At 39.1% G+C, this 144,179-nt stretch overlaps 1 protein-coding gene across 1 annotated transcript; it reads right to left on the bottom strand.

The window, feature by feature from the left end:
- Positions 1–32,550: 32,550 nt before the first annotated feature.
- On the bottom strand, positions 32,551–102,177 carry TNKS2 (tankyrase 2). Its single transcript, XM_044240096.1, has 27 exons — positions 101,749–102,177; positions 87,739–87,963; positions 85,529–85,624; positions 81,529–81,565; positions 81,285–81,360; positions 80,819–80,913; positions 79,129–79,195; positions 75,818–76,004; positions 74,732–74,853; positions 71,818–71,909; positions 71,644–71,722; positions 68,508–68,679; positions 64,829–64,908; positions 60,682–60,827; positions 59,612–59,777; positions 58,444–58,663; positions 55,644–55,753; positions 54,739–54,927; positions 52,547–52,799; positions 51,608–51,690; positions 49,856–49,976; positions 46,597–46,694; positions 45,660–45,734; positions 42,897–43,002; positions 39,545–39,731; positions 36,006–36,162; positions 32,551–35,025 (listed from the first exon to the last, which is right to left on the bottom strand). Exons 1-27 carry the CDS (start codon positions 101,945–101,947, stop codon positions 34,963–34,965), a joined length of 3,501 nt encoding a protein of 1,166 aa, XP_044096031.1. The 5' UTR covers positions 101,948–102,177; the 3' UTR covers positions 32,551–34,962.
- Between the last annotated feature and the right edge of the window lie 42,002 nt (positions 102,178–144,179).

Below are 144,179 nucleotides of genomic sequence, written 5' to 3'. Positions count from 1 at the left end.
ACACTAAAACCACAAACAGGATTTGGGAGCATGAAGCCACTGATTCAAAAGTTCTCAAGGAAACCCAAAATTAATTTGGGGGCTGGAGGGATGCAGGACTGTATGCTTCAGAGAGATCAAAAAAGAAAAAAAAGGGTGCTTTCATTAAGCATACAAATTGAAATGACTAAATACAGAGTCTTTCCAAGGACTGTTAGCAGCACAGTGTAGAACAATGTAAATGACGTGAGGGAACTGTTTCTAGGTAACCACGGGGACTCTCCGTGAAAAGCCCGAAGCTTCTGACCAATACTTCAGTTGACAGTTGCCTCCTTTGAGCTGGGTGGTCATGTGATTGTGGTGGTGCTGAAGACCCTAAACCTTTGATCCATATGTTCTTTTGTTCCCACACACAATGATCACAATGAGAAGGATTCTTCTCCCAATGGAGACAGGGAGAGGGCCCTTGTGCTTTAATTTGATGACGTGGGGCGAGGGGTGAAGGGAAGATGGACAGTGTGGGATCCCCAGAAGGGGGAGATGCCATAGTTTATATTCCACCACGAACAAGTATTCCTTCGCAGTGCCCCAGGATGAAATATTTACCAGCGTTTACGGGACTTATTTACCCTCCTACTGTCTTATCCCTTCCATTCCCTGCCCCAAGGCTCGGAAATGCTCTCAATTTAAACAAAAAAAAGGGGTGGGGAGCGGTGCCTGGGTGGCTAGGTGGGTTAAGTCTCTGCCTTCCGCTCAGATCTTGGTCTCAGGGATTGAGCCCCAAATCAGGGCTCTCTGCTCAGCAGAGAGCCTGCTTCTGCCTGTCTCTCTGCCTACTAGTGATCTCTCTGTCAAATAAATAAATTAAATCTTAAAGAAAAAAGACAATAAACGGCAAAACAATACATAATACAACAGCTCATGCAAACACACACACACACACACACACACACACACACACACGATCGAGTATGCTGAAAACTTACCAGCAGCAGTGTGTCTAGAGGAAAGCTAATGAGGACAGTCCTGTCTTTAATTCCTTAGCTCACCCCAGTAGCCTCAACCTGCAGGTATGCAAGCATTTCCTTAGATGGGTTTGGATGTTCCTGCAAAGCCCTGTGAAGTCGGCAACATAAACCCTTGGTAAAATCTGGAGGGTGAAACCACTTTGAGTAACTGTGAATGGCTGGCACCTACAGTGTTATAAAAACTTCGAGTGAGTCACCTAGAATGACGGGGGATCTCGTTGCAAGGCTGCATGCTCGCACGTGTGCCTGAAAGCAAGCGGGGAGCCTGGGGAAGGCAGGGGGTGGGGACGGGGTGGGTGGGGATGGGGGGTGGGGGACCGGGGCTATGCCTCGTGAAGGCTTTGCGCCTGGTTGCGAGGATGTCAGAGGGGAGGGGCCGAAGTGGCCCGCAGGGGCATTTGGCTGCAGTCTTAAACTACTGGCAGCCTCAAGATTTGACAACTACTTAGTGGTAAATTTGTTTAAAATAGAAGATGGGGCGCCTGGGTGGCTCGGTTGGTTAAGCCTCTGCCTTTGGCTCAGGTCATGATCTCAGGTCCTGGGATCGAGCCCTGCATCCGGCTCTCTGCTCAGCAGGGGGCCTGCTTCTCTCTCTCTCTCTGCCTGCCTCTCTGCCTACTTGTGATCTCTCTCTCTCTGGGTCTAATAAATAAATAAAATCTTAAAAAAAAAAGGGGGGGGGCGCCTGGGTGGTTCAGTGGGTTAAGCCGCTGCCTTCGGCTCAGGTCATGATCTCAGGGTTCTGGGATGGAGTCCCGCATCGGGCTCTCTGCTCAGCAGGGAGCCTGCTTCCCTCTCTCTCTCTCTGCCTGCCTCTCTGCCTACTTGTGATCTCTCTCTGTCAAATAAATAAATAAAATCTTAAAAACAAAAAAACAAAAAAACAAAAAAAAAACACCAGAAGAAGAGCTTGTGGGAATCAAAGGCGCCTCACACTTTGTGGTGTTGCTCAGACAGACAGGGGTCCAACCCCCCAGTAAACTGTTCCAGGTCCTCAGGGAGGAATGGGCTGCATTGAACAGAGGAGTATGTGTCCTAGAAGCTCTGTCCCACGAATGTCTCTTTAGAAACCCAAGAGTGAGAGGGTAAGACACCAGAAAAAGTCATGGAGGCAAGGGTCTCAGAGCTGTGGAAATAGGAGTGGACAATACTGAGGGTTGGTTTTTGGTTTTTTTTTTTTAAGTGTTTATTTATTTTTAGAGAGGGAGACAGAGAGAAAGCACAGGGGAAAGGGCAGAGAGAGAGGGAGAGAATCCCAAGCAGACTCTCCACTGACTGTGGGGCTCAGTCCCATGATGAACCTGAGGTCATGTCCTGAGCAGAAATCAAGAGTCAGATGCTGCGGCGCCTGGGTGGCTCAGTGGGTTAAAGCCTCTGCCTTCAGCTCGGGTCATGATCCCAGGGTCCTGGGATGGAGCCCCGCTTCGGGCTCTCTGCTCGGCAGGGAGCCTGCTTTCCCCTCTCTCTCTGCCTGCCTCTCTGCTACTTGTGATCTCTGTCTGTCAAATAAATAAATAAAATATTAAAAAAAAAAAAAGAGAGTCAGATGCTTAAACTACTGAGCTGCCCAGGTGCCAGGTGCCACAGCACCAGGCAGAAACCTCACACCAAGTAGCAGTTGCCCCTTTAGGTCTCTCTCCAACATTTGCAGGGCCTTGGGGGAGAGTTCTAACGGAGGGAAGTTTACATATATGTCTATATATTAAATAATCATAACTAAAGCCTATAATATATTCTATTCTGTCTTCACTCTACCTTTAAATAACAAAATTTTTTAAATGTATATATGAAAACTATGATTTTATATGAGTAAAAGTTGGCAAAATGTCCAAGACAATGGAATATAATAATTATGGTGTATTGGTACATGTCTGGTGCACTGTTAATAGGGCAGTGAATGTAGGATGAGTAAAAGCAAAACAGAATTCACAAGTTAGGGCGCCTGGGTGGCTCAGTGGGTTAAGCCGCTGCCTTCGGCTCAGGTCATGATCTCAGGGTCCTGGGATCGAGTCCCGCATCGGGCTCTCTGCTCAGCAGGGAGCCTGCTTCCCTCTCTCTCTTTCTGCTTGCCTCTCCATCTACTTGTGATTTCTCTCTGTCAAATAAATAAATAAAATCTTTAAAAAAAAAATTCACAAGTTATTGTATATTTTTTGTCTTCATTTCAGCAAAATTACTAATTATGCTGTTAGGATTAGAACAGCATAATTTGTGGTCTATTGCCAGAAATGCCAAATTAGAGAATAATTTTTTTTTAAGATTTGATTTATTTGACAGACAGAGATCACAAGTAGGCAGAGAGTCAGGCAGAGAGGGGAGGAAGTAGGTTCCCTGCTAAGCAGAAAGCCTGATGCAGGGCTTGATCCCAGGACCCTGGGGTCATGACCTGAGCCCAAGGCAGAGGCCTACCCCACTGAGCCATCCAGGCACCCCTAGAGAATAATTTTTGAGTCTGTATAGTTCTTAGATGGTTTTTATTCAATCCATTTTTTTAAAGATTTTATTTATTTATTTGACAGAGAGAGATCACAAGTAGGCAGAGAGGCAGGTAGAGAGAGAGGAGGAAGCAGGCTCCCCACTGAGCAGAGAGCCCGATGTGGGACTCGATCCCAGGACCCTAAGATCATGACCCGAGCCGAAGGCAGAGGCTTTAACCCACTGAGCCACCCAGGCGCCCCTATTCAATCCAATTTTGAGATACTTCATTCTGCTAAGGCAGTAGCCAGTCCTTCTGCTGAGTGGATTTGTCAGTAAGTTTCTTCAATTCAGAAATGAACCCTAAGTTTTGTATAGTATATTCAAGAACTGTATTGGAATTATATATGATAAGCTGACATTGCAGAAAATATTAAATAATTTAATTTCATTATATAAATTGCTATCACTTATACATAATGCAATGTTTCATTTCTTTCTTTCTAAGGATTTTCTTTTAAAAAAAATTCATTTATTTGACACAGAGAGAGAGAGTACATGAACACAAGCAGGGGGAGCATGCTAAAGAGGGAGAGGGAAAAACAGGATCCCCACTGAGCAGGGAGCCTAACATGGGGCTTGATCCTAGGACCCTGGGATCAACTCAACTGACTGAGACACCCAAGTGTCCTTATTTATTTATTTTTTAAAAAGATTTTATTTATTTATCTGTCAAAGAGAGTGTGCAAGCAATGGGAGTGGCAGGCAGAGAGAGAAGCAGGGAGCCTGAACTCAATCCCAGGACCCTGGGATCAGGACCTGAGCTGAAGGCAGATGCTTAACCGACTGAGCCACCCAGGCATCCCCAATGTTTCATTTCTTAAAGCAGTATCTAGAATCATACAATATTTCTCTTTTTCTTAGTATTTTTTTAAAGACATTTATTTATTTATTTGACAGACAGAGATCACAAGCAGGCAGAGAGGCGGGGGTGGGGGGGCGGGGAGCATGTTCCCTGCCCAGCAGAGAGCTCAATTTGGGGTTCAATCCCAGGTCCCTGGGATCATGACCTGAGCCAAAGGCAGAGGCTTTAACCAACTGAGCCACTCATGTGCCCCTAAAGTATTTTTTTATTTTTATTTTTATTTTTTATTATTATTATTTTTTTAAATTTTATTTATTTGACAGACAGAGATCACAAGTAGGCAGAGAGGCAGGCAGAGAGAGAGGAGGAAGCAGGCTCCCCACAGAGCAGAGAGCCCGATGTGGAGCTCCATCCCAGGACGCTGGGATCATGACCTGAACCGAAGGCAGAGGCTTTAACCCACTGAGCCACCCAGGCGCCCCTAAAGTATTTTTTAAATAAGGAAACTTTTTCTTTCTTATTTTTTAGTAATCTCTATATCCAACATGGGGCTCAAACTTACAACCCAGAGATCAGGAGTTGAATGTTCTTTTTAAAATCTTTATTTATTTACTTATTTTTTACAAAATTTTATTAGAGAGAGAATGAGAGAGTGAATGAGAGAGAGTGCAAGTGTGGGGAGCTGAGGGACAGAGGGAAAGGGAGAGAATCTTAAGGAGGCTCCTCTGAGCCTGGAGCCCAGCTCGGGCTCAATCTCATGACCCTGAGATCCATGACCTGAGTTGAAATCAGAAGTCAAATATTCAATGGGCTATGCCACCAAGGCACCCCTTCTTTTTTTAAAAGATATATATATATATATATATATATATATATTTTTTTTAAGTAATCTCTACACCCAATATGGGACTCTAACCCACAACCTTGAGATCAAGAGTCACATGCTCCACGAAATAAGCCAACCAGGCACCCCACACATCTTCTATCTTGTCTAAATGAAGTCTTACTGCTTTAGGATCTTTTTTTTTTTTTAGGAATTTATTTATTTATTTATTTATTTACGAGAGAGTGCAAGTGAGAGAGAGTGGGGGAGGGGCAGAGGGAGAGAGAAAATCTCAAGCAGACTCCCAGGTGAGCACAGAACCGAAAGTGGGGCTTGATGTCAAGACTCATGGTTTGAGGGCGCCTGGGTGGCTCAGTGGGTTAAGCCGCTGCCTTTGGCTCAGGTCATGATCTCAGGGTCCTGGGATCGAGTCCTGCATTGGGCTCTCTGCTCAGCAGGAGCCTGCTTCCTCCTCTCTCTCTCTGCCTACTTGTGATCTCTCTCTGTCAAATAAATAAATAAAATCTTTAAAAAAAAAAAAAAAAAGACTCATGGCTTGAGCCGAAATCATGAGTTGGTCACTTAACAGACTGAGCCAGCCAGGCACCCCCACACCCCTTAGGAGAAAGAAATGGAAGGCACCTGGCTGGCTCAGTCCACTGAGCATGTAACTCTTAATCTCAGGGTTGTGAGTTCAAGCCCCATGTTGGGTATAGAGACTACTTAAAAATAAAATCTTTGGGGGCACCTGGCTGTCTCAGTCAATTAAGTGTCTGACTCTTGATTTTGGCTCAGGTGGTGATCTCAGACTGGTGAGCTGGAGCCCCATATCAGGCTTCGAGCTGAGTGCAGAGCCTGCTTAGGATTCTCTCTCTCTTTCCCTCTGCCCCCTTCCCCTGCTTGCCCTCTCTCTCTCTCTTAAAATAAATAAATAACCCCTCATGTAATAATAACAAAATAAATGTAGTAATACTCAGTGACTGCAAAATTTTTTGTAGGGGTGGAAGGGAATATGTTTAAAATGACTGTTCCTTTAGGGCCGCCTGGGTGACTCAGTGGGTTAAGCCTCTGCCTTCAGCTCAGGTGATCTCAGGGCAGGGTCCTGGGATGGAGCCCCCAAGCTCTTGCTCAGTAGGGGTCTGTTCCCCCTCCCTTTCTGTCCCCCCCATCTGCCTGCCTCTCTGCCTACTTATGATATCTCTCTCTCTGCCAAAAAAATAAATAAAATCTTTAAAAATAAATCAATATAAATAAATAAATAAATTATAAAAATGACCGTTCTTTTATAAAACAGTGATACTAGTATCATAGATGGTAATTTAAAAAAGTTAATGTCCTCACTTGGCAAAGTAATGAAGTGGCAACCTTGTGTCTTTCCCCAGAAGGTGTTAGGCCATTTTAATGGTCTTTCAATTCCAGAAATTGATAAATCACTGACTTAGGCAGTGATCTAACACTCTCTGACCCCAGGAGCATCACAGTGGTATTCTATGGCCTCAGTGAGCCAAAATCTAGCTGATAAGAACTGTCTAAATGTCATTTGCTAAAATGTTAGCCTTGTGTTCAACATAGTGCTCTGGTACATGAGTACCACCAATTTCTACCAAACGACTTACGAAAATAGTGACACAGCAAAGTGACCTGGTGACTGAATTGTGTGGGCTATTTACATGTCGAATAAAAAGAGGGCTCCAGACATGCTAATGTTTTTGAGGTTGTAGGTAGCTTTGGGAACATGGAGTCAGGAATTAGATAACCAAGGGTTGAGTCCCCGCTTTGCATCTTCCCATATCACACCCACTAGACAAATTACTGATTTAAGATTTATCTTTAAAATAGGGGTAACACGGGGCGCCTGGGTGGCCCAGTGGGTTAAGCCTCTGCCTTCGGCTAAGGTCATGATCCCGGAGTCCTGGGATCGAGCCCCGCATCGGGCTCTCTGCTCAGCAGGGAGCTTGCTTCCCTTCCTCTCTCCCTCTCTCTGCCTGCCTCTGTCTACTTGTGATCTCTGTCTGTCAAATAAATAAATAAAATCTTTAAAAATAAAATAGGGGTAACAGGGGTATCTGAGTGGCTCAGTCGGCTAAGCATATGACTCTTGATTTCAGCTCAGGTCTTGATCTCCGGGGTGTGAATTCAGATCCCATGTTGGGCTCCTCCATGCTGGGCCATGGAGCCTACTTCAGAAATAAATAAATAAATACATACAAAGTTGAGGTAACATTGGGGCACCTGGCTGGCTCAAGAGTCTTGGTCTCAGGGTGGTGAGTTCAAGCTCCAAGTTGGGCATTAAGCTTACTTAAAATTTAAAAAAAAAAAATTAAGACAATGGAGGTGACATTAATGATGCCAACTTTCTAAGACTGCTCTCAAGGTTAAGTGCGGTACTGATAAAGCCCTTCATATAGTATCTACCATATAACAAGCACTCAATACACATGCATTGTGGGCACAAGAGAGAAAGGCAAGAAAGCCAAGAGAGAAAGGCAATACAGACTGTAGGAAACGAATTCTGAGGTCCACACACGGGACGAGAGTGACAGGATGGGACAAGAGTGACAGGACTCTAGGGAAGTTCAAAAATGTTTTTAAAGGTCAGTGTAAAAAGAGAAAACAGAATGGTTTAATTTGGGTTTAATCAGAATTGTTGTAAAGCGGCAAGTAAATCATTGGGATCCAAAGGAGAAGTAAGAGAAAATGGAAAGACTAAGAGCCAGGGGACACTTGGCTCTGGAGAAAATGGTCTCTGAAAGGGAGAGTTATCAAGTAAGCATTGGGTAAGACCTCAGGGCAGAGAGGCCCACTGGTCCGCATATGACACCCACGATTTGTATCAGAAGCTTAGCCACAAGGTATTTTATTTATTTGTCAGAGAGACAGCACACAAACAAGGGGAGCAGCTGAGGGAGAAGCAGGCTCCTTGCTTGGCATGTGGGACTGGATCTCAGGACCCTGATCATGACCTCAGTGGAAGGGGGAGTCTTAACTCAGTGAGCCACTCGGGAATCCCTAGATTTTGGATTTTTTTTTTAAAGATTTTTTTTTTTTTTAAAAATTTGACAGAGATCACAAGTAGGCAGAGAGGCAGGCAGAGAGAGAGGAGGAAGCAGGCTCCCTGCTGAGCAGAGAGCCGGATGCGGGGCTCTATCCCAGGACTCTGGGATCATGACCTGAGCTGAAGTCAGAGGCTTTAATCCACTGAGCCACCCAGGCGCCCCTAGATTTTGGATTTTTTAAAAATTATTTAAAAGTGTTTTTTTTTAACTGAGAAAATTTAAATGTGGCCCATATTTTAAGTGATACTATTTAATTAGGGTTAATTTTCTTAAGTGTGATAATTTGCGCTTATGAAGGAGACCGTGGTTATTTTAGTTGCTGCATGGAAATTACTTCAGGGCAAAATGTCATGCGATCAGCCATTTACTTTCAAAAGACGCAGTGGGAAGAGATCTCTCTGTAGAGATGGATGATAAAGGCAATAAGGCAAAATGCTACCAAGCGGTGAATCTAGATGGATAGAGGAATGTTCATTTATATTATAGCACTATACTGTGAACTTTTCCGTAAATGTGAATATTTCCTAAATAAAAAGTTTGAAGAAAAAAAAAAACCTGGAAAATGAGCACGCCTTTACTTAGCAAAATAATTAAGTTACAGAGAAGGGGGAAAAGAAAGAGACCGGGCTTCTCCCTCAGTGCTGCTCCCAGGTGCCAAGTGTGGAGGAGGCAGCATTTTAAAGAGCGGGCCGGGCCACCGGCTCCCCTTGGGGCGCTTGTGCCAGGACTTCCAGTAAAGAGAAGCCACCAACGTTGCACTGGCTTCCCGCGCCCCCTATTACCTTAAAATGCTTTCCAAATTATTTGAACTGCAGCGAGAATATATGGTGGTAGGGGAAGTGATCAAAACCCAAAAAGACAACCCCGAAAGAGCCGCGCGCCCACGTGGGGACCAGTACACTCGGCCGGGGCTCCGGGCGCGGGCGGGGCTCAGCCTGGGGCGAGCACAGGGTTAACCGCAGGCGGAGGGGCCGGCGCCCCCCGCCCTCCGACATTCCGCTGTTGAATGGAGGGGATGGCCTGATGCCGGTGGGGTGATGTCGCCGCTCCGCGTCCGACCTTCCCACTGGCCCGGCCCGGCCCCCTCCCGGGGCGACCCCGCGCGGCGCCGTCACGTTACCTTGGCTGCCATTCACGCGGCCCGGCGGGGTGACAAAGCGGGGCATTAAGGAGTCTGCGGGCGTCCCAGAATCTGGAAATGCGGGGCCAGGAAGGTGGAGACAATTACGGGGGCTGCTGAGGGCCCCCGCCCGCCCGCCGTGTAATCTGACGCCTTCCGTAATGTTACAGGGGGCCTGTGTTTGCAGATCTGTGTCTTTGTCTGATTTTGGAAATAAAGCGTGGTTCAACTTCTGAAGTGTGTGTGTGTGTGTGTGTGTGTGTGTGTATGCACGCCCTTTCATTAAATCCATATGGACTGAGCAAATCCATATGGACTGAGCAAAATGGACATTTTTACTGACTTGCCTTTGCCTAATTTTGTAAAGCGTAACTTATGAACTTTTTTTTTTTTAATAAAAGGGAAAAACCAAATTTCAGGTCTACAAAAACCTAAATAAAAATACGTATTTTGATATGTAACTCTCCTGAATCAACTCTAATCATTTAACCTTCTCCTATGAAAAACCACATTTGGGTTTTTTGTTTTTTTTTTTTAAGATTTTATTTATTTATTTAAGAAAGTGCTCATGAGAAGGGGGAGGGTCAGTGGGAGAAGCAGACTCCCTACCGAGCAGGGAGCTACCAGGGATTCAATCCTGATCCAGGATCATGACATCAGCCAAACGCAGCCGCTTAACCTACTGAGCCACCCAGGTGCCCAACATTTTTAATCTTTTATTTGATAGTTTGAGCTGGCAGTATTTCCTCAAATAATTTATAAAATACCTTAAGGAGAAAATACCATAAGCACTTCATTTTTATTACATGGTCTTTATCTAAAGATCATGAAAATTGGACCAAGTGTGATTAAGTGGGCAATACACAATTACATGTATTATCTATGACCACAGAAAGTAAATTGGCATGGTCACAATGAGTGAAATGACATGTCCCAACAGAAAATTAATTCACACACACAAGGAAAATTAATTCACTCCTTCAGCTAAAATTTAGAGAGCTCAGGATGTACCCTGCTGTGGGAATTCACACTTGTCCTGCCCTCAAGGATCTCCCAGTGTTCCCAAGGATGAGCATTGAGTAAAGTGACCAGTATTATGAAAGGCCAAGTAGCAGGTCCTACAGGAGCCCATGGGAGGACTACTCCACAGGGTCAGGGTCATGAATGTGTATGATGATAAGAGAGGGGGGAAATCAGGGAAGTTTTCCGGAAGGAAGAGATAGAAGTTAGGCCAGTGGTTCCCTAACTCTGTGAACATTAGAATCACCTGGGGAGGGGCCCTGGGTGGCTCAGTTGCTGGTCATCTGCCTTCAGCTCAGGTCATGATCCCAGGGTCCTGGGAATTAGCCCCACACTGGGCTCCCTGCTCAGTGTGAAGCCTGCCTCTCTCTCTCCTACTACCCCTGCTTGTTTGTGTTCACTCTCTCATTGTCTCTCTCACTGTTATAAATAAATAAAATCTTAAAAAAAAAAAAGCCCTTTCACACTCACTGTGGATTAATTCGGGTGTAAATCTTGCATTGGCAGGTCCTCACCTAAAGAGAAGGTAAAATGCAGCATTTTGACAACCGGAGAAAACGTACTCTTTTCTTGGTTTTCCTGCTTCATCTTCAGCTGTGTGCTGTAACTTTCCATCTGTAGACAACAGCTGGTGAACATGGCTTCCCCTTTTCTGTTAAAAAAATTACAAGACCTGCCAAAATGATGAGTACATTAGTCATGAAAGGTCAAGAACAGCCAGCCTACGGAGGAGGCCGCAGGAAGGAATGGTCCTTCATGCCAGTTGAGGCCAGCTGTGCAGGTGGGAATCCAGGGCTCTCCCTGCCCAGGGCCACTCCCCCCACCCCTTAAAGATTTTTATTTCACAGAGAGATAGCACAAGTAGGCAGAGAGGCAGGCAGAGAGAGGGAAGCAGGCTCGCCGCCTAGCACAGACCCCCAATGCAGGCTCCATCCCAGGACCCTAAGATCACGACCTGAGCCAAAAGCAGAAGCTTAACCCACTGAGCCACCTAGGCACACCCCCCACCACCCCGCAGGGCCACTTTCTATGCCTGTGGGAGGGGAAGCATTTGCCCATCCCTCTCTCCTAACTAACCTTTTCTGAGATTCTACTCTACCTCCGCATGAAATGGCCTCCTGCAATTTATCTCCTGTTTTAAATGGTCGTTCCAAGCCTAGAGACTCTTTATTTTTTTTTTTAAGACTTTATTTATTTATTTGACAGATGGAGATCACAAGTAGGCAGAGAAGCAGGCAGAGAGAGAGGAGGAAGCAGGCTCCCCGCTGAGCAGAGAGCCGGATGCGGGGCTCGATCCCAGAACTCTGGGACCATGACCTGAGCGGAAGGCAGGGACCCTAACCCACTGAGCCACCCAGGCGCCCCGCCTACAGACTCTTTAAAAGGGAGAGAGAAAAGGAAAGTTTCTTTTAATCCAGGCTGGGGCAGGCTGCATTTTCATTAGATGGGAGACCACAGAGTAGGAACTCGGGTTTTTGTTTGTTTGTTTGTTTGTTTGTTGTTTTTTGTTATTTTTGGCGGAGGGTGGGGGTAGGCTATTATCTGACATTCTAAGAGACCCACTGAAGGCCTCGCTAAACAACCTGTGAATCAACATCACGGCCCTCAGAGAGAGCCCCGGGGAGCCAGCCTCACACCGGCTCTATCCGATGAACCTTTAGGCACCTGAGCATCTCTCGGTGGGGGAGCTGGGAGGCAAATGTCAGGCGTTTATTCCGTTTCGGCGGCCCCTGACGCACAGGGAGCAACCGTGACCCCGTGGGATCCCCAAGGGCGATCCTGGGGCCTAGATTCAAGCCACAAAGTCGCTCCTAAATCCAGGGTACCCTGAAGGGCAGGGCCGGGAATAGGTCTGCGGGGAGAGACCTGTTCTTTGTCCCACACCTGACACCAGAAGCCGTCTGAGCCTCCGAAACCAACCAACCCGCCAAGACCCTAGAGGGGGAAGCGGATCTAAAATGAAGCCCCAAGCACGGCCCACCGACCCAGGAAGGAGAGGACGCTCCCGGGGAAAGAAGTGTGGATTTACAAGCCGACTTCCCAAGGATAACTGGGAGCTGCTGTCGAGCTCTGAAAATAATCCAGGCTCTTCCAAATAGCTTCCTCTCGGGCACAGGGAGGTAGCGCCTCCCCACATTTGTATGCGGCGTATAATTTGCCAATATTTTTGCAGACATGACCTCATCGGAACCTCACAGCCAGCCTGCGAGGCATGCACGCTCTCTCTCTCTCTCTCTCTCTGCATTTAACATTGGGAGGAACTGAGGCTCGGGCCAGCTGTCTTGAGGGAAAGAGCTGCCCCCGAGCCCGGATCCGACTCCAGAGTGCTCTTTCTAGTCCCTGTATTTCCTCCCCTCGGGGCCGAGCACTCAACAGCTCTGGGGAACGGCTCAGGGAGCCCGGAAACAGTCAGAGCTCCCGGCCGCGCTCCGATCTCCCAGCAGCAGGCCCGTGCGGCCCACCTGGGGAGCTAGTTTCAACCGGCGCATTGCCCAGGCGCTTCTGTAGAGAGCGCCGCGATCGGTTAACCACCCCGCAGCCCGTCCGGACCAGGCCCAGGGGCGTCTCCTGGTGCTTCCCGGTTCTTGGGAGCTCTTTGATCTGGCGTTTCTTTGGCCCTGCGCCTATTAGACTCGGGACGGGACATCTGCCTACGGCCTTCTTCCCCTGTCCTTGGAGTGCTGCTGGGACGCCCAGGACGTCGCTGGGCAAGCAGTTATTTTGGCTCAGGTGGCGCGTGATGACACGCGCACAAGCCATCTGGAAGAGCTGGTTGAACACCCTGCTGCCAAGTGAGGACGCAATCTGCCCTGAGAAGGTGGCTGAGGATCCTGGCATGGAGAGAAGAAGAGGATGTAGGCATTGCTTGGGAGACCCAGGTTTCGGTCCTGCTTTTACCAGCGGGGTGACCTTGAATAGGTTGCACCATCTCTCTTGGCTTCACGATCCTCTTCTGAAATCCACGGGCGTGTATCAGACACAAATCCTTGCTTCGAACAAAATCGTATGCTGAACACCAATGCGTAAAGCAGGGCAAGGCTGAGCGGGACGGGAGACTTGCGGGAGCTTGAAGTGACAGATTCCAGGAGTGCCCCGGACTGGGCAAGTCCCACACTACAGAGCATCCATGAGGCTTCATTTCAGGTTTGCCCTCCTGAAACCTCCTTCTTCCCACATTAGGGCTCAGAGACGGAAATGCAAATAGGATATTTAAATAATACCCCCCCCATCACACACATCTTTAAAACAGATGTAACGTCTAAAAGTGTTTCCAACTCTCTGAGAATCTCAGGCTTGAGCTAACTTGCTTTTTAGCTGGAATGAGAAACAGAGTGAAAAGGAACATGTGCAACTGCCTTACACCGAGTATGGCTAGAAAATCCCCCTTTGCACGGAGGTGACATTATGTCGACATGGAAATGTCTTGAAGATTTAGTGTACAGAAGAAAAAAAAGCAAGGTGTCTTGTGTACTACTATTTGGATTAAAAGAGTAAGAATAAAAGAAAGAAGAAATATATACACACACACATATATACACACACAGTGACAAAGTTTCAAATATTTGTCATTAAGAAAGAAAGAAAGAGAAAGAAAGAAGGAAAGAAAAGAAAGAGGGAAGGAAGGAGGCGAGGAAGAAAGAAAGAAAAAAAGACTTGTGGGGGTGCCTGGGTGGCTCACTCAATAAAGCCTCCATCATGATCTCAGGGTCCTAGGATGGAGCCCCTCTTCAGGCTGTGTGCTCAGCAGAGAGTCGCTTGAGATTTTCTCTCCCTTTCCCTCTACCCTACCTCCACCCCATGCTCTTGTTCTCTCTCTCGCTCGCTCTCTCTCAAATAATCTTTAAAAAAAGAAAAAAGAACGCTTCAGAACAACTATATGATCATATTTTCCCTGTGTGAGTATATCTGTGGGATCAATTCCCAGAAGTGGAATTATCGATCAAAGGGCCAGAGGGAGTGATGGGAGAAACCAAAGTGCAATTTTAAAAAATAAAATTCATATAATGCAAAATTCAAAAGGCATAAAAGAGTATAGAGGGAAAAGCAAGTCTCCCTCCCACACCATCCCCTGCCACTCAGTTCCCTTCATAGAAACAGCCAGAATTATTCATTTCCTGTGTATTTCCCCAGAGATTTTGTGCATAATCAAAAAAAAAATAAAGTCCACCCAGTTAAAATGACCTTAAAGACCCAACTACTATACCTCATAAAAGACAATACCCTTGGGGCACCTGGGTGGCTCAGTGGGTTGGGCCTCTGCCTTCGGCTCAGGTCATGATCTCAGGGTCTTGGGATTAAGCCCTGCATCGGGCTCTCTGCTCAAGGGGGAGCTTGCTTCCCCCCTCTCTCTGCCTGCCTTTCTACCTATCTCTACCTGCTTGTGATCTCTCTCTCTCTCTCTCTCTCTCTCTGTCAAATAAATAAATGAAATCTTCAAAAAAAAATAAAAGACAATATCCTTTGAAATTCGTGGTAAAGCCTGGGGTACAACCACACATTGATGAGTTTCTTAAACATGGTATTTTAAGGCCTTATTAATCTCCTTATAACACTCCAGCTGTAGAAGAGCCAAATGGAGAGCAGCGCACGGTACAACATGTAAGAGCTATCGACGAGGCAGCGGGCCTATTCGTCCCAGAACGCCCAGTCCATACACTCTTCTCACCCAGGTCATGCTAACTGGTTTACAGCACTTGATTTAAAAGACCTTTTCTTTTGTATCCCTCCAGGTGAAGAGATGCAGCCACTGTTTGCCTTTGAATGGACCTCACCTTCAAGTTCACAGGCTGCTCAACTAACCTGGACCGTCTTGCCCCAGGGATTTAGAGACAGTCCTCACCTCTTTGCGACTACACTTAGTAAGGACCTGACATATCCTTGCCTCAAGGGACTATCATTTAATATGTGGATGATATTTTATTTATTTTTTTAAAGATTTTATTTGGGCGCTTGGTTGGCTCAGTGGGTTAAGCCTCTGTCTTCGGCTCAGGTCATGATCTTAGGGTCTTGGGATTGAGCCCCGCATCGGGCTCTCTGCTCAGCAGGGAGCCTGCTTCCCCCCACCCTCTCTGCCTGCCTCTCTGCCTACTTGTGATCTCTGTCTCTGTCAAATAAATAAATAAAATCTTCAAAAAGAAAAATATTTTATTTATTTATTTGACAGAGAGAGAGTGCACACACAAGCGGGGGTAGGGATAGAGGGAGAAACAGACTCCCCAGTCTGCTAGGAGCAGGGAGTCTGATAAGGGACTCAATCCCAAGACCCTGGGATCGTGACCTGACCTGAAGGCAGACGCTTAATGAGTGACCACCCAGGCGCCCTGTGGATGATATTTTAATCTGTAGTCCCACTAAGGAAATATCTGGCAGCAATGCTATAACCTTGATTTCTTTGCAGGCAGAGTGTATTGCATCCCCCTAAAAAGGCACAAATATCTAAATAGAAAGTATAATACTTAGGATATGAGCTAATAACAGCAGGTCACTGTACTCTATCTACTGACAGAAAAAAAAAAAAAAAAAAAAAGCTATACTAGATCTTGAGCCCCCAGCTACAAAGAAGCAACTCCACACTTTCCGAGGCGTGACTTCTGCCACCTGAGATTCCTGGATTTGGCCTCTTAGCCAAGCCACAATATGATTCAACTGAATGCCCCGATGAAGAAGCTTTACTCTGGACTAAAGGCCGGTGGGTGGCCTTCAAACAGTAAGAACTCAGCTTTTATTAGCCCAGCCTTGGCTCTGTCAAATTTAGAAAAGCCTTTCACTTTATATGTAGCCGAGAAACAGGGTCAAGCTTTAGGAGCTCTTACGAGAAATCAGGAAATGAAACAAGACCAGCTCTTTCTCAAAGCCACTTGATGATGTAGCACAGGGATGGCCGGCTTGTCTTTGAACAGTGGCTGCAACTGCCCTCTGGCTGGAGGAAGCCTCCGGAACTTTCTATGGGACAGTCCTTGACTGATGACGTCACGTCTGGTTGCAAGTGTTTTAAAGACTAAAGTGTACCAATGGAAAAAGGGGTCGTGGGGCTGATTAAATCCCAGGCTGTGGGGCACCTGGGTGGCTCAGTGGGTTAAAGCCTCTGCCTTCGGCTCAGGTCATGGTCCCAGGGTTCTGGGATTGAGCCCCGCATCAGGCTCTCTGCTGAGCAGGGAGCCTGCCTCCCCCTCTCTGCCTCCTTGCGATCTGTGCTCTTAGGCTGTGCTCTTAGACATGCCTGAGGTGGTCTTGAAGATCTGCCAGACTTTAAACCCAGCTGCCCTTATGCTGGGACCTGACCATCGTACTTCCAAAGAACATAACTGTCTCGAAATTACTGGTGTTGTTTATATTAGCACATCAGGCTTGAAAGACTCTCCTATTGATAATTCACATGAAAATTGGTTTATTGCTGGCAGTGGTTTCATGGAAAAGCTAATAAGGAAAGTTGGGTATGCTTTAGTCAGTCTAACCCACTCTTTTTTTTTTTTTCTTTTTTTTTAAGATTTTATTTATTTGAGAGAGAGAAAGAGATAGGAGAGAGAGCAGGAGATGAGAGCAGAGGGAGAAGCAGGCTCCCGCCCAGAGCAGAGAGCCTGATGTGGGGCTCGATCCAAGGACCCTGAGATCATGACCTGAGCTGAAGGCAGACGCTTAACCAACTGGGCCACCCAGACGCCCCTCTAACCCAGACTCTTGAGACCAAAACCCTGTAGGCAAATACATGTGTCCAGAAAGTGGAGTTAACAGCACTCCCTCGTGCTTTACAATTGGTAGAAGGCCTCGGGATTAATATTTAGACCGACTCTAAGTATGTTTTCCTAGTCCTACACGTGCATGGGGCAATTTGGAAAGAGGGTTATTAACAAGTCGTGACTGTCCCATTAAATATGCACCTGGAATAAGAGCCCTTTTAGAGGCTGGACACAACCCTAAGGAGATGGCTGGAAGTCACACATCAAAAGGACGTGTCTTTGGAATCGAAAAGAAATAACTTGGCAGAGCATGCAGCCAAGCAAGCCGCCCAAGGCCTGCAAAAGTCCTGTGTCTCACACTAGTCCCGATACCAGCACAAGATGCAGCCCCGGTCTACAGGAGATCCGAGGAGCCCAGGAACAGGGATTTTTTTTTTTTTAAAGATTTTACTCATTTATTTGTCAGAGGGAGAGGGAGAGAGAGCGAGCACAGGCAGACAGAGAGGCAGGCAGAGGCAGAGGGAGAAGTAGGCTCCCCGCCGAGCAAGGAGCCCGATGTGGGACTCAATCCCAGGACGCTGGGATCATGACCTGAGCCGAAGGCAGCTGCTTAACCAACTGAGCCACCCAGGCGTCCCAGGAACAGGGATTTTTAAAAAAATGCCCAAGACTGGTTTATAAATGATACAGGAAAAGCCTTTATACGCGGCATTGAGACTCAAGAAAATTGGATTATTCTTTACCAGTACAGTGTCTCCAAATGAGAATTGCTCAAAACCACCAATACGGCTAAGCTCCTTTGAATTATTATATGGGAAGCATATAATTTTCTCACTGTAGACCTACCAGTAGATGAAGACCATAATGCTCTGATAAATTATTCATTTGAGGCTGGGCTAATTCATTAATCTCTACATGAATACACAGACCATGTCTCCCCACTCCTGATTTAAGAGTTACTAACAACCTACCTCATGTAAACCCAGGAGACATGGTTTACTTAAAGGATTGGAAGTCTAATACAGCCGGAGATTTGACTCCAAAATGGAAGAGACCCTACTGGGTTGTTTTATGTTCTCCCATGGCCATAAAATTAGGACATTCCTCATGGATTCACATATCAAGCATGCAACCTGTAACTTCCTCACAGGGATCCACTGGGCCAGCGAACATGCCCTCTCATTCCTGTGAACCTGTGGAAGACTCAAACTTCTCTTCAACTGACAATGAAGGTTGTACCCCTCTATCTCATTCTCTTTTCCCCGACTGATACTGATAATTCCTTCTTACAATGGGCACAACATTGTGCTGAACTTCAAAATCAAACATCTTGCTGGGTATGTGGAATTCTGCCTGTATCGAGCACATTTGGTCTGCCTTGGTGGGTCTCCTTGTTTCAGGGCACAGACTGGCATTCCTTTTATAACTAGGTCTTGGATATGACCTAGGACTCAAAACACCTCATGACTGCTCTGTAACAAGGTGAAGTGTTATTCTCTGGCCTATGGTCAATACCACCGAGAATCTCCCAGGTCACAACCAGACCTTCTCATACTCTCCAGCCGTTTGCTAACCCACAAATGCATAAAGCAGTGTTACAAAATAGAATGGCATTCGCTATTTTAACCGCTATACAATCTGGAAATCCTCAAATAGCATTTCCCAGCCCTCCTTTTTAGATATTAAAAGAAACGGTAACAAATATCATCTACTGGGTGGTGTTAAATATAACAGATTGATCTCCAGAGGGCTTCCACCAATTTACACTCCCACCTGCAGTATGAGAGGACCCATTTTTTTAGCACAATCACTACAGACTATTATTCTTTTTTAAAAAATGCCATATGGGGTGTCTGGGTAGCTCAGTGGGTTAAGCATCTGCCTTCCTCTCTTGTCCTGGGGTCCTGGCATCAACTCTCACATCAGACTCCCAGCTCAGTGGGGCACCTGCCTCTCCCTCTGCCCCCCAACTCCCCTTGCTTGTGCTCTTTGTCGAATAGATAAATAAATCTTTAAAAAGAATATTTGACTTTTAATCTACTTGGGATTTATTTTTATTTATTTTTTTAAAAGGTTTTACTTTATTATTTTTATTTATTTTTTTAAAAGATTTTATTTATTTATTTGACAGAGACCGTGAGAGAGGGAACACAAGCAGGAGTGGGGGAGGGAGAAGCAGGCTTCCTGCTGAGCAGGGAGCCTGATGGGGGACTCAATCCCAGGACCCTGGGATCATGACCTGAGCCCGAAGGCAGAGGCTTAACAACTGAGCCCTCAGACACCCAATTTTATTTTTACTTATTTGGATTTTACTTTTTAAGTAATCTCTACACCCAGTATCGGGCTTGAACTCACAACCCCGAGATCAAATTGCACACTCCACTTACTGAGCCAGCCAGGCATCCCAAGATTTTATTTCCTTTTATTTTCTTTGCGGGGGACGAGGGGTAGAGGGAAGGGAGGGTATATATATTTTTTTCTTTTAAAGATTTTATTTATTTACTTATTTTTTTTCTAAGTTTTAAAAAGATTTATTTATTTAAAGATTTCATCCATTTATTTGACAGAGAGAGATCACAAGTAGGCAATGGGGAAGAAGGCTCCCAAGCAGGGAGCCCGATGCAGGGCCCGAACCCAGGACCCAGGCACCATGACTCAAGCTGAAGGCAGAGGCCTCAACCCACTGAGCCACCCAGGTGCCCCAAAAGATTTTTTTATTTGAGAGAGAGATGGAGAGAGAGAGAATGAGAGAGAATGAGTGGGAGGAAGAGAGAATCTCAAGCTGAGCACGGAGCTTGCCATGGGGCTCGATCCCACAACCACAAGATCATGACCTAAGCCGAAATCAAGAGTTGGGTGCTTAATCAACTGAACCACCCAGGGGCCCCTTGTTTATTTTACAGAGAGAGCCCAGTGACGCTCAGATCATGACCCTGAGATTATGACCTGAGCCAAAATCAAGAGTCAGATGCTTAACTGACTGAGCTACCTAGGCGCCCTGTAAGGTTTTATTTTTTTAAGTAATCTCTACACACAGTGTGGGTGGGGCTCGAACTCGCACCTGGAGACTGAGTCACATACTCCTCCGACTGAGCCAGCCAGGCGCCCCACTGGGAACTCATTTTATTTTATTATTATTATTTTTAAAAATTTTATTTATTTATTTGACAGACAGAGATCACAAGTAGGCAGAGAAGCAGGCAGAGAGAGAGGGAGGAAGCAGGCTCCCTGCTGAGCAGAGAGCCCAATGCGATGCCATGCGGGGCTCCATCCCAGGACCCTGAGATCATGACCTGAGCCGAAGGCAGAGGCTTTAACCCACTGAGCCACCTAAGCGCCCCGGAACTTATTTTAGAATATGATATGAAGTAAGCATTTAATTTAAATTTTCCCCTAATTACTTGTATTAGAACCGGTATATAATTCATTCTTCCACAATCGATTTGAAATATCATTTTTTATTGTTTCAATAAATTTCAGTCGTTTTTTCTTGCAATGATAGCCCATATTTTAATTATTATAGACTTAGAATATCCTTTAGTCTAATATAATTTCCTATAGCCTCTTTTTTTTTTAAAGTTTTTTTTTTTTTTTTTTTTTTTTTTTACCCATTTGAGATAGAGCAGGAGCAGGGGAACAGAGGGAGAGGGAGAAGCAGGCCCCCAGCTGAGTAGGGAACCCATTGTGGGACTCCATCCCAGGACTCTGGGATCATGACCAGAGCCAAAGGCAGATGCTTAACAACTGAGCCACCCAGGCCCCCTTTCCTAAAGCCTTTTAGTGTCAGGCTAAATTCAGGGGGAGAGTCTTAATAGTTCATCTTCTTTGTGTGGCACATGCTTGTTCATGCACATTGTCCCCAGAGGTAAAACACACTGCTTGGACTAATGCAACCTAGACTGAGATATTTTTTTCTTATTTTATTCAATAAAATATCATTTTATTGATATTTTATTCCTAAATAAAATATTAGTAAGATATTTTATTCAATAAAATTTATTTTATGAAAATAAAATATTTTATTCACTATGCAGTCATCAAAAATAAGCTTTCCTTTTAAAGATATTTAGGAACATGGGAAAATGCTTTGGATATAATATTAAAAGAAAAGATTGTTGAACAATAAGATCCAGCTTTGTTAAAACAAAAACATCCAATTACTTGCCTACATGCATAGAAAGCAGGTTGTAAATACATATAAGTGAAATGGTGATGGTTAGCTATTTGGGATGATTTTCACATTGCTGTATTTTTCAGCCTTTTCCAAATTTTCTACAATGAATATGCTTTACTGCTACCATCAGAAAAATTGGTAATTAGTATGATGTAAATAGCTGTTTTTAAGGCCCAGCCTCTGGACTTGTCTGGGCAGTTGGAAGAGTCAATCCCACCCCAGAGAAGAGAGGATCTTTCTCTCCGTGGGGAGTCCTGGCTGGGTAGCCAGCCCTGAAAGGGGATGCATTTACCACTTCAGTTCAGTCCTTTTGATTGGGAGATGCTGCCATTAGAAGATGTTAAATGCCAAATAACATCATCTGGAGTCTCCTGGTGACCCTTTGTGTTGCCAGCTGCGAGAAGGGAGGGCCTCCCCTGCCCCCCACTCCCGCACCCCTCCCAAAAGGGCTGGGGAAGCACAAAGATGTGCCCTGTATCGGGGCGGTATGCAAATGTAGGCATGTCTCCAATCCTCTAATCCTATCAGGAATGCTTAGGGTGTTAATTTGACCATCTTTCACAGCTCATAAATCTACTTGGGGGCAAAGCCAAGCTGCCAGACGCCATCAAGCAAAACTCCTTCTGAGGCTGGCAGCTTCAGTAAAGCCGTGGGGATCATGCCTCAATAAAGTTCAATAAAGAGCTTTGTATGTGGGGGACTGGAAAGCAGCTTCTCACATTTGGATACAATAGAACAAAACAGTGGGAAATGTGAATGTCTGATTACCCGGACTGGTGGTCTCCTCTAGGCTCCGCCTGCCCACTGAGCCGTGGATCCTCATTCATTCACGAGTCTTTGCACGCAGATGGATCTATCTTGCTCCCAAACAATTGCCTGCAAAGACTCCTGTCGGATTAGTTTATTTAATCCCTGTCTATAAATACAAATTGACTATATTCGCTTCCACTGGAATCTGGTAGGCTTTTTATATTAAAATCTATTAAACTTCAGCGAGATCATTTCTGCCTAGGTTCATTCTCCCTTCATTCGGTGGTCAGAACAGAAAACATTCTTTTCTTTCTGGGACAGAACACTCCCCCAGAAAGAGTTCCCACTCTTTCCTCCTGACAAATAGGGTTGAAACTGCCAACAGAAATCAGTTTCAACCCCCGGATTACAGCTTCATCCAGAATCCCATCTGTTCTTCCAATTGGTCGATTTAAAATTCCGTTGATTTGAGATCCTAAGTAAAAACATCCGTCCCAGCAGCGGTCTGAAGAGGGGAGGCACTGAAGGCACGTTGAAGTAGTTTTCTGCTTCAGGGACGTAAAGCTCATCTGACCGAATCCGCAAGCTGACTGAGGTGGAGAAGTAATGGTTCCAGGAGAGAAACACAGTCCTGACCCATGATCTTAAGACAGGAAGCACCAGAAAACTCTTGAGACTAACCCATACTGCACCTCTGTGTGGTTCAGGCAGCAAAGGGCATCCCCGCAGAGTCATGAGAAAAGACAGTGGCTTGCCAAGAGCACTTACAAGGTTGAGGAACACAGAAGAAAGGGAATTTGAAAAGATTTATCGGCCTTGGGCATGGGCATTAGGTTTAAGTCTTGTCTCTAGTTCCCTATCTGAAAGATAATCAATGTGGGATTATCTGGCTCATGGTGTAAGGATTTAATACGTGGTGACTGGGATTACTGCTATTATTGTTATTGGCAGTGAACTTTAAAAATAACTATAAATATTGGTGGTACATTGATGCTGGCAGTGAATTAGAGAAATGACTGTTGTTACGATTGTTACTACTGGTAATGCCACTATTAGCCATTACTTTCTACGTATAATGGTTAAGTAGACCTTAAAAGAACTGAGTGAAGAATAGATAAGCCCACTTACTCACCAAGTATTTACAGAGTATCATCTGTGTGCCAGGCACTGTTGTAGACACCGGGCTCTAGCACCATAATCCACCCTTTTAGTGGGGGGGGGATGGGCAATAAATATAATAAATACACTATCTGGCATTTAGAACCTATTTTGTTTTATAGGAAAGGTAGAGCAGATTAAGGAAGATTGGAGTGAGCTGGGGAAGAGGGAGGAAACAATGAAATGTAAAACAAGGTGACTGTGGAAAGGCTTTCCTGAGAAGGTGACTTCTGAACAATATGGAAGCAGGGTAGTAAGTCATGGGGAATGCATGGAGGAAGAAAGAGTGCCTGCTCAGAAGGCCGAAGTGGCTGGGGGTCGGGTGGGAAGTGGTGACACAGGGGTGGCACAGGCAGGTCATGCATTTGAAAGACTTCATCTTTTTAAGTGAAGTGGGGAGTCACTGCATAACTCTAAGCCAGAGGTGGGACATAGTTTGACTTATGCTCCAACAGGATTACTCTGGTTCCTGAGTTGAAAGTAGACTCGAGTTCAATTTTAAAAAAAGAAGAAGAGGAGGACTATGGGATCTGGGAATGGGGGGCGGTGGTGGACAAGGGTGAATGTGGGCTGTGTGGGAAAGATGATGATGACTCCAAGGTTTCTGTTTGGAACAACTGGAGGAATGCAGAGGCCATGAACCAGGAAGAGGAAGACTGAAGACAGAGCGGGCTTGGGATTTCTCAGTTCAGTTTTGATTACCTTTTTTGGATATTTAGAGCTCAAGAGAACCCTTAGATATTACCTAACTTAATCTCATCTTAGAACCAAAAAAATGTATGTATTTTGTTTTTTAAATATTCTAAAGTAGGGGCGCCTGGGTGGCTCAGTTGGTTGAGCTCCTGCCTTTGGCTCAGGTTGGGATTCCAGGGTCTGGGATCCAGTCCCACATTGGGCTCCCTACTTAGCAGAGAGCCTGCTTCTCTCCCCCTGCCTGCCGCTCTGCTTACTTGTGCTATTTCTCCGTCAAAAAAAATAAATAAAATCTTTTAAAAAATATATTTTAAAGTAACCTTTACACCCAATGTGGGGCTCGACCTTAGAACCCTGAGATCAAGAGTCTCACGCTTTATCAACTGAACCAACCAGGTGCCCCTAAACAAATTTTCTTTTTTTTTTTTTTAAATGAGTCCACACAGGGTCATCTGAATGGCTCGGTTGGTTAAGCGTTTGCCTTCGGCTCAGGTCATGATCTCAGTGTCTTGGGATGGAGGCCTGTGTTGTGCTCCCTGCTCAGTAGGGAGTCTGCTTCTCCCTCTCCCTCTGCCCCCTACCCCATGCTCTCTCCCTCTCTCAAAGAAATAAAACACTTAAAAAAAAATACATGAATCCTCATAGTACAAAATGCTTTTTTTTTTTTTTTAAAGATTTTATTTATTTGACAGAGAGAGATCACAAGTAGAGAGAGAGAGGAAGGAGCAGGCTCCCTGCCCAGCAGAAAGCCCGATGCAGAACTCGATCCCAGGACCCTGAGATCATGACCTGAGCCGAAGGCAGAGGCTTAACCCACTGAGCCACCCAGGCAGCCCGGCATAGTACAAAATTCTAAGTACAATGAATACAGAATGAAAATTTGGCTTTCATTTCCATCTATAGGTCTCCTGCCAGCCAGAGCTCCTCCTTAGATAACTGTACCATATATTTGCCATATATTCCACACCCCCCAGAGATAGCCTATGGGAGGACAAGTCATATGTTGATATTTCCCCTCACTTTTTCTTTTTTTTTTTTTTTTTACAATGGTATCTCATTATACATACTTCTGCATCTTGCTTTGCTCCCCACTCCCTTCTCTGTCTTGATCAGTACGCATAGCACTGGCTCAATCTTTTCATAACTCCAGACTTTCCGGTACATGAATGAGCTATGATTTATTTAACCAGTTTCCTATTGATAGATAGATGCACTACTTATAACTTTGTCTTTTCAAGTAAGGATGTGATGTCCTTTCACTTTCCTTTCACTCAAAGGACCCATTTAAAATTTGGGCAATTACTACTGTTTTCCTTTTTGAGGCTGTTTTTCAGCAATGCAAGAGAGCTCTGCTCCACCAGGTGTGACAGGTAGCTGTACTGTACTGGTATTGTGCTGGCGGGATTGTACTGGTAGTTACGTATCAGCATACTTCCATAGGCCTTGGCAATAGCTGCTGCCCCCAGCCCCGAGTGCTCCATTCCAGTATCTCAGAGGCTCTAGTTGCCCCCCTCTCCCACAATGTACCAACTAAAGGATTGACACCAGGCAGAAGAAGGAGACTTCAGAGTCTGCTCTGATTGAGCAGTACCAGGGTGTTAAATATCTTGAATACCACTCTTTGGTCTTTGCTAACAGAGGTGGAAAACGGTTTCATGGTATCTGGATAGGTTGCATTTCTCTTCTTTAAATGCCATTTTAATTCCTTTTCTGTATATTCATTTTCTTTTGGGTTGTGTTGCTTCTTGATTTTCAGGAGCTTTTTATATTAAAGAGAATCAATTCCCTGTCTGTTGTTCATGTTGCAAATGGTGTCAGTCTGCCATTTACCTTTTTGTTTGTAGACGTAACATTTTTTCTGAAGTTGCATTTATCGCCCTTTCATTCATAGCTTCTGGGTTTCATTCATAGCTTTTGGGTTTTGTGGTACATCTGAAAGATCTTAACTATGTCTAGATGAGTAACATTGTTCTTTTTTCTTATATTTTGTCTTTTCATTTTCTTATTACACATTTGACTCACCTGAAATATTCTGATATAAGGCTTGGGTCCAACTTTATTCTGCCCAGATGAATGCTCAGTTGTTGCAAGACCATTATGTTTCCCACAGTTTCATAATATCCTACATCTTTATCACATACCATGGATTTGAGACCACTTCCGGGCTCCTCCTTCCATTTCATTGATCTCATGTGTCAGGATTACTGGTTTTTTTTTTTTTTTTTAAGATTTTATTTTATTTTTTTATTTTTTAAGATTTTTATTTATTTATTTGATAGACAGAGATCACAAGTAGGCAGAGAGGCAGGCAGAGAGAGAGGGGGAAGCAGGCTCCCCGCTGAGCAGAGAGCCCGATGCGGGGCTCGATCCCAGGACCCTGAGATCATGACCTGAGCTGAAGGCAGAGGCTTAAAACACTGAGCCACCCAGGCGCCCCTTTTTTTAAGATTTTAATTTATTGGGGTGCCTGGGTGGCTCAGTGGGTTAAGCCGCTGCCTTCAGCTCGGGTCATGATCTTAGGGTCCTGGGAGTCCCGCATCGGGGGTCTCTGCTCAGCGGGGAGCCTGCTTCCTCTTCTCTCTCTCTCTCTGCCTGCCTCTCTGCCTACTTGTGATCTCTCTCTGTCAAATAAATAAATAAAATCTTTAAAAAAAAAAAAAAAGGCTGACACGTGGACCCAAACAAGTACTGTTATGATTTCACTTATACAGGGAACCTCAAAAAACACGTGAATAAACAAACAAAAAGCAGAAACAGGTCCAGAGAGGACAAACTGATGGTTGCAGGAGGAGGTGGGGGGTGGGCAAAATGGGTAAAGGGGAGTGGGAGACACAGGCTCCAGTGACAGGAGTAAGTCACAGGATCAAAGGTGCAGCTCGGGAAAGCAGTCAGTCGTACCGTAACAGTGTGTACGGTGGCGGACGGGAGCTACACAGACTTGTGCAATTACTGCTGTACAACTGAAACGAATTTAGTTAACATTGCGTGTCAACTACATTTCAATTAATAAAAAGGCTAAATACGTTATTACGGCATGGCTACTTTATATATTAATCTAGAGAGAAACAAAATCTTTACCTTACTGAATCTAAGAATAGCACATACAGTATTCTGCTTGTGCTGTCTTATCTTCTGTAAGTAGCATTACATAGTTTTTAGGTATTATGTATATTTTGTTATTATGAATGGGATCTTTCCTTCCGTTTCATCTCACAACTGCTTTTGGTGTGTAAATAGGAAGTCTACTACTTTCTACTTATTTTGTACTTATTCATCTTACTGAATTTTCTTACTGTAAATTTTTCACTTTTCTTGCCTTTTTTTCAGATACTATCAACTGTGAGTAAACAACTTTACTGTCTCCTTTATCATTTTTAATGTTTTCTCTCTCAACGTTTTCTCTCTCTTGACTAACAGTATCAGCTAGAAGAGTGCTAAGTAGTGATAATAGCCCTCATCTGGTTCTTACGTTTCTCCCATAAGCAGGAGGCTGGCTTTTGGCTACATATATATTGGCCTACATATGTATTATTTATTATATGCAGTTTTTAATATAGTCTGCCCTTTATATATGTTGCAAATGTTTTCTCCCACTTTGTGATTTGTCTCTTTACTTCCTTTACAGAGCTTATTAGGTGAACAGCTGTTCTTAATTTTAATATAGCTAAATTTATCAGTTTTTTCTTTTAGGGCTACCATTCTCTAAAGCTTAGTTCACAGTTTTCTTGTCTCTCCAAATCGGAAAGTCTTCCATAGTTTCTCCTCAACATTAACATATTTTGCTTTTCATACTACATAAAATACACTTACAATTTTGTGTATGCATCCAAACAGATTTTTTCATGTGGGTAACGAGTTGTTCCATAAATACTTGTTGAAAATGTCCTCCTTTCCACATTATCTGTAATGCTATTTCTGATGTATATAACAATCCCTTATATTCTGTTCAGCTGGTTAAAGCATATTCCTGCATCAGTAATACACTTAGTTCCTAGAGCATTACTTCTATTCTTAATCTCTGGTCCAGCCCCCGCCCTCAGCAGGAGTGTCTAGCTTATTCTTAGCCATTTACAGACAGGTATTTCCCACTTACCCTAGGTTCTTTTATGGGAAAAAAGTGCAAGAGTTATCTGTTATTTCCATTTCTATGGAAGTGTTCACTTTTTTTTCTTTTTCACCCTTTTTAACCTCTATAATTTTATTTCCACTCTTAGAGTGATTATCCTTAAAAATTTAATATGCACACTTAGCAAACTCTGAAGTTCATTTTAAAATTTCTCCCACCTTCCATATTATGGTCAAATAGTACATCTACCTTGTCTTTAATTTTTTTTTAATTTTTTAAAGATTTTATTTTTTGACAGACAAAGATCACAGGTAGGCAGAGAGGCAGGAAGGGAGAGAGGAGGAAGCAGGCTCCCTGCCAAGCAGAGAGCCTGATGCAGGGCTCGATCCCAGGACCCTGGGACCATGACCTGAGCCAAAGGCATAGGCTTTAACCTACTGAGCCACCCAGACGCCTCTCCACCTTGTCTTTTAAAACATCAAATCTGGGCGCCTTGGTGACTCAGTTGGTTGGGCAACTGCTTTTGGTTCAGGTCATGATCCTGGAATCCCTGGATTGGGTCCTGCATCGGATTTCCTGCTCGGAGGGGAGTCTGCTTCTCCCTCTGACTCTCCACCCTCTCATGCACTCACTCTCTCAAATAAATAAAATCTTAAAAAAAAAAAAATCATTTTTTACTTCTACAGTATTTTTGTAGGTAACACTTATTACATTGTTTCATTTAAATAGATAAACTAGCTCTGATACACAATTCAAAAGGAATAAAAGGATATACAGTGAAAGGGTGCCTGGGTGGCTCAGTTAAGCATCTGTCTTTGGCTCAGATCACGACCTCAGGGTCCTGGCATCCAGCCCTATGTTGGGCTCCCTGCTCAGCCCTGCTCAGTGGTGACCCTGCTTCTCCCTCTCCCTGGGGGCCCTTCACTGCTTCGTGCTTGCTCTGTCTCAAATAAAATCTTAAAAAAAAAAAAAAAAAGGCTATACAGTGAAGTCTTTAACACCTTTGTCCCCCTGGTGCCTCAAATGTCCTCCCCAACAGTTCATGTGTATCCTGCAGGTATTTTATGCATAAAGAAGCAAATACATATTGTATATTTCCCTTTTACAAAATGGTAGCAAATTATAGGTATTGGTCAACCTCTTCCTTTTTTCTTCTTTCCATGCCTTTTTCATGTTATGTTTTGAAGATTATTCCCTACCAATTAATAAAACACTTACTCTGTTTTTACACAAGTATTTGTTTACCAACTGCTTCGTTCACACTGCTTGCATCGAACTCCTACCTTCTGGACTCAATTGCTTTCTTTCCTAGAGAACAATTCTATGTTCTCTCAGCAAAAATCCAAAAATGTTTTCTTCATCCTCCCTTTTATTTTTTTAAGTATTTTATTTATTTATTTATTTAGAAAGCACAAGCAGGGGGAGTGGCAGGCAGAGGAAGAGGGAGAAGCAGACTCCCCACAGAGCAAGGAGCCCAGTGTGGGGCTCTATCCCAGGACCCTGGGGTCATGGCCAGAGCTGAAGGAAGATGCTTAACCAACTGAGCAACCCAGGTGTCCCCCATCCTCCCTTCTAGTATATGTGCTGCGGAAGCGAGCACCCCCATCCTCCCTTCTGTATGTAGAATTCATAGCCAACATCAATTTTTCTTCCTCAGCACTTAATTATTTTATTGTCTCCTGGCCTATATTGCTGCCATTGGAAAGCTTGCTGTTAGTATAATTATTTCTTTGCAGGTGATGTCTTTTCTCTTGGGTTGCTTTTAGATTTTTCTCTTGTCTTTTGCAATTCTGTTACCTGTCTAGAAGTAGAATTGTTTTCATTCAACCTCCTAGATATTTTTTTAACAACAACAAAAAAGTCCTTAAATTGTGGAAAAATCTTTCAAATATCTTCCCACCTCTAAGCTGATCTTCTACACTCCTTCTCTTAGCCCTCTTCTATTTCCCATCTCTTCCTCTGTTACAGTGCAGGTATTTTCCTGATTTATCTTCTAGCTCACCAATTCCCTCCAGGTATGCCCAATGTGGGGCTTAATCTGTCCACGGCGTTAATTTCACTAATTATACTTTTTGGTTCCAAAAGACTTAGCTTTTCATATGTATTTTGCCTTTTTCATAGTGTCTTTTCTAATGGGTTTTATGCTTTCTTCCCTTGCTCCAATCATTGTAACCATTTTTATTCCATAGTTATTCTACTATTTTAAGTTTGTGGGGGAGCTAATCCTCCAAGATTATGTCTGCTGACTTGTGCTCACAATGGATGGTTTTTGATTTTTGACCATGAGTCCATTTGTTTTTTTCTGTACTGCAGGAATGTGATTCGGCTTGGCCTATGGGTTCCCCATCAAGGTTGCCAGAAGGGTCTATGTGCTTTTATCAGCAATTTTTAAACTGAGATTCTCGAGCATCTAAAGATTGATATGCTTAACATTTTGAGCTTTTAAAGATTTTTATCTGAACCTTGAAGGGATCAGTGGTTAATAATTCTTGCTGTTTTAAAATTCTACGTTCTGTATTTGCATGATAGCTGAGGACATTCAATCACTAGTCCTGGAGGATTCTAGGAAACAGTAATATTAGTTACAATAACCAGTTATTACCAACTACATAACTTAGTGGCACACCGAACATCATTCAGTTTTCTAAACAATCCTAGGAGAGGAGTGTACTATAAATGTTACATAATTTAAGGTTGCATAGTTGGTGAGGGACAGGGTATCTATCCTACCCTAGAGCCCAATCACTTGATGACTATTAATTTGGTCACATAACAAAAATTTACTACGGAACTACTATGTGCCAGGATGTGCTAAGTGATAGGTATGGGGTTCACGAAACATATTTTTCCTATTTCAAATTTTCTGCGAAGGGTCAGTTTTTTCTTCCTAACTTCCAATTTGCTGCAGACCAGTACTTTTGTTTAAGAAATTAAAAGTATTGTATCAATGTCAAATTGTTAAAAAAAAATTTTTTTTAAAGATGTTATTTATTTATGTGACAGAGATTACAAGTAGGCAGAGAGGCAAGCAGAGAGAGAGGAAGGGAAGCAGGCTCCCTGCCGAGCAGAGAGCCTGACACAGGGCTCAATCCCAGGACCCTGAGATCATGACCTGAGCCGAAGACAGGCTTTAACCCACTGAGCCACCCAGGCGCCCCTTTAAGATTTTATTTATTTATAAAAGATTTTATTTATTTATTTGAGAGAGAGAGAATGAGAGAGCAAGCGAGGTAGAGAAGTGGGAGGGTCAGAGGGAGCAGCAGACTCCCTGCCCAGCAGGGAGCCCAATGCGGGACTCAATCCTGGGACTCCAGATCATGACCTGAGCTGAAGGCAGTTGCCCAACCAACTGAGCCACCCAGGTGTCCCACTGTCCTGTTAGTTTTGTTTTCATCTCTCCATGTGTTGGTACCAAAGAATATGCAGACCAGCTCCCCCTGCAGAACTTCTCTGTGGCACTGCTCTACTGGCAGACCGTATGAGGGAGTTTTGGGGAGGACAACTGTGGGTGGATGAAGAAGTAGAATGATACTTCTGACAATGGTGGCTTCTCTGTGGGGATTAAGAACCCCCTAAAAGGGTGTAATTGAAGCCAATACTATACTATATGTTAACTAACTAGAACTGAAATAAAAATGGAAAAAAAAAAAAAGGGTACAGTTAAGTATTTTAGGTCACAGTCTGCCTGAGCAGTATGCGTGAAAAATAGGTGGCAGAATGGGGGGTGCAGACTGAGCAGATAGTGAGAAGGTCACATTATGATCTAACTTTATAAAAATCTGACCATTTTCCTGGTGAAGATTGGGTACTACTACTTGTTTCCTCTGTCGCTCTAGTTCTCTAACAGGGCAGGACAGCAGATAAAGGGCCAGTCAGGAATACTAATTATAAAAGCTTATGGAAATTTATTTACATGTTTTCTTTCCTCACCACCCAGCAAACAACTGGATCGTATCAGGCACTGGGATGCTTAAGACCTAGCAAGCACTTTAATAGTATCCTAACTGATACAGTAACATAGAGCTGCTAAAAATTCTTTCAAAACAAATGACTCATGGGTTATCTGCACCATTATTTTATCATGGAAAGCAGAGAACTGATCACATACATAAAAACACTTATACTGCAATCTAAAATACCGTCATTACTGTACTTTCTTTTAAGAGTAATAAATACCACTAACTTTAAGACTTAAAAAAAATGTTTTTGAAGATTTTATATGCCTGAGATAGAGCGAGAGTGAGCGAGAGAGCGCACAAGCACTGGGGAGTGGCAGGCAGTTGGAGAAGCAGGCTCCCTGCTGAGCAAGAAGCCATGTGGGACTCTATCCCACGACCCTGGGATCATGAACTGAGTTGAAGGCAGACACTCAGTAGGTTTACTGAGCAACTCAAGTGCTCCGAGATTTTAAAATGTATGAAGTTTTTTTTTAGGGGTGCCTGGCTGGCTCATCAGTAGAGCATGCAACTCTTGATCTTGGAGACATGAGTTCAAGACCCCACTGGGTCAAGACCTACTTGAAACAAAACAAGCAAACAAAAAAATACATTCCTTTTTAGAAGACAGATTACCCAGGAATAAGCTTTGAGGTTTGCCAAAACTTGTATTGGATTGATTAAATGTCTGAAGGCATCTTATAACTACATCCATTTTAAAGCATCTGAATAGGTTATGGTCACAACATACAAAACTGCACTCTATCACTGTTAGACGCAGAACTACATTGTTTTCCTGCAATTGTGGTTTATTGTAATCTTAATCCATTTTCTCAAAGACCATTCAACACATTTATACTATTCCAGTAATTACCATGCTACCCAGAAAAACAAATAAACACTTTATTAAGAATTAAATGAGGGTATGGAATGTGATACAGTACAAGTAAGACACCCAAGATGGATATAATAGTACTACTCACACAAAAAGTTAAATCTCACTTCCAAAAAAAAAAAAAAAAAAGAAAAAAGAAAAAGCAAAAATCACAAGACAAAAGAAAAAGCAATTCCATCATTATAAAGTAAGATATTTCATGCAAAAACTCCAAAAAAATCCTCCAAACCACCCCCAACCCCCCCATAATAGCCAACAAACAAAAAGCTATCTGAAAATATTGCCATGCTAACATATTAACCACAATGTAATCATTCATAGGAAAACAACACAGTAATTAAGCAATGGATTAGATGAAACAACACAGGCTACAGTCATAAACTCAGAGACCTTGATGACTTTACATGATAAGCAATTCCAGATTCACTTACAGGGGGAGTGTTATGGGGTCAATGTTGGGAGATCTGGTCATGTAAATATAAACTCCATTAACTCATCTCATTATCTTCTAATTATAAAACCTGGATGATTCCAGAATCTGAAAAATTATATAAAATTTGGCATACTCCATTTGTGTTCCAAGAAATTACTTTAGGATCATAATTTCAATTATTAGAGAGCTGTATAAAAGCACTTCAAGGTCAGGAATATGATCACAATTTACATCATAGAAACAACTCCAGATATGCATTTAGTCTGATTAACTCTTACTTAGGACAAGAAACATGATTTTCTAGCACTTTATGTACAAGTTACTGCAAAGAGCCAGGTAATTTAGAGATGGAATAAAATGTAAAACAAAAGTGAACTGGTACAGAGAGTGAAGGGGAACATTCTCACTTAGAGAGACTTAAGTCGGTAAAAACCTGCCTTGCCTCTTGAGGCAGCTAGAGTCACAAATACACTGCTATAATTCATGTCTCTGGGCCAAGAAGCTTTAGCTGATTTCATGGAAAACACAGTTTTCCTTTAGAAAACAGGAATGGCATTTTATGGGACAGCACTTCCCTCTACAGCTGCCCAACAGGCCTATCACCAAATAGTGCACACACACAGTGTATTTCCAAGTGACTTGAATGTCACAATGAGGCTACCCAGGACCAGGAAGCACCGTGTCACAGCACCTGCCCATGAAGATGACCTGGAGAGAACTGAGACACTTATATATGTTTCATGGTTCTGGGTTCAGCTTACCTATGGTGTACAGATGGACTCTAATAGTGAGGCCAAGGAGGAAGAACAAGAAAAAAAATACTTAGGACAAAAAAAAATGACCCCCTCTCATTTGTTTTTCTTCCCCTTTCAGTTTAGGGTAATTAGAACAGACTGGAAAATTATTCAGGATTCCTCTTCCTACCTCTGAAATGTAACTTCCTATTTACACTCCACAAAAAGAATCCTGTGATTAATTGCTCAGTGGCAGGATGCAGCCTCTGAAATAAAGAAGCACTTGCTCTGATTTTCACAAAATGAAATGAGAAAATTTTCCAATGTGAAACCCAGAGTTTGAGGCCAGTAAAGAAGTGTCTTTAATCATCAGGACGTTCATAGAGCTCTTTGGAATGTGTCTTATACATAAAAGGTAATCACAAATTAAATCCCCAAAGTCTTCATGAAGTAAGTTCTTCAATGGGAAAGATTCTAATGAGAGATAAATGCTTCCATCAGCTAATTAAATCTGATAAATCAATCTTTCCCAACTGACAAAGTCTTTGCTAACAGCTCAAACCATAGCCTCTAGAATCAGATGTTAAGTTCACTCAGTCATGATGATGCAAGATGAAATACAGATGTGCAGTACGTATGAAAAAATGTGTAAACCGCTGCAGTTCTGAAACAGTAGATTTATATTACAAAGCAATGTAAATAAATACTGGGCTAGTACAAAAGCTCTTATTTACAGTTTTACAAATGAAATCGTATTCAGTGTAAATGCTGTGTTTTAAAGAACACAGTGCTGTATTAGTAAAATGAGTTCTGTGGAGGGGATTACAGTTTCTGTTAGAATCAATGCATAACCTATAAAAGATTCAAGTTAACTTTGTTTATAATTTAGTACAGACAAACCCAGTTTAACCTGGAATGGCATCTGTTAAAGTGCTGAAAAACAGGAAATATTTAGAAAACACTGTACATTATTAAAGCTTTATCAAGTCAGAATGTTAAACTTCTTTCACATTTTTTATCCTTCTGTCACAGGCTTGTGGACAAGATGGTATTTCTCAGCGAAGGAGTAAAACTTAAGAGGCCACCAGCTGCTCAGACGATTTTATTAGGTTCAGTGGATTTAGCTTCCCAAAACAACTATTTATCCATCAACCATACCTTCAGGCCTCATAATCTGGTAAGTAATTAAATATTCAGGATAAGCCTGGAAGAGAAAGATTAATTTAAATGTTGGTAAACAAATTTTTTGAAAGGTGATTTTACCATAAGAATTCCTAATCTTTAGAGAAGAGGTTCTAAATTAATGTGTGGATCAGACTCCTCTTCGGGCATTTTCTTAAAACATCCTTACCTTGCTTCCAATCCCTCTTAGGTTCCGAATCAGCAGGTCTAGGATGAATCCTAAGCATGTGTTTTTTTTCTTTTCTTTTTTAAAAAGATATTTATTTATTTGACAGACAGAGATCACAAGTAGGCAGACGGGCAGGCAGAGAGAGAGGGGGAAGCAGGCTCCTTGCTGAGCAGAGAGCCCAATACAGGACTCGATCCCAGGACTCTGAGACCAACACCTGAGCTGAAGGCAGAGGCTTTAACCCGCTGAGCCATCCAGGTATCCATGTTTGTTTTTAATAACTGAGGAGATCCTGGTACATATCCTCAGTTCAGAACACTGCTCTAGAGATGCTTCTGACTGCATCTGTGTCACTAAGAGCAGGAGAGAATTGTACGTTTCTCTGCTACAGACAGGTTAACTACTAAATACAAGATTCTGATTAATTATATTTTATGGAAGGTTATAAAACAGAAAAAAGATCCACCAAAATTGGCAAAATCTGAATAAAGTCTGTAAGATAATATTCTATCAATGGTATCTTCCCAATGTTGATAATTTTAAAAGAAAATGTCCTTATTTTTGGGAAATACACACTGAACCATTTAAGGCTACGCAGCAAGCCTATAATGTCCTCTCAAGCAGGTTAGGAGAAAAATCTGTATTCATACAAACGAGGGAGAATGATAAAATGTTAACATTGGGAAAATCGGGGCAAAGGATATATGGGAATTCTCTATTATTTTTGCTACTTTTAAAAAAACCCAGCCCAGTTGTTAAGGCAATATGCCTTGTAAATTTATTAAAGTATGGCTCTAAATCATTCTGAAGATGAACAAATAAAACCAAATTACCTGTTCTCCTCTGTAAATAACATATTCAGCTAATGCTAGACCGTTCACGCTGGGTCGACCAGTGACTGAGTGATGTCCTGGAGGAGAATGTGCCATTTTCATTGCACTGAACTGCAGGAAAGACTTTCCCAAGGTTACCCGGCAAAAGAGCAGCTGCCTGTAACATGAAAAGATCTCCCTGACAACAAGGTAGTACACGGCAGTTTTATTTCTGTACAGTGCATTAAGCTTTTTAGTGTATTTATACAGAGTTGTTGGTCATTTCATCCTTAAAAGAATTTTGCAGGAATGTCTTCTACTCTCATTAATGAATTTGCCACTTTAATTCTTATTTTAACTATATAAACTGAAAATGTAACAATCTCATAGAGATGGAAACTCTGCTCTCATCAGTACCCAGAGGAAAAGCACAAACCATAGCCCAAGTGGGAAGGAGAGGATTTAGGGAGCTCCCACAAAGTAGCTTGCAAAGATGGACATCTATCCAACTAATCAAGTCTAATTGATTTCACCTTCAAAATGCATTTGAAATTCATTTTCTTAATTCTATTGCTACTGTTAAATTCACATCACCAAAATTTTTATTTGGACTGGGAATAATGGCCTCTGAACTTCTATTTCTCCTCTCATTCCTAGCTAAACTATTTTCCATCCAAGCAACCAGTTATCTAAAAAAACCAAAACAAAACAAAAAAACAACCCAACACATAAAACATGAAATCAAATCACATCACTTTACTGCTTGAAACTTATGTAGAGGGTACTTAGTGTACTTGGAAGAAAACCCAAATTGCTCACTTACAATGGCTCTAAATTCTCAAATCTTACTTCGTGTTCATGGTGCACCAGGAGCATTAATTTCCTTTCTTTACACAGGCCAACTTTCTGAACCTCAGGGGCATCATACACACCACTTCCTTTACCACAGAGAACGGTACCTATTTCTGCCACTCTTAACTACCACTCATTTTTTTAGGTTTCAGCTGAAATGTTAGTTCTTCAAATAGTTTTCACTTATCAGAAATTTGAGGAGATTACTCTCCCAATCCCTTCAAGTAGATGACTGACCTTCCTTATTTCCAATGAACCCTTTTTTGAAAAAATTACTTAATGGTTTCTCTTCTTTGTTTTTCAGAGGAGAAAAGATTTTGGTGAGCCAGTTGATTCTGTTCTCCAAAGAAGAGAGACTACCTATACTTTTTATTCTAAATGTGCTTGTTGGAAGCCTTAGCATTTCTAGTAGATTTCTATTATAGTTACGATCAGCCCTGTGATAACCCAAACACAAAAGTCTTAAGTTAATAAACTGATCTGTAGAGAACCAACCTTTCTGTTCCAAAGACAGTTTGTAAGACTGTAAAACACTACTTATTATAATCAGAACTATTTTAACTATGAGTTAAAGAGAAAGTACTCATCAAAACTTTCAACTCCAGATAATGTGACAGCAGAGTTCAATTTATAGACTCTCTAGAAATTATAAGCCTTTTAACCTGTCCAATTAATTTACGATCTAAAACAGAAGAGGATGGGAGTTCATGCCCAGAAGGGCTGACTTCGGGCGCCTACACAAGTCTAAATTTAAGGGGAAAACAAGAGTAATATATAAAAAGACCTTGTTTTCCTCCAAGATTGCAGTTCTTTACTTGGCAACCTTTCACAATCAGCTGGTAAGACTTTACAAAAAAATCCCAATGCCCAGAAATTATAAGAGATTCTCTGAGGGTGGGACATCGGCATCAGCAGTTTTTAAAGCTCCCCAGGTGATACCAACGTGTCACCAAGGCTGAGAACTAGTGCTCCAGGGCTTTCTTCTACATCACTGATCAGAAAACATCACCATCCCAGAGCTCAGCAGAAATTCAAGTTCTTGTGCTTTATCCCAGACCTACTAAATCAGCAACTGAGCAGGCAGGGCTTAGGAATCTGTGTTTTAGCAAGCCCTCTAAATAATTCTCATGTCTGCTAATGTTTGATGAAGATTGTTCTAGGTTTGGTTTTTTTTTTTTTTAAAGATTTTATTTATTTATTTGACAGAGGTCACAAGTAGGCAGAGAGGCAAGCAGAGAGTGAGAAAGGGAAGCAGGCTCCCTGCTGAGCCCAATGGGGGGGGGGGACGGAGCTCGATTCCAGGACCCTGAGGTCATGACCTGAGCCGAAGGCAAAGGCTTTAACCCACTGAGCCACCCAGGCGCCCCGTTCTAGATTTGTATAAGAAACACCCTAACTATAGAATAAACTGCAATAATTAATTTTACTCAATTTTTCCAATGGCAAAAGATAATTTCTGCTTACCTTTGAGGAGTTTATTAACAGGGGCAAGTTATCTAAATGATTTTAACAACTGAGTTATTAGACCAGGGTAACTAAAAGTGGAGAAAGAAAGTACAAAGTAGTTATTTGATATTAATGTACTTTTTAAAAGGGATTGATGTGTTTTGTTATAACTTTTCAAGTTGTAATATCATAAATTGAAGATTCTAGGATCCTATCACAGCAGAAATGACACTCCCTCATGCATTGCTATGAAATAATTAGGCTTGGCAAGTAATGCCATTTTAGCATTTGAGTTCTGTCTATTTAAACAGGAGGAGCAGGGGCCTGGGGGGCTTAGTTGGTTAAGGGTCTGCCTTTGGCTCAGAGTCCTGGGACTGAGCTCCACATCAGGCTCCCTCATCAGCTGTGGGTCTGCTTTTCCCTCTCCCTATGTGATCTTTCTCGCGTGTGCTCTCTTATTAAAAAAACAAAACCCCCCTCCACAAAACTTTAAATGGGGGCGGGGAGTGGGAGGTGCAGGGGGAGAGGGAGAGAATCTTAAGCAGCTCCATACCCAGCAATGGAGTCTAACATGGGGCTTGAGGATCATGATCTGAGCCAGAATCAAGAGTCAGACACTTAACTGACTGAGCCATCCAGGTGCCCCTTGAATAACGTCTTTTGAAAAAATCTACACTCCTATAATATTTAAGAGACACAATAAAATCTTCAAGTCCAAAGATACTGTCTATTCCGTATTCTTTAAAACACTAGGTGTTCCAATGATAAAATGATTTAAATAGGTTAACTGCTCAGAACTGTGCTTGTCCTACACAGATCATTTAATAAATACTAGCTATAATTACAACTGGTGAGAGGGCCAAAAACAACCTGAAACATGCCTAGCCTGGATTTCTAAAGTTGTCCAAGATGATGCCCTTTCTCTCCAAATTTCTCAAATATGAAACCAGTTCTTATCAAAATAAATTGAGAATTTAAGAAATAAGAGAGAGGATCACAGGGGAAGAGAGGAAAAAATGAAACAAGATAAAACCAGAGGGGGAGACAAACCCTAAGAGGAAGAAAACTGAGGATTCCTGGAAGGGAAGGGGGCGAGGGATCGGGTAACTGGGTCATGGATGCTGGGAAGGGCATGTGCTGTAATGAGCACTGGGTATTTCATAATATTTATGATTCACAGACCTGTACCTCTGAAACAAATGATACATTATCTTTAATTAATTGAATTTAAATAAACAAAATGAGAACAAGTAATCTCTTACCTGTGGCAAACATAACAAGATCTGTCTTTGTGAACTGGACACCCAGTACCTCCTCCAATTCCATAGACATACTGATTGCTTTTTGAAGAGTTTTCAGCAAAATAAATCCCAGCTCCAAACATGCCACCTATGTAGGCATGCCTTTCATCGAAGCCTTTATGGATAATTGCATTCACAAAGGGAGATCCTAAAATACATGTAGGTAAGTAACAATTTAAAATTATCTTGGAAGAAAAATAAAATGAAACGTTCTTTGAAGTTAAATTCCTAAACAGACATACCTGAATACCACAATAAAGAATATAAAAAAACAAGTATAACAAGTTAACTGTCAGCTAGTTTATGCCGTTAGAAGAAATAACTATTTTAGAAGACTTGCTAATACCAACTGATGTTTCTAGTAAGGTGGTGGATGAGAGATCAAAAAAAAAAAAAGACATGCACAGATTCAACTAGAAAAAGAAAAGATTACTTGATATACCAATGTTAAAGTTATTAAATTCCAGACCCCAAATCCATACAAATCCAGAACCAAGGGTTTCACACAATTTCCTAATATAGCAGTGGTGAATGCAATTAAGTCTTATACTGACACTCACAACTGTGTATATTTTCTAGGTATCAAAAGTAGCCAAAGTGGTCTTTTTTTTTTCTTTTTTTAAAGATGTTATTTATTTGACAGAGAGAGAGAGAGAGCGAGAGCGAGCGCGAGCGCACAAGCAGGGGGAGTGGCAGGCAGAGGGAGAGGGAGAAGCAGCTCCCCGCTAAGCAGGGAGCCCAATGTGGGACTTGGTCCCAGGACGCTGGGATCATGACCTGAGCTGAAGGCAGATGCTTAACTGACTGAGCCACCCAGGTGCCCCTTTATTTTTTTTTTTAAAGGATTTTATTTATTTACCAGAGAGAGAGAGAGAGAGAGAAAGCACAAGCAGGGGGAGTGGCAGGCAGAGGGAAAAGCATCCAGAAGGAGAATCAGGCTCCCTGCTGAGCAAGAAGCCCAGTATAGGACTCTACCCAAGTACCCTGGGATCATGGCCTGAGCCAAAGGCAGACACTTAACTGACTGAACTGCCCAGGCATCCCCAATGTGGTTTTGTCATGTTCATTCTCTTCTTCTTCTTCTTATTTTTTTAAGGATTTACTTACTTGAGAGGGAGAGAAAGACCGAGCAAGTGAGCATGAGCGCATGCAGGTGTTTATGTGTGTGGGGGCTAATGGGGAGAGGAAGAGATAGTGTTAAGCAGACTCTGCATGAAGCCCTACATGGGGCTTGATCTCATGACCCCAAGATTATGACCTGAGCCAAAACCCAGAATTGGAGGCTTAACTGACTGCTCCACTCAGGCACCCCTATTCTCTTCTTTATACCTCTTCTCTCCCATCCTTCCACTTCTCTGCCTATCATCCCATTATACCAGATTCTATCTGCAAATGTGGTGTGTTCTTCGTTCTCTGCATACTGACTACTTTCTCCCTGTTCCTTGCATGTGTGCCAAGAAGAGCTTAGCCAAAGGGAAGGAGGTAATCATGAGAACCAGGCCAGAGAGAAGGGTGAGGGGTGGGTGTTGGGGAAAGCCAATATAACAGTTCACTGATTCATCAAGATTAGTGTCCCTGTTGATAAAGGAATGGGAAAGTATGCTGAATTCCACTCTGTAGATATACTGAAGGACAGAATCACTTATTTGAATTGATTTGGAAAAACCAAAATCATTTATACTATAAAATAGATAAATCATTCATTTTATCAAGTCAGTATATAAATAAACCATACTCTGTGATAAGGGATTATCATAATGATTTTTAGGATTTCAGAATGAGAAATGTTATTTAGATATTATATACCAATTCAGTCTGCTACAGCCACTCTTCCAAAGAACTGTGAAATTAAAATGCTGTGTTCTATAGAATTTTATAGGTCTATAAAAAATCTTCTGCAATCAAAGCAAAATAAAAAAACAGATGGGACTACTATGTGCTTGAAGACTTGATAAACACTATATTACTATCTACATTCATCTTTGCTATAAATCTGAAAGACTGGGGTGCCTGGGTGGCTCAGTAAGTTGGACGTCTGACCCTTGATCTTAGCTCAGGTCTTGGTCTCAGGGTTGTGGGTTCAGGCCCCATGCTGGGCTCCACAATGCTTAGAAAAAAAGAAAGACCAACCAAAATCTGTTAGTTTGCAACATAAAAAAACTCAGGAAATTTCAAAAATAAAGTTGCTCTCAATTCTACGTTAAGTTCTCTGAAAATTCCCTAAGTTCAATGATAAAAATGGCTTTTTTTTTTTAAAAGATTTATTTATTTTTAAAAGTAATCTCCATCCCTAAAATGGCGCTTGAACTCAGGAAACCAAGATTAAGAATCACTTGCTCTATCGACTGAGCCAGCCAGGCACCCTTGACTGATAATGGCTCTTTTAACACAATGAAGTTAAATGTAGTTTTTTGTTTGTTTGTTTTTTAAAGATTTTACTTATTTATTTGAGAGAGCACAAGCAGGGTGAAGGGTAGAGGGAGAAGCAGACTCCCTGCTGAGCAGGGAGCCTGATTTGGGGCTCAATCCCGGGATTCCAGGATCATGACTTGAGCTGAAGGTAGCAGCTTAACGACTGAGCCACCCAAGTGACCCCCTCCCCCTTTTTAAAAAGGATTCTATTTACTTATTTATAGTTTTGATACTTAGAATCAAGGGCAGAATAGGATGTGTATGGTCTTCTGAGGCGATTTTCAGACCTTGTTTCATTTTACTTTTATTTTTGTGAGAGAGTGAGAGAGAGCGAGCGAGCAAGCTCCTGAGCGGCTGGGGGTGGGTGTGTAGGGGTGGAGGGAGAGGGAGAGAGACTCTTAGGCAGTCTCCACACTCACTGGAGACAGAGCCGAACTGGGGCTTGGCCTCCTGAGATCATGACCTGAACCAAAGTCAAGAGTCGGATGCTTAATGACTGAGCCACCCAGGGGCCCCTCAGACCTTGTTTTAATTTTAAGGCAATCAATTAGTTAAAAATAACACACACCACTTCTCAGAGTGTTCGTAATATGCAGTTTTGATATAAAGAGAAGAGGAAAATATGAAGAGTCAACATTTCCATTTCTATATTTTGTCCTTATGTGATCCTATTTGTGATCTTGGTCTGCCAAATAAAAGTAAAATCTTAAAAAAAAAAAAGTGGCATGAGAAAAATAGGCTCATTATTTCATACATGGTTAAAAAATAATGTAGTAGGATGGGGAAGGACCCCCCCCCTCACTTTTTTTTAAAGTAAGGTTTGAACTCACAACTCTGAGATGAAGAGCTGCACGCTCTCCCTACCGAGCCAGCCAGGCATCTCGGAGAAGAGGAATCTTACCATGAAACAGCATTCTTTCATTTGCATGGTTGTGGTTTTCTTCAGAAACTTCTTTTCTCCTATGAGTGTATCTTTCCCATAGTTTCTTGTTACAAACTTTCTGAATCTATAAAAAAGAAATCAGAAAAATCAAAATCTTAGTTCATAATTACTTACCTACTTGTTCATCTTAACTAAAATGGTCCACACAGCCAGTAGAGAGGCAAAAGTTTTTTCTGAAATGTAAACTATGTTTTATTTCAGTCAGCTAAAAATACTTGGTCTCAAACATAAAGACAGAAATATAGCTACATTTTGGAAATCAAAAACTTCAGAAGGAAAAAAAGCTACATATAGCCTTATGTGAAGGTCAGAAATACTGTTGACTAAAATACTTCCATTCTAATTTAGAAGATTATTACTAAAACATCTCCCAATCAGGTATGTGGAGTTCTATATAGAAGTATTAAAAAGAGGGGCGCCTGGGTGGCTCAGTGGGTTAAAGCCTCTGCCTTCGGCTCAGGTCATGATCTCAGGGTCCTGGGATCGAGCCCCGCATCGGGCTCTCTGCTCCGCGGGGAGCCTGCTTCCTCCTCTCTCTCTGCCTGCCTCTCTGCCTACTTGTGATCTCTGTCACATAAATAAATAAAAAAAAAATCTTTAAAAAAAAAAAAAAAAGAAGTATTAAAAAGAGACAGTTTCTTTCAACCTCTCTCTGCTTTATTTGGCTCAAAGTATCATCTTTATCTGTTATTAATTAAAAATATTTGAAATAGCCACACCAAACACCATTTTTAAGACACGTACAGAAACATAGAGACATACCCTCTGCTCTTCCCTACCCTTCCAATTCCTAAGTTTGGAGAACAACTAAAGGTGGCTTCATTTGGAGTATTTCTTTATTTTTATTATTTTTTAAAGATTTTATTTATTTCTTTGACAGAGAGGGAGAGATCACAAGTAGGCAGAGCAGCAGGCAGAGAGAGGGAAGAGCAGGCTCCCCATCGAGCAGAGAGCCCGACGCAGGGCTTGACCCCAGGACCCTGAGATCATGACCTGAGCCGAAGGCAGAGGCTTAACCCACTGAGCCACTTAGGCACCCCTCATTTGGAGTATTTCTAGGATTAAAATTCATAATCCTAGAGCTGTTTCTTGGTTGCGTTTAAAGGTATTACAGCCCCTTGCTGGTCCCAGAGCACATCTGGGCAGTGGTGGTTTTAGCCTTGGCTAAAAAACCTCAAAATACTGTCATAGATGTAATCAATGAACACAACTGACACAGAGATCTTATTTATGTAAAAAAAACAAAAAAAAACAAAAAAAAACCCACCCCAAAACAAACAAAAACCCCTCCCCCAAAAACAAAAATGATTTGTCATTGAAAAATTCATTCAATATTGCACTAAAATATCTTTACAGAGGAAGAAAACAGCATACCTTTTCTCAACTTTTAACTATTTTGAAAATCAAAAACATATCCTCTTCTCTCCTGCGCTCACCCTTAACAAATCTCTATACATTTTGTTACTACTTGCAGATAAGGCAGACTTGACTGAAATTTGCTTGTTATACGCATAATTATGTCTTATTAAAAATTATTATATATGTTCATGAATAGAAATCTCAAGGTGTTAGTCTTGTCCTCCTATGATATAAATAAAACGGAGCTTCCAAAAGTAGGATTCCTTTACCTGAATAATGTGTGCTTTTGTTATCTAACAGTATGAACAAAGCAATCTCAATAGTTTCAGTATTCACTAACTCTAAAATACGACATCTAATATTATACTCATAATAGTTTATTATTCTGAAACAGTAATATAAAACAGATTAAAGATTTGATACTATTCACTTTTGAGTTTAAAATTCAGGTATTACAGGGGCGTCTGGGTGGCTCAGTCATTAAGCATCTGCCTTCGGCTCAGGTCATGATCCCAGGGTCCTGGTATCCAGCCCCATGTTGGGCTCTCTGCTCAGTGGGAAGCCTGCTTCTCCCTCTCCCTGCTTGTATTCCCTCTCTCACTGTCTCTCTCTGTCAAATAAATAAAATCCTTAAAAAAAAAATAAAATTTAGGTATTATAAAAACATTTGCCACATTTTAACTGTCTTTAGAATTATTAAGATATATGAGCGTAGCTCACAAAAATATTTATGCATCTCAAGTAGAGTGTGCATTTTTGCTTGCTGTAGTTCAAGAAAAACACAGCAAAGCTGGAAAAGGCCCTGAGAAAGTCAAGAAAAAGGACTCTCATGTGAATGACTCACAACATTTTTAAAGACTGTTTTTGGAAAAGATGAAAATATAAAAGGAGTACTACTAAAATTACAGAGAAGTGACATGTAGGGGGACTCAGAGAAACCTGGAGTTGTCTCAGGACAAATAAAAGGAAGCATGGTATAAGATGGAGACCTCCCCTGAGCCACACAAAAAAATTCGGCTTTATTATATAACAGAGTACCTTAATAGAAATTTTTATATTTAAAGTCCTAAACCTACAGGATTTATCATTATTCCAAGATAAGGCATATATGCTAAACTTCAGTATGTTCAAAAGAGTCTGAATTATTCATTATGAAAACAGCACCACCACCACCAACAAAACAGTAGTACAAGGATTTTTGAGACTCTTAACCTTCCAAGGATATCATCTTTCCCAAAATATCCCAATGTTATGTCAAAGACTTACTAGGCTAGAAAGATTATAGTCTTAAGAAAGTTAATTATCATTCCAAGCTTGGAAAAACTATGGTCTCTGAAAACTTTCTTTTCACTAACTTCTTACCTTGAGAATATTGTATCTGTTGAAGATCCCACCTGCATGACCTCCATCTCTGTGCTCTCGGACTGTACTTTGCATCTGGTGGAAAAAATATGTCAAATACATGTGTATTAACTTTTGTTTTTTCTGATATGGGGAACATGGTTCTTGACTCCTATGATTCTGTTTTTGAGAATACAAAATGAGATTTTGATGTATTTGTTGTTTAAGGAATAGGAGTCCTATAAATTCACAAGGACTGTTTTCTAGAGATAATTAGTTAGTCAATCTGAAAACTATTTACAGGTGAAAATTATATAATGCAAACTAAAGGAAGAAAAAAAGAAACTAATGCACAGGTGAGTTAAACACACAAAGCTAATCACCTGATATACTAAAAAACAAAGCAATCATTTATTTGTTCCAATTCATGTCGCACTCATTAATAGAACACAATTTGTACTTCATCGAGAATTGGAGTTTCTTGAATTTTAGAACTCAGTCCTACTTAACTTTTTATCTCTGTGTTCCTCACACACATGTTCTTCAAAAGTGTAAGGCACTATTCAGAGATTTCAGTGGATCCAAGAGTTTTGTGGAAAGATATCTAGAAGAAAAGTTTCCTGGATTAAGTAGCATCCACATACTCTGGGTTTTGTCTGAAATACTGGGCTTTGTAATTGCCTTCATGAAGGGAGGGAATATTGGCCTTTTTTTTTTTTTCAAACAACAATAAACTCTTCTCCAACAGAATTCTGCATTAGTATTAATTGTAGTACTGAACCAAGTTACTGGAATTAAAGTTTATTGAGGGAGTGTACCTTAAATACTAAATCTGAATGTTTTCCAGGTGGTAAAAGAGTTAAGGACAATTAAAAAACCCTACGAAATTTTTAAGATCTGGAAACCTCTAGGAAGTTTAGCTACTGAACCAACATTCATTTAAGGTATATGAACATACCTCTTCCTCCACAGACTGAAACTCTTTATCATCAGGAGATAGATCTATGAGAATTGTTCCACTTCCAGAGGTGTTCAGAGTTAAGTATGGGTTAAGACCTAGCAAATGAAATTTGAAGGTAAAAAGATATATGCCAAAAAACCACCCCCCAAGTTAACATCAACCAAAAACAGCTGCTTGATTTATGATGTTTACTACCGATTTTTAAAAACTTTTAATTTTGGATGAATTTAGATTTTCAGGAAGGCTGAGATCCTATAGATCTACAGAGAGAACTCTATAGAGAGTTCTGTGTACCCTTCACTAAACTTCCTAATGTTACCATTAAGAACATTAATGCTCCCCCAGTGTTATCATTTTATATAGCTACAGTGCATCTGTCACATTAAGTAAGTAAATTATAGACTTTATTTGGATTTCACTAGTTTTTCCCAGTAATGTCCTCCTTTTTCTGTTCTAGGATCCAAACCAGAACACCACACTGCTTTTAGACTACTAATTTTGACACAAGCTATACGGGTTTTCTGGGAATAGTTCAGAAAATCTTTTTTTTCTTTATCTCTTAAGTTTGTCACACATTTTTTTTTCTTCAGTTATTTCCTTCACTAACTATATAGCCCTTTCAGCACTTAGCCTTTAATTTTTGTAAATATGAGGAAGAATTATGACAAACGTGTCTAGCCTCAGGTAATTCTGAATCATCTCAGAATGATTAACTCGACAAAGTTTACTAACTACTGAAATGTTTATTCTAATCACTAACAGTTTTTAATTCAGCAATGAATGTTGTGTTTTCTTAAATGTCAATTGTTAAGATAACTGTTAAGTTTTTTAAATGGAGTCTTGAACAGAATTTTCTAATTTACTTGGTGTATCTGGAACACACACCTCTCCCTTAGTCCCTACAACAAGATCTCGAATGCTCTGCTGTTTTCCCAGGTAGGGATCAAATTCATTATTGCTGGCTCAGCACATGGCAGTTTGCCCCTGGAGAGTTAGAGCACTGTTCTGGTCTGAATAACAAGACTACCATCAACATGCTAAACTCTGATAAAGACTTACAGCTGAATTACAATATCTACAAGAAGTGTGGAAACTTACAAAAGGGAATAGTTCAATGAATAAAGACTTAACAAAATAAAGAGTATGACACATGCTTGAACCTGTGTACCATCCTAAGATGTTTCAGCAGTGCTCAAAGATGAGGACAAGTCACCCATTGACTTGATGCACCGATGGATAGCTAGGGCTAATCCAGCAAAATGACAGACTGTCAGACTACTGCGGAACCACTCTGCAAAATGTATAGAATCATGGCTTCAAACGAAGACAAGAAAGGTGGTCACTTTATGCAGGCAAGTGACCCTGATCTGCTAAAGCAGATACAGTTATTCTGTGCCGTAAAAATTCTCCTTCATGTAGGAATGAATGTTCCTTTGCAACTGCAGCTGGATGTTATCAGAGTGACTACAGACCAGAGGTGGCATGCAGTTACATACCTCTGCCACGCGGAGGCAGTGTATCTGTTTCTGCCATCGTTTCCTGAGCCTTTCAACGTAGTCTTTTAAACATTTTTAATATTTTTTCAGTGTCCAAGATTCATTGTTTATGCAGCACACCCAGTGCTCCATGCAATACGTGCCCCCCTTAATACCCACCACCAGGTTCACACATCCCCTCACCCCCTCCCCTCCAAAACCCTCAGTTTGTTTCTTAAGAGTCCACTGTCTCTCATGCTTGTCTCCCCTGTGATTTACCCCAATTCACTTTCCCTTTCCTTTTCCTAATGTCCTCCATGTTATTCATCATGCTCCAAAAGTAAGTGAAACCATATGATAATTGACTTTCTCGGCTTGACTTATTTCACTCAGCATAATCTCCTTCGGTCTTGTCCATGTTGTTACAAAAGCCGGGTATTCATCCTTTCTGATGGAGGTGTAATATTCCATTGTACATATGTACCACATCTTCTTTATCCATTTATCTGTTGAAGGGCATCTTGGCTCTTTCCACAGTCTGGTGACTGTGGCCATTGGTGCTATGAACATTGGGGTACATATGGCCCTGTCTTAGTAACTGTATCCCAGACACTGTATGTTTAATAAACAAACACTGCCTGATTCCTTTTTTAACCTGCCTCTTTCCTAAATGATCCTTGTTAGTCTAGTACTCCACTGGAATTTCTGTCCTACCAGATCTACCTACTATTATTCTAGTAGAGTCATGATGGCCATCCACCCACAACTAACTTGAGAGTTCTAGTTTCTCTTCATTTTTGGTGTTTTTTATATTGTATACTAACATTCCAGGGAGCCATGGGTCTTCCCTCCTTTTTATCTTACACAATTTTGTGGTCTATAAGACGTATTCCAGACTGCCTCACATTTTAAACATTTTTGCCTTAGACCCTGCCAGGCAAGTAAAGCGCATCTACCTTTAATTGGTCCTATTCCAGAATTCCAGTTTAAAGTATTCCTTAACTTCAATCACCTAACTTTTAGAGGTATTTTTTCAAGAGATGGACCCTATCCTGCCTATCATACATCCTCCCCTGAAAATGTCTTCATTTTTGTTAGTCTAAGTTTTTCTCAGACTCTAGTTTTATAGCCAGGATTTCAATGACAGGATGTACCTAACCCCAGAGACAGTAAATCATGCCCTCAGTTTAACTATGGGTCTTGATACTTAGAACACTTCACCTTTTTACCCAGGACCTGGTACACAGGAAATGTTAACGTAACAAATGCAATCTGCATTTTTTTAAAGTACCAACATTCAGAAGAATTAAAGCTATTACTCAATGCTGTTTTCCCAGATTTCCTCATTACAACAGGAAAACAAGTTTTCCCAGTACTTCCACTACAGGTGTTTAGAATTTAGCCTTTTACAACAAAAGAGATTTATATTATTTTATGGGCAGACCTGAATGTCTAGGCATTGCCTATTATATTACCATAAGAAAGGAGATATTCAAGTTTCTGATCTTTTAGAATCATAAAATTTTAGAATAATTTCAGAGCAAAGGCAATCCCCAAACTTCTGAATGGCCCAGAAATCTTACTTAGGTTCACATAATTACCGGCAGAAGCTCAGGAAATGTACAGTAGCAGTGTTATGATTTGATAACAGGTTTCTCAAATTCTAGTGTTCTTCCTGTTAAATGGACTCGCTCTCACAGGATTTATTATCATTTAGTAAGCTGAGGGTTGTCTTATGCCAACTGTTAAACTGATGACAGCATTAATTTAAAATGAAATACCTTGTTGTCCAGAGATAAGTCTCTCAACTCCTTTAATTAGTTTGTGCCTATGTCCATAAGCGTTGATTCCAATCTCCTTCAGCTCCTTGTGCCCCATCTCTACTAATACATCCAAAGTGATCTGACAAAAGAGGATGGAATTGTTTAGAAGACTTATATTTGGTGGACATTCATATATCGGTGTTCTTTTAATGTATTAGATTTATACATTTACTTCGGCTTTTGTGAGCAGCTTAGAAATGAAAGCAAACCACTTATTAAATTGAACCTGAAAAGTTACAGCTAATTAAATTTCAGATATGAACTACCATAAATATCTCAATGAATATAACTATAGTCATTTAAATATAACTATTTTAAATATACTTATAAATATAAATATTTTAAATATAAAGTTTTCATTTAGCATAAGAACCTGAGCTGACTTAAATTGCAAAACAAAAATGCACATATCCACCATCACTCTACAACTAACCCATTTATACAATGCCTTTACTGCTTCCTCCAGACTCTGGACTACACTAACTGGTACTTCTGCCTCAGCGTTCAAACTATTCCTTTTCCCTCAAATATATTATTCCCACTTTATGAAACGGAAGACATTCAGAAATCCTGTTTTATTTATATATCTTCCATGAAGCTTTCCCTGAATAGTCCAGAGTGCAGTAACTTTTCTTTGAATTTCTAAAATCTATGCCAAAACTTATTTCTTCATACACTGTTAGAGTTCCGTTAAGTAGATCAAAAATTCCTTAGGGATGTAAGTCTGTAACTACCATATTTTCTGTACCAAAAAAAAAAATCAGTAAATATATTGACAGCGTACTTTAAAATAGGACTGTTCTAGAAAAGCCCAGATATATACCCAGCATTCCTATTACCTTCCCGTAGTGGCTAGTAAAGTATCAGACTTAAGAGTACACAGTGACTGACACAACTGAACTGACCAAACAGAGCTCAAAGATAACCTACTTTGGGGCTAAATAAGTGATGCTTTCCATTAGAGAAAGCTACTTTACTATTACTACATGAGAGTCCATTATTCCATGTATTTTTAAATTTCTTCTTTGATTCTTATTGACCCATTCATTGTTTAATAGCAAGCTGTATAACCTCCATGTATTTATGGTCTTTCCAAACTTTTTCCTGTGGTTGACTTCAAATTTCACAGCATTGTGGTCAGAAAATATGGTATGATCTCAATCTTTTTGTATTTGTTGAGGTCTGATCTGTGATTTAGAATGTGATCTATTCTGGAGAATGTCTCATACGCACTTAAAAAGAATGTATACTTTAATGTGTTTCCATGTATTTTTTTTTTAATTTCATCAGAGTCCATCTTTTTGTATTAATAAACTAAACAGAAATTCCAAGATAGCTAAATTAGAAGAGTGACTGATTTCCAGTCTCTTAAAAAACCATTCTCGGGGCACCTGGGTGGCTCAGTGGGTTAAGCCGCTGCCTTCGGCTCAGGTCATGATCTCAGGGTCCTGGGATCGAGTCCCACATCGGGCTCTCTGCTCGGCAGGGACCCTGCTTCCTCCTCTCTCTCTCTCTGCCTGCCTCTCTGCCTACTTGTGATCTCTCTCTGTCAAATAAATAAATAAAATCTTTAAAAAAAAAAAACAAAAAACAAACCATTCTCCTCTTCCTACAAACAGGTTGAATGGTCCAAGGCATTTCAAGTATGTCCTAATTTTTCCTTGAGATCTTACAGAAAATCAAACCAAGCAAAACAATTCATCTACTCACCTGTTCTCTCTCAAATATATCCATCAGGTGCTCAAGTCCAAGATTTCTTACAAACTGAGTTATGCTAAAATCTACTGCTGGAACTGGAAAATAAAAAATCCAGAACAAATGAACAAAGTAATGTGTATCAACATTATAACATCAGAGTTTTGTGATATTACTATGCACATGAAAAATGTAAAGATGAAGGAAATACTCATTGGTATTTGGGATATAATACTGAGTATCTGAACATAGCATTAAAAATTGCAAAAAGAGAAAGCTACAAAATTTCAACATCATTAGAAGAAACAACCAGTGGGGCACACAGATAAAAAAAAAAAAAAAGTCTTTTCATAAAAAAAATTATTTTTAACTGTATCTTTAAAGCAAGTTTCCATACTGAAGCTAATATGTTAATTTTATTTAACTAAAATAAAAAAAAAATTCCTTATCTTTGAGCATGTAAGCGACTTCACAAAAAAGTTTATGCAAACAAGTTCCACAAAGTTGCATAAGGTGAGATGAAGGAAAAGATAAAGAGAACAGTTTTATAGACTAAGTATGTGCGTCTTTTTCTTTCTCTTAAAAAAGATGATCTTCACAACTGGGTAGTTTGACATAGAGTAAAGGTATTTCATAACTGTAATACACTGGAAGAGGTATATCAAGGCATACCTACTCAACCGTAAGACTTCTAAACCTTTCAAAAAGCGTATTTACATCAAAGAATAGGTCAGCAGCGTAAGACTCATTAAGCCTCAACTCCGAAGGAGAAGTGTCATGAGGAATTCTACTAACATTTAAAGAAAACAAGAAAAGACTAAATCGTAAAGGCTATGTTAATTAATCTGATACTAACAGTTGTATTTAAGTTTGAAAAATGACTTGTTAGCATTCTAGACGACAAACATGTGGCTACATTACAAGATAGAAAGTTATTTTTACAGAATGTCTCACCCTCCTTTTTCTCCAAACTAGAGGCACCCTCTGTTCCACTTGAACTAACTACTGAAGACAGCTCAGAAAAACTCCCAGATAAGTTGTCAAGACTGCTGGCTGCAGAAAGACTTGATGGGCTGGGTGGACCTGAAGACAGAGAATCTCCGGTAGCTCCTGAGCTTCTCACGCCATTGAGCACTTGAGGTTTGTAACATGAAGGCAGAGCAGAAGGGGGCATGGCTGCGGTCAGGAGAGCGCTAACATCATCTGCCTAGGGTGTATGTCAGAGAGAGATTAAATCTGTGATAAGTAAGTTTAAAAATTCTCCTACACCAACAGAATACATTTAAAAATATGACAAATACTCAGCAGATGTGCAAGAGAATTGCATATTATATAAAAACAATTAAAAGTAAAACAAGTGATATCGCCAAACTGTTATTAAATATAAAATAATTCAGAACATCTGTTTCAAGACACAGAAAATTAAAAAAAAAACTGTTCAAGTGGCAGAGCATAAAAAAAATCTGACTTTGATACTATGATTTTCTGAAAAACACCAAAATGAGTTATAATAGTATCAATTTTATTTATTTATTTTAAAATTTTATTTATTTGAGACAGAGAGAGAGAGAGAATGAGCAGGGGTGAGGGGCAGAGGGAGAAGCAGACTCCCTGTTGAGCAGGGAGCCCGATGCAGGGCTTGATCCCAGGACCCCAGGATCACAACCTGAACCGAAGGCAAACACTTAGACTGAGCCACCCAGGCACCCTCAAAGATCTTATTTTTAAGTACTCTTTACATCCCACGTGGAGCCCAAACTCAGAAGCCCAAGATCAAGAGTAGTAAGCTCTTCTGAGCCAGCAGGTGTCCCTTAACCAGACATATTTTGCCCCCATTTATAGATGACATGACTGATGCTTAGAGATCACACAAGGTGAAAGCTGTACAACTCTAAGTGGTAGAGCTGGAATTCTATGGCAGGTCCATTTTGACTCTGAAGTCCACACCTGTCCTCTAGAGCACTTTGTTTCACATCACTTATGTCTGGTGGACTAACAAATGGATGGAATGAACTAGAAAAGTGCACTCTCAGGGTAGTTTGGAAGTAGACAGACATTTCCCTGAAGAAATATTACAAACACTGTTGGGCGGTTAGCCTGCTGAGAAAAATCTATTTAAGTCCCAAAGCAGCAGAACTAAATCAGCTTCTCAGGCAACTTGTAACAGTGGAATCTCTCTCAGTAGAAAGCAATCTGTAGGGAAGACTGCCTTTCCATCTCAACTAGAATTTCTTCTCCCTTTCCCTCCGTGGCCCTGGTCAATTTCCTCAGTGGTCGAGGTGAGAGAGGCACCTGTGTCACAGTGGCCAAAGCAGAGGTCGAGGCTACAATGGAAATGTCTATATGAGTTCCCTTGGGAGATGGAAGGAAAAAAACCAAAACCAAACTAAATGAACAAAAACTTCATAGAAAATTGGAGGAATAAGCTTGTTTTATGAACATTACTAGTAAGGTAAGCAAATAGGAACTTTGGGAAGAGGCCATGTGGGAGGGAAGGGAATCCCTACTAGAAGCCTTGTGGCTACACCCTGAGGGCAATGTCTCTGGCTGGGAAAGTTCATCAAGACCTCTATGTCCTATATGACTCTGCACAGTATGCATCGTTAACAGCCTTCACTGAGGGCCTGCACCTGTTTTGTTTCCCAGCAACTAATTTAAGCAGCTATACCATGTACTTTTTTCCTAAAGATTTTATTTTTAAGTAATCTCTACCCCCCAAAATGGGACCTTTTTTCCTATTTTCAAAAGCACTCGGAATACAATAACTGATTGATAATCCTATTATTTACATATTATATTTTAACACTAAAGAAGTCCTAAGTTTAAATTGGGCTAAAAAAACAGATTTAGCCACATTCACCAGGAAGACTTTTTAAAAAAAGATTTTATTTATTTATTTGACAGAGAGAGAGATCACAAGTAGGCAGAGAGGCAGACAAAGAGAGAGAGGGGGAAGCAGGCTCCCTGCTGAGCACAGAGCCTGATGCAGGGCTTGATCCCAGGACCCTGGGATCATGACCTGAGCCGAAGGCAGAGGCTTAAACCACTGAGCCACCCAAGCGCCCCAAGGAAGACATTTTATACATACCAAGTGAACTTTAAAAAGTCAGAAAAGCACTGAGATTTTTCAAAAGTCCATCACTTACTGAAACTAAATCTAAAGGCGTTTGTCCTTCCTGATTTTTAAGAGTAGGGTCAGCTCCATGGGCCAACAATAAAGCACAAAGCTGTGTTCGTCCCTTTTGTGCTGCTTCATGCAAAGGTGTGAAAGCCCATTTGTCCGTGGCATTGACACATGCGTTATACTTTATTAGTAAAGCTGCTACATCTACATGCTGTAAAAGAAAATACTCCTGTTACAGTCTAAAATATCATCACATTTTAGTTCCTAAAAAGAAACTAGCTATATACCTGTTTTCCATATTTTCAAACCTACTCTGGAAAGGAGAAGAAAAATTGTGTTTCTCCCCAACACCATAATTTATGGAGAGTTGATTAAAAATTACAGAAGGCATTTTAATAAACATGAGAAATTATTAAATATTTAAGAATTCTACATAGGACGGGAACTAAATAAATAAATACAACTTAAACAATTTCTCATTTATTCAAGTGTTATAACTGCTGAACATCAATTTATAATCCAGCAACCTTTCTCAGTTATTCCAACTATACTACTGAATATGATCAATACTGATTGTAACATTCAGGGCTCTTACGAACTCAGGAACAATGCATCTGAATCTCTACAGAGACTCCTAGAAGTGCTAGTGGTTTCCTGGCACCAACAAAGAAACAAAACCATCAACATCTCACTGAAAACAGGAGGTGCTAAAGAAGGTAATACAGTGAATGACAGATGTGCTGCATGTCACACAACTCACTTACAACAGATTCAGAATTGAGACTTGGACATTATTTAATCTCTTTAGTCCTCATATTTACTCCTCTATAAAAATGAGAAAGTCCAACTAAATGCCCTTTGAACTGCAATACTGACTTCCACTTAAAAAATTTCAGAGATTTTAAAAGGTAATGTGAAAGAACTTACCCCATAAGATGCCGCATTATGTAAAGGAATAAGTCCTCCTTTGTCCTGGGCATTCACATCAGCTCCATGTTGCAACAAATACTCTGCAACCTCTAAATTATTATAACCAGCTAATTTAGAAAAGAAGTACAATTACTTTCACTTGTTATTTATAGACAATGACATCTATATATCTGTATAAAAAGCACATATATTCTTAAAAAAAGAGAGAGAGAGGTTTTATAGAAATCTGATTATTCCCCAGAGTCTATTAAAAATTTAGCTTAAGGAAAAAACTGTCCACTGGTCTCAAGTTGGAAGCTTTCAGTGATGCCACTCACTCATTTCAGAAACTCTCAAAAGTTAAAACTGATCGATTTCCTTGTACCTTTCCTTCTAAAGTCTTCTACCAAAGTCCCTGGCTTTATTGTTGTTATATGCAACTTCCTAAACTCAGGTACGTGGTCTCAAGGACTACAAGTAAAAGGCATTCAAGTATATAAAAACCAAGTTAGGAACACAAGTGGTCGGCAGAGTAGGAGGCCGCACAAGTAAAAGGCATTCAAGTATATAAAAACCAAGTTAGGAACACAAGTGGTCGGCAGAGTAGGAGGCCGCACACCAGCATTTTCCCAGAAGGACACAAAGACATGCTTTTTGTAGAGAGAGATCTTAGGGATATACATCTCTGCAAGTATGGCAGCAAAATCTAATGTTAAAGCCATGAAATAAAACTTGGTATATTATAAATGTGCCATAACCTCTTAGCTGTCATCTTGGGAATTGTCAGCTATCTTGGTACAGTCTTATGATAAAAGTATATTTTATCTGATGCGTAATCACAGATTGAGAGCAAATCTAGAACTTAACTTTGTCAACATAAAACGAGCTACCACGTGAAACTTTAAAACAGTTCAAAATATTTTTCACATTTATTTTCTTGTAGTTTTTATTCTTATGCTTAAGGATTTAAAGTCAAAAAATTCAGTAAGATCAAGGAGGGAAAACAAAACCAAAGAACTATCATTAGCTAAGTATTACAACGAATCCCCAAGTCCTTCCAGGTCTCAAGGTGTAATACTGCACAAGGGGGCAGAAATTTTTCTACATACAACCTATTTACCACTTACAAAGACAACATGGATTTATACATATATATTTTTCAAGATTTTTATTTGAGAGGAAGAGAGAGAGAACAGAGAGGAAGCAGAGGGAAGGAGCAGAGGAGAGGGAGAGGGAGAAGGAGGCTCCACGTTGAGCATGGGGTCCAACATGGGGCTCGATCCCAGGACCCTGGGCTGAAGACAGACGCTTAACCAACTGAGCTACCCAGGCACCTGACAACATGGGTTTAAATAGTAATTATTAAACGTTCTAGAGAAGCTACCATAAAGATACAGAAAAGCTACTGTAAATAAATATACACAGCATTATTCAAATATACACAGGTCACATCCTGTCTGCATAGATGAGAAACTCCTGATTGCCAGTGGAAGTAAAAGCCTTTTTTTACCATGTTAATATGTGGTTACCGCTTTCAAAATTCTCTAAAAGACATACGGAGTAATTCTTTTCCTGGGACAGTGGGTGAAAATTTAAAAATACAAATCACACATCACCAAAATTATCTTTTAAATACTAGGAACATACTTTGTTATTCACACTATAAGACTAAAATAAACGGGAAAAAAAAGAGAAGGGTAGACTTCCATCTCCCATATTACACAAAGTGGCAGAAACACCTGCATTACTTTCTCTATTTACTTTTTTTCTTTTTAAACTCTATGTATTTAGATAAACTTGTATGAGTCAAATTATGTCTACAATGTAACACCACTGAAGTATTAGCTGTAAGCTCAGTGATTTTAATGGCCCACTCCCTAGCATTTTCAATGCAGCTAAAGAAACTGAACTGAAATGCTGTGCATTTGCACTGAAAATAAATAAATAAATAAATAAATAAAAGGTGCACTGTGTCAATTTCACGAGTGAAGCTTATAAAAATGTTATGTACTCAACTGTTTCCCAAATTCTTGTATTGGCTGTCACTATTTTAGCATGTGACTTCGTAATAGGAGATAAAATCTTTAAAGATGTAATGAAGTTAAAATGAGGCTGTTAGTGAAGGTCCTAATCGCATCTGACTGGTGCCCTTATAAAAGATTAGGACGAACAGTGAGAGACACGAAACACGTGCATACAACTTTGACAAAAGGCCAAGTCACAATACAGTTAGAAAGTGGCCATCTGCAGGCCGAGAAGAGAGGCATCAGGAGAAACCAATGCTGCCAATGCCTTTATCTCCAACAACTGGGAGAAAAGAATCTTCTGTTACGTCACCGGGTCTGTGGTACCTTGTTACAGCAGACCTAATGAATGAATATAACAACTCTGGCAATAGGTTTATGTGACCTTAGAAAGCCTTAAGACTTTTTTTCTGCTTTAATGAATGGCTGTCATCAAAAGAATGGAAAGCTTTAACTTTCCATGAGGAAGGCTCGCTGAAGCACGCTGATTTTTCAAGTTTCTGTAGCCAAAACTCACTCAAGGAAAAAGGATTTAAAACTATGGTGACTGGAATAGAGATTCTAAAGCACTACAGTGACTGGCAGATTCTCCTTCCATTGTTCTTACTGCGGCAATGCACCAGTACTAAAGTGAACACGAAACATAGCTGGCCTCTACGAACACACTCAGGTGTAATGGTAGCATTAGGAAATATTTGAACTGCATCTTCTCAGTTTACTTTCAGGAAATATTTTACTCTTGTAAAATGAACCTCAGATGTTGAGCTTAACCCTGTGAAACTTCGATCACTTACCTGCTAAATGTAAAGGGGTTGAATGTCGGCCTTGGGTATCACGGCAATTTACATTATCAGGAGAAGACAACTTCTTTACTCTGGCCAAACAACCCTTCTTGGCAGCATCTAACAAAGCTGCATCTCCCCTAAGTAGATCCTGGATATCCGTATCTCCATCTTTAACAAGATCCAAAGGGGTATTTCCATCCCTGTTTTTCTTTGTAGGGTCTGCACCATGCTGAGCATGTGAAAAACAAAGAGGAACTTGCTTAAGATTGCCCTTAGTCTATGAGAAAATAGTTAATGGAACTACAGCAAACAACCCTATTTTATACTGGGAGATGCTACCTTAAAGGTTAACATGTTTGTTGTATTTAATATAGTACACAGAAAATTCTAATAAAAAGAATACAGAGGCAGTTAAACATTATTGGGCTTTTATAATGCAACTTATTTATTATCATTATTATTCTTGTATCTTAAAGTAGGCTCCATTCCCAGTGTGGGCCTTGAACTCATGACCCTGAGACAAGCATTGCATGTTCTACCCACTGAGCCAGCCAAGAGCCCCTATAATGCAATTCAGTAAAAATTTAAACTACATTCAAAATAAGGCAGAATTTCATGAACAACTTATTTTCATAATCCCTGAGATAAAGTATAAATTTAGCTATTTCTTTTTTTAAAAAAATTTAATGTATTTCTTATTAAGAAAGCACTATGCCCAATGTTGGCTTGCACTCATGACCCCAAGATCAAGAGTTGCATGAGCTACTGACTAAGTGAGCCAAGTACCCTAACTTTTGTTTTTACTGTAAAATATCTACACGGATACCTGAATTAAACTAGTATTATCAATTTTATTGGTGCCAAATTAAATCTGGCTTATAAATTACATAACCTATCAAATATTTTGAGGTTAAAGAAGTATATAGGAAAAATCAGGATAATAATCAGGTAACTGTTACTTGATGATAGCTGGCTTTATACAATAATAAATCTATGTGTGGTAAACATCCCCACAGAGTAAAATGAAGTGTTCGTGGCATTTATTCTGAAATCTAGATTGAGAATTATATAGCTTTGCTTCATACCCCTTTACCAGTTTAAGTTTATATTGAAAGTTATTAGAAATATAATAAACATCTAGTAATAAATCAGGTCCAGAGTAAGTACATAAATATACCTGGAGCAGGAGTTTGCAAATTTCGTATTTTCCTTTTGCTGCAGCTTCATGTAAAGGTGTAAATTTCCATAAATCAGCTACATTAACTACTGCTCCATGCTTAACAAGAAGTTCTGCAACTTCATAATGTCCGTAAGAACATGCATTGTGCAAAGGTACAAGTCCTCTGAAATGAAAAATTACATAAGCAATGCATCACAAAGATATGTTTAATTTAGATAATTGCATATAGCTGATAAATTTCTTCAGCTGCGTAAGGGATCACACTGCTTGTATTTTATAGAACCTAAATCTACTGAAACAGAAATGGAATTATTTTTGGAGGGCGTGGGGAGGAAAATTTAAAAATATAAACATTTTTCTTTTTTTCTTTTTGGTGGGAGCAATAGTAAAATGATAGTACAAAGCTCCGGAAGAGGGAGGGGACCTGAGAGGGCTGCCTGAAAAGTATTTTAAATTGTAGAGAACATAACAAACACCTATAGACTCAATCTAGAATTGAGGTGTGTGCGTCTATTTTAAAGATTTTATTTATTTATTTAGAGAGCAAGCACATACGGGAGCCGGAGGGGTGGTGGGGTAGGGGGTTAAGGAGGGAGGTTGTAGGGAGAGAAAAAAATCTCAAGCAGACTCTGAGTGGAGCTTGATTCTCCGACCCCCAGATCATGACCTGAGCTGAAACCAAGAGTCAGCTGCTTAACCAACTAAGCCACCCAGGGACTCCAAGAATTGTCTATCTTTAAAGAAAAATGATTTTAAGATAAACTGGAAGAATTCAAATCTCCTCAGTGCAAACTGAAAAAAATTTATTATATTGAAAATCAATCACACTAATCTCCTTAGTTATTATAAGATTATAAGGCATGATGCAAGTAAGTCTATATAAAGGCTAATCATCATAAAGTGTTAACTGAAACCAAGAAGCGACATTTAAGCCAGTGTTAGGTAACAGACCTGCCCGAAAACAAAAGAGCCACAACTACCATAAAATTATTAAAAAAATGTTTTCCCAGATTTTCCTAAGAAGGTCAGATGAAGGAAAAGGGGCCATGGCAATCACTGGTACTTGCCCTTTGTCTTTGGCATGCACGTCAGCTCCGTGCTGCAGCAGGTACTCCACCACAGACACCCTGTTGTAGCCAGCTGCGAAATGCAGCGGCGTAGACTGACGCCCTTCAATGTCTCTGCAGTTGACACTCTGGACAGTACACAGTTTCTGCAGGATGGAACACAGTATACATGTGACACTACATATTCTGATAGGTTTTCATTCATTTAGTAGAAATTTCAAACGTCTGACTGAATTTGTCTCATTAAAACAGTATTCTTAGAAATAACTTATTCTTAGTTCACTCTGTCATTTATTGGGAATCCCTGTGGTCCTCTTATCTATGTATCATCTTTTGCTAAAGCTAGTGGGTAAATTTTACCATTACTACTACTACTATTTACATAAAGGTAATCTAAAGCACCGATTATTGGCAATCCTAACTTCCATTTTGTGACAAATGCAAGTAGAGGTAAGCTGGATCCTGGGGTTTGTTAAGAATGCAGAATCTCAGAACCCCATCTACTGAGTCAGAATCTGCATTTTAACAAGGTTCCTAGATGATCTGTAAGCACCTTAAAGTTTAAAAAGTTTTGCTCTACGTCAGCAGTTCTCAAATGTTCCTGTGCACTGGGTCCTGCCTCTAGATTTTCCAATTTAGTGTGTCTGGGGCGGGGCCTGAAAACTTGCATTTCTTTTTTTTTTTTTTTTGAAAACCTGCATTTCTTTCTTTTTTTTTTTTTTTTAAAGATTTTATTTATTTATTTGACAGAGAGAGATCACAAGTAGGCAGAGAGGCAGGCAGAGAGATAGAGGAGGAAGCAGGCTCCCTGCTGAGCAGAGAGCCAGATGCGGGACTCGATCCCAGGATCCTGAGATCATGACCTGAGCCGAAGGCAGCGGCTTAATCCACTGAGCCACCCAGGCGCCCGAAAACCTGCATTTCTTTCTTTTTTTTTTTTTTTAAAAGATTTTATTTATTTATTTGACAGAGAGAGATCACAAGCAGGCAGAGAGGCAGGCAGAGAGAGAGGAAGGGAAGCAGGCTCCCTGCTGAGCAGAGAGCCCGATGCGGGACTCGATCCCAGGACCCTGAGATCATGACCTGAGCCAAAGGCAGCGGCTTAACCCACTGAGCCATCCAGGCGCCCCGAAAACCTGCATTTCTAACAAGTTCCTAGGTAATGCTCATAATCAAGAACTAGACTTATGATCCTTGGGAAAACTAAAAAAATAGTAAAATACTTCTTTGTGTTCTGTGGTCTAGATGAGGAAGACTGGCTGAGAAAAGCTTTAAGAGTAACACTTTTATTCATGCTTGTATGAAAAGTACAAATGTTTGGGGGAAAAAAAGAAACATAAATAATAAATCATGGTGCTCAAAAAAAGTTTAAGGACTATCCATATTAGAAAGACTTTTTACTATTCTACCATACCCTATCCCTTAGGGATACCCTAAGCTAATAAATCAATGGAGGAAGAGATCTGTGGGTTTAACCTCAAGGGTTTTAATTACTGGACTGATAAAGCTTTCTTATGCTTCCCAAACAAGAGGCTGTTAGGTATATGGACTCAAGGTCCCATTTCAGACAGTATTTTATGGCTTTGAAGAAGGGCTCTAGGTAGGAATGAGGGGTTTTTTTTTTTTTTTAAGATTTTATTTATTTGAGAGAAAGAATGAGAGAGAGCACGTGTGCACATGAAAGGGGGGAGGGTCAGAAGGAGCAGCAGACTCCATGCTGAGCAGGGAGGCCAATCTGGGACTCACTTGATCTGATCACCAGACTCTGGGATCATGACCTGAGCTGAAGGCAGTCACTTAACCTACTCAGCCACCCAGGCGCCCTAGGAATGAATATTTTTCATACAAGTGCCAAGTGCTACTACTCACTTTACTCCCCACTTCCCAGTTTAGTTCTGTGTACTCAGAGACAAGTTTTCTAATACTTAGTAAGAAGTATCTAGCCTGATGGATCTCCACTAAACACCACATAATTAATTAAGTGTTCACTGGGTAATACGCAGATGTTACTGTCCCAGTAATTCACACCAAGCCTCCTGTCTATAGACAGGTAACAGCTACAAAGGTTGTGAAGATAAACTACTATCAAGTGAAATTTTTTTTTTAAGATTTTATTTTTGGGCAATCACACCCAAGGTGGGGCTTGAAACCACAACCCTGAAATCAAGAGTCATCTGCCCCACCAACTGAGCCAGCCAGGTGCCTCGCCACCAAGTGATTTTAAAAGTAGGGGTAAGTGAAGATGGCCAGATACTTACTCACAGAGAATGAAGAGAGAAAGGATGGGCTTCTTCAATCCATTACTGGGCATTATTTTGTTCTGTAAATCCCAATTCCTGCCCCCAGCTCTTCTCTTCTATCTATTTCTTCCTCTAGACTCCTTTTACCTTTTTTTTTTTTTTTTAAAGATTCTATTTATTTATTTGACAGACAAAGATCACAAGTAGGCAGAGAGGCAGACAGAGAGAGAGGAAGAGAAGCAGGCTCCCTGCTGAGCAGAGAACCTGACGTGGGCTTGACATGACCTGAGCCAAAGGCAAAGACTTTAACCCACTGAGCCACGCAGGCGCCCCTGGACTCCTTTTATCTTTATGAAAACAAAGTCTAGCCAATATTATATATACTGAATATAGCTTTATGCTCTTTAACATATGTAAGCACATGAACATTTGAAAATTTTACCCCCTCAACAAAAAATCAGCTAGTTGACCTTTAACTAACTGCCTTTAATTTTTAAATCAATTTTCCAGAAAAAAAAAAAAAATCAACTCATTTCTTTTAACTTAAGTGACTTGTTTTTCCACAAGTCAGTAATACTTAGTAATAGAAACCAAATTCTCTTTCCAGTATCTTATTAACCTTCCACTTAAGGGAATGAAAATATAAATATAAAACATGTCAAACAATAAGATTCCATTATAATGGTGTTTTTTTTTTTGAAAAATTTAATTATTAAAAAATAAAATCTTAAATTACTTGGAGATGACTGTACTATCTACAGAGATAAAGCAGAAAAGATCACACTGACTTTTAAATCAACTTCCTGAAATCTCTTTATTTAAAAGGACAGTGATGTGTTTCTTCAAAGCTCAAGTTCAGATGAGACCAACATATTTCGTTCTCTGAAAATCTAAAATTGACTTTATGTCATTTGTCTGTTCAGGACTGAGGACACCAAACAAAAATAATAGTGAAACTTCTTCATGTAGCTACTTCTGTCACAAATTTATAAATTTAGATTTTTATAAAACTTATTGCATGTCACTGTTCCCTTAAATAGGATGAGCACTGTTTTTGAAAAAGTCTAGGAGCAAGAGGGGCAGGGGTGGGAGAATATAACAAAGATTTTTTCTCTCTGATAGCTTTGGGAATTAAAAGTAACATTAGAATAAAGTGGAAAAAACCCCAAAACCCCCAAACCCCAGTGCATTACTCAAGAATTATTTCATTCATAAAACATGTTAATTTTTTTAATCTATGTTAGTTTAATGGAAAAGTAGTCTTGCTCTTTCAAAATGTAAAGCTTCTGAGTTATTTACTGGGATATACAACTTCTGTAGGTAACAGAAATATCTGGTACAGGCATTAAGACACTACATATGACTCTATGGTAAAAAGTAAAGGAAAATCTGAGGAAGGGTTATTCTATGGAGGACAACCATGGGGATGGGCCATGTAAGAGCTGAAGTTGGCTAGATGAACTGAAGATTATTAGGAGACAGTGGCTCTGAAAAATGGCAACACAGTGGTAGAGAGGGCAAAGAAATGAAACCAGAAGAAAGACACTGACACAGTGACACTGTTTAGTTGTTCTTGGTCCCTTTCCTGTTGTATGTGTCATATGTAAATAAATGACAATAATTTGATATCTTATTCTTTTAAAAGGACAAATCGGTTCTTTAAATGAAATTTATTTCCATAAACATGCACTTTATTTAAATCTGTGATTGTCAGGTATTTACTGAGATGCATGTGAAAAGTTTCTTTGCTAACAAAGATTCTTACTTGTGGAGAACTAGAGTATCATTATTAACCTTTTAAAACAAGGAACATATAAGTAACTAGGCTCTTCATTACAACAATACAGATTCATTAAACACTGCAAATAAAAATCTAAAATTAACAAAAATGCAAGATCATATCTTACTTTTACAGTTTCTACATCGCCAGCCTTTGCAGCTTCCAGCAATTGTCTGTCTGCTTCTGAATTACCTAATGGGATGCCTTCTAAAAAGAGAGAAGGAAAGAGTGATTAAAACTCCCACAGAGAAGGCAGGACTAAGCTTTAAGAGAGGCATTTATCTTCAAGTTCTCTTATAGTTTGGTAGATTATATAGTAAATCTCCATGGTAGTAGAGGAAAACCAGAAAAACCAGAGGAAAGCCTTAAAAATTTTTGTGAGACAAAAAGAAGTTTTTCTGGGAGGAAACATTTCATGTATATACATATAAGTAAGCAAAATGTATGGAAATGTGAATAATAAATATGATTAAAACAATATAATGGAATATAAAACAGATGAAAGAAAAAAAAGAGGATCCATTACTTCTCAAATTGGCATGTTCTACAACCAAGGCCACTGGACGGTGGAAGTTTTAAATTAGGAGACCAATAGCCAGAGACCTAACCATGGTGCTGCCCTTAACTAGCTATGTGAACTGGGTCAAGGGGCCTCAGATTTTTTCAGTTCTAAAAAGAGAAAAGATGGACTAGAAGATAACTAAAGTCATTTTCAGGTCTGAAATTGTTTCATAGCTCATTTAAAATTTCACAGGAAAGGAAGAAAACATGTACCTTTGTATCTTAGAACAAAATAAACTCCAATGGATTAAAGACTTAAGGGTAAAAAAATTAAAATTTAAAAATACTAAAAGAAAATGTAAGTGACTATTTTTATATACTTGGAATAAAAAAGCATCTCAGAGTAAGTACACTGAAGGCAGAACCAATATTGATTTGGAAGAATATGTCAGGCAATTAACATAACATTGAACAAAGTTATAAGGCAAATAAAAAATGGAAAAAATACTGCAACATGTATCTTAAAAATGCAAATTAAAATAATGAGATCCTGGGTTTTTCTTTTGCATCCATTAGTGGTCAAAGAGGAAATGGGGGAGCTACAATGACAGTATTTCTATACTTCATGTTTAAAAAAAAAAAAGCATCTATTACTTCTCAAGTTCATACACACACATTCACCAACGGAAAGATTAAGAAATCAGAATACCCAGTTCTGACAAACAGGTCTTGTCATATGCTGTTAGCAGGAGTGTAAAATGGTACTTAACAACCTTTCTAAAAGATGATTTATCAATTACATGTTAATCCGTTGATGTGGAAATTCTACTTCGACAATTTACCCTAAGAAACTAGGTGGAGGGGATGCTTGGGTAGCTCAGTCAGTTAAGAGCCTGCCTTCAGCTCAGGTCACAATCCCACGATCCTGGGATCAAGTCCTGTTTTGGGCTCTCTGCTCAGTGGAGAGCCTGCTTCTCCCTCTCCCTCTGCTGCTCCCCCTGCTTGTGCTCTAACACTAGCAGGAAAGGTTAAGAAATCACACTTATATGTAGAAGAATGAAACTCGACCATTCTCTTACACCGTACACAAAGATCAACTCAAAATGGATAAAAGACCTCAACGTGAGACAGGAATCTATCAGAATCTTAGAGGAGAACATAGGCAGTAATCTCTTCGATATCAGCCACAGCAACTTCTTTCAAGATACGTCTCCAAAGGCAAAGGAAACAAAAGCGAAAATAGACTTCTGGGACTTCATCAAAATCAAAAGCTTCTGCACAGCAAAGGAAACAGTCAAAAAAACAAAGAGGCAACCCACGGAATGGGAGAAGATATTTGCAAATGACAGTACAGACAAAAGGTTGATATCCAGGATCTATAATGAACTCCTCAAACTCAACCCACACGAAACAGACAAACACATCAAAAAATGGGCAGAAGATATGAACAGACACTTCTCCAATCAAGAAATACAAATGGCTATCAGACACATGAAAAAATGCTCATCATCATTAGCCCTCAGGGAGATTCAAATTAAAACCACATTGAGATATCACCTTACACCAGTTAGAATGGCCAAAATTAACAAAACAGGAAACAACATGTGTTGGAGAGGATGTGGAGAAAGGGGAACCCTCTTACACTGTTGGTGGGAATGCAAGTTGGTGCAGCCTCTTTGGAGAACAGTGTGGAGATTCCTCAAGAAATTAAAAATAGAGCTTCCCTACGACCCTGCAATTGCACTCCTGGGTATTTACCCCAAAGATACAGATGTCGTGAAAAGAAGGGCCATCTGTACCCCAATGTTTATAGCAGCAATGGCCACAGTCGCCAAACTATGGAAAGAACCAAGATGCCCTTCAACGGATGAATGGATAAGGAAGATGTGGTCCATATACACTATGGAGTATTATGCCTCCATCAGAAAGGACGAATATCCAACTTTTGTAGCAACATGGACGGGACTGGAAGAGATTATGCTGAGTGAAATCAGTCAAGCAGAGAGAGTCAATTATCATATGGTTTCACTCATTTGTGGAGCATAACCAATAGCATGGAGGACAAGGGGCGTTAGAGAGTAGTAGGGAATTTGGGTAAATTGGAAGGGGAGGTGAACCATGAGAGACTATGGACTCTGAAAAACAGTCTGAGGGGTTTGAAGTGGCGGGGGGGTGGGAGGTTGGGGTACCAGGTGGTGGGTATTATAGAGGGCACAGCTTGCATGGAGCACTGGGTGTGGTGAAAAAATAATGAATACTGTTTTTCTGAAAATAAATAAATTGGGAAAAAAAAAAAAAAAAAAAAAAAAAAAAAAGAAATCACACTTAGCAAAAAACTAGTAAATGTCCATCACAAGGCAACTGAATAGGATTAACACTGACACCCCAAAACTGACACTGAAACAAATGTGCAGTACATGAGGAACTAAAGGGAATCTGAAAGTCTTGTAGTTTAGTTCAGTTTTGGCAGTTCCCAGGTTGTTTTGTCAACCTGCCTTCACCTATTCAGTGTTTTTCTCAAAAGGTAGTTTCTAGATCATAGGCATAATGACCGTCAAAGATGACTGTTAAAGATACAAGAGGCTTGATCTGTTGTATTTCTTCTCATTTGAGTTTTCAGGTATCAAAGTCACTTTAAAATTAGACCAGATTTCTAGGGTGAAATGTATAACCTATGTGAAATGTATAGATACTTGATCTAAAATATTTAAAAATATAATAAATATGCTCATATTCAATAGTTAAATGTTTTAGTAAGTCAAATAATGGATTACCTTGTACAAAAACTCTACATGCCTCATAATATAAAGGACCTAAAGAAACTGTGAAGAGGCAGGGCCAGTCTTTATCGAGTTATTACTTATCATTATGGATGCTCAACTGAGATACCTTTTTGTGTTTTCCTGTCTTAAAAAAAAAAAAAGCAACTATTACATCTTAAACACTTTCTAGATACAAACTTAAGAGCCAACTATTAAGAGAAATTGAGCAGATAATGCTTCTGGAACAAAATCACAGTAAGACTTAATGACATTTGGAACACTGAGTATAATGAATTAAGAAGTAATAGCCAAATACTCCACATTTTCTTTTTATTACCAACTTCTACATTACTATGTGACAAAATTTATTTTTATTTTTGAAGTTTTATGTATTTAAGCATCTCTACACCCGAAGTGGGGCTCAAAGTCACAACCCTGAAATCAAGAGTTGCATGCTCTTCTGACTGAGCCAGCCAGGCACCCCTGTGTGAAAAAACCGAAAGGATAATTTTGAAAAGCTGACTTCATGAAAGCATGGACTACCTTGAAGAAGCTGCTGCACGTTTTCATTTCCCATCTGTAAGGCAGTAAAGCCCTGAAGGGATATGATGCTGGGATCGCACCCATAGCTCAGGAGTAGGCGGCAGGTTTGCAGATGACCACAGTGTGCAGCTCTGTGCAGAGAAGTCTGACCGAGGTTATCCAGAGCATTCACCTTAACAATGCAGAAAAAGCTAAAATTAGCCTGAAGCCTCAAAATGTAAAACCATCTCATCATGTATTTAACACTTGCTACTAATTTAAAAATCCCAATTATTTTCTCATGAAGTCTATTTTCCAGTGCCAAAACAAGTGTTTTTGCTTCAATCTAGAACATAAATTCACAAGCTCATAAAAGCTGGTATCAGAAGAGATCCTTTGAGTTAAAAGCAGGAAATCTGAGTAACAGTTGTGTTTGGCATTATAGTATTAGTATAATTTACTGCATTTAGAGGTAGACATTGTGTAAGAAAGCTTAATCCATGTTTTTATGGATCTCTAAGGTCCAGAAATGTGGAGACTAACCCCAAGACAGGCAACAGTAACAAAGCCGGAGACTAAATTAGCATTAAAACATTTATTCCTACTGGCTTAATCTTCGATTTTTATCATGTAAAATACAATCCCTATAGATAAATACATCATGGTCTATACACACAACAAAATACTTTTGAGCAATAAAAAGGAACAAATGATTGGTATATGAACGAATCTCCAAAATATACAGAGGAGAAAGCCTTATAGAAGAGTATGCATTGTACAATTTCATAGACATGAGGGCCTAGAACAGGCAAATTTATCTACACAGGAAATAAATGAAATGGCTATTGCATCTAGGGGTGGCGATTGCCTTGGATGGGCTCCTTCTTTAACTTCTATACCTTGATGAGTTTTGGCAACACACGTGTATACATTAGTCAAACTTCAGGAGATGTACATTTAAGATTTGTGCATTTCACTGCATGTAAGTTCTGCACTCCCAAAAAATCTGTAAATAAATTCTGGCCTCTAGATGATGCCTATATGGAAATATTTAGGGAGAAGTGTATAGCAATTTGCAAATACTTTGAAATGTGTAACATGTATGTGTACATTTATGGGTTGATAAAGGAGAAACTGATGGATATGTAATAAAATACAGTAAAAACAAGGGTCCCTGGGTAGCTCAGTTGGCTAAGTGACTGCCTTCAGCTCAGGTCATGATCCAGGAGTCCTGGGATCAAGCCCCACATCAGGCTCTCCGCTCCATGGAAAGTCTGTTTCTCCCTCTGACCTCCCCACTCATGCTCTCTCACCATCTGTCTGTCTCTCTCTCAAATAAATAAATAAAATCTTAAAAAAATAATGAAGAAAAATGTTAACTCCCCCATCTCATCTTCACCTGCACCCTTCCCCACCAGTGTAATCTGAGACATAGTCCAATTCATATTCATGGAACTGAAGAATACTTGAACAGCAATGTAGTAAGACTTTCTCAGAGAAACCAAAACTGGATTATAAATTGCTTATCTCCATGCTTATGGAACTTGAAAACTGATCTAAAACGATGAGGACAATTAATCTACTTATTCACATGCCAAAACTCACTGAAATGGGAAATACATCCACTTGAAAACTTTATTTGGGTACCACTTTGTGTTAAGATCAGGGTGACAAACTTCTTCTGGTTTGCCTGGGACTTTCCTGGTTTCAGTACTAATAGTTCTGTGTTTCTGGAAGTCCCTCTGTTCCTGGACAAACCTGGATGGTTGGCCCCACTAGTCAGGACTGTCTGAGGGAGTTTCACGACTCACATTTAGTATGTATTCAGATATTCTAGTAATGTACCACATGTATGAAAAAAGCAATCAATGAAAAGTTATAGAACAGACAGACAAGATAGGCCAAGCAGTCGAGCAGAATAAACTTTATTTTATTCAATAATTTACAATAGGAAAGACTGAGATTACACATTATCAAGTAATCCCCCCCGTATCAAAAAGAAATGAGGACACTGAGAGGAAACACAAAGAAAAAGCTGTAGAAAGAATTCTAAGTGCTTCCTTGAGTGGGATACCAAGGAAGGACAAATCAGCAAACTATTCTGCAAAGCATATTTAGGGAAGAGCCTTGGTGTCACCCAAGGGCTAAGGGTCTTACTCCTTTCTTTTCCCTTCATTCACAGCAGTTCCATTCTTGGTTACGTTATGAATTTCTACTAAAGATTTTGTTTGGAAAAGGCAAGAATCTGTGGCTAAAAACTGTGAGAACTGTTGCATTTGGTGACTGTCATCTCTTCCAATGTGGGATGCCATGTGTATTTTTTACTAAGTGGTATTTTTCAAAGTTCCTGGGTAAGAAATGATGATTTCTAGCCTGATGAAAACACAATTCGGGGCTGCTGGGTGGCTCAGTGGGTTAAAGCCTCTGCCTTCGGGTCAGGTCATGATCCCAAGGTCCTGGGATCAAGCCCCAAATCTGGCTCTCTGCTCAGCAGGGAGCCTGCTTCCCTTCCTCTCTCTCTGCCTATCTCTCTGCCTACTTGTGATCTCTGTCTGTCAAATAAATAAAAATCTTAAAAAAAAAATAATTATTCCAAGAATAAAATGCTTTGTATACAAATGCCAACTAAAGAACACTGACTTCACAGTATGGGGAATTGTTTTCAGTCAAATTATTTAAATAATTTATTTCCTTCTGTTCCAAGTCCTTCGGTTTAGTCATAGAAATAACAGAGTAAGACAGACTGTGGCCGAGGTAAACAACAAGAGTTACCATGGTAGCCAAGCAACAGAAGATATGAGCGAGAAAAGACTGGAGATGACTGGTCATAAAAAGTGGGTCTCTAGCTGAGGATATTCTGAAGAGTATTCTGTTAGAAAAAGAACTTAAAGATAACCCGACTGGTGGGGTGTGGGTAAAAGGAATGGAGAAGGAAGGATATATAGGAAGAATTTTTTTTTTTTTTTGGAGTAAATCCTTCCTTAGGCTTTCTAGCAAAAAGTGAGATAAAGAAAAGTATCTGCTAGACTATTTTAAAGTATAAGAGGAAAAAAGTAATACTTATGAGAGAGTAAGCAGTTTAGGAAGCCAGGAGTTTCATTTGCTGAACAGAAAATAACTCATTGGATTACCAAAGATTACCAAAAAGGAAGTATACCTTTGCTTCATGTTTCACCACTACTTCAACAACGTCATTATGAGCTTTCTCAGATGCCACGTGGAGAGGAGTCAAGAATCTTAAAAAGAAAAAGTAATAAATCAGCCAACAATGTATTTTCAAAAAAAAAAAAAAAAAAAAGTGTCAATTTTTAATTACTAAAAGTAGACTTACTCTTTAGTCTTTTCATTGATGTTTGCTCCTTTTCTTAGCAACAGTTCACATATTTGCTTTCTTTTGGGGTATGGAGATGCGGCAGCACAATGCTAGATAATTTAAATTGCAGTATTAATCAAAGACTATACATAACTAATTTTTACTTAAGAACAATTGTGTTTCTAATCAAGAGCTAAGAAGTTATTTAACCTCTTTGTTTTTCTGACCTGACTTTGCTATTCAAAGACTTTCTACTGGATAGAACGTACAACAATTATCAAATTCTGGCCCAGCCTGCAAATCCTATTTATCAGATATGTTGACTAAATATTCTGATCAAGTTTTATAGTTGCCCTGTATCTTTGAAAAAGCCACTACTGATGTAATGAAAATTTAAATTAACATCATGAACACTCCTTTAAATGCTATTCCCACATAGCATGGTTTCTATGTTCTTTTTAAAAGTTTAATTAATAAAACACTCCTAAGGTTGGAGTTTCTTTTTTTTTTTAAAAAAGATTTTATTTATCCATTTGACAGAGAGAGATCACAAGCAGACAGAGAGGCAGGCAGAGAGGGAGATAGAGGGAAGCAGGCTCCCTGCTGAGCAGAGAGCCCGATGCGGGACTCAATCCCAGGACCCCGAGATCATGACCTGAGCCGAAGGCAGTGGCTTAACCCACTGAGCCACCCAGGCGCCCAAGGTTGGAGTTTCTTTACATCAAGTAGTAAGACAGTCATCAGCTCTGGATGCTGCCTGGTAACAGCACAGGTCAAACAGCTGACAAGATTAGTATTTACTTCTTTCTCAACGAGTTGCTCAAACAGAGTAAGGAGCTTCGATTACCTGTTTGTCAAAATCAATGGGAGAAGATGATACACTCTAAGTTGGAGTCTGCAGCATCTATATCTATGATATATCAAAGAGGAAAGGAGACAGGAGGTAGGGATTTCCTAGTTATAACCCTAGAATGTATCTCATGATCATGTCCCAAATCTTTGCTCCCCAATATTGAGGATGATAATAATTTACATCAGGTGTTCAATAAATGTCTGGATGCATGAATGACTATATCAATGTAAAAATACGAAGTTAAATCGAAAGCTTGAGAATTCATGGGATAAAAGTTCTGGATAACTGCCAAACTAAGTTGTTCTATACATCTAAATACACAGTACATATGAAACCTGTTCTTATTTTAACCTGTTGTTAACTATAAAGCTTATCTGATCTTCATGACTTTGCCTCAGATTCATTCTTCACTGTGGCTGCTGTCACCAAAATAATTCCTTTGCCCTCAATAAAACCATTTCTAACAGGTAAACATAGCTACTTTGGTATGTTGAGAGTAATCATCCCAGGACATCTATCAGGATAGCACACAGAATGGAAATCGTTTATTTCCAAGATTTCTTGATCATGTCCATTTCAAAACTGCAATTTTACTCCTCTGTGCCCCATCGTGGGGCAGGGCCCATGATCTCTGGAAACCTGAAGACAATGCCCCTGCACCACAACTATCCACCAACACTTAACTCCTAGTGTATTTTAAGATTAATAACAAAAATAGGTTGTTTAATAGCAAAATATTTAAGGGGAGATAATATGCAGTATTAGCTTTTCAGGCCAGAAAATTTTCTTCTCAGTCTTTCTTAATTTCTCTGCACCATCTTGATAATGTTATGATTTTTTTTTTTTGATAATGTTATGATTTTAAATTTGCACTAGCATTTCTTATTAGTCTGAAGCTTTGCTCTTCTTTTTTTACTTGGATTTTTTTTTTACAACTTATATTAGCAAAAAGGCTTAGTATGTTTTATACATAGTTTTGACATAACCTTCACATAGTTCACATCCTGGCATAAGAAAGAAAATTAACCAATAACCAAGAAAATGAATTACCTACAAAATATTAGGTAACTAAGACTGTGAGTTAAATTTGCCCTGAAACACACTGGTTTATTTAGGGTCCTCTTCCCTGACCCAAAGCACATTTTGCAATTCATACAGCAGAACTGATTTTGTTCCTTTTAAACTGCTATTTGGGGCACCTGCGTGGCTCAACTGGTTAAGTGTTGCCTTTGGTTCAGGTCATGATCCCGGGATACTGAGACTGAGCCCTGCACTGGGTTCCCTGCTCAGTGAGAAGCCTACCTCTCCCCCCACTCCCTACCCCTCATGCTCACGTGCTTTCTCTGTCTCATAAATAAATAAAAATCTTTCTAAAAAATTGGTGTTTCTAATGTAGTCTCCGATTACTCCATTGCCTTCCTACCTTCCATCACTTTATCCTCATTAGCTCTCATTCTTTTCTCACTGCTTTTCCATAGACTATCCAATTTTCATCTACTTTGTTACAGCTTTGTTACAGTAACATAACAGAAGTGTTATTACCTCTAATGGGGAAGTAGCCTCAAATCACACAGAAACTTTATTTACACAGTACAGAGGGTATATATACAGACTTCAGACTAATTTTGAAAAAAATTATAATACTGGAAGGAAAACCAAGTTGTTTTTAGATGGATGACAGGATTATTTTTCATTACTTTCAGTGGGTTTGAAATTCTCAATCACAAGCATTTATAATTTTTATAAGGAAATAATATGTACTATTACAATAATAAAAAAGCTACACATAACATACACCAGTATATGAATAAAGTCTTTTTTTTTCCTGGAAGGATACTCAAATGAGTAACAGTATTGTCTTTTGAGGGGGGGTGAGGTTGTCTATTTTCCTGTACTGTTTGGCCTTTTTAAAAAAATGTATGTTCAGGCATTAATTTTTTAAAAAATAGATTTTCAAAAACAATTCTATTACTAGCAGGACATTATGTTACTGTGTATCATCAATAGAAGTAGGACGTTATGATTAGCTCAACATGTTTTTGGTTACTGCATCTTTAAAACTTTAATCTGAAACATTACCAATGCAGTTTCATGTGTTTGAGGATGCTTAAAATTCACCATTTCCAGAGAGAGATGTTTTTTGATTCGTGTTACGTCAGCTTCCCGTGCAGCCTGCAGCAGTGAGTGGCCTTTAAACTCATCTAGATGAAAAAAAAGCATATAGATCTGCATGAGAATTATCAAATTGATGAGACTTACCTAATAAAAGATACTTAGTGTTTTTGAAATTATTTTCAAAATTATCTACCAAAATATTTAGATAGAAGCTCTAAAGATATTCTCCAAATATAACCCCCCAGAAGAGAGACAGTGCTATACCAGTTTCCCCCTCAGTTATGACATAATTCATCCCTAAATGTATACATAGATTTAGCCCATGGCCAACTCAGGGTCTATTTTGGTCTGTAGGAATCTGGAGTACTGCAATCTATTACCAGACCAGAGAGCTCTGAGACGGTTCGTGCCCTAACATCATGGTGGTAGATGAACCAAAAACTGAGTATTTCCAAGAGCCACCTACTACTGATGAACAAATGAAAGAGTATTTTCTCAAGATTTCTCTTTAATTCATCAGATTTGTGAAACCACCCATTTTCCTTTACTGTTCCAGAGTTAACACGAATTTAATACAAGTTTCCTATTTATGTACAGCAATATTACATCTGAACTAGGTGGCTGTTTCTCACTACATTTACTTCAGTTATAGACAGAAAACCATAGAACTGCCAAATATCAAAGAATATTAGATGGTTAGGATCTGGGGTCCATGTTTAAAAGACGGCAATCCTACAAACGACGAGGCAGATTAATAAGAAACTCACACCAAGTACAGGAACAAAACCCTGAAATTCACTTTTCAAAAGCATACAATCTCATTGAACTTCACTTGAAAAATCAAGTACAAATATATTTTCTTTTCATAGCATCTCAAGAGTAGAATGAGTAGAAACCTCCAGATGACTAAATATGCTAGTAAGAACAATAGATACCCATGTGTAAGGAAAATTTTCCATTACTTAAAAATTTCTAAAAACAAATGAGAACGAATTTTTAGTTTGTTGCTATCTTAATATCCTAGTTGAACATTCATCATTTTATACTCACATGATAATCTTTCTTTTAACTGCGGTGTGGGAGCCAAGTCTATAGCACTTTTATTATGACAATTCAGCAGTGTTGGATCTGCACCGTAACTTAGGAGAAGAGAACATACTTCAACCCTGTTTTTTGAAGCTGCCTCATGAAGAGGAGTGAATTGCCACAAGTCCATTGCATTTACACAGGCACCATGCTGAGGGGTTGTGGGGGGGAGGGTAAAGCATATAGTTAGTGTTCAACTTTTTAAAAGAATTCAGTATTAGTACTGTGTAATTTAACATCATGCAAGCTTAACCAGGCTATATCCTCAAAGTCCATCCACTTTTTAAACCTATTATTTCAGAAATTCATTTTTTTCCCCATGGAAAACCAGTAGCTGGTTGCTAGGCTTATGTATAAGGCCTTTAACTTAACTCTTTTATTGTTAAAAATAGCTTAAGAATGAAGCTTTAGATTTAACTTGCATCTTTTCTAATTTTTAAGTTTTTCCCTTTTTTGATGTATAATTTACATATAGTAAAACAGTTCTTCAAAGTGAATAGTTTGAAGAGTTGTGACAAATATATATCTTTATCTATCTGGATCTCCATGATACCATCACCCAATTCAAGATAGAGTATACTTTCATTACCCTAGAATGTTCCCTCATGCTCCTTTTATAGATAATCCATGCCCCCACTCTGTTAGCACCATATATTAGATTTATATGCTCTTGAACTTTACAAAAATAGAATAACTCAGTAGTACTTTTGTGTCTACCTTCATTCACACACAATGTTTCTGAGTTTCATTCATGTTGTTGTATCAATACTTTTTATTGCTGAGTAGCATTCCATTGTATTGATGGACCATAACTTACTTATCCACCATCCTCTTGATGGGCATTTGGACTACTGCTAATTTTTTACTATTCTCTTTACTATTATTTACTATTTTACTATTTACTAATAAGGTGTTATGAACATTCATCCATAAGTTTCTTTATGGATACATGCTATGTCCCTAGGAATGGAATTGCTGGATGGATGATACAGGTTTGCTTTTTTATTAGAAACTAACAAATAGTTTTATTTTTTTTTTTAAGATTTTATTTATTTATTTTACAGAGAGAGATCACAAGCAGACAGAGAGGCAGGCAGCAGAGAGAGAGAGTGGGAAGCAGGCTCTCTGCTGAGCAGAGAGCCCGGCGTGGGGCTCGATCCTAGGACCCTGAGATCATGACCTGAGCTGAAGGCAGAGGCTTAACCCACTGAGCCACCCAGGTGCCCCGACAAATAGTCTTCTAAAGTGGCTTTATTATTATTATTTTTAAAAAGTGGCTCTATTATTTTTGCACTGCCATCAGCAATATTTGAGTTCTACTGTTCCCCCATCCTTGTTAATACTTGGTATTGTCAGTCTTTTTAATTTTAGCCATTTCCAAGTACTGGAGTTGGATAGACCACAAAAGTCATTCTAATTTAATCTCTCATCTCTCATAATCCCTTCCTAAAGCATTCCTGCAGATGGGAAATGAGCTACTCAATCTTTCACTACTTTCAATGATGGGAAACTTAATTCTCAACTAACATGACTTTTCATAATTACTAGATTAACTTGTCTTATTAGGAATTCTCTTCTCCATTAAATTAAATATGTATTTTTAAAAATATTTTATTTATTTATTTGACAGAGATCACAAGTAGGCAGAGAGGCAGGCGGGGCGAGAGGAAGTAGGCTCTCTGCTGAGCAGAGAGCCTGATGCGGGGCTTGGTCCCAGGCCTCTGATATCATGACCTGAGCTGAAGGCAGAGGCTTAACCCACTGAGCCACCCAGGTGCCCCTAAATATGTATTTTAAACTTCGATCTACTGCTCTTCTTTGGAGCAAAAGAGATCAATATTTTTGGCAATACCTAAAAGCAACTCTTATGTTTCTCTTTTTGAGTTTTAACACCTTCAGCTCCTTCACTCATTTTTTTCATCAGATGGTTTCTAGATTTCCTTTTACCCTCATGGCCCTCAGCTAAATATACTTCAGCTTCAAAGCTCCATTAAAGAAATTACTGAGTGCCTAGAATAACAGTCTCGATGTAGTCTGACTGAGGAAAGTACACTGCATCTGTTGTTAACATTTGCTTTTGACACTATACTTCTACTACTAGCATAAAATCATGTTAGTTTTCTAAGCAAGCACATCATAATTTCTACAGTGTCCAGGTCATGAAAAGCAGTTAAGAGAATGTTTGCAGTTAAATGCCAGCTTCTGCTAGCCAACTGTTTAGCAAGGGCTGCCAAGTGACTTAGTGTTCCCTACACCTTCTGCCTGTATTCTGTCTCTATCTACTTGGCTAATCTAGACACTCCTCTGAGCTTCAGTGCTCTGGTAACTGTAACTTCACCTTAGCTAATCTCTATACATATGACCTCTAGTCAGCCTGCCAGTCTTATTTATGGAACATCAGGTCTTAGGAAAACATCATTGTCTGTAGGTCCCAATGCAATCTGCCTCATATTTCACTTTTACCTACAATAATATTCCAAATGTTCTGTTGAATTCAAGAATCAGTTTCACAGTAAGAAAAGCATTATTGCTGCAGATGTGTGATGTTGCAGCCTATACATTTAAGAAGGCCTATGGGATACTCAGAGTATCTAATCGTTAAAGTTATTTCTGTGGGGAAGTATCCTGTGGTAGTACATGCCAAAATCAAGCATGGAGGCATTGAGAACAAATATCCTACCATGATGGCTGCTGCTAGAATGAGGACAAGTATTAAAAGGGGCAGAATGGTACAGAGTAAGAGGTGCCTAAGGAATGTGGTCAAATATATGTAAGGGACTGGGGGACAAAAGGAAATAGCTATGGGTAACATCCTTCTATCTCCTCCTCTGAAGAATATGTATCTTCTATTTTTAACCAACAGGGAGCAAAAAAAGTTTGTTTTCAGTCCTTGGAAGTTGAGAACAACTTCCTGGGAACAAGAGCCTCCCAGCATCCTGTGGGAAGTGCAGCTGACCAAATGAGCCTGCTGCAACCTAATATCTGAATCACTAAAAACTGCTTCCTGATATTTTCAAGAATTTTAAAGCTTCACTGTTAGCCACAAATTACAGATTCATTTAAGGTGGTATTCACAAGATGACAGTGCTATTTTTATACTTAAAATCTTAAGGTATCTTAAAAATCTCAAAGCAGTTGAATGTTGACCCATCAATCACCTACATCTTAGAATGGTTATACATACTCCTCTATACCCTCCAAGCACTAAAAACAGTCAATAGGTATATATTTCAAGAGATTTTATATAATTCTGAGAAAAACAGAAGAGAACTAACCTTGACCAGAAGCTCAGTTACTTCATAATGACCATAAGAACAGGCATTGTGTAAGGGTACCAGATCACTACAATATGAGGGAGGGGGTGGGGGGGGAGGTGAGAAGAAGCTTACATTATTATAGATTCCCTACAGGTTTAGTTCATTTAATTTTAATTAACTTTAAATTTACACTGAGATTTAAATAACAAGTGGCTTTTGTGATCCTCTAGTAGAAATGCACAGAATTTAACAGTTCTAAAAACTCTAACTTCCACATCTCTTCTACATCCACCTTTTTTTTCTCCAAGGCTACTGCCATGCCTTTATTATTTCTTCCTGTACTATTCAAACAACCCCTATTTCAATTTCTCTTCCAAACTGTAGCCAGATTTTTCTAAAAGTAAATCTGATGTAGAATTTTTTTTTTTTTTTAAGAGGGGGAGACAGACAGAGGGTGAGGGGCAGGAAAAAAATCTCAAGCAGACTCCAATGCCTAGTGTGGAGCCCCATGTGGGGCTTGATCCCACAACTGTGAGCCAAAATCAAGAGTTGGACACTTAACCGACTGAACCACCCAGGTGCCCCTATTGTAGTTACTCCTTGTTTTAATGTCCTTCACTGATTCTTTCTTGCTTCTGAAAACTGGTTCCAACTGCTTAGCTTGGCATGCAATGGTGTGACCCTCTGGAGCCTTACTCTTCAGTAATGGTATGCTCAACCACATGAAGCTCCTATGCCTCTGGGCATACAGATTTCCCTCCCTCCTGGCTTGCTTCTACAATCTTTTCGTAACTCACTAGGTATCAGTCAATCAGCTTCAGAAACTGAAATGTAGTTATCTTTTTATTCCTCTCTCTCTCCTCACATCCAGTCAACAAATCTTACCCATTCTTACACTATAATATCTTTTACACTGTGTCTTCATTTCCATTCCTCTGCAACATATCATTATGCCTGAACCCCTACAGTGATTACTCTCACTGCTCTTTGATCTCTGCTCCTTCTCTCCAAACTACCTTACACACTGCTGCCAGAATGTGTTCCCTAGAACTCCTCTTAAAAAAAAAAAAAATCTTTCTCCTGCTTAAGATCTTTCAATAGCTACTGTGGCTCATACTGTGAATCCCTCAGACTAGAATACCAAGTCTTCTAAAACCTGGTTCTTACCTACTTCTCCAATCCTAACCTTCATTCCTCCCCTGTGTAAACCGTCTGCTTCAGCCACACTGGTCTAGTCACTGTTTCTTAAATATGCTGTAATACCTGCTTTAGCACATCCCCTCACACAACTTCTCTTCCATGATGTTTCCTAAACTCTCTGCTTTCCTGAGCTGAGTCCAGGTCAAGTATCACCTCCTCCTGAAGGATTTTCTACCAGTACAGCCATCACTGAGAGTTTCCTCCTGGGAACTCCTACCCTACTATCTCTATTATCACCTCATATTTAGTAGAGAACTTATATTGTTAGGTATCTTTTCATGCTTCCTAAAGTATAGTTTAAGCCCTATGAGTTGTGCCTTTAAGGTTTTAAATTCTTTGTGTCCTCAGAACACAATTTTAATTCTCTGTGTCCTCAGAACAATCTGCATATTGTAAAAGCTCCATAATGTTTATGCTGCTTAGCAAGAGGATTTTTATAAGGTTACAGAGATGATTATAAAGACTGTAACATTTAAGATATCCTCATTTGTTTCCAATGCTTACTTACCCTTTATCTTTAGCATGGACATCAGCTCCATGTTGAAGTAATAGCTGTACAATTTTTACTCTGTTGTATCCTGCTGCCAAATGCAATGGAGTTGACTGAAATATTAATCAGACAAATGAATGAAATTACAATAACAGCTTAAAAAAACCCCATATAACACCAGAAATTTAAAAAACAAACAAACAAACAAACAACCCTTTACATTTTCATAGTTATCAACTGGTTTTACAAAATCCAACATATTTAGAATGAAGGCATAGTATAGAAGTTTTAAAGTTTATTACTATAAATAGGAAGCAAACTAAATGTTTATTACCAATAAAGTTTTACTTAAGTTTAAGAATTAATCCAAATTACTGCTTATATGAAAGTATTAGCATTCTCACCAAAATATTTTAGTTTTTAGTAAGACAAATATATTTTCATGTTACCAGGAGGATGAACACAAGCTTAGTTGCAAAAGTACCTTTCTGCCATCACTTGCATGACAGTTGACATTTAATGGTGTCAGCAGAGCCATCATTTTTTCTTCATTGCCACTCCTAGCACACACAAAAAAAGTGTTAGTAATTTATATTCTTCATCAGATCCTATCTGGAGACATATATGAGATCAAACAAAAATTCATTCTCTCTTGAAAGTTTGCTTGTTACTTAAAAAAATTAATGATAAAGTTATTCATGATACTTATTTATAATACTAGTACACACCTGGCACTTTCCAAAAGTTCATCTTTCTTATATTCACCTGTGAATTCGGGGGAAAAATGAAAAAAAAAAAAAATTAATCACAAAAGCATTAACAGCTTCATGCAAAAAGTTCCTCATGAACTGTATTTAAAGTAGATAAATCTGGAAATAAGTTTCCAATGAACAGAAACTGATTAACAGAATACCATGCAGTTTAAAAATATTTATATGAACATGGAATATATTTGTTATGAAAGTAAAAAAAATAAAGCGAGGGGGGTGGGTGCCTGGGTGGCTCAGTGGGTTAAGCCTCTGCCTCCGGCTCAGGTCATGGTGTCAGGATATTGGGATCATCCAGTCCCGAGGCATGGAGCCTGCTTCCCCTTCTCCCTGCCTGCCTCTCTGCCTACTTGTGATCTCTCTCTCTCTCTCTGTCAAATAAATAAATAAAATCTTTAAAGGAAAAAAACAAAAAAAAGTTTTTTTAAAAAACAAAAAAAAGAAAACTCTAGTATTACATCATGAAGCTATGTGAAAACAGTATGTTCCAAAAAGGAAAGCCAAGAAGAAGATATACCAAAATTTCAACAAAGTTTGTCTTAGGTAGTAGGTTACTGGTGAGCTTTTTCTTTTCTTTTTACTCCTTAAATTTTCTAAAACTGGTATGTTATTTGTGCAATGGACAAAATGCACCCACAACTTCATTCCAAAGTAACACAAAACAAAATCCAATATGCCAACATCATAGAGATAACAGAAGATAATCTATGGATTACCAACTGGACATAATCATTAATAATTTTATGAATGCAGAAGATTTTCCAACACTGAAACTATATTATAGTACTACTTTAAATATATACAAAAACAGGATTAAATATAAACTTTTTTTAAAAAAGATTTTATTTATTACTTGACAGAGATGACAAGTAGGCAGAGAGGCAGGCAGAGAGAGAGGGGGAAGCAGAGCGGCTCCCTGCTGAGCAGAGGGCCTGATGCGAGGCTCTATCCCAGAACCCAAGGACCATGACCTGAGCTGAATACAGAGGCTTTAACCCACTGAGCCACCCAGGCCCCTCAAATATAAATTCTTTATGCCTATAGCTTCCCTACTTACAAATGCATACAAACAAAACTCTAAAATAAATACAACTTAAATTAACATAAAGGAAGTGTATTGATTTGCTGAAATAAAATACAAACTGAGGTTCACAATAAAAATATATACTGACTGCTAATGCAAGGATTCTTTGAGCCCCAAGATTTTTTAAAAAGAGAAAAGCAGGCAATAGCATGGAAAAGTGAAGGGGGAAATGGAAGTAACAGTTACAGTAACAGCTTGCTTTTCTAGAGCATCTTTGGGGTACTGGACTAAATTTTGCTGGTAATACCGGAAGAAGTATCACAAAGTCCAAGCACACGAGCTCATAGCAGAACCCCTCAGGCTCTTGACTATTAGATCAGATGTGATTCTAATGGTGCTCACACAGGTAAGAATCCAGAAAATAATACGGCAGAGTTTTTCAAGAGGAAACACTCTGATGAAGAAGAAACATGTGAAATGGATACTACCACTCAAAAAGGCTTGACAGTTTAAAATGAACCTAGGGTGCCTGGGTAGATCAGTTAAGCATCTGCCTTCAGCTCAGGTCATGATTCCAGCATCCTAGGATTAGGTCCCACATTGGGCTTCCTGCTAGGCCGGAAGCCTGCTTCTCCTTCTCCCACTCCCCTTGCTTGTGTTCCCCCTCTGTGTCTCTGTCAAATAAATAAGTAAAATCTTTAAAAGACCTAGAGACTAAGCCTTATACATGTTAACAGGTTCTAAAGACATGAATATGTTAAGAGAAAATAGTAACTGACATTCTTCAAGGTACTGAAATTGGTATGACCAGAATCCTCTGCTTTAGAAAAGACAACAGAGCTTTTTGAAAGGTTTTCTTAAAAAAAAAAAACAAAAAAAAAAAAACAAACAAAAAAAAAACGGAAAAGAAAAAGGGTATATTAAAAAAACGCATGTAAAGGGGGTAAAACATGTTACCTGGGAAAGTCAGGGACATTTATTTAATTTTTTTAGATTTTAAAATATCTTACTTCTTTTTTTTTAATATCTTACTTCTTAAAAACTGACAGCCTATATAGAATCTTATCATAAAACCATACACATTACAAAAATTTTTTTTATCAGAACTTCAATGTCTAGAAAAGTAGCATTTTTAGGCAGTTCCAGCTTGGAAATACAAATTCTCTGATTTCAAAAGGAGATGTTTCATAAACCTGGTTTATAAAATTATAAACTGGTCAATAAAATTAATTTCTGAGATTTCAAATATTTTAAGCTATTTCATTTTTTAAAAGTTTTTATTTTAATCACCAGGTGCTCATCCCAAGTGCACTCCTTAATCCCCATCAACCTGTTCCACCCATCCTCCCACCCGCCTCCCCTCTGGTAACCATCGGTCTCTTCTCTAGTTAAGAGTCTATTTCTTGGTTTCCCCTTTTTTCCTCTCTGCTTATTTTTTGTTGTTGTTGTTTCTTAAATTCTTTACAAGAGTGAAATCACATGGTACTTGTCTTTCTCTGACTTATTTTGCTTAGCATTATACTCTAGCCCCATTCATGTTGTTGCAAATGGCAAGAATTCATTCTGTTTTATGGCTGAGTAGTAGTCCGTTCTGTATATACACCACATCTTTTTTATCCATTTATCTATGGATGGACACTTGGGCTTCCTCTATACCTTGGCTCTTGTAAATAATGCTGCTATAAACATCAGGGTGCATGTGTCCCTCTGAGTGTTTCTGTATTTTTTGAGTAGTACCCCGCAGTGCAATTGTTGGATCACTGGATGGTTCTATTTTTAACTTTTTAAGGAAACTCCATGCTGTTTTCCATAGTGCCTGCACAAATTTGCATTCCCACCAACAGTGCACAAGGGTTCCTTTTTCTCTACATCCCCACCAACACCTATTGTTTCTTATGTTGTTGATTTTTAGCCATTCTGACAGCTGTAAATGATGTTGAGTATTTTTTTTTTAAGAGAGAGAATGTGTGCGTTTGTGTGCACAGGAGTGGGGTGGGGAGGGACAGAGGGAAAGATAGAGACAGAATCCATTCTGGGTATGGAGCCTGATGCAGGGCTTGATCTCATGACCCTGAGACCATACCCTGAACTGAAACCAGGAGTTGGAGGCTAACTGACTGAGGCACTCAGGTGCCCCAACATTGAGTATCTTTTCATGTGTCTGCTGGCCAACTGTCTATCTTTTTGGAGAAATGTCTATGCATGTCTTCTGCCCATTCTTTTTTTTTTTTTTTTAAAGATTTTATTTATTTGAGAGAGAGACAGTGAGAGAGAACATGAGCGAGGAGAAGGTCAGAGGGAGAAGCAGACTCCCTATGGAGCCGGGAATCTGATGCGGGACTCGATCCCGGGACTCCAGGATCATGACCTGAGCCGAAGGCAGTAGTCCAACCAACTGAGCCACCCAGGCGCCCCTCTTCTGCCCATTCTTAATTGGATTATTTGTTTTTTGGGTGTTGACTTTTCTAAGTTCTTTATATATTTTGGATATTAATCCTTTATTAGAGATGTTATTTACAAATATCTTTTCCCATTCTGTAAGGTGCCTTTTAGTTTTGTTGACTGTTTCCTTCTCTGTGCAAAAGCTTTTTATTTTGATGTAGCCCCAATTGTTTATTTTTGCTTGGAAAAGTCAGGGACATTTAAAACATGTCCTGAATACATGATAGTAACACACAATTATCTATTACCCCTGAACGAAATACAACAGGAAGCACAAATTTAAACACCAATTTAAAAAGAAAAAAGAAAAGCTTTTACTTTTCTTAGGTAATAATCAAACACCAATTATCCAGATGTAGAAAAGATTAACAACTGAACTGACCGTATTCTGAAAATCGAGTTAAAGTCATTAACTAGAGGAAACAGACCATCTACCTAGGAGGCTCAATTCTTTATATTCTTCCCAGAATACCCAAAGGGAGTACATAGACTTACCGGTCAGCACTGCTTTGGCAGACGGGTCTGCTAAATCTAATGCTGTCCTTCCATCTGTATTCCGGATGGTTGGCTCAGCTCCATGCTGTAAGAGCACTGCAACAACACAGCGACACTACCTTTCAAAATGGTAATCATGACAATCAGATTTTCTCAAAATTCTGGCCCGAAGTCTTTGAGTTATTTAAAGACCTTCCATATCCTGACGGCATGCTAAATGTTATATTTTAAAGATAAGACTGTATAAAATAATGTATTTTATACATTAAATAAATGTCCCCTAAGCTCAATGTCAGGTTTCCTTTGCTTTGTGACTAAGGACAGATAAGAGTATATAAAGAAATAAAAGGCTAATTTGCTTGAAAGCTTGTTCTCTAATTCCAAATGAATGCTCATGGGAGACTGTCCTATCGTAACAAAATGGAATTTCTAAAGCTATGGCTAGTCCAGGAATAGGGATCTGTGGAATTATAAAAGAAAAATAAAATCACATGGATAAATTCTTTAAAAAAGAAAAAATGCCCTCTGTAGGGTTAACAAACCCCAAATCAAAACCGTTTCATTACATCCTAGGACATACACAAAAAAGGCTCATGCTATATTCTGTGTTGTTATTTGTCATATAAAGATATTCTAGCACACTCTATAAGTAAGGTGCTGAGGAAAGACAGGCAAATACATGCAGAAAGGGGAGCTACCTCCCGTTCTTTGACACAGTTATATTCATTCCACTCTACTACTCCCTGTAACAATGCTGGCCAATAGAAATAAAATGCAAGTCACACATGTAATTTAGAATTTTCTAGTAGCCACATTGAAAAAAAAAAAAAAAGAAACAGGTTAAATTATTTTAAACACATTTTATTTAACCCAATACCCAAAGTACCATTTCAGTATTTTATTTATACTGTGATCAATATAAAATTGAGACTTTAGCATTGCTGTTTTTCCAAAGTCAATCTCTGAAAACTGGTATGTAAAATTGAGTGTATCTCAATTCAAATCAGCCATATTACAAGTCCTCAGCTACCATACTGGACAGTGAAGACCTATAACTGTATTTGGAAAACCCTACACTATTAAAGCTGATTATTTGTATCTCTGAGACTCAGGAACTAGAAAAGGACTATGAGCAGAGGGAGTAGCAACTTAGATAACACATAGGAGAGGAGAACTGGGCAGAGATTACTGGGTAATGTTTTTTGTATCTTTATAAATGACCTAACCTGAACTAACCTAACCAGTATAAATAGTGATTTGGGGCTTTGCGATGAACGGAGAACAGTCAGTCCAGCTTAGAGCACCTGGGCTTTTCCTAGTGCACAGAGTTGGTTTTCTATCTGTCTCCAACATTTCAACTGTCCCTGTTTTGCATCAGGAAACAGAGCTAAAGTAAGCAGAGTCCAAAATCCCTGACTGGTAAACTCAGAAAAGTTAATACCAGATTAACGAAAACTCTCAAATAAGCAGCATTTTCAATGATAATTTTGTGATCAGCCTGTGAGGCAAATCCTCTATCATTTGTTAAAGCATTCTAAATGACTGATAATTTGTCCTTCAAATGTTTCTGTACTTATCCAGCCATTTTTATTCTACAACAACCCTACTTCATGCCCTCATCATTTGTCATCTGGGTTATTCTACAACTTCCTAGCTGGTCTCTCTGATGCCTTCTATTCAACCTAACCCCCTTCAGATCATTCTTTTGAAAATAAGTACACTTCATGAGACTGTTTCCTTAGAAGTCTTCAATGATTCCACACTACCTACATAACAAGAACAAGTTCCGTAACCTGGAATTCAAAGCTCTTTATATAGAAGTCTATCTACCTTTTTCAATCTTTCTCCCGTTACTTCCTGGAAAGACTCCAGGAAGGAGCAACCTGACTCTAACCAAGCCACAGTACTCAGTTCCCTCTAACAATTCCTGTTCACTTCTACCATGACTTTACCTGGTTTTTCATGTGTCTTATTCTCCCAGGAGAATCTAAATGAGAACAGGAATTTTGTATTCTCTTCTTTAAAGAACTTAAGTTTAATACCATATAAAAACAGACACTCAGTAAATAATGGTTAGGTTAAATCACAAAGTGTTCTTTAGTATTTAAATTCAGCCTGGCAGAATTTGATCATATTAACAAATGAATTCAATTTAGGCTCAGAATAGTTACAAACTGTTTCAGGAAGATTCAGAAAGTAAATAGTCTTACCAATGCAAACATCAATCTTTCCTTTGATTGCAGCTTCATGGAGGGGGGTATAATTCCAATTATCACGAGCATTTGGGTCTGCACCGTGTCGCAAAAGGAGACTGACTACTTCAGCATGACCAAAAGAACATGCGTTATGAAGAGGAATAAGCCCTCCATCATCACGTGCTTGGACATTTGCACCATTCTGAAGCAAATATTCAACTACATCTTTCCGCCCAAAACCTAGAAGAAAGCAAATTATCCACATTTAAGTTTGCCAAAGAAAATATATCACTTAGTAATGATAAGTACTAGCTATGCTAAAATGTCTCTGGATGAAGAATAACAAAAGATTCAACAATTCAAAAAATAACTGATGGAAAAGAAGATCTGGACTATATCACTAACTAATCTTAATGAGAAAGCCAAGGGCCTAATGGTTTAGGCAATACAGCTGATCCTCGAACAACATGGGTGTGAACTGCACAGATCCACTTACAAGCAGATTTTTTTACAGTACTGTAAATATGTTTTTTCTTCATTATTATTGTAAGAATACAGTATACAGGACATATAATATAAAAATATGCATTACTCGACTGTTTATGTTATCAGTAAGACTTCTATGGTCAACAGTAGGGTGTTTGTGGTTAAATTTTGGGTAGTCAGAAGTTATAGGGGGTCAACACCCCAATCCTCATGTTCAGAGAACCTCATGTTTCAGAGAATGGTTTATGAAATAGGTGACTGAAAGCCCAATGTTCAAATGTTTTCCACTCTAGACTAGCATTTCTAATAGCAAATACAGAGTTCTGCTATTTCAAGTGCACACATTTTCAGATGTCCTAAGCATGTAACTCTTGCTATAGAATCCCTTTCCTACATCTATCTCATAAAATGGTTCCACTAAATTGGAGGATTAAGAGATAGCAACAAGGAATTCTGCTTACAGTTTATATGTGTCTATGCAGTGAAGATAAAAGTGATCCTTGGGAAAGGTGTGACATCAGGTGTCTTCAAAGGAGCCCCTAATTTGTCACATGCACAACACAAGCAACTTCGTTCTAGGTAGGAGGCCTCCTTTGGAAAACCATGTACCACAGTTCTGCTCTAAGTGCTCCCATATCAAACAACAGAAAAAGTCCTACAACTCATTTTTACTGGTTTATAGCTTTAGTACCAATGAATTCCAATCTCTTACCATTCTCGTTCTCGCATAAAAGCACTTAAAACTTTTCTACAGCTAAAAAAATGAAATGAAAAGAATTTCAGGCATATGTTAAAGCAGATACATGTGTGCTGCGAGAGAGAAAGCCCTTCTCACTCATCTCAAGTTTCACCCCAATATTCTTTTTTACTTGATGAGGATATTTTGAAAATTATTTTTATTAACATATAATGTATTATTTGCCCCAGGTCACCCCAATATTCTTAAACCCACCAAGGCTGAATATGGTTCTTCTAAGACCAGAGTGTGAGCTGAATGAGAAAGCAGCAGTAGAATGCTTTTAAGGTATATGCCTGGGGCTGGCCGAGTTGCAGCCAAAGGAAGAATTAGATGGCTCTAAAGATTACCTGGATTCCATGTTTTGTTTTATTTATTTAAAAAGACATTTATTTATTTATTTATTTTACATAGGGAGATCACATGTAGGCAGAGAGGCAGGCAGACAGAGGGAGAAGCAGACTCGCTGCTGAGCAGATCACCTGATGGAGGGCTCAATCCCAGGACCTTGAGATATGGCAGAGGCTCAACCCACTGAGGCACCCAGGAACCCACTATGTTTTGTTTTAATACTGCTAGGCTCCAGGGACGCCTGGGTGGCGCAGTTGGTTGGACGACTGCCTTCGGCTCAGGGCGTGATCCTGGAGTCCCGGGATCGAGTCCCACATCAGGCTCCCAGCTCCATGGGGAGTCTGCTTCGCTCTCTGACCTTCTCCTCACTCATGCTCTCTCTCACTGTCTCTCTCAAATAAATAAATAAAATCTTTAAAAAAAAAAAATACTGCTAGGCTCCAAATCACAAAGATGAGTATCTTTGTATCTCTGATTCTCCTTATTCTCAAAGAGCTCACAATTTAAGACAGGGAGAAACAAAAAGGGCTAAGAATTTCAATACAATATGACTGCCATACAGAGGCACATATAAAATGCTACAGAGTCCAAAGACGGAAATACCCAAATTGGGGGAAAGCAGAGAATAAGAAGGGCTACCCAAGGAGATTCCAGCAAGGACATCTGAGCTGATGGGATACAGAAAAATTAAGGGGTTATTAGGAGAATGGGGCAAGGCAAGATGAGGGGAAGGATTAGAATAAGGCAAGAGCACTGCAGTCCAAGCAGCAGAGACCAAAAAGTACATAGAAGCATAAAAGAGCAAATCATTCCTAATAGGATACAGAATGCCAATTAGGCAGATGCCAGGTGAGGAAGAACCTTTTAGATGTCATGCTAAGGCAGCATCTGGATTTTGTCCTATGGAATAAGAGAATAGTGATTTAAAAAAAAAATATTTTATTTGTTTATTTGACAGAGAGTTAGAGAGAGAGCACAAGTAAGCAGAGCGTCAGGAAGAGGGGGAGAGAGAGAAGCAGGCTCTCTGCTGAGCAGGGAGCCTGATGTGGGGCTCGATCCTAGGACCCTGGAATCATGACCCGAGCTGAAGGCAGCCGCTTAACTGACTGAGCCACCCGGGCGCCCCGAGAATAGTGTTTTCAAAACAGTCTTCAGGCAGATTTTAATTAATCATTTTCTGTCCTTAAAAAAAACTGAGATATAAACTTAAATAAAGCATATGAGTTTCAGGCATATAATAAAAAATTCAGTATTTACATACATTGTCAAATGATCACAATAAGTCTAGTTAACATCCACCGACACACCTAATTACAAATTTTCTTGTGATGAGAACTCTTAAGATCTACTCTCTCAGCAACTTTCAAATGTATGTGACTAACTATAGTCACCATACTCTACATTATATATTTTGAAACTTCTATCTTTGGACCACCTGTACCCATGCATCCACCCTACTTCTCCTACTTCTCCCTCCCTTCTTCTACTCATCCCCTTCTTCTGGCAACCACCAATCTGTTCTGTGAACTTAGGTTCTTTTGTTTTGTTTAGTAAGATTCCACATACAAGTGAAATCATACAGTACTTCTTTCTTTTACTTAGCATAACATACTCAAGGTCAATCCATGTCACAAATGGCAATATTTCACTCCTACGGTTAAATAATATTCGATTATAAACATATACATATACCACTTTTCCTTCATCCATCAATTGACACTTAGGCTGCTTTAGGTCTTGACTATTGTAAATGACACTGCAATGAACAGGTGTGTGTCTTTATCTTTTTGAGCTAACAATTCCTAATGAAATCTTGTAAAATTCTAATATATAGCGTGATCACTGAAAAAATACCCAATTCCTGGTATGTAACTGGCACTCACAGAGTTGCAACTTAACTGAATTCAGCGTAACAATACAATTCAGCTTGAATCCTCCTTCTTCAAAAGCCCTCACAAAGACCCAAAGGAAATTATCCCTGTATTACTGAGGCATCTCTTAGAAATAGTATGAAAAATACTGCTATACATTTTAAGTCATTACTGAAGGACAAACAAATACCTAGTAATGTTTAAGAACAACAATAAAGGGGCACCTGCGTGGCTCAGTGGGTTAAAGCCTCTGCCTTCGGCTTGGGTCATGATTCCAGGGTCCTGGGATCGAGCCCCGCATTGGGCTCTCTGCTCAGTGGGGAGCCTGCTTCTCCCTCTCTCTCTCTGCCTGCATCTCTGCCTACTAGTGATCTGTGTCTGTCAAATAAATAAATAAATAAATAAAATCTTAAAAAAAAAGGGAAACACTGTTCTGCATCTTTCTTAAAAAAAAAAAAAAAATCTAGTAATATCCCAGAAACCAACTCCTATCAGTACCTATTTTATTTGTTGGAAGTATCATAATTTAAATATAGATCTTCCTCAACTTCTGATGGGTTTATAGCCTGATAAACCCATTAAAATTAAAATACTCTTAAGTCAAAAATACATTTAATACATCTGACCTACTAAACATCAATCACAGCTTAGCCTAGCCCACTTTAAATGAGCTCAGAACACTTATGTATTAGTCTACAATTGGGTAAATAATTTCACCCAAAGCCTATATTGTAATATAGTGTTGGGTATCTCCTGCAATTTACTGGATACTGAACAGAAAAAGAGTAACTTAACAATTGTACAGAATGGTTTTAAGTGAACTGGCTGTTCACCCTCTTGACTGCACAGCTGACTGGAGCTGCAGCTCAATGCCCCTGTCCAGCCTCATGAGTATCGTACTGCGTAGTGCCAGCCCAGGAAAAGATCAAAATTCAAAATCTGAAGTATGGATTCTACTGAATGCATACCACTGTAAAATCATACAATCATAATCAAACCATCATCACTAGAAGATCTGTAGTTCCTTTCTCATGGGTAGTTACTACTTTTTTTGCTACTGTACACAATATTGCCAGAAGTAACTAAAAAGAGAAAACTGACAGCATCTGGTGACTTCTTTAACTTGAGGACAGAGAAGGAATGGGGGTGACTATCAGATCTCTGAGAAACAAAACAGCTTTTGTGAGTTCAGATGATTTAGTTTTGGAAATGCTTAGTGAGGTGTTTGTGGATCAAATACCAAGTAGAAGGTTCTGCAGATCTTGAACTCAGGAGCAAGAGCTATGACTATCAGGATGACATTTCAAGCCATGCATGAAAATAAATGAGACTGGCTACAAAGCACTAGTTTTCTATCCGTTTTGTTGAAAGAAGTGTATTTCTATCAAAGACCCATCACTTTTCATCTTGCACTTTAGTCCCTTCTTACCTTCTCAAGGTCTCTGTTCCGTCCCCACTCCCAACCACCTCTCCCTTTCTACTAGATGATTCTTGATAGTATGTAAACGTGTTCTACATCTTCTATTTTATGAAAAATATCCTTCCTAAACTCAAATTTCCATTTCTCCGTTCCCTTGCATAATCAAATCCCTAAAGGCTGTCACCAATTCTCTCTATTCACACTTCTTCCAAATCCAATCTGGCTTGCTTCTTTGTAACTGCTTTCATCAAGGTCATTTAAAATCTCTATGTTGCCAAATTCAAGGGCTATATGTGTGTCTTCATTTGATCATACCCCTCAACAACATTTGGCAACTAAGTACTCCCTTCCTTGCTGAAACACCCTCTCCAAAATTTCCATTTCATTACACACTCCTGGTTTTCCTGTCTCATCCATTCATTTAACAAATGATCAGAGAGTATATACTACATGACAGACACTCTAGCAAAAAAAAAATGCTAGAAGGTCACAGGATAAAGAGCAGAATAAGGAGAGATCAGGGTGTGTGTATGGAGGTGGGTTATAAAGTTGAATAGGGAGGTCACCACAGGTGGTGTTGGGATGGTAACATTTGATGGAAGACTTGAAAGACAGGTGGTTAGCCTTCTTGCCAACAGTATGGCCAGAGTGACTGAAGCTGAGTGAGAAAGCAGCCGCAAAGTAGGAGATGAGGTTAGAAGTAATGAGAGGTTCAAGGACCACTCCAAGAATCTGGTGGCAATTGTCAGAATAACTAGTGGCAGATCCTGGATACTCTGAAGGTAGTAGGGCTGAAAAGGTGAGAATGAGAGGAGTCATGGATGACATTAAAGTTTTTGGACTGAGGTAAAGGGGTGGAGCTGGCATCAGCTTAGATGGGAAGGCTGCAGACAAAAATAGGTCTGTGGCAGAAAAGGAGTTCAAGTCTGGGCAGTCCTATCTACCCAAGGCCATCTTGCCTCCTCCACCCAATTTCTAAATATTCGCATTCCTCTGGACTCAGTTCTTTATCCATTTTTCTCTTCTTAGATGATCTCATCTACTCCTATGGCGTTAAGTACCATTTAGATATACAGCTTCTGAATTTAAATCACCAGTCTAGCTAGACCTATCACCTGAATTCCAGACAGTTTACTGGACATATCTCCACCTGGATATTTCAAAGCCATCTCAAACTCAACATGTTCCCAAACTTTTCTTCATTTCCAATGACCCTTGCTCTAGACCCAATCACTACTGTCTCCAGCTTGAACTATTTCAACAATCTAATTGGGCCTCCCCACTTTTGTCCCCAGTGACCTTTTAATCATTTATTTATTAAAGATTTTATTTATTTATTTGACAGAGATCACAAGCAGGCAGAGAGGCAGGTAGGGAGAGAGGTGGAAGCAGATTCCCTGCTGAGCAGAGAGCCCAATGCGGGGCTCGATCCCAGGACCCTGGGATCACGACCTGAGCTGAAGGCAGAGGTTTTAACCCACTGAGCTACCGAGGTGCCCCCCCCCCAATGACCTTTTATTTTTATTTCATTTATTTACTTATTTATGTATTTTTAAAAATGATTTTATTTTTTTATTTGACAGAGATCACAAGTAGTCACAGAGGCAGGTAGGGAGAGAGGGGGAAGCAGGCTCCCCGCCAAGCAGAGAGCCCAATGTGGGGCTCGATCCCAGGACCCTGGGATCATGACCTGAGCCTAAAGCAGAGGCTTTAACACTGAGCCACTGGCCCCCCAGTGACCTTTTAAAAACAACCATCATGGAGTGTCTGGGTGGCTCAGTTGGTTAAGAGTCTGAATTTTGATCTCAGCTGAGCTCTTGATTCGAGTTCAGACCCCAGGCTGCACCCAGGCTGGGTGTGGAGCCCACATAAAAGACAAAAAAAAACAGACAAAAAAACAAAAAAATCCCCCAAACCCCCCACCAAAAACAGTCACCATTATTATTTACATTATTTAAACCATGATATAATATGTACCAATATATTAACATTATATTGTCAATAATAAAGTATTTCTTTAAAATAGTTCACTGGCTTCCCAGTGATGCTCACAGAATAAAATTCAATCACTCTTACTGTGTCCTACAAGACCTGCTGCATGAACTAGCTCTTATCTACTTCTCTAACTTCATTTCATCCTACTCTTCAGTTTCCAAATATGATTCAGCTTTCTTTCAGTTTATCAAGCATGCCAACGTCACATGGTGCCCTTCTGCTTGGACTGCTCTTCCCTTTTTCTGTGTATTTCTCACTACTTACTGCAGTCATCCCTCACTATACACTCTTTCTGACTAATTCAATAACTTTGTATCAACAGGATTTCCTAGCCATCAAGGTCACTGAAACCTGTGTGAAGACTGACTGCAGAAACCAGTATCTTTTTATTATTTAATTAATTTATTTAAAAAAAATTTTTTTAAAAAGATTTTATCTTATTTGACAGACAGAGATCACAAGTAGACAGAGAGGCAGGCAGAGAGAAAGGGGGAAGCAGGCTCCCCAGTGAGCAGAGAGCCCGACTTGGGGCTCAATCCTAGGACCCTGAGATCATGACCAGAGCCGAAGGCAGAGGCTTAACCCACTGAGCCACCCAGGCATGCCCCCCCAACAAATTATTATTTTTTAAAGATTTTATTTATTTGAGAGACCAAGAAAAAGAGAGAGAGAGAGAGAGAACGAGCAAGGGGAGGGGCAGAGGAAGAAACAGACTCCCCGCTGAGCAGGGAGCCTGATAGGGGACTCAATTTCAGAACCCCAAGATCACGACCTTAGCCAAAGGCGGACTGAACAACCCAGGCATCCTTGAAATTGGCACTTTTATTTTATTTATTTATTTGAGAGAGAAAGAGCGAGAGAGAGCATGAGAAGGGAGGGTCAAAGGGAGAAGCAGACTCCCACAGAGCAGGGAGCCCAATGTGGGACTCAATCCTGGGACTCCAGGATCATGACCCGAGCTGAAGGCAGTCACTTAACCAAACAGCCATCCAGGCGCCCAATATGGCATGTTTTTAAAGTCACACTACAAAGACTACAAGAGTCAGAGCTCTTGAAGGTCCGAAGCCACTTCTCTGCATGAAAAAAATTATTTAGAGGGGGTCAGCAGGTAGCTATTTCAAATTTTAAAATCTTTTATTGTTGGAAGTTTGGCAAAAGCTTTAGATTTTTTTTTTTAAAGATTTTATTTATTTGAGAGAGAGAGTGAAAAGAGAGCACAAGAGGGAGAAGGAGACTCGTTGCTGAACAAGGAGTCCAATGTGGGGTTCGATCTCAGGACCCTGAGATCATGACATGAGCTGAAGGCAGAAACTTAACCGAGTGAGCCACCCAGGCACCCAAAACCTTTAGATTTAAGATGTTTCTCAAACTCTGAGGGATAATCCTTGATGAAATCCTCATTCTTATAGTCTCAAGAATAGTTCAAAGTCTTCTGGTAAGTACTCTTTAAAAAAAAAAAAACCTTTGCAGGATGTATTCTGATCATGTTCTCACTGGCCAGGTAAAACATGAGAAGGCCTTAGAGTTAATGCCAATCTCTAAATCCTAAGATTTCTTTACAAAGGTATCAGAAGCCTAAAGTTAGTAGTCACGGCTACTCAGCATACACTGCGGTCTATTTTATAATTATGGAATAGAACTCATCTTCAAATACTGCTCTACGTTTGAAAATACTGATGAAATCATACACTGAGTCTGAATTCACTAAAAAGCACTGACAGGAAAACAAAACAGTCGTATTTGGAAAATAAATCTGTTGATCAATAAACTGTGTCACTTAATGGTAGGTATTATGTCCTGTTCATTTCTACTCACTGGCCAAGGGCAGTAGCTGGCATATAGCAGGACTTGATAAACCTCTGCTTAGTACATTGTTGGAAGAGTAAGCAAATGACCCTCACAAGACTTTGCAGTTGCTATTATGTGACCATTAAGGAGTCTATTCAATTTTTTTCTTGTCAAATTTCACTACTATGTCGTTTGTCAAATTTCACTACTATGTCGTTGCCATCAGTTTCAGGATTATTGTTAACCATGACTATTGTTAACATCTTATTTTGCTACTATACTAAAACATGATTTAATCTGAATGGCTTCCAAAGAACAGGGGAAGTCACAACAGATAAACCAATTTAAACTCTCAGAGAGTTTCACTGAAGGCCACCACCTCCCCTTTTTTTACAGTCCAAATGTGGGATGGGCCACTGATATAAACTGTCCAATATGAAATGACAGTGATGTCCAGGCTGGCGTCACACAGGGTTTTGCCAGAAGGAAAAGCTCAGAAACAGAAAATGTCAAAAAACACTATGAGGCAGAGAAGGCGGTGGTCTGGGAGTTGGGAATGTGTAATTAAGAAGCCCTCAGCTTTGACTTATACAGCCAGGACTCTTACCAGATTTTTCTGAGGGATGCTATTTTAAACCTCTCATTTACTATTTAGTTTACCAAGATTCAGGAAAGTTATCCTCCATATATATTTCTTTAGAATGAGGAATATAAATAACAAGGTTTTGCTCAGTGCAACTTGGGACAGATATAGGAGAAATCTGGAAAATAATGTCATGGCCTCTGGGTTATCAAATCCTGACAATCTGAATGAAGAGTACTGAAACAAACACTCCAAACTAGTTATTATTAAAGTAAATCTCTAAGTCCCACAAGATCTGAAGAAAGAAGTGTAGCTCAAGTGTTGGTCATATACTGGGAGATCTGGTAAGTTAAGAAATATTCTAAATTCTTAAACAAACTGGTCTTTACTTGATATATACATATTTTTTAACTGATGTGGGATTTAATCATTTCCCACAACAAAAACAAATCCTGGAAATAATATATAATCCTAGTCCTAGGTAAGGAATATGGATCCATTTTGTGCATCTCCTAGAATTATAGCACTGGCCTATAGCCAAAAGTAGGAAAAGCTATTGAGATGTTTTTGGAGGTCTTAGCACCATTTTGGGAAAGGATATGAATGGTAATCACAAAGGCTATTATATCTTTGGTAGCTGACTTGTTAAAACATCCATTTGGGGTAAACATTCCACTTTTCTACACTAGTTCAGATTCTGACCATTTGGTCCAACTGCCCACTCTTTCTACAACATCTCTGAAAAATGCCAATCCAACCACTGGACACTTCCAGCCAATTTCACGATGAAACAGATTAAAGGCAGTCTGACTCCTTGTGATCTTTCACCTACTGGCCTTGGTTTTGACTGCCCAAGCCACACAACTTATATCCAATATCCCTTTCACTTTTTTATTCATCTTCTACGTATGTGAAGACAATAGCGTTGTCTAACCTTAGTCTTCTTTCATCTCTAAGGTGACTCTAGTTTTCTTATCTGTTGCTTTTATAATAAATTCCTTATGTTCTAATTTCACTTCCCTCTTCTGAATAAAATACCAAACCTGTGGTGCCTGGGTGGCTTAGCCAGTTGAGTGGCTGCACTCTTCATTTCAGTGCAGGGTCGTGGGATTAAGCCCCGCACTTGGTGCAGAGTTTACTTGAGATTCTCTTCCTCTCCCCCATTACCCCTCCCCCCAAAGCACATTTTCCATCTCTCTCTCAAATAAATAAATCTTTAAAACAAAAACAAAAAAAGACAGCAACCCTCCCTAAACACTCTTACATGCAATTTACACAACTGAATATAATAACTGGAAATCAATCTTAGTCCAACGTAGATATCTGAGTAGCATATAAATACACCTGTTACCTTGTTTAGCTAGAACTCTATAATGCAAGCTCTTTTCAACTGGACATTCTCTAATAACATATAAATATGTACCACATCTCTTTCCATCATCTCTATATGTGAATTCCTTAAACCTAAAAAGTGTTTTACATTATTTCTCCACTGAATGATACCTCTCTGCACGCCGCAAAGACTGAAGCCACGGAATTCTATCACCACCCCCAATCCTATTCTAAGGTTCTAGAGAATGCTATATATTTCCTTCTTTGGCTCTGACAGACAACATGACGTTCTTCCAAAGGTTTTGTCTCTCTTCTTTATTTTTCAGAAATAAATTCAGAGAACCAATCTCCTTTACTGTAATCTGCTGTTTTCTAGGGGATTTTACTGTCAAGAATTTCAGATGGTGTTGCTGTTGGCAAAATTAGACTTGCAGCTTCCCTATCCATCAACTTGCCTCAACAAGTTTTGTGATTTATTTAAAAAAAAAAAACATTCATATCCTCTGTGTGTGGTGGGGGATTGAAGAAGAAAACAATTTTTTCTCATAAGAAATGGCTTCTGAAGGGATGTCTGGGTGGCTCAGTCCGTTAAATGTTCAACTCTTGATTTTGGCTCAGGTCACGATCTCAGGGTCTTGAGATTGAGCCCCCACACTGGGATCCAAGCTCAGCACAGAGTCTGCTTGAGATTCTTTCTCTCCCTCTCCCTCTGCATCCCCCTACACTGAGTTCTCTCACTCTAAAGTAAGTATTTTTTTTTTTTAAGATTTTATTTATTTATTTGACAGGCAGAGATCACAAGTACGCAGAGAGGTAGGCAGAGAGAGAGGAGGAAAGCAGGCTCCCTGCAGAGAAGAGGGCCTGATGCGGGGCTCGATCCCAGTACCCTGGGATCATGACCTGAGCCAAAGGCAGAGGCTTTAACCCACTGAGCCACCCAGGAGCCCCAAAATAAATAAATTAAAAAAAAAAAAAAAGACCAAAAATAAATGGCTTCTTAAATAATTTATCTAGAAGAAATGCAATCTAGTTTAATAGTAAAAAGTACCCAACGGAAAAAAAAGTTCCTATTTATGTTTATTATTTTTCACTAAGAGAAGAACTCCACTCCCTGGGAATTAACTGCCTATTGGGAGCAAGTGACTACTCTCTTAATTTAACTAAATATTTGATTTATTTTTTTAATTAATTAAATTAAATTAATTTATTTAACTAAATATTTAATTTAACTAAATATTTGAGATAATAAGACAAACCAAATTTTTTCTAAACTGTTCTATCATGATTCATTTCCTTAGTCTGCATAAATCTCATTCCCATTGCTTGGAAATCAAAACAAAGACAAAAACATGTCCCCTCCCCCTGTAAAACCTCCAAACTTTAATTGGTTAAAAAATAGAAAAAAACCCGGCTTACCCTACAATGTACAAACACAAGAACTGCTTGATCAAGCAGTTCCACAGTCCCCACACCTCACTGAGTTTCCAATGGCATGTTTATATGTACACCAACATGACAGCTCAAGGTCTGTAAGAGATTATAAAATGTATTCTCCTCATGTAAGAGAAAACGTGGCTGGATACATTTATTTAAAAGTTAAACTAGGTTCTCTCATTAATTACTAACTCAGACTGAATTTACAAAGCTAATTTTTTAAAAGTTTCTTATATGACTGGGTTTAGATGCAGGGGTTTTAATGCTCCGGTTTAAAGTACACCATTAGCAACTTCTATTACTTTCCTTTTACACCTTAAATTCTTAGTTGTATAACCTGCACCAGATAATCTGGGTAAATATTGAGACACATTGATTCCTAAAACAAATTTTCCATTTCATTCAAAGCCATATGAAATCTTATGTAAAAAAGTACTTTGAAATGTTGGGAAAGAACTGAGGGTGGGATCGTGGAGGAGGAACAAGGTCAATAAGAAGCTAATCCCATAACCTCTAAATATTACTATTTTCAGATATGAACTCATTAATACACCAAATTCTTGAAAGGTAGCAACTAGGATCTTGCTTGGCTATTTTTATCCCACAGATCAAGTGAACAGAATCTAAGTAACACTACCCTTTGGATTACTTATCAGTTGGTTATGACAAAATTGCCAAATTAGTTGCTTAAATGTTGACTACATGGCCAAACAGGGCAATTCAAATTAGCTGAGAAAAGATAGCGCTGACCACTAAAATTTTAGGCAAAGTGGCATGCAAGTGAGATCAGACTTTAGTGTCTTTCTCCTTTCTCTTTCTGCTGCCCACAGGCTGTTTCTAGTTCTCCCACCCAATCTTCCTCCTAAAAGGCTCTCCAAACAGGAACCCAACAAAGTTGGAACTGATAAAGAAAGCATATTCTCTAGTAGTATTTATATTTTAAAACAGGGACGAGCTAAAGCAAATAACTTAAGTAAAAGCAATGTCTGTGAACATGGTAATTTTTCTTACACTCTTTCTCTGCTCATCATGCCAACTACAAAAGGAGGGAACCTTTTAAAACATACTGTTTTTTAAAAAATTATTTTAACCAGACATGTAACACAAAATAAAAAACCAAGAATATCCTAAGTATGAGAACCTACTCCCATTTTCAATCATGCATAGCTCACCTGAGGATACAGTCATGATCTTTTCTCCAAGTGAAAGGCATAAATGATTTATGGAAATAAACTGAGAAACAGAAATAAACTGAGAACCCCTAGTTCTTTTAAATTCTTCAGTTAAACTTAATACCTTTATATCATAAAGTCAACATAGTAAATATTAAAGGAAAAATAATTCAAACGATCTAAATCTCAGAAAGAGGCGAGATGCGTCCCAACTTCAATTCTAGATCCCTCCACCATCTCTTCATCTCATCCTACCACTTTCCACCCCAACTTGTGTATGTGGCAGCCACGACCCGCCCGCACCCCACCCCCCTCAAAGTCAGTTCACCCAAACTTGATTACTCCCAGTTCTAGTCTCCCCAGAAACTTGCTAATGACTGGCTACCCTGACAAACCCATTAACACTAACGTGTCAATGGCCAATTAAGCTACTCCTCCTAAATTACACCCTTTTTACAAAGGCCTCTAGAACCTTAACCCAAAGGATTGATAAGAATTATAGTGGAACTTGCAAGAACGATAAATTTTGGAGATAACTGGCCTTTCAAATCACAGGGTCTACCGCGTCCCCTACCCTTTCTTGTGTATGGAAGGCTCCTAGAGTGGCAAAACCGGAAGTTGGTACTGGTATTGTTGATACAAAACAAAGCAAAAAAAAAATCCACTGAGTGGGGCACGTTCGCCCCCCAGCCCCATGTCGTCGCCTTGGTCCCCAATCGATGAGAACGAGAGGACTAGTACCGGAGTCCTAAGGGGAAAAGCCGGGGACAGAGGAGCGCAGCATTTGGTTTCAGGCCTGAGAGCCACCGTGGGCAGGAGGGGTGTAGGGCGAAGCGAGGCGGCATCGGTTGGGTTACCTGCGGCAAAGTGCAGTGGGGTGGATTTCCTGCCTGCCGTGTCGCGGCTGTTCACCTTCTCGGGGGTCACTAGCCTCTTGACTCGCTCCACGTCCCCGTTGCGGCACGCCTCGAAGAGCTCGCGAGCGGCTGGCTCCACCGCCTCGGCCGCCGCGCCCGCGCAGGCCGCGCCCCCGCCGGCGCAGCGGCGGCCCGACATGATCCTGGCCGCCGCCGCAGCCAGCAGCAGCGCCAGCAACGGCAGCAGGAGCCCCGGCCCTGCAAGCAAGAGGGCGAGGCCCCCCGGAGCAGACGCGCTCAGGGCCTGGGCCGCTCGGCTCCCTGCTGTCACCGGGGTTGGCGCAGTCCCATGGCCGCGCCGTCGCGCGCCCCTCGCTGGGCCCAGCGACCCCGGGCTGCCCCTCGGCGGCGAAGGCAGCGCGAACCCGCCGTTCGAGCCCCGAAGCGACGCGGCGGCGGAAGCTGGCAAGACCCCTCCCGCCAGCTCCGCTGAGCCCTGGGAGGGCACGTGACGTAGTGCGGCGCGTGCGCAGTGCTCGGAGACCAGCCCTGCAAGTTTTGGCGAGTGGGGCCTTGCTGAGGGGCTTGTGGGAAATGTGAGGCGAGAACCTTTGGCCGCGGGAGGAGAAGGGGCTTCGTTCGGCCGCCATCTTTGCAGTGGGTTTTGCTGAAGTCGAATGGTTTTGGTTATTGTCTTTTTTTTAATGTATGGATTTCATGAGCTGAATTTCCTTATTGTTATTACACTGAAAAGAGCCATTGAAAGTTTCCCCCCGCCCCCCGATCTTGCATATTATTTTGGAATTCTTAGTGTGGAAATTTTCCATTTTTCAGCTTTCACAATCCCTTTCTCCTAGGGGATTTCTTTTCCGTTTTCTTTACTGTCTCTTCCTTTTCCTTTCAAATGGTATTCTGTTGTTTCTTGTGAGTCACATCTCGAAACGAATGAGTTGCTTTCCACTTCATGGGGAGTTTGGATAAGCTGTCCCAAAGAAAGCGATGAAAGTGTGTTCCAATTCTAAATTAATAATTGAGTGGGATGGCTCTGATTAATTACTCTTCCCATAGTCGTTAGGTGGAAGTTACTAATAAGCCCATAAGGATATCAGCCTTTTACTGACTTGTTTGGGGTGTGGATACATTGGATATACGCATCACTGACAAAGCTTAATGATTTGCCATATATATGCATACATATATGGAAGGAAGGAAAGCACACAGTTAATTGTCACGCTTAAGGTAGTAATCTAGCTGTTATCTTTCCCTACTCCATGCCCTGGCCTCAGGAAACTGCTTGAAAGTAAGGTATGCTTACATGAAATGATACATGTTGACCTTTGGCATGCTGACAAACATTTTCCCCCTTGTCTTTAACTTCTCAACCTGTTTTTCTGGAAAACCAGTTTCTGTTTGGGAATGTTGACTCACTACAGTGCAAGATGAGGATGTACACTTTTAGGAAGGAATATTTTTATACATATATAAGTTATATAACTATACATGGTAATATATTTAGTAATTTAAATGATATTGCATGTTAATAAAATGAATATCCATGAATGCATGTAAGAACTAGAGCACCAATACTATTGCATCTACCCTTTTCTTTCCCTTTTCATCCACTTGACAAATGTGTTCCCAATTTTATTATTCTGTGTATACTAATTTGTCCTTATTAATCCTTTCCCATGTGTGTATCCCTCAACAACATATTGTTGAGTTTACTTGTTTAGGAGCTTTATAAAAATGTCAGTCTTTGTGGTCTTTTTTCACTTGAGATGTTTGTAAGTCTCCTGAATTCATTTTCATTGCTTTATAGAATTGCCTTGTATGAATACACTACAAATTTACAATTTTACTGGCCACTTGGTTTGCTTCCAAGTTTTGTTACTATGATAATTTAGTTGTTTTTTTTTTTATAGACTTTGAGAGACAGAAATGCAATTGGTGTCTTCAACTAGTAAACACACTCATATATATAAAACAAAAGTTTCACAAAATAAAATAGTCATTTCTTCAGTGCTTAAGAAATGCTAATTGTGGGGCACCTGGGTGGCTTAGTGGGTGTTGCCTGGGTGGCTCAGTGGTTTAAATCCTCTGCCTTCGGCTCAGGTTATGATCCCAGGGTCCCGGAATCGAGCCCCGCATCAGGCTCTCTGCTCGATGGGGAGCCTGCTTTCCCCTCTCTCTCTCTGCTTCCCTCTCTGCCTACTTGTGATTTATGTCTGTCAAATAAATTTTTAAAAACTTAAAAAAAATGCTAATTGTGACTCTCAGTAAATGGATTACAGAACTCACAAATGAGTGTTGACTCAGGGTTTGAAAAGTACCACGGGAATGGACTATTACTAGGTGGAACAGAATTGCTGAGTCTTAGGGAAAATGAATATTCACTTTACAAGGTAATGCCAAATTATTTTTCAGAGACTGTTAATGATGTACATTCCCACTAGCGGTGTATATATTTTTTTAAATTCTCTGTCCTTATCAATTCTTGGTATTGTCAGATTAAATTGTCCAGTATATATAGTGGATGTAAATGGTATTTCAAAAAGGTCTTAGTCTGCATTTTTATTTATTTATTATTATTATTATTTAAAGATTTTATTTGTTTATTAGACAGAGATCACAAGTAGACAGAGAGGCAGGCAGAGAGAGAGAGGGAAGCAGGCTCCCTGCTGAGCAGAGAGTCCGATGCGGGACTCGATCCTAGGACCCTGAGATCATGACCTGAGCCGAAGGCAGCGACTTAACCCACTGAGCCACCCAGGCGCCCATTATTATTTTTTAATTTTTTTAAAGATTTTATTTATTTATTTGACACAGAGAGAGAGAGAGAGATCACAAGTAGGCAGAGAGGCAGGCAGAGAGAGGAGGATGCAGGCTCGCTGCTGAGCAGAGAGCCCGATGCAGGGCTCGATCCCAAGACCCTGAGATCACGACCTGAGCTGAAGGCAGAGGCTTAACCCACTGAGCCACTCAGGTGCCCCTTAGTCCGCATTTTTATAAATACTGAATGATCATTAGGAAAATGCACATTGAAACCACAGTGCAATACTACCGCACATCCATTAGGATGACTAGTCAAAAGAACAGAAAATAAGTGCTGGTGAGGATGTGGAGAAATTCTGGAATTCTTGCACACTTTTGTTTTAATTATAAAATGGTGTGACTACCATGAAACAGAATGGCATTTCCTCAAGAAATTTAAAATCAGACTATCATATGATCCAGTAATCCCTGTTGCACACATACAGCAGAATTGAAAGCAGAATCTCTAAGAGATACTTGCACAGCCACGTGAACAGCAGCATTATTCACAATAGCTAGGTAGAAACAATTCAAATGTCCATAAGCAGATGAATGGATAAATGAAATGTGGTATACCTATACAATAGAATATTATTCCACTTTTAGGGATGCCAGGGTGGCTCAGTTAGTTAAGCTTAGACTGTGATCCTGGGGTCTTGGGGTCCTGGGATCTAGCCACTAGTCAGGCTCCTTGCTCAGTGGGGAGCCTGGTTCTCCCCCTCCCCTCCTGCCCCCCCCCAGCTTGTGCTTGTGTGCTTGTGCATGTGCAGTCTCTCTCAAATAAGTAAAATCTTTTATTTTTTATTTGTTTATCTGACAGACAGAGAGACAGGCAGAGAGAGAGGAGGAAGCAGGCTCCCTGCTGATCAGAGAGCTCGATGCGGGGCTCGATCCCATGACCCTGGGATCATGATCTGAGCCGAAGGCAGAGGCTTTAACCCACTGAGCCACCCAGGCACCCCACAAATAAATAAAATCTTAAAAAAATATTACTCCAGGGCGCCTGGGTGGCTCAGTGGGTTAAAGCCTCTGCCTTCGGCTCAGGTCATGATCCCAGGGTCCTGGGATCGAGTTCCACATCGGGCTCTCCTCTGAGCGGAGAGCCTGCTTTCCTCTCTCTCTCTCTCTCTCTGCCTGCCTCTCTGCCTACTTGTGATCTCTCTCTGTCAAATAAATAAATAAAAATCTTTAAAAAAAATATTACTCCACTTTTTAAAAAAATATTATTCCACTTTTAAAAAAAGGAAGTAATTCCTCTCATATTCTATGACATGGATGTAGCTTAGTGATGTAGCTTATGCTAAGTGAAATAAGCTGGTTGCAAAAAGGACAAATACTGTATGATTCCATTACATGAAGTGTATTAGTTTGTTAGGGCTGCCATAATAAAATACCACAGAATGGGTGTATACATTTCTATACTTTAGTAAAAAAAAATAAGTAGAAAATATAATTTTAAAGTCTATTATGGACAATTTCAAACACAAAAATGAGAATAATGAACTTCCCCATAACCATTACCTAGCTTCAACAATTGTTACTATTTTGCCATTCTTCTTTTATCTCTTCATTTGTAAAACAAGCTATTTAAAATGATTTTTATTAACTTTTAAACAAACAAAATATCACATCACTTTACTAATAAATATTTAGGAATAAGTTCCCTTTGTTTTCTTTTAAGATTTTATTATTTATTTATTTATTTAACAGAGAGCAGGAGAGCAGGAGAGCAGAGAGCAGGAGAGAGGGAGCACAATCAGGGGGAGGGGAGAGGGAGAAGCGGGCTTCCCGCAGAGGAAGAAGCCTGACGTGGGGCTGGATCCCAGGACCCCATGACATGAGCCATGACATGAGAGGCTTAACGACTGAGCCACGCAGGTGCCCCTTTAGGTAAAAGTTTCTAATAATTAAATATCTTGTTATTTTTTTTCCATAATGAATACCATTCAAACACATTAGCCTAACCAAATTAACATCAATACCTTAGTATCATCTAACATCCAGTCCATATTAAAATGTCTACAAGTGCTTCAAAAATGTCTTTTTAGTAGTTTGATAAGCTATACTTAAAAACACTTATGACTGCAATAAAACTAGAATGTGCAAAAACTATATGAAGGAAACAATAAAATCTTATTGAAATTCATTAAAGAAGATCTAAGTAAACACATATGCCACGTCCAAGGATGGGAGGACTCAATATCTTGAACATAGCAATTCTTCCCAAATTGGCCTATAAATTCAATGCAAGTTTCATTAAATTCCCAATGGGGTTTTGAAAGAACTCAGGACTGATTCCAAAATTTACATGGGAGACCAAATTTTAAAAAAAAGTAAGGAAGAGTTAGGTGTGAGATTTTCCCTACCCGATATCAAAACTTATTACCAAGTTGTATTATGATAGTATTAGCGGATGTGTTAAGATGTAATGAAAGAGGAATATTTAAGTGAATCAATGGGATGAAATACAGTCCGGAAATAGACCCATGAATATATGGAAGACTGAAGCGGCATTGCAAGTCTCATCTGAAAGGAAGAAGTTTTAATAGTGACAGGAAAATGTGAATATAGTTACCACTACTGAACGGTACACTTAAAAAATGGTTACGATGATATAAAGTGCAAATAAAATTGAGGAGTTTTTTCCCACATGGTTGTGGTCTATTTGTATTTCCTCTGCAGTAAAATGCTTATATCTTTAGCCCATTTTTCTGTTGGGTTGTTTGCCTTTTACTATTAACTTGTGGGCATTTTGGATACTAATTCTTTGTCAGTGTTGAAACTATCTTCTCCTAATTTATGGTTTGCTTGTTGACTTTCCCAATGAAAAGCTATCTCAACTTTAATTTAGTTGAATTATGAATATTTTCATCTGTTTTATGTTTCCATGTGTGTTTTCCCTTACCCCAAGATAGAAAACATATTCTTCATTTTCTTCCCAAAGTGAAAATTTTTGCCTCTTACACTTACATCCTTAATCCTTCTGCCCTTGATTTTAAAGTATGGTATAAGATAGGTATTTACTATCTTTTACTTTTCTCATATAGATAGCAAATTGATTGTTGATGATGTTTAGATTTAATGCTGTATTGGATTAAGATTTGGGGGGATTTTCAAGAAATGGGCAGAAGATATGAACAGACATTTCTGCAAAGAAGACATCCAGATGGCCAACAGACACATGAAAAAAAGTTCCACATCACTTGGCATCAGGGAAATAAAAATCAAAAACACAATGAGATATCACCTCATAGTGATATCATAGTCAAAATGGCTAAAATGAACAAGTCAGGAAATGACAGATGTTGGAGAGGATGCAGAGAAAGGGGAAGCCTCCTACACTGTTGGTGGGAAGGCAAGCTGGTGCAGCCACTCTGGAAAACAGCATGGCGGTTCCTCAAAAAGTTGAAAATAGAGCTACCCTATGACTGAGCAATCGCACTACTGGGTATTTACCCTAAAGATACAAATGTAGTGATCCAAAGGGGCACGTGCACCCGAATGTTTATAGCAGCAATGTCCACAATAGCCAAACTATGGAAAGAACCTAGATGTCCATCCACAGATGAATGGATAAAGAAGATGTGGTATATATACACAATGGAATATTATGCAGCCATCAAAAATGAAATCTTGCCATTTGCAACAATGTGGATGGAACTAGAGGGTATTATGCTGAGCGAAATAAGTCAATCAGAGAAAGACAATTATCATATGATCTCTCTGATTGAGGAATTTGAGAGGTAGGGTGAAGGGTTGTGAGGGGTAGGGAAGGAAAAAATGAAACAAGATGGGATTGGGAGGGAGATAAACCATAAGAGACTCTTAATCTCACAAAACAAAGTGAGGGTTGCTGGGGGATGGGGGTGGGGTTTAGGGATAGGGTGCCTGGGTTAGGGACTTTGGGGAGTGTATGTGCTATGGTGAGTGCTGTGAAATGTGTAAGCCTGATGATTCACAGGCCTGTACCCCTGGGGCAAATAATAAAATAATTTAAAAATAATTTAATAAAATAATTTAAAAAAAGATTTGGGGGGATTTTGAAATGGGGTAAAATGTATTTTGCACACATGATGGATGTGGGCTTGGGGGAGCCAGAGAGCAGACTATACTGAATTGAATGGTATCTCTTCTAAAATCATGTCCGATTTGAACCTCAGTATGTGATCTTATTTGGAAATAGGGTCTTTGCTAATGTAATTAAGTTGAGGTTATATTGGATTAAGATGGACCCTAAATACAACCACTGGAGTCCTTATAAGAAAGACAAGAGCACATAAACACAGACACATAGGGAAAATGGCCTGTAAGGATTGCTGGCAATCACTAATAGCTAGAAGAAGCATGGGAGGATCTTCTATAGAGTGTTTCAGAGAAAGCACGGCCCTGCTGACACCTTGGTTTCCAGAATTATGAGAGAATAAATTTCTGTTGTTATAAGCCACCCAGTTTGTGGTACACAGCCCTGGAAAATTAATACACTGACCCACCGATGGTTGTTAAGAAATTCTTGTCAAACATAGGTATATGTAGGATTGAAAGCTCACAAGATCATAGTAAACTGGGGGGGGTCTGGGTGGCTCAGTTGGTTAAAGTCTCTGCCTTTGGCTCAGGTCATGATCTCAGGGTCAAGGGATGGAGCCCCACATCGGGCTCTCTGCTCAGCGGGGAGCCTGTTTCCCCTTCTCTCTCTGCCTGCCTCTCTGCCTACTTGTGATCTCTGTCTGTCAAATAAATAAATAAAATCTTCAAAAAAAAAAAGTAAACTAGGCAGGTGGATCAAATGAACAAGTGGTGAAGGAATGAAAAAGCGTTGCTAAGTGATCTTGGCTCAAATGTGATGTTGCAGGAGCTTGGGAATTCGACAGTCACTGCAAAATGATTTAGTGAGGAAGCTTTGACTTGGTATTTAACTTGCTACCTAAGGGGAGCTGATTATATGCCTACTTACTTTTCATCTGTGTATTCCTTTGAATTTCTCTAGATAAATAGGGATTTACCTAGAGAAAATTTTGGCTTTTCAATTTCTGTGGTATTTTCAACTATTTTATGCTCAGGACAAAAATTTGGCATGTTTTGTTAATGCTAAAGTTGATAAAAATACATCCTCATCTTATTTTGTAAAAATAGGAAGAAAAAAACAGAAAAAAGAACCTTTCATATTTTTTCTTTTCCCTAAATGCTTGTTTGTTGAAAATTTGAAAAATAGAGGTCAGCAAAAGGGAAAAATATGTTAACAAAGGTTAACACCATGTACTTGTATTAGTGTTTGTGTCACAACGTGGGTTATTTGGGAAGCTGACTCTGAGATGGAGATTAGAGTATAGGACATTTATTAGGGAGTAGTCTTGGGAAGGGAGGCAAAAGAAACAGGACTGAGTAGAGGGAGAAAGTTGAACTGAGATGCAGTCCCAATCAACCAACCTGATGATAAACTCTGGATCTGAGACAGTCCTTCAGAACTGTCCCAAGTTTGGGCAAGGAGAACAGATGCTTATACTTCCTGCACTGATCAGTCACTGGATATGAGCTACCCTTGGAAGGAGGTAGGATCTTGGGCCACTTTCCTTCAAGCAAAACAATCCCCAAAGAAGGCTGAGAGCTAAGGGCTGTCTTCTGAAGCACTTCCCAGGGGCTGAGAAGAAAAGTCCTCCATTTCTGGAGAGGGATCTGGGAGGCAAATGCAGCATCTACCACATATAGTTACAGAAAATTGAGTTCATCATATACCACAATTCATGGCTGCTATGGACTGAATGTTTGTGTCCCCACCAAAATTCATATGTTGAAGTCCAAGTCCCCAGTGTAATGGTTTTTGGATGCGGGGCCTTTGGGTGGAATTTTTATAATGGGATTAGTGCCCTCAGAAGAAATACAAGAAAGATGATCTCTCTTTCCACCATGTGAAGATCCAACAAGAAGGTGGCCATCTGCAAACCAAAAAGAGGGTTCTCAATGGACACGAGTCTACAGGCCCCAGCAACTGTGAGAAATATTTGTTTTTTATTTTGTATATTTATTTTTCTAAATTCATTTACAGACAGAAGTGTCCATCGACAAGTTCTATAATTTATTTATTTATTTAGTAAAAGATTTTATTTATTTATTTGACAGAGAGAGATGACAAGTAGGCAAAAAGACAGGCAGAGGGGGCGGGGGGAAGCAGGCTCCCTGCTGAGCAGAGAGCCCGATGCGGGGCTCCATCCAAGGTCCCTGAGATCATGACCTGGGCCAAAGTCAGAGGCTTAACCCACTGAGCCACCCAGGCGCCCCGACAGGTTCTATAATTTAAATATACATTGTGTCATAGGACACCTGATTACAGCTGGGATTTAGAGCTCATCATATACCTGATTTAAAAAAACAAACAAACAACTCTCATGTTAAGGAGTCCAACTTCCCAAATAATAATCAATAGTTTTACTGAAGGGGAAGCTCTAAAATGTTGTGGTTAGAACTTCTACTACTTTTAGCATGATAGAGTAACTTACGGCAGAAAAATGCACCCTTTAAGAATAGCTAGAGAAGCTGGATTTAAAAAAAAAGTCTTGGGTATTGGGATGCTGCTAAGGCAACTTAGAATTGAGAGGTCAAGTTTCTGCATGGGGGAAAAACCATGGAGAGCTGAACTAGCATTCTGCATTCTGAAATTCCATGGGGAATTTCACAAATATAGGCTCAAGGAATGTGGCTGGAAACCCCTAAGAGTCTTGGGGGAAAGGATTGCTGTTGGAAAGCAGAGAAACCATCAAAGCTTTTGGCAGTCCTGTGGTTCTAAACAGACACAAATTGGAAGCTGGAGGGGCAGAAAACTGAGTCCCGTTGATTAGGTTTATTCCAAGCCATTTTGCTGAATTCTGAAGAAACAAAGTGTAGCAGGCAAGAAGCTAGGGAGCAAGTTTCTGAAAAGCATAGTGGAGGTTTTTGGTCGTCTCAGTCTAGGATTTAAGGATCAGAGTTCAAGATAGGTCATGAAGGGGGTCATGCCCAAGCTATGGGTTGGAACTCTCCAGGCTTTAGTCTAGGGTGGGAATGATGAAGAATCTAGAAAAAGCCTTTGGTAAAACCGCAGCCTAACCTTGAATCATCAGTCCTGATTAGATTAAGGTGATTAGCCTATCTAGTGGAGGAAATGATGAAACCTCCCTGGAAATTCCCTCCTGATCCAGAGCTTCTGCAGTTTCTCAATACAATATCTGACTGTCAATCAAAAATATCAGGCATACCAAGAAATAAGACAAAATGACCATGAACACAAGAGAAAAATCAGACAGGTGATTCAGAATTATAGGCATCAGTCAATTTTTTAAATATAACTATGATGAGGACATTTGAGATAATAGAGAAAATAGATTAAGAAAAAGAGAATCTCAGTGGAGACAAATGGGATAGAGGGAACAGGTATGACATACATGTAATTCGAATCCCAGCAGACTAAGCTCAAAAGGGAAAGCAAATGCTCCAAGATGGAAAAATAAAATGCAGAAAACAAATGAAGTGCAATGAAAAAGCTAAATATATGGGTAAATATAAATGGATTTTGACTATATAAAATAGCAGTAATGTTCCTTGCAATTTAAAATATATAAAATTAATGTATAATACAGAATATATAGAATTAATAACACAAAAGGCAGGAGATGGTAAATGGAGTTAAAGTGCTCTAAAGTCCTAGCATTTTCAGGGAAGTAATAACATTAATAATTAATTTAAGGCTGTGTAGGGGCTTAAATTATGTTCCAAAAAGATACAAGGAAATTTTTACCTTTAAATGCATATATTGGGGAAGGAGCCAAGATTGTCCTTCAACAGATGAATGAATAAAGAAGATGTGGTTCATATAATGTACTATTATTCAGCCATCAGAAAGGATGAATACCTCCATTTCATCGATATGGATGGAACTGGAGGGGATTATGCTAAGTGAAATAAGTCAGTTGGAGAAAGACAATTATCATATGGTTTCACTCATATGTGGAATACAAGGAATAGCGCAGAGGACCAGAGGAGAAGGGAGGGAAAACTGAATGGGAAGAAATCAGAGGGGGAGACAAACCATGACAGACTCTGGATTCTGGGAAACAAAGTGAGGGTTACAGAAGGGAAGGTGGTAGAGGGATGGGATAACCGGGTGATGGGTATTAAGGAGGGCATGTGATGTGATGAGCACTGGGTGTTATATGCAAGTAATGAATCACTGAACACTACATCAGAAAGTAATGATGTACTATATGTTGGCTAATTGAACATAATAAAAAATTTAAATAAATGCATATGCTGGAAAAGAAGAAAGACTGAAAATCTAAATAGTCACCTTGAAAATTTAGAAAAACAATAGCAAAATACACCTATAAAAGTAGAAAGAAGTAAAGACATGAGCAGAAATTAATTAAATAGAAAACAAATGCATAAGAGAGAAAACCAACAGAACCAAAAGTTGGGTTTTTTGAAAGACTAGTAAATTTGAGAGACCTCTAGCAAGGTAAGTCAGGGAAAAACGAGAAAGAAAGCACAACATTCTTTTTTTTTTTTTAAGATTTTATTTATTTATTTGACAGACAGAGATCACAAGTAGGCAGAGAGGCAGGAGGAAGGAGGCTCCCTGCTGAGCAGACAGCCCAATGCGGGGCTCCATCCCAGGACGCCGAGATCATGACCTGAGCTGAAAGCAGAGGCTTTAACCCACTGAGCCACCCAGGCACGGAAAGCACAACATTCTAAGGCAGGAATGAAAAGAGGCCATTTCTTTGGATTGTATAGAAATTAAAAAAAATAAGATGATATAGACAACATAGATTGTATAGTCCCATATCTACTAAATAAGTTGATTCTGTAATTTAAAAAAAACTTTCTCAGTGGGGCACCTGGGTGGCTCAGTTGTTAGGCGTCTGCCTTTGGCTCAGGTCGTGATCCTGGGGTCCTGGAATGGAGTCCCACATTGGGCTCCCTGCTTGGCTGGAAGCCTGCTTCTCCCTCTTCCACTCCCCCTGCTTCTGTTCTCTCGCTGTGTCTCTGTCAAATAAATAACTAAAATCTTAAAAAAAAAACCAAAAACCCAGCCTTCCCAAATAGACATTTTCAGGCCCACATGGCCTTATGCATGAATTCTTACAAATATTTCAGGAAGAAGTAACATAACTTTTGTACAACTCCTCCAGAGAATAGAAAAATATGAAGCACTTCCAACTCATTTTAAGAGATTAGCATAACCTCTGGTACCAAAGCTTGAAAAGAACATTAAGAAATGAAATGAAAATCACAGGCCAAACTCTTACAAGAAGAGATATGCAGAAATCCTAAACAAAATATTAGGAAATTAAATCCATCAATGTATAAAGAGAACGGTATATCATGACCAAATTGGCTTTTGTTAAGGTTGGTCTGAAATTTGAAAATTAATCAGTGTAATGCATCATATTAATGGAAAAAAGAGGAAACACATCATCATCTCTATAGATGCAGAAAAAGCATTTTATCATGCAAAAACCATCGATGGTAAAAACTCTTAGCATATTTAGAGTAAAATGAATTCCTTTTTTTAAAAAAAGTCTATTTATTTGTCAGAGAGAGAGAGAGCGAGCGAGCGAGCACACAAGTAGGGGGAGCAGCAGGCAGAGGGAGAAGCAGGCTCCCTGCTGAACAAGGAGCCCAGTATGGAACTCGAGCCCAGGACTCTGGGATCATGACCTGAGCTGAAGACAGTTAAGCAACTGAGCCACCCAGGCATCCATAGAAGGAATTTCTTTTATCTGATAAGGAATACCAATAAAAAACCCAGAGAAAACATAATACTTAAGAGTGTTATTTAAAAACACCCCCTTGAGGCGCCTGGGTGGCTCAGTGGGTTAAGCCTCTACTTTCGGCTGAGGCCGTGATCTCAGGGTCTTGGGATTGAGCCCTGTATCAGGCTCTCTGCTCAGCAGGGAGCCTGCTTCCCCCTCTCTGCCTACCTCTCTACTTGTGATCTCTCTCTGTCTCTGTCAAATAAATAAATAAAATCTTTAAAAAAAAATAAAAACAACCCCTTGAGATGGGCAATGGGACAAGGTTCCTTTTTTTTTTTTTTTAAGATTTTATTTATCTATTTGACAGAGAGAGAGAGAGATTACAAGTAGGCAGAGAGGCAGACTGAGAGGGGTGGGGGGGAAGCAGGCTCCCTGCTGAGCAGAGAGCCCGATGTGGGGCTTATTCCCAGGACCCTGAGATCATGACCTGAGCCGAAGGCAGAGGCTTAACCCACTGAACCACTCAGGCGCCCCAACAAGGTTACCTTTTAAAAAATTTTTTTTTTATTTATTAGAGAGGGAGAGAGTGAGAGAGAGAACATGAGCAGCCTGGGGAGGGCAGAGGGAGATGAAGAGTCACTGCTGAGCAGGGAGCCTGATGTGGGACTCATCCCATGATCTGAGCCGAAGACAGATGCTTAACCGACTGAGCAACCCAGGTACCCACAGGTTACCTTTTACCATCACTTCTGTTCAACACTGTACTGGAGGTCCCAGAGAGTCCAAAAAAAGGCAAGAAAAGGAAGAAGGAAACAATCTCAGATGACATGATTGTGTATGTAGAAAATCTAAAAGAGTCTGTGAACTATTAAAACCAAATTTAAACAAGGCTGTAGGATACATGATCAAAATATAAAGATCAATTTGTATTTTTATTTACCAGCCACAAACAATAGCATATAAAATTTAAAAAGATAAAATGTACAATTGCATCAAAACCATCAAATATCTAGCAATGAGATAATAAAAGGTGGGCAAGACCATCACACCGAAGGACTACAAATAATTATTGAGATAAAGATGACCAAATTAATAGAGGTCAGAGAAGCTGAAAGAACATTCACAGGACGTTGGAGCAATTGCAGGCCCCACTGCTGTTACCACACCAACAAGGTGAGCCGGCAGATGAGTGACGATGTGCGTGAGTATAACAGTGCCTACTTTGGAATTCTAAACGTAAAAATTACGACTGCTGCATTACTTCTGCCCTTCAAATCACACACACACACACACACAGTCATTTCCTGTGGCCCACTCTAACTAAAAACCATTAGGGAAGGGAATTCTGGAAGATGTAGTTTTGCCTACCTAAATCGACACATTATAAAGCTACCACAGGTATTAGTTTTTCCAAAATTGACTTACTGATTTAATTCAATTCTAATAACAATCCTAGCAGTTGTTTTTATTGCCCCATAGAAATTCATAAATTGATTCTAAAATTTATTTGAAAATGCCAAGGACCAAGAAGAGTCAATACAGGGGCACATGGGTGACTCAGCAGGTTAAGCCTCTGCCTTCAGTTCAGGTCATGATCTTGGGGTCCTGGGATCAAGCCCCACATTGGGCTCTCTGTTCAATGGGAAGACTGCTTCCCCCCTCTCTCTCTGCCTGCTTTTCTGCCTACTTATGATCTCTCTCTCTCTCTGTCAAATAAATAAATAAAATCTTTTTTTTAAAAAAAGGAGTCAGTACAATCTTGAAGAAGAAGAACAAGGCTGGTGATTTAGAATACCAGTTGTCAAGAATTGTTATGTTGTTATAATAATGAAGACCCAGGGAAAGACATATAGACCAATGAAAGAGAACGAAAATTCCAGAAAGAAATACACACACATACTCATATATATATTTACCTCATTTATGACAAAGATAAAACTGCAGTACAGTAGTGAAATGATGGTTTTTTAAAAGTATTTTTTAGATCTATTATTATTTTTTTTGAAAGGTTTTATTTATTTATTTGAGAAAGAGTAACAACTACAAAGAGAGAGAGCACACACAGAGGGAGAGGGAGGAGAGAAGCAGATTCCCTGCTGAGCAGGGAACCTGACATGGGGCTCCATCCCAGATCCCTGGGATCATGACCTGAGCCAAAGACAGATGCTTAACCGTGTGAACCACCCAGGAGCCCTTATTATTATTCTCCTTAAGGTTTTTTTTTTTTTTAATCTATTTAAACAATCTCTACACCTCATATGGGACTTGAACTCATGACCCTAAGATCAAGAGTTGCACACTCCTCCAACAGAGCCAGCTAGGTACTCCAAAAGATTTTTATTATTTTTAAGTAATCTCTATACCCAAAGTGGCACTAGAACTTACAACCCTGGGATCAAGAGTCACATGCTCTACCGACTGAGCCAGCCAGGTGCCCCATGATGGTCTTTATAATAAGTGGTGTTGGCTTTTTAAGATTTTATTTATTTATTTGACAGAGAGGGACACAACAAGATAGAGAACATAGGCAGGAGGAGAGGGAGAGGAAGAAGCCGACTTCCTGCCAAGCAGAGAGCCTGATGCGGGGCTCAATCCCAGGACACTGGGATCATGACCTGAGCCCAGGGCAGATGTTTATAAAACCAAGTTTTTGCCCTTGCCTCCTACCTTACACAAAAAACAACTGCAGATGCATCAGATTTAAATATAAATGGTTAAATAATAAAGCTCTAAGAAGAAAGCATAGAGTAATACATTCATGATACTGGAATAAGCAAAGTTTCTTTTTTAAGATTTTATTTATTTATTTATTTAGCACATGCGTGGGGCTAGGGGTAGAGAAAGAGGGAGAGAGAAAATCTCTAGCAGATTCCATGCTGAGCATAGAACCCAATGTTGGGCTTGATCCCAAGACCCCAAGATCATGACCTGAGTCAAAAGTCAGATGCTCAACCAACTGGAATAAGCAAAGTTTTCAAAAAAGGGCCCAAAGAATGTGGTAACTTAAAGGAAAAAAATTGGTAAATTAGACTCTGTACATCAAAAATACCATTTCATCAAAAAAGGTCAAGCCCCAGAGTGGGAAAAGATAGTTACTGTATATTTGTGTCTGACCGCTGACTTAAAAAACCTCAGATATATAAAGAAATCCTATAAACTGATTTTAAAAATGATATAGAAGTTGATAAAAAAATGATCAAAAGACTGGAACATTCTTAATAAGCATATAAACAATTTCATTCATCTTCAAGGAAATGCAATTTAAAACCACAGTGAGATATCACTACTTATCCATCAGAAAGGCTACAATATGAAAGGACTGACATTACCGAATACTGGGGATGAAATTGAACAAAGGAACTCATGTCTTGCTGGTGGTAATGTATATTGCTACAATCATTTCAGAAAGCTGGCAGTATTTACCAAAGCTAAATGTGCATATCCCACAACCCAGCAATCCACCTATCCTAGGTATATATCCACCCCAAGAAATGCATAAATACTTTGATCCAAGGTATGTTTATGAACTTCACAGAACCAGTATACATAATAGTTCCAAACTGGAAATAACACAAATGTCCATTAATAATAGAACGAAAAAAAGTTGTGATATGCAGCAGTGAAAACAACATGATTGGTCTCACAAACACCATGGGAAGCGACAGACACAAAAAGATTCATATAAGCTTCAGAAAGAGGCAAAAGTCATCTACGGTATTAGAAGTCAGGATAACGGTCACCATTGAGGGCAAATGACCAGGAATGAGCACAGATAGGCTTCTGAGTCACAGGTAGTGTTCTAATTCTTGGTCTAGGGGCTGATCACTTGGGTGTAACCAAACAAATAGTAAATGAATTTTAAAAACATGAAATCTATAATTGCACAAAAACATTTACATTCACTTCACTTTGTGAAAATTAATCAAATGTTATGCTTATGATTTGTGTACTTTTCTTTAGGTATGTTATACTTCAATAAAAAGTTTATTGAAAAGCTACCAACCAACCAATCCTCCCTCAAACAAGGTCCTCAATATTTTTCTACTATTCAAATAACAAGTTGTTAAATATTAATAAATAAGAAAGCATTTGAGGGGAAGAATCAATCTCATTGATGACCAGAGGAAAAATTGTAGCACATGATAAATTCTACTCAATACATTATATACACACACACACACACACACACACACACATATACATTTTATATAGATATATATAATTTATTTATTTATTTTAGAGAGAGTGAGCATGTATACAAGAGCACACATGTGGGGAGGGGCAGAGAGAAAGAATCTTTAAGCAGACTCCCCGTTGAATGCGCAGGTTGGGGGGTGGTGGTCAGGGAGTGGCTCCACAAGGGGCTTGATCATGGAACCCATGAAACCATGACCTGAGCCAAAACCAAAAGTCAGATGCTTAACCAACTGAGCCACCCAGCTGCCCCTCAATAGATTATAGTTTAACTTAAAAATGCTTTTATCACCTGGAGAAAAGATGCAAAACAAATGCCGACTAGCAACAGTCAATCTTTTTTCCCAAATATTGTACACAACTTTTATAATCAACAAGTATTTTTTGATTTGAGAATATGAACAATTATAAGAGAGAATGTTTTATATATTTCTTTCAGTCCTTCTTCGGGGTGAAACTCCTTCTTTCTTTCTTTTTTAAAGATTTTACTTATTCATTTAACAGAGAGAGAGTGAGCACAAGCAGGGGGAGCAGCAGAGGAAGAGGGAGAAGCAGGCTCCCTGCTGAGCAGGGAGCGTGATACAGGACTTGATCTCAGGACCCTGGGATCATGGCCTGAGCTGAAGGCAGATAGATGCTTAACCAACTAAGCCACCCAGGCATCCTGAAACTCCTTATGTCTTTAAGAAAATTTTCAGATGTTGTTAAAGGCAACAAACTTGCAGTGAATAGTAAATAAGTCCTAGAGCTCTCATGCACAGTACAGTGAACATAAACAACTACATTGTTTTATTATCATCAAATTTGCTAAGAGACTAGAACTTAATTATTCCAACTACTAAAAAGAAATTGTAACTACATAACATGATAGAGGTGCTAATTGTTGCTACAAACATATGATTGCAGCAAATGAACATGTTGATACCTTAAGTTGACACAGTTAGAGGTCAAACATCTATCAACCAAAAAAAGAAAAAAACAAGAAAAAATTTCAACTTGAAATACAGTTGTTCTTCTATGTTTTAAAAATCACATTTTGTTTTTAAAAGACTTTATTTATTTATTTAGTGAGTTGTGCGAGCCAGGGGAAAGGCAGAGAGAGAGGAAGAGAAAGAATCTTAAACAGATTCTGGGCTGAGCACAGAGCCCAACATAGGGCTCAATCTCAAGACCCTGAGATCATGACCTGGGCCAAAATCAAGATGCTTAAGTGACTGAGCCACTCAGCACATTACATTTTTAAATATTTATTGGCTTTTTCTAAAGTGGGGGCTAAGAAATGGATCATAGATAGAAGCTTTTTATGATAAGTCTACTAAATGGCCGCATAAATACCTACCTCTGAAAAAGGTAGGCTTTCAAACTTGCAAATTGCCGCCAGCTGGCATAGCTCTTACAGTTCTTGGTAAAGACAGCCATCTAGTGGAAATAATTCTACTGAGTTTTAAAAGACTGGCAAAGAGAATGAACACGAATTTTCAGCCTAACTACAAGCCACAACGTTGACTCAAGGCGTAAGAAGAAATTAAAAACAAACAAACATATACACTATGGAGTATTATGCCTCCATCAGAAAGGATGAATACCCAACCTTTGTAGCAACATGGACGGGACTGGAAGAGATTATGCTGAGTGAAATAAGTCAAGCAGAGAGAGTCAATTATCATATGGTTTCACTTATTTGTGGAGCATAACCAATAGCATGGAGGACAAGGGGTGTTAGAGAGGAGTAGGGAATTTGGGTAAATTGGAAGGAGAGGTGAACCATGAGAGACTATGGACTCTGAAAAACAATCTGAGGGGTTTGAAGTGGCGGGGGGGGGTGGGAGGTTGGGGTACCAGGTGGTGGGTATTATAGAGGGCATGGCTTGCATGGAGCACTGGGTGTGGTGAAAAAACAATGAATACTGTTTTTCTGAAAATAAATAAATTGAAAAAAAAAGTAATAAAGTACAAAGTGAAAAAAAAAAGAATAAAGCTATAAATGTAAAACAAACAAACAAACAAACAAACAACAACAAAACTCCGGTATTCACATGCTTTCTTATTTTATGTGCAGGTCTGGAAGTGAAGTGGGAGGCAGATTGTGGGGGCAGAAAGAGAAACTGATGCTTTGCATTAATAGGTACAAAAAAGAGAGTAAGTGCTTTGCAGCTGGTTGTGACGCAGGAACTTCATTGAGCTGGTAGCCATTAACCAGTTAGAGTTATAGGATAAGTATTCCTTTAAGCTGATGGTCTAAGTAGATAAAGCAGTGTGTCACTTGCACTAAAGAAGAAGGAGGAGGATGTAGAGGAGGAGGAGGTGGGGGAAGAGGAGGAGAGGTAAAAGGAGAGGAAGAAGAATACTCAATGAGAAAAAACAAACAAAAATAAAATCGAAAAGCACTGTACTATGCCAAATGTACCCAAGGCTCCAATTCTGAGAAGTCATGGTGCAAAGCAGAATCTGAATTGGGGGTGAGAAGACCTAAGTTAGATCTGCTTCTGGTGTGTATAATCTATATGACTCTGCTCGTTTTATTTATCCAAATTACAGTTTTCTTGTTTATAAAAATAGCATGGTATAGTAACAACACGTATCTAGAAAGAGAGTGACTCTCTCCTTCCAGTTACTACTGGAAACCTTGGATGCTAGCTGGGAATGAGAGGTATGGAGAGGCACAGAGTAAAATACTTCCTTATCATAACTTACTATCACTCTGTGTTTTTCTACCTTTTGATGTCCATGGACCACTTAATGGATTTTTAGAGCATATATAAGTTATCAACTTTAGGTTTAAAATCTATTAGCGCTTAAAAAGTGAAGCATACTATAATTAATAATAATACTCTCTGACAGATTTGATCCCTGATGACTTGAACTGTAGTTCAGGTTTTATGTATCTGTTTTCTTAGTCTTTATTTTCTTCTAAATTAGAAAATGCTAAATCACAATTATAAGTCCTTAGAAGTGGGAACAAATGTTTGCAGACGTTGTCAGATGGTTTTGTATTTTTTGATTGGATACAGATCCAAAAGTGTGGGGAGATTTTTCTTTGAACAGCACACTTGGTTCTTAGTCAGATCCTAATGTTTCAAGTGTTTCAAACATTTGAGTATCTAATAACACACTCCTTGGTTGTATGTGGCTCTAAGAAGTATTTCTTAATATCTTCTTGCAGCATCTGGTTGCAGTTTTTAAATATGCCCATTAATATGCCATAGATTTCTTTCTTTGAAGAGTAAAAAGAATCAAGGGTTGGCAGAGTGAAATTCTTGACTATTGAGTCATTTTCACTACAATTCACTTTTCTTATGAAATCTTGGTATTTTAACTTCAGCATTATAAACATCATGGTACGTGGAGTATAAGAAATAGTGCAGAGGACCATAGGTAAGGGAGGGAAAACTGAATGGGAAAAAATCAGAGAGAAAGATAAACCATGAGAAACTCAACAATAGGAAATAAACTGAGGTTTGCTGGATGGGAGGTAGGTGGGGGGGATAGGGTAACTGAGCGATGGACATTAAGGAGGAAACATGATGTGATGAGCGCTGGGTGTTATATGCAACTGATGATTACTGAACTCTACATCTGAAACTAATGATGTACTATATGTTGGCTAATTGAATTTAAATAAAAAAAAGCCATCATGGTATTTTTAACCTTAAAATAAGAGGTTCTGGCTAGTCAAGATGCAGGTATATTTCTGAGGTGTGCGGGTTAAGGAAGCCATTTGAAATCTTTAAACATTTTTTACAATTAAATTCAGTTTAATTAAGATATACTGTATTGTTAGTTTTTTATTTGCACAGCAGCACATCTCTTGCTCTAATATATAGCTGCTGGCTCAGGTCATGATCCAGGGGTCCTGGGATTAAGCCCCACGTGGAGCTCCTTGCTCACCTGGAAGCCTGCTTCTCCCTCTGCCTACTGCTCCCCCTGCTTATGCTCTCTCTCCTTTCTCTCTCTCTGACAGATAAATAAATAAATCTTAAAAAAAATATATAGCTGCTACTCTATTATTATTATATCTACTATACATTTTCCATTTTCTGTCACAGACTCACAAAGTAATTGTTAACCATAGTCTCTTTTTCTGTAGCATGCATTTGGAGTGATAAACACTTGAAGCCATCAAGTGCATTTCCATTATCTGTTATATATAAAATATGTAAAGTATACAATCATCTAATAAAATGTTTGTAATGTTAAGAGGTAATTCATAGTTCCAGTGGTTTTGAACAATTCCAGAGTTGTTCTAGAGTAGCATGGATATGTGATAGTAATGGCCTTCTACAACTATATTGCAGATATTCAGAATTCAATTGTCTTATTTTGCTAGTAGTTTATTATTGCTTCTTTCTAAGCGAAAAACACCAATTTTATTGATCCTGGCTCTTATTACAAAGTTCCTACCAACAGTATAAGTTACACCTGTTTTGACTACAAGAAGGGAAACTTTGAACAATGCCTTTGTAATGTTAGCCTTTTTTTTTTTTTTTTTTCCTTTAGCAACCAAAATTCCTCATTTCAAGACTGGGAAGCATTGGCTTAATGCAGAAATCTGGGTGGTTTAATTGAAGATAACCCTAATGTTTCAATGGCATGAACTATTTGTCAAATTTCCATAACAGATACTGCTCTGGAGACGAAAAGCAAGTGGACTGTCAGTTTTCAAAAATCTCATATTCAGACACCAATCATACTTAGTTGTGATATTCTTTTGCAGTTCTTATATGGAATAATCATATTCAAGAGATGTCTCTGACCCAAATCTAGTTCTATTCACACTGTAGACTTGTGGTATAATTCTTTTTTTTTTAAATAATTCTTTTTAAAAAGTTTTTATTTAAATTCTAGTTAGTTAACATACAGTGTGATAGTTAGTTTCAGGTGTACAATATATTGAAGCCAAACTTCCATAAATCACCCAGTGATCATCGCAACAAGTGCACTCCTTTTTTTTTTTTTTTTAAGATTTTTTATTTATTTGCCAGAGACAGAGAGAGAGTACACACAAGCAGGCAGAGAGGCAGGCAGAGGCAGCGAGAGAAGCAGGCTCCCCGCTGAGCAAGGAGCCTGATGGGGGGCTCGATCCCAGGACCCTGGGATCATGACCTGAGCTGAAGGCAGTGGCTTAACCAACTGAGCCACCCAGGTGTCCCACAAGTGCACTCCTTAATCCCCATCACCTATTTAACCTATCCTTCTCCCACCTCCCTTCTGGTAATCATCAGTTTGTTCTCTATAGTTCAGAGTTTGTTTCTTGGTTTGCCTCTCTCTCTCTCCTTTTTTCCCCCTTTGCTCATTTGCTTTGTTTCTAAAATTCCATGTATAAGAGAAATCATATGATATTTGCCTTTCTCTGACTGACTTATTTCACTTAGCAAAATACACTCTAGCTCCATCCATGTCATTGCAAATGGCAAGATTTCATTCTTTTTTATGGTTAATATTCCATTCCTTACCCGTTTGTCAGTTGATAGACCACTTTTGTCAATTGATAGATACTATGGCTATTTCCATAATTTAGCTATTGTAGATAATGCTGCTATAAACATCAGGACACATATATCCCTTTAAATTAGCATTTTTGTATTCTTTAGGTAAATACCTAGTAATGCAATTGCTGGATCATAGGGTAGTTCTATTTTTAACTTTTTGAGGAACCTCCATAATGTTTTCCACAATGGCCCTACCAGATTGCAAGGAAGGTATTGTTATTATTTTTTAAGATTTTATTTATTTACTTGCCAGAGAGAGAGAGAGAGAGCGTAAGAGTACAAGCAGGGGTTCTTGAGAATTAGGCCCCCCACTGAGCAAGAAGCCCAATGTGGGACTTGATCCCAGGATCCTGGGACCATGACCTGAGCTGAAGGCAGAGGCTCAACAAACTGAGCCACCCAGGCATCCCACAAGGAAGTTATTTTTAATAGCGCATGATTTCTCTTATTTTCATTTGCTTTTTTTTAAATAAAGATTTTATTTATTTATTTGACAAAGATCACAAGCAGGCAGAGAAAAAGGTAGAGAGAGAGGGGGAAGCAGGCTCCCCACTGAGCAGAGAGCCTGATGCAGGGCTTGATCCCAGGACCCTGAGATCATGACTTGAGCTGAAGGCAGAGGCTTAACCCACTGAGCCACCCAGGCACCCCCTAAAGCTAGCTTTTAATGTAGTAGTAGTTTTTGCTTAAAGAAACCAGATAATTTTATTAAAACAGGTAAGTGGAATTCTTTCTAAACATCATTTTATTATGATGCAGACGTATTTTTTTAAAGTAATATTTAAAATCTTTACATTTCTGTTCTTAAAACAAATAAAGAAACAAATTTATTATGATCCATATAGGCTTATTTCCCTAACTGGTTCAATTACCTCGCTACTCTAGAATCTTTAGGTTTGCTCATGGTTGTATCAGCAGTCTCATATCATGGCCCTGTATATACATTTCTTTCCTTAAAACTCTTTGCCTGTACTATACATCAACCTAACTACTCTTTTTTGCAACTATAAAGGAATTTTTTAGATTGGTCTCATTCTCAAAGACTAGCTTTCTTAGCTTCTCTGTTGAGGTAGAAACTAAATAAGAGCTCATAGTCCTATATAACATTTCTACAGTGTCTTTTTTTTTTCTTTTAAAAATCAGGAAATGGTTTTCAACTTTTAGAGAAAACTGGGATTAAAAAAAAGACTTTACTTTTACTCCTTTTCTTTGACTATTTGCTTCCTATGGGCATCTATTATTTTCTTTAGGTAAAGTCATTCTAGATATGTTTCCTTGACTGGATGATTTATAATATTATAATGATGTAATATTATAATGATGAAATAATCCAAAACTTGATACATAAATTCAATGTAATCCCAATAAAAATTCCAAGTGTATATTCGGAGGAATTTGATAAATGTTTGAAGTTATATGGGAGAATAAAGATCCATAAATAGCTAAGACAAGAATAAAAAAGGAGAATAAAAAATGGGCTCTTCCTTTGAGATATAAAGACACATTACAAACTATAATAACAACAGTGTAGTCAATACTACACTGAATACACAAGAATAAACAGTGAAAAGAACATAAAGAACATAACTGAGAGATCACAGACCCACGTATACTGATAATTTAATATGTAATGGAGGTGACACCATAAATCAATGTGAAAAAATGGATTTTGTTAGCAGTGGTGTTGGGAAAATTGGCTCAGTACATGAAGAAAAATAAAACTGGATTCCTACCTAAGCTCACATACAAAGTTGGATTCTAGATGGCTGAAAGACCGAAATGAGGAAGGTAAGTTATAAAGCTAATAGAAGAAAAGTTAAGAGAATATTTTTTGTAACCCAGGGGCAAAGGAAGACTTAATAAAAGTCCAAAAGCACAGATCATAAAACAAAGATACTACATCAAAATTAACAATTACTACAAAGGATACTGTGGACAAAATTAATAGATGACAAATGAGAATATTTTTGAAGATTTTAAAACTGACAGATAATTAATATTTAATATATACAAAGAACTCCTATAAATCCACAAGAAAAAGACAATATTTCAAATAGGAAAATGTGCAAAGGATGTGAGCGCTAATTACCTGACTTACACTATAGGAAATTCCAGCAAGCACATGAAGAAATGTATCAATAATTGAGAAATTCAAGTTAAAACAATGAGATATCAGTTTTCACTTATTAGAAAGCTATGTCAAGCCAGGTTTGATGTTACATGAACTCCCAGGTACTTGATAAAATCAGAGGTTTGTAGCAAGTATATTATACTATACTTGTATACTAGTACATAGCATATAGTTATACTGCTAGTATAAGGTAGTTCTATTCTTGGGATATATGTCAAAGAAATGTCATGCAGGTAAATGTAAGAACTCATATAAAATTTTTCATTTCAGCATTATTTTTGGTGGTGGGTTGGATGCTATCTTGAGTGTCCATTGCTGCAAAAGTGGTTAGGCAAAATATGGTGGTTGCACACCATGGGAACAAAGCAAGAATTAGATATGGCTAAGTAGATTTTAGATCTATACATGGCACTAGAGATGAACTTAAAAGCATAGTGCAGAGTGACAAAAATAAGAAATTAAAAAAATACAGAGCAGTAGCATTTAAACAAATTAAAATTATCTTTTCACAAAACAATATATTTTGCAAATACACTTAAACAAAAAGATACCCATTCAACTCATTGGCATGACTGCCTATTGGGAATGAAGGAGCAAGGCATGAAGAATGAGGATTAAATAAGGGCGAGGCCTTGCACAGACCAAGGATGATAATGGACTATGAAGTGAAGAATATGACGAACTCAACCCTGGAGCATCCACCTCACCTTCCCACCTCTGCAGATAAAAAAAACTCCTGCATGCTTTCATCATGTATTCGCTTTTTTTGCATGTACATCTAATTTCTTCAGATAAAGTTGTTCCAAGCAAGTTTGGCCACACTTGATTTAGAAAGTCTTGCATTTGAAAAGGAGCTATGAAGCACTAATTCATAACAGCCTTATATTGTTCTCAAGCTACAATAATAAGAAACAACTCCTCCAAGCCCTAAACCAAAAAATAAATAGGATAAGGAATATGATGATATATATTCTATAATACTATTTATATAAATTGAAATTACATGCACACACAAAACAGTATCCTTTGCAAGAACACCTGTAAATAAAGATACTCATTGAATTCATCACTACAGAGCAGTGGAAAGGATGTTTACATACATCCCTGTTGGCTGAAAATAGTAAACATGGAAGTTTGAAGATGAGGAGGGGTGTGAAGGAATTCACTAGATTCTAGCCATCGAACTAGGTATTACATGTATATTCTCTCATTTAATCCTCACAACAGTTCTGTGAAGGGGTTGTTAACTCTATTTTACAAATGAAGAAAACCAAAACCCAGAAAAGCTAATGTCACAGCAATTGAGTGGTAGAACCGGGACTCAGATATATTTTTTTAAAAGATTAATCTATTTTATTTATTAGAGAGATAGAGAGAGGGCACAAGTAGGCAGAGCAGCAGGCAGAGGGAGAGGGAGAAGCAGGCTCTCTGCTGAGCAGGGACCTCAATGTGGGGCTCGATCCTAGGACCCCCGGATCATGACCCAAGCCAAAGGCTGATGCCTAACCGACTGAGCCACCCAGGCACCTCTGGGACTCAGATCTTGATTAATTCTTAGGAAAAGGTTAATAAAAATTATGGATATGCTTAAGTCAGTGCTTAAAGACCTAGTCTTCACACTAGACAACCAAGCTTTAAATAATAGGATGTTGGTGGAAGTTATTTATTATTTCTGTGGCTTGATATAGCATATGATACCCTTCTAAGACCATAAGGAAAAATCAAGCCCAGAATGAGCATAACTTAACCTGTACTTAGAAGCATTTATTTTTTTCAACTTTCCTAGCTATGTGGTGTTTTTCCATGGCCTTTAAAAACATACTTGTTACTCTTTAACTGTGTTAAAAATAGAAAAAAACAGTGGTCTGTTATGTACATATCATGCTGCAGTCGAAGAGATCTCACTCCCCAGCTAGTTACTCATTAAATGGAAGATATAATAATCAGATATTTGACACTGGCATTGATTGAAGTTGAAGTTGGAGCTCTGGATTGCTTATCAAACTCATGCCATTGAATCTAGCAGGAGTTTTTAATAGTTCAATTTTATTATCTATCATAATGTGATATTGGCATAATGAGTACACAACTTTCCAAAATAAAAGTTTCCTGAGAAAAATTTTACATTTGTCTTTTTTTTTCCCAATTTATTTATTTTCAGAAAAACAGTATTCATTATTTTTTCACCACACCCAGTGCTCCATGCAAGCTGTGCCCTCTATAATACCCACCACCTGGTACCCCAACCTCCCACCCCCCCGCCACTTCAAACCCCTCAGATTGTTTTTCAGAGTCCATAGTCTCTCATGGTTCACCTCCCCTTCCAATTTACCCAAATTCCCTACTCCTCTCTAACACCCCTTGTCCTCCATGCTATTGGTTATGCTCCACAAATGAGTGAAACCATATGATAATTGACTCTCTCTGCTTGACTGATTTCACTCAGCATAATCTCTTCTTTAGAAGTACTTTATAAGGAATCTTAAACACATCTTTATTTCGATTTATAAGGAAATAAATGATCTATTGCCTCAAGTGTTATTCATATCCAGTTTTTAATACACTGACCTTAAAATTTCAATTATAGAGTACCCAAAATTCAGTTTATTTTTCAGGATTTCTGTTGTTCAGGTAGAGAACAGGAAAAATGAGGTCAAGGAGCAGAAATGGGTAAATCAGAAATGCAGTAGTTACTGGTGACAAAAAATGTTTAATTGAGAAGGGAAAGAAAACAGGCCAAAAAGAAAAGTAAAAATTAGAATGACTTGTCATTGGCATGGAGATAGAGGGAATATGAATTTGCTCTTCCTGTGTTAAAAAAATTTAATTTAAAATGAGGTGTCTTGGTGAATGTGTGGGTACAAGTTGAGAAACAATTAGAAGTTTGCTTTTTGATTTAGATGATATATTTCCAAGGCTCTAGGCCCATCCTGGAAAAACTTACTCGATATGCTCACTGCCATAGACATCAGCTAATGACTGCAATAACAGAAATAGGCAGTGTCCACATTTGCAGAAGAAATTGTCTCCTTTTACATCATGAACTGGCACCCTTTTAAAATTAGGGTGCCAAAGTTGCTCCTCCTTTCCCTTTGGCGTGTTGGAGGCATCTCATGGAGCGTCTTTGGACATGATTTCCAAACAGGGAGGGAGCAGGATAGTCCACTAACAATGAAGTGGAGGAAGAAGCATGCTGGCTGCCAATTTTTGTCAGTGAGGCAGGTAGCCGACAGAGGCAGCAGGGGGGTGGGCATGTGTTGGCAATCAATTTTGATAAGGCATGGGCGCTATTGGTTGCTGATCTATGTTCTGACTTAAAACAGACATATTTTGTAATAGTAGCGCTGAGTGAGAGGGGTAGGAGTGGGACTGGGAAGGGATGATTAATGTCTGACCAAATGAGTTCCTGGGTAGCCCTCGCCTTGCCTCTTAGGAGAGACTCTGCAAGGAGCAATTCTTCATTTATTGATGCTCATTATAGTATCCTACTTTACAACTTAATCCAAGATTTATCTTTAGCCTAATAGTTTGCTGATAACTCTTGAAATATAAAATATTTTTATTCAAGCGTTCGTTTGCACATGGATCATGTAAACCGGCAGGTCAGGGGTTCAAAAGGTATTCATTGCGTTCTTACTGTTCTAGTTGCAATGTGGGAGAGTAAAACAAAAGTACGATGCAATCTAGAAGGTGTTTTCGTGAGTCTAATGAGAGAGAGGAGCTATAACTCACATAGAACAGTTTACAATACAAATAAGTGTATATATTTAACTGAAGACTTGAGTCCAGTTTTTAATATTTTTAATAGGTATTATTTTAATAAGCTATTTTTAATAAATACTAAAAATGCAATTAAAGAAGATCCTATTGTGGTCTTAGGCTATTTGGAGAAGACTGGATTTTGACTTGCACTCAAGGAGTATCGCAAGCTTTAGATAGGAGAGAAGATGTGTTCTAAATGGTCAGCACTTAATTTAACCATTAGGAGAAAATTTATGATATTTGTATACCAGATGTAATTCAAAATAAACAATTCTAACACTGTAAAGCACAAAACCTGCATGTATGATATGAATTAAAATGGTTAATTCCATATTTTCTGGTTGCAAAATTCTGGGTAAGTCTGTTATAGTCATCTCTCTCTTTCTGCTTTCCTAGTGTTTTAAATACCTACTTTGTCTACTGGGTCATCCAGCAACTAGGAATGTCAAGATCAATTAGATGTAATAAGGAATGAGAATTCAGTAAGGGGAGTTTGTTTTTATTTGTTTATTTGAGCAGGAAGTCTTAGGTTAGGAGATAGTGGGAGGTAAATTCAATGAATTGGTGTGACTGGATTTTAGAATCTTTGAATGCTAACTAGATGAACATTGTCTGATAAATTATGAGAAGCCATTAAAGTTTTATAGTGTGGTGGTAAATGTATGAAAACAGTGGCTTAGTTTATGAGCCTTCAATATCAGTGGAGAGTTTGGATAAAGACAGTAGAGGAGGTTGAGACTAGCTAATGAGTGAGGGATATTTATCTATCTATCTATCTATATACACTGAGAGTGAGAGATATACACACACATGCACACACACATATATTTATACACACACATACACACTTATCCTTCCTGTAATTTACTCCACTTCCAGTATTATGTCATCCGTAAGTTAGTTAGTTGAGTTTGTTTCTCCCTTTCCTCTCTCCTTTCTTCCTTCCCTTTTCTTAACTAGAATGTTCTATGTAAAGGGAAAATACATTTGTTTTCACAAACACATTCATAAACTAAATAATTGAATCAGTTAGGATTTCATTTGGTAGTTAATGAAGGAAAAGCAAACTAACAATAGCTTAAGCCACAAGAACATTTATTGTTCACTAAGAACCTTGGAAGTTGACAGTTCTAAGTTTAATCACTGGCTCAATGATGTCATCAAGGACCTTTTATTGTCTTTCTACTTTTCCATTTTGCTGTTCTCACTGAGCGACTTTTAGTCTTTATGCATTTCATCTCATGGCTGCAAGATAACTGCTACAGCTCTGAACATTTTATCTTCACACCCGTATTCCAAGAAGAAAGGAAGAGACATGCACAAAAGATTAGCTACCTCTACGGCTCTTTTATTTGAGAAGGGAAACCTTTTAGTTAACTTTCCCTTTGACAAAATCAGATCACATGTCTATTGAGTAGTAAGCAATCTGTGGCAAAGAGGAATAGAATAACTGTGACTAGTCTAGGAAAATCATGATTCATCATTTAGGATTGGGATAGGTCAATGGCTCTTTGGTTGCTCATATAGATTAAAGTTTTATTGTCATGGAAGTAGGGTATGAGGTTTAAGTGATGGAGGGACAATGAACAATGTCTGCTATTATTATTAACATAAAAAAGCAAAAGTAATCGTAAAGAATGGTGATATGGTATAACTCAAGTCTGGGCAGAAGTCTATAGGATGTTTATTAACTCAACAAATACAATTATTGAGCCCCTACTACATGTGAAACTTTTTTTAAGATGCTGGGGATATACTGGTAAATAAAACAGTGTGCATGTATACACGTATGTATGTATGACTGTGTTAGAGAGATAAGAAAGAAATAAATCAGTATATATTAAATATAAAGCCAAGTAACTACGTGTGCAATGAAGTTAGGGAAGGTAAAAGGTAGAGAACAATGGGCAGCAAGCTATTTTAGGTAACAGTGTTTGGGGAAGTTGCCCCTGATAGGGTGATAATTCAGTAGAGGCCTGAATAAATGAGGGGGTAAGTGTCTGGAGGAAGGATGTTCTAGGCAGAGGGAACAGCAAACAGAAAGGCTCAATGAGGAATGTGCTTGGCATGTTTGAGTAACAGCAAGGAGGCTGGTGATGCTGGACAGAATGAGCAAGCAGCAGAGTGGTGACCACAGAGGTAGCTGGAAGTCAGCCTTGCATGCAAGGCCTTGTAGATTATGGTAAGGAGTTTATATTTTATTGTATTAAAAGACATTGGAAAGCTTTACACAAAGCAGTAATATGATGACGTTTGCATTTAAAAAAAAATCTTCATCTGTTCTTTGGAAAATAGGTTGTAGGGGAGCAGGATGGAAGCAGAAAGGCCAAATAAGATACAACTGTCATAGCCCAGGCAACAGATAATGCTGACTTAGAGCAAGATAGTAGTGGTGGAAGTGCAAGGAACATTCGGACTTGGACTATATCACACAAATGGAGCAATCTGCTAATGGATTAGATGTGGGGTGTGGGAGAGAGGAGTCAGTGTGGCTCCAAGTTTTTGATTTGAGTGAATGGGAGAATGGAAATACCTTATTCAGCCAAAACTTTTTATCTAGCCATCTTAGTTTTGAGAAAGGCTGGGAGAGTGATTATTTAGCTTTCCTAGCTTCTATGGTAGAGGAAGCCAAGGAACAAAAGGTAGGGTTGGATGCCAAGTAAGCCAACCTATGGTGCCTACAACTACAACATAGTTATTATAAAAAATGGCATATGCTATATCATTGTTGATTGACTCTGTATTAGTCCATGTCTGTCATTTCCTCCCTCTCTGTTCTCAGGGCACATCTTTACTTGGACAATGCCTATTAAGGTCTCCCTGGTTTTCATCCCATGTCAACTTTGAGGTTGCTGAGTGTGTATTACACAATCAATTGATTTCTGGATACTTTCAAGGCTGTTCTTCTGAAAATGCCAATCAACTATGTAGAAAACTAGGCACTCTCCTCTTATGTAACCATTGCTTTTTTGCCTGAAATTTTGGTAACACAGATATCACTGACACTGTTCTTTTTTTTTTTTTAAGATTTTATTTATTTATTTGATAGACAGAGATCATAAGTAAGCAGAGAGGCAGGCAGAGAGAGAGGGGGAAGCAGGCTCCCTGTTGAGCAGAGAGCCCAATGTGGGGCTCGATCTCAACCCTGAGATCATGACCTGAGCCGAAGGCAGAGGCCCAACCCTCTGAGCCACCCAGGCACCCCTCACTGACACTGTTCTTGAGGCCAATTGAGAAAACTGATTTATTTATTTCCTCTCCATTGGTGGGAGATAGAGTTAGGGCTGTAATATTTTTAGCAGCAAAGTATGACTTTGGGAACAGTAGTCAGTCATTTTAGAATTTCCTATTAATTTTGTTGTTGTTGTTGTTGTTTGTTTGTTTGAGAGAGAGAGTGGGGGCAGGGAAGGTCAGAAATGAAGAAGAGAATCTCAGGCAGGCTCCATGCCCAGCACAGAGCCTGACCTGGGACTCAATCGCACTACCCTCAGATCATGACCCAGGCTGAAATTGAGTCAGATGCTAAACCAACTGAACCAACCAGGTGTCCCTAGAATTTCCCATTTCTAATATGGTTTTCACATCGAAAATTTTGTAAGAAGTAGATCTTCTAAGCAGATCTACTTTTACCTTCCTGGTGGGGGCGGGGGAACTGTTCAAGGAGGTTCACAATTCATTCTTTAACATTAATTGACCCTATGTGAGCAGGATTATTTGGTTAAATGAGCAAAGAAAGCAGTGTTGCAGGTAGAGGGAATAGCATATGTGAAGACCCAGAAACAACACAGAGTAATGGCTTATCTAAGGACCCAAAAGAAGTTCAGTGAGACTATTTGTCACGTATGAGTTATAGGTAACTCATACCTATACGCACTGGGGAACAAGGAAGCAAGTGATGAAATCTCCCAGAACACAAGCAGGGGGAGTGGAAAAGGAGAGGGAGAAGCAGGCTTCCTGCCGAGCAGGGAGCCTGATGTAGGGCATGATCCCAGGACCCATGACCTGAACTGAAGGCAGACGCTTAACGACTGAGCCACCCAATTGCCTTAAGTGTGCAACTCTTGATTTTGCGGTTGTGAATTTGAGCCCTATATTGGCTGTAGAGATTACTTTAAAATAAAATCTTTAAAACCATACATACAAAGACTGTTCTAAAATTGCATGTGAAAAAAATTAAAATCTTCAAAGAAGGGACATCTGGGTGGCTCAGTTGGTTAACCAGCTGCCTTCGGCTCAGGTCATGATCCCAGGATCCTGGAATCGAGTCCCACATCAGGCTCCTTGCTCTGCGGGGAGCCTGCTTCTCCCTCTGACTCTGCCTGCCACTCTGTCTGCCTGTGCTCGCTCTTGCTCTCTCTCTCTCTCTCTGACAAATAAATAAATAAAATCTTTAAAAAAAATCTTAAAAGAAGAAAATAGAAATTATATTTGCATTTATGCAGACACATCCACACACAATAAATTAAACAATAAATTCATACTGTAGAGCTATGTATTAGTCAGGGTCCTGCCAGGAAACCACACTCAAGGGGGTTGCTAAAGGGATTTAATAAAGGGAGCATTTACAGAGGGGTGGGACAGGGTTAGGGGAACCAGCATGCGGAACATCCCAGGGCCAGGTATTGCAGAAAATCTTTTCTATCTGAGGCCCCAGGTCGAAGAGGAATGGGGAGGGAGCTGTCATTAGAACCTAATGGGAGTTGTAGCTTCTTGGGGGCCATCGAATGGGTACTGCGGATAGAGGTAGAGGAGCTGGATGGCAAACAGAAGCCCTAATGTGGGAAATAAAAATTCCAGTCTTTCTACCCTGCTTCCTATCTCTTTCAGGTGTCTCCTTTTGGCCAAATGCAACAAAAAGTCACTTTCGCAAATATTTAGTGTTATTATGCTTTTGTATCTTTGCCCATTTGACAGGTGAAAATCTTTATCTCATGATTTTAATATGCATTTCTTAGATTTATAGTATTATTTCTTAAAAATTCACTGTTAAGCATTTTGCACGTCTTTCTAACGAGGCACATTAATTTGTTGGAGCTCCTTTTGTATGTTAATAGCTAATTTTGTTTTCTGTCACACATGTTGTAATTTTCTCCCCATAATTTGCCTTTTCATTTTTGTTTGTGGTATTTTCTGTTAAAAGCTTACAGTTTTTATTGACAGTTTTTTTACTTTATATTTTGACTTCTTTTGGTTTGTGCTTAGAATACCTGTTGAGTTTATTTGCCTGGTTTTTTTCTGGATGTTAAACTCTTTTCCACTGATCTATGACTGTCTAAATTCCAGTCTAATATTTAAGCTATTGTGCTTTCTTAGTATATTTTATTAACTTGTTAGACAGGTTTCCAGGCATTGATATTTCTTCTCAACATTGTTCTGTTTTTTTGTTCTTGTATGTTTATTCTGTTGACATTTTTACTGTTATAGTGTTGTTTTGGATTAATTTCTACAGAAGTTACATCTTACCACTGAACCTTCCTATTTCAGGATCAAAACATCTCTCTAAATTTCCAAGTCCCATTCATGGCCCTCAATAAAGATTTGCAACTTTTTTCCATATTAAGTCTGCACATTTATTTATTTATTTATTTATTTATTTATTTATCTAGAGTGCGAGTGTGTAGAGGGGTTAGATGGGGGTGGGACAGAGCAAGAAGGAAAGAGAAAAATCCCAGGAGGGCTCCATGCCCAGTGCAGAGCCTGATGCTGGGCTTGATCTCGACCATAAGATCATGACCTGAGCCAAAATCAAGAGTCAGACACTTGACTGACTGAGCCACCCAGGCACCTCAGGTCTGCATATTTATTATAAAGGTATTCTGGTGTATTTTGTATTTTTGTTGTTATTAGTAAATATGAAAATGATTATTTTTACATGTTTTGCAACAAATCACCACTTACTAGAATTTCTTCCACTACTCTTCCATTTGATTTATTTTTACAAATTTTGGTAGAAAACCACTTCATGTACAAATAATGACATTTTTATGACTTCTTTTCTAATATTTATATCTCTCATTCAATTTACTTATTTAATTTTATTAGCTAGAAATGTCGGATTAAAGAAAAACAATAAAAGTAGCAATAGTGGGCATTCTTGGCTTCCTGGAAAACCATCTTAGCTTCATGGGAAACCATCTAGGATTTTACCATTAATACCATTTTGGATATCAGTTTGAGAGACTTCTAAAAATCATTTTATGAAATATTTATGAGTTATCTTAGATTAAAAATACAGAATTTTAAAATGTTAATTAAAATTTAAAATTTCAGTGCACCTGGGTGTCTCAGTCAGTTAAACCTCTGTCTTAGGCTCAGGTCATGATCCCAGACTCCTGGGATGGAGTCACCCGTGGGTTTCCTGCTCAGTGGGGGGCTTGCTTCTCCCTCTCCCGCTGCTCCCCTGCTCCTGCTCTGTCTCTCTTGTTCTCTCTCTCTAACCCAAATAAATAAATATATAAATAAATATTTAACATGCAAAATTTAAAATATAATTTAGCAATTAATAATTTTCCAATATTATATAATCTTTGCATTCATTGCTTAAATCTTACATTATTAAAATATTCTACAACATGTTGCTGAATTAAAATTTATGATATTTTCTTTAGGATTTGAAAACACAAGCAAATAAGCAAAAAGCCTGTAGATTTATTGAGGTACAATTGATATACCCTAAATTGTGCCTATTTAAAGTGTAAAATCTGATAAGTTTTGACACGTTCATAACTGTGAAACCATCACCGCAATCAGGCCTGTAATCTTTCCTTCTACCCCTCCCTGCCCTTCTCCACAATCTATCCCACACCCTATCCCCAGGCAGTTACTGTTCTGCGTTCTGTCACCATAGATTAATTTTCATTTTTTAGAATTTTATGTAAATGAAATCATACAGTATGAACTTTTTTTTGCGGGGGGGGTGGCTTTGACCACTTATGTACAAGTCCTTATATGGACACATGCTTTAATTTCTCTTGTGTAGATACCCAGGAGTGGAGTGGAATAGTTGGCTCCTGTGGTAGGTGTATGTTTTTGGAACTTTTTTCAGCTTCAGGACTTTTTTGGGGAATACTTTAAATATATAGTGAAGTTGAAAAAATTTTTACAGTGACCTTTCTACCCACTATAAAATTTTGTCATTAACATTTTATGTACTTCCTTTATGAGACAAATATCAGTGCAATCACCACTCTGCCCACCACCTTCTATCCAATCTTTTTTTTTTTGATGCATTACAAAGTAAATTATAAACACCAGTACAATTCACCCTAAATATTTCAGTAAACAAATCATTAGCTAGTATTTAGTATTCATTTGCAATTTTTTCTTGTGATACAAAGTTTACATGAAATGAAATGTACACAAAAATGAACCTATGCTGAATTTTGAAAAATATATGCATATGTGCCACCCAGAACCCATATAGATATAAGACATTTCCAGCACCCCAGAACTCCAGAAAGTTGCTCAAAATTGTGCTCAGTCAGCACCTACCCAGAATAGAAACTTTTGTACATTTTTGGTGAAGATCTAAGATAACTGTATAACCACTTTGGGAAAAGTTTTGGCAATACTTTATGAAAGGAAACATGCACTCACTTTATGATTCAGATATTTAATTCCTAGGCATCTACCCAAAAGAAATGAAAATGTGGTCCACAGAAAGACTTGTGCAAGAACATTCATAGCTTTACTCATAATAACCCCAAGTTGGAAACAGCCCAGATGTCCATGATAAGAGAATAGATAAACACACTACAGTTTATTCATACAGTTGAGTACTGCTCAGCAGTGAAAAGAAAGAACTACTGATACATGCAACAATACAGATGAAAGGTACCATAATGAGTGAAAGAAGCTTTACCTAAAATGATATAATAATACTGTGTGATTCTATTTAGATGAAATTTGAAACAGGCAAAAGAATCTGTGGTGGGAAACCTGAGAAGAGTGTTTAATTTTTTTTGATGGTTCCAGGTTTTTAATATTAATTCTCTCAGTAACTTAGCTAAGAATAACAATAAAAACCACCATCTTTTGGATAGCTATGACCAAATGACACTGGTTAGTCCTTGACATATATTAACTTTGTTTCTCACAACACTCCTATGAGATAAGTAACTAATGCAGCAAGAAAATAGAACTGGAGGGGCGCCTGGGTGGCTCAGTGGGTTAAGCCGCTGCCTTTGGCTCAGGTCATGATCTCAGGGTCCTGGGATCGAGTCCCGCATCGGGCTCTCTGCTCAGCGGGGAGCCTGCTTCCTCCTCTCTCTCTGCCTGCCTCTCTGCCTACTTGCAATCTCTCTCTCTGTCGAGTAAATAAATAAAATCTTAAAAAAAAAAAAAAGAAAATAGAACTGGAAAGAAAGAGTGTTTAATTTCTTAAAATAAAGAGCCAACGTATTTTCCAAAACTGTGGTACCACTGAACACTTCCTTCAGCATTGTATGAGAGTTCCAGTTCCTTCACATCCTTGCCAGCACTTGGTATGGTCAGTCTTTTAAATTTAAGCTATTCTAATAAGTATTTAGTAGTATTTTTCCTTGTGTGGCTTTAATTTGCATTTCCAAAATGACTGGTGGCATTGAGCATTTTTTTTATGTGCTTATTTGCCATCTGTATATCTTTGTTGGTGAAGGGCCTAAAATTTTGCCTAACTTAAAAGATTGGGTTCTTTGTGTTCTTTCTGTTGAATTTTGAAAGTTCTTTATATCTTCAGCTATAAATCTTTTCTCAGGTACATGCTTTGCAAATATTTTCTCCCTGTCTGTTGCTTACCTTTTTCATTTCTTAATAGTGTCTCTTGCAGAATAACCATTTTTAATTTCGATGAAGTCTAATTTATCATTTTTTTCTTTTATGGATTGTAGTTTTATTGTCATATTTAAGATAACTTTGCCCAACCCAAGGTCACAAATATATCCTATATTTTCTTCTAAAAGGTTTATACTTTTGGGTCTTAAATTTGGGTCTATGATCCATTTTGAGTTAATCTTTGTATATGGTTCAAGGTGTGAATCAGATGTTGCTGTTTTTCTGTATAGAGTTCTTTGAGTTTTCCTGCACCCTTTGTTGGAAAGACTACTCTTTGAAGAATTTTTTTCACCCCTTTGCACTTACCAAAATTAGTTCGTAATGTAAGCGTTTTTTCTAAATTCTCTATTCTGTTCCATTGATCAATTTATCTATCTTTAAGCCAATACCACATTATCTTGATTATTATAGCTCTTTAATAGGTATTGAAATCAGTGTTAGCCCTCCAACTTTGTTCTTTTTCAGCGTTGTTTCTTTTTCAGTGTTAGGTCCTTTGCATTTCCATGTGAATTTTAGAATTAGCTTGTTCACCTCTTAAAAAAAAAACTGCTGAAATTTTGATTGGGATTGTGTTGAATCTACAGACCAATTTGGTAAACATCACCATTGTAACAATATTGAATTTTCAAACTTAGGAATGTGGTATGTCTCTCTATGTATTTAGTTCTTCTTTTATTTTTTTTCTCAATGTTTTGCAGATTTCAGAAAACAGGCACTCTACATCTTTTGTCAGATTTTTCCCTAATATATATATATATATATATTTTAATTTATTTGTCAGAAAGAGAGATCATGCAGAAGCAGGCAGAGTGGCAGACAGAGGCAGAGAGAGAAGCAGGCTCCCCACTGAGCAAGGAGCCTGATGCAGGACTCGATCACAGGTCCCTAGGATCATGACCGGAGCCGAAGGCAGTGGCTTAACCCACTGAGCCACTCAGGTGTCCCTATCCCCAATATTTAAAAAATTTTTAAAAATATTTATTTATCTGAGAGAGAGCGGGAGCATGAGCAGAGGGAGGGGAAGATGGAGAGGAAGCAGACTCCCCACTGAGTACCCCGACAACCCAGGGCTTGATCCCAGGACCCTGAGATCATGACCTGAGCTAAACACAGATGCCTAACAGACTGAGCCACCCAGTGCCCCCATAAAATATGATTTTGTTGCTACTGTGAATGGTATTATTTTAAATTTTAAAATTTTCATTGTTCATTGCAATATATAAATAAAATTGATTCTTTTTTTTTAAGATTTTATTTGTTTATTTGACAGACAGAGATCACAGTAGACAGAGAGGCAGGCAGAGAGAGAGAGAGAGAGAGGGAGAGGGAGAGGGAAGCAGGCTCCCTGCTGAGCAGAGAGCCCAATGAGGGACTCGATCCCTGGACCCTGAGATCATGACCTGAGCCGAAGGCAGCAGCTTAACCCACTGAGCCACCCAGGCACCCTACAATTGATTCTTTTTGTATTGGTCTTGTATCCTGCAATGTTGTTAGACTCACTTATTAGTTTCTGGTCCTTTTTTTGTAGATTCTGTCAGACTTTTACATAGGCAAATATGCCATCTCTGAGTAATGACAGTTTTACTTCTTCTTTAACAATCTGGATACTTTTCATTTTTTTTTTTTTTACCTGTTATACTGGCTAGAATCTCTAGTACAATGGTGACTAGAAGTGCTGAGTGTCTTGTCTTGTTCCTGATCTTAGGTAGCAAACATTTTGACCCTCACCACTGAGTTTGATATTAGCTGTACATTTTTCATTGGTATTTTTTAATGTGTTGGGAAAGTTCTCTTGTATTTCTAGTTCACTGAGAATTGGATGTCAAATGTTTTCTCTATGTCTATTGAGATGTTCACATGGTGTTTACATTTTTAGTTTGTTAATATGGTGAATTACATTAATTGAATTCTAAATTAAGTTATTCTAATAATATGCTGCTAGGCTTTAATTTCAGTGCTTTACTCAGAATTTTGAATCTATATGTTAGATAATTATATTTTTTGCATATTTTCTCAGGTTTAAGTATCAAAGTCATATCATCTGGTAAAATGAATTGGGCAACATTCCTTCTTTTATGGTGTTCTTGAGCATATAAATTAAGTATTCCTCTTTAAGATTTGCAAGAACCAATCTGTGCAACAACATGGGACTCTAACTTGTATCTTTGAGGGAATATTTTTTGACACATTAGAAAGATTCCCCCTGTGGATATTATCCTACTCTATTTATCATCAAAGATTTTATACACACACACACACACACACACACACACGTATGTGTGTATCTATATTTATATATGCATATTTCCAGAAAATTGTCCATTTAGTTGAAATTTAAAATTTTTGTTTGTGTCCCATTTCTCATTCCTTATGTTGTACATTTTGTGTTTTTTCTTCTTAGCTTGATTAAGCTTTCCAGAGTTAAGTTTTATTGATCTTAAAAAATGAACCATTTCTTAAAATAGTTAATACTTTGAATTGGGTAATTTTTGCTGTAATCTGCATTGTGTCTTTCCTCATATTTTCCTTTATTTCTTGCTGCTTTTTACAACTCCTCGAATAAAATATATTTGAATTGTTTGTTTGTTTAATATAAATACTTGTAGCTTCACATTTTCTCTGAAGACTTTTCTCCACATGTTTGGATATGTAGTGTTCTATTTATTTCTTTGAGTCTGTAACTGCAATTTTATATTCTTTTGTGGCTCAAACTATTTAAGATGATGTTTAATAATCCCAAATGATTTAATTTAATTTTTTGTTTTTTCCTTTTATGAATTATATTGTGGTTATATATATTTAAATATAAGTAAATATATATATCTGATATATATATTTGCTTGTAAAATCTTTTCATATTTGGAATGTGTGGAAATTTTCTTGTTGACTCAGATATGATACAGTATAAAATTTATGGGATACAAAGTGTGATATATAGTATTAACTCAAGCTTTCAATTATGCTTTTATACATTAACCATGTTTGCTTCTTTTAATTAGATCTACTAAGAAGAGAGAGGTATGTTGAAGCCCCCCATTATGGTTGCAGTTTTAGACCTTTCTCTGTATTTCCAGCAGCTTTGGCTTTATCTATTTTGATGCTATGTTAGATGGTATATGATCATTCATAACTGTATTCTTGGTTGAATTTTCCCTTTTATCCACCTAATATTTTCCTTTTTCTTTTTCAAAAATTATTTTTTCCATTGGATTCTATGTTGTCTAAGATTAATATAGTGTGTGTGGACGGAGTTTCTCAGCTGAGCTTCAAATTTGTTTGACATTTTTAGATGAGTGTGACCAACCAGGGCCATATCTTCCATCACAGTGTCTTTTGGAATGTGCATGGCATTCTTCCCTGATTTCCAACAATAATATAAAGCGTTTCCTCTGGCATTCGGTTGATTATCCAACAGGATTTGGTAGGTGGGCGATTCCATCTTGGATTAGAAGTCCCTGCTTCCAGGATTGACTTCTTTTTTGCGTAGCCCATCCCCCACATGGATCCTTAGGCGTCTTTCTGAAATGCAGATATGAGCTGGTCTCTCACCAAAGCATTTAATCCTTCGATGTCCTTCTTTGTGTACAGCATACTACTCCTGGCCACTAAGCTCAATGACACTCTAGCCATCTTGAATACATAGTCATTTCTTGATGCCTCCCACTTGCACAGCCACCTCCATGCTGAGGTCCCTTTTGACCTTTTCTCTGCCCTAAAAAATGAAGTCTTAACTCCCATTCATCCTTGGTCCAGCTTAAATGTATCTGTGAGATAAAACCTCCTCACTTCCTTCAGGCGTAGTTAGTTTCTTCCTTTTCTGTGTTCTCAAATTATGTAGTTTATGTCTCTGCAGGAGTGGTTAAGAGAGAGGGCTCAGGAATTAGATTCTTCTTAAACTAGTCATGTGACTTTTGGGGAGTCAACCTTGTCAAAACTCTACTTCATTGGGTTGTTGTAAGGATGAGATGAGAAAGCATGTAGAGGGTCATATAGTATCTGCAAATAGTAGACCCATGGTAAATGTTAGCTTCTCTTACTCTGAATTTTAATCCATCTGCTTATATGTTTATATCCGTCATTGTCTTGTGAATCCCTTCATGGTAAAGAGGTTCTGTCTTTTCCTTGCATCCTCCACGTTGTGGGGCACTGCACTGTAATAATCATTGGTGAGATGAATGAGTCCTGCCCTACTACTATTTTTCTGTGTGTGGGGAGGCAATTTTTCATCACATAAAACTCCCACTCTCCCCTAATTACACCTCAGCGAATGTTCAAGTCTTGAATAAGCAAGAGTTAACATTGTCTTTTTTTAAAATTGCAGTATACTTTAAGACATCTGCAGTTTTTCCAGAATTCAGCAGTTTGAATTTATATTTGCTGTCCTCAAAACAGCTGGAAATGTTTATTTTCCATTTTAAACATGTAATTTATGGCAAAACACATAATTAAATACTTGGAAAAATGCAACATGGCTTATTTGGCTATTGGCATGAATAAATCCGGCACTTCATAATAATATAGCAACAGTATAGAAAAGAGTTTTTGATGAAAGGAAGTATTTTGATACAAACTGTAAATAAATATGCAGTTTTTCCTATACAAAGATAAACCACAGGGGATTTGGTTTGAATGATTCTTAAAACAGTGGTGATGGGTTTAGGATAAGCTGCCTATGCTCTTCTATCTATATTAAGACATAATGAAGATAATTATAATAGGCACCATAGCTGCTGTGTATGCCTACCACATGCCAACAGATTTTACACTTGTTAATCTTATCAAAACAGCCCAGCAAGTCACATTTCTGTTTAACAGATAAGGAAATGGAGGCTGAGCAGGTGTATTAATTTCCTGTGGCTGCTGTAACAAACTACCGCAAAATTGTGATTTGAAACAACAGATTTATTCTCTCACAGTTCTGAAGGGCAGAAGCCTGAGATTAAGAAGTCAGTAGGGCTGGTTCCTTTGGAGGCTTCAGGGAAGCATCCACTCCTCGCCTCTTCCAGCTTCCTGTGGCTGTCGTATTCTTTGGTTTGTAGCCCCATCACTCCATTCTCACAGAACTTTCTCCTCAGTGTGTTCGGTGTCTATATTCCCTGTCTCTTTCATGAGGACACTTTGATTAGGGCTGACCCAGATAATCAGGATAATCTCCTCAGTTCAAGATCCTTAATTAATCATACCTGCAAAAACTTTGCCAGATAATAAGGTAACATTCAGGGGTTCCAGGCCGTGCCTTAGGAGCCATCATGAGCCTACCACAGCAGGGCTAAATAACTTGACCAAAATCTGTAACTAGTAAGAGGCAGTTGTTTGAGCTGAACCCCGATCTCTTTGACTTTAGAATTTGTACTCTCTGCACTATTCCATGAAGATAGTGCTCTTGTCAGGAAACGGTAGTGTGCTGCCAGGCACCATGAAGATAGCGGTCTTGTCAGGAAATGGTAGTGGGCTGTCAGGCAGAAGTGTTCCAGAAGTGGGGGGATTCACCCGAGCAGAAGGGAAGGC

The sequence above is a fragment of the Neovison vison genome, chromosome 2, assembly GCF_020171115.1.
Source record: "Neovison vison isolate M4711 chromosome 2, ASM_NN_V1, whole genome shotgun sequence".
NCBI lineage: Eukaryota > Metazoa > Chordata > Mammalia > Carnivora > Mustelidae > Neogale > Neogale vison.
The sequence above is the reverse complement of the archived record's forward strand: the minus strand, read 5'-3'. Positions and strand labels throughout refer to the sequence as shown.

What these genes read in the sequence shown, in the direction of transcription:
- TNKS2 (XM_044240096.1), bottom strand. Translation starts at nt 101,947, where the DNA reads ATGTCGGGCCGCCGCTGCGCCGGCGGGGGCGCGGCCTGCGCGGGCGCG. An exon ending in GTCCATGCTAAAGATAAAGG is followed by an intron (nt 79,196 to 80,818) that starts GTAAGTAAGCAT and finishes CTCATATTGTAG; the next exon opens with TGATCTGGTACCCTTACACA. An exon ending in TAGTTTGGAGAAAAAGGAGG is followed by an intron (nt 51,691 to 52,546) that starts GTGAGACATTCT and finishes TTTATTTTCCAG; the next exon opens with TTCCAGCAGTAGATTTTAGC.